We start from the raw sequence: 109,349 nt of genomic DNA, 5'->3' as shown, positions 1-109,349 counted from the left end.
AGTCCCATAAAGCAGGGAAGAAGCCCTTCATTAATGAGAAACAGGGAAGAACCAGGCTGAAGTTCACAAAAAAAATAAAAACCATAAATTGAGAAATGTGTGAAACAAAAAACTTTGCTGTGATCTCTTAATTTTTTCCAGAGATGTAAATACTGTGTGTGTGTTTGTGTGTGTGTGTGTGTGTGATAATGTTTATATTACGTTGCGGGGACCAAATGTTCCCTCCAATGTAATAAAAACCTGTTATTTTGATGTTGTGGGGACCATTTTTCACGTCCCCGCAAAGATCTGTGAATGCAATCAAAAAACTGAAAATGCCAAAAATCTCATATTTAGTTTGGTTACTTATGGTGAAGGTTAGGGTGGGGTAGGGGTTAATGTCGTCATGTTGGGATTAGAGTTTTCCCCATAGAAATGAATGGAGAGTCCCCACAAAGACATAATTATAAACCTGTTTGTGTGTGTCTCTGTGTGTGTATATTTTGGTCACAGAGAGACAAAACATCTGGGAAATTTAGGCTGGTTGATTACTTTTAATAGCTGTGCTAATGATATTGTCCCTCTCATCTATTGTCAACAATTACCTGGATGATTAATTCATTATTGATTGACAAATATATTTTTCTTAAATTATTGCACACCTAATCTTGCCACTTAAAGCTGTTATGATAATTAGGCAGTTAGTTACCTTTTAAATTATCTTTTAAATTCATATATTGATTGATATATTCATTTTGTGAATATTGGATGCTCAAAGTAATTTATATACAGTATTTAAAAAAAACAAAAGATTGCACCAAAAAGTGTTGTGTAAAATATTCAATAATAGCACCAACAACAATTTACTTTTTATCCACTGTAATCACCACCCCCCCCCATGTTTGGGAACAATATTAACAAAGTGGTGATGAACAATCATGGAAAAATTAGCTATAAATAATTAAATAGAAATTGATGACACTTTATTAAGTCTGAATTATAATTTTTAAGCAAAAAATTTAATCTGAGATTTTCAAAGTCCCCCCTGTCTAGATCTGTTCTGCAGTCCATTCTTAAAAATTCACAGTTAACACCACAGTTGATATTTTTAACTAATACAAGAAAGAAGTTAACCAGAGTGTCAATATTCTGTAGTCTAGCAGAAGCTTTGGTGACTGATGGCCATTCAAGTGAAACGATCAGTTAGTAAACATTAGTGCTAAACCAGTACTACGAAGCGGGGTTACTGGCTTATCGGGGTAACTTGTCGGATTTAAGGTACCACAGTTTAAACGGACTTCATATTTGTTCATTTACATTTTGCCCAGACTACCTTAAATCCGACAAGTTACCCCGATAAGCCAGTAACCCCGCTTCGTAGTACAGGCCACAGGAGTAAATGTTAGTTCAGGCCAAACTGAGCAAAGCCCCGATCCCAAGTGTTTCTGGACCTGCGTTTTAACATTTTCGATACGGATCTGTGAATATGAAATATCACAGTGAATTCCATCACTCACTGTTAATGCAGAAGTCGAGATGTGAGATGTGTGTGCACATTCTGTCTAGCCAATTGATTCAGAGCAGTCCAGCCCACCCTCACTTCCACACAGGTGAGATCACTGGAAAAAAAAAACAGGCATGTCAGAATGTTACAAGTTCAGCATTACAGTCCATTTCCTTCAGCTACTCAAAACCGTGCATGTTATCTTGGGAGATAAATTCAGTTTTGATGACATTACATGCATTTGTTGTTGTGCTTGAAGGCAGTGACTTGTATATTACATTAGACAAAAGAACCTTCTAAATAAATAAATGTCAATATGAGAATCAGACTGGAAAACTGAAAGGTCAGATCACAGGTGTTTTTTGTACCTGTCTGTGCGCCTGTACAAGTTCTTCCAACACTGTGGTGAAATTTGCACCTACTGGGACATTAAAAGCTGAAGAAATACAGCTGGAGACTTTCCCATGAGGCACAATGCCTCTTTTTGAAGTTAGTCAGCCTTTTTTTGGAAATAAATAAATAAATAAACACGCCAAACTTTCTTATAATCCGTTTTCATGAGTTTCATTTATTACCAACTTTCTTTGAGTTTTGTGGTGCTGGAATTAGAAATCATATATTGCATTCATGTGTGACTTGATGTACTCACAATGATAGGTAAAGGAGTGTGTGTGTGTGTGTGTGTGTGTGTGTGTGTGTGTGTGTGTGGATAATGTTTATATTACGTTGCGGGGACCAAATGTTCCAAATGTGTGTGTGCGGGCACTGTGCATGTGCTTCTATTATCTGGGGGGAGGTGGGGGGGGGGAGGGGGGGGGCAGGCTCACACCTGCACTGTACCGATAAAAGGCTGCTGCTGCTGGCAGTACAACCCCCCCCCCCATGTCTCTGGGCGGACAGTGAGAACAGCAGTAGGGGCAACTCTCTCCTGTGTGATGAACAGTGCCCCCAACTGGCAGAACAGCAGTCTTACATTTTAACAGCAAATTAATGGCACAAACTCAAACATATAAAACTGACAATGTTGTGTTCATGAGTGAGCACAAGTCTTCGCAAAAATGTATAATTTTTGTTTATTTGCCTTCCAATTGATTTAGACACAGCAGCAGAATGTTCTTATTGATGTCATATTTCAATGTAACGTTATATTTAGGTTATACTTAAATGGAAAGCACTGACAATTTCAAGTGATTAAATCAATGCTCCAAACTGCACTCAAAGCTGAATGAAGAGCGAGAGAATTCAAATTTACAAATTCACATGTGGCACAATGTGGTGGGTTGGCGCCCCATCCGGGGTTGTTCCCTGCCTTGCACCCGTAGCCTCTGGGATAGGCTCCGCCCCTACGACCATGAATAAGACAAGCGGTTACAGAAAATGGATGAATGGATATGAGGCACAAAAATAAACCATCCCTCTGCTGGAGAGGGAACCAATCAAATCGCCAGAAAAGCCTGTTTGCGGTCGCCATGCCAGTAGCCCCGCCCCCTATCTCGGCAAAATAGGCACTCTCAATGGAAAAAAGATGGCCGGGCAGATTAGACTGAAAGGTGAGCTGTGACAGGCCCCCAGCAGCACCACACAGGGTCGGATCATGCAGTAATTAAGTGCGCCTTTGTCCTGTTAGCTTCGGTACCATCCCCGGTTCCGTCGGACAATGCAGAATTATTCTTGGCATTAAATCAAAAATAAAAGCACAGATACGGCAGACACAGAAGTTAGGGAGGGCCAAGGCAGGAGGACAGTCGTGCTGTTTCACTATAATTACATCTGATGGACTGCCTGGCTCCTTGCCTGGGTCACAGTCAGTCACCCGTTCCTTAAATACCCATAATGCAGTTCTCTTCAGACACATTTCTGTAATTGTTTTTTTTTTCTTTCAGATCAGCCATGCGTTACGGTTTACTTAATTTAGTTTTTGTGTATATATTTATGAAGCATAAAGCTATTCGTGCTACATTATTAAGCAGATCTTATTTACATTTTACATTTTTATGCATTTACCTGCAGGTCGGCACAGCGCTCCCGCGACTCCGTGCGCGTGGACTTGGCATGGCCTCCCTGTGGCACATGGATTTTCTCTGGGTACTTCGGCTCCCTCACTCTTTCCAAAAACATGCAGTTAGGCTAATTGGTGTCACTAAATTGCTCCTGGTGTGTAATCGTATGTGTTGGTGCGATGGAATGGCATCCCGTCCAAGGTCTACCCCGACTTGTGTCCTGTGCTGTCTGGGACTGGCTCCAAGCTCCTCCAGTTCTGTGCTGGCTGAGTGGATAATGGAAAATGGATGGAACACGGTTATGGGAAATGGATGGATGCATTTACTTCTTAACCCAAGTAACTTACGTGACCATTGTGGGAAAGATGTGAAAGTGAAATTTCTGACGTTCTCCATTGGTGACAGCTTGTCCATCGAGGGAAGCGGTGTACACATTGAGCTTTCGCGTGCTGTGAACACCCCCGGGAGTGTATGCAGTGTACGGCTAGCTGGAAGGATCTCGTCGTGAGGGGAATTATGTCATTCGGCTCACACTTCTTTGGTGCCCTCATCGTAAACCTCCCCATTGTTCCTCATAAACAGGGCTGTCTCCCTCTCATAGCATATAAAAGCACTATATTTTATTGTCTTCGGTATAGCACAGTGCAAATTCATATTGGCCCTTTCCGAGAGGGCTGGCCTGTCAGGTTACCCTCTGGGGGGGGACACTCTTCAATGTTAAAAATGGTGTAACCCCTGGGAGAGGTGTTTAGGGTGAATTTCTCGCATAGGCTTTTTCGGCCAAACCAATGGCAAAGTTTGTCAATTTGACTCATTATTGAATTATGAAGGGGGCCACAGGATTATCTAAGGGGCCTGGGGGTGACGAGCGGGAGAAGTACTGGGGGTGGGGGGGGGCAGATCAACTTAATAAGTTGAACCATTTAACCATTCCATTTTTCCAGAGGTGGGCCAGGTGGGCTGAGCTTATGATTGGTTGGGACAGGCCCTCCTTGCCCCCCTGTGAAGTGCAGCCTGGCGTGTACTGTAAAGAGGTCCTGGTACGGACAAAACCATGCGTGAGGGAGGCAGGTCGCGTCTCCATGGCGTGATTCATTGGGACGGGGGGGGGGGGGTGTTCCACTGTGGTGTCTGGTTAGAGGGTTCCGACACTCTTCGTGGGACGTCTCCTCAGGTCCGAGGCAGGTGTCTACCCCAGTCTGGGTGGACGGGGTCCTTAATAGAGAAGGGTCACAGAGGAAGCAGGAAAACACACACGCACCTGCCCCCCCATAATTGATAGGTAGCCGTTAAGTGGAGATGGGGTCGCGTTAACGAGGGGTCCCGCACTGCCAGCTGCACTCAGCTATTTTCAGGTGAGCGTCCCAACCTAATCAGCCCTGCGTGGGGAAAAACCTGCTTTATATTATTAATGGCTTTAGATTACCATATTAATTGCATATGGCCAGCCAGGACAGGAGGATCAGGAGGTCACCTTGGGTGTCTCTGCTGTCAGGCCCCTGCGGTAAGCGGGCTATCCCAGTGCCTGCCCAGAAAGGCGCGCTCGCTGTTCACAGGCAGCTGACAGACTGTTGCTTTATAAACAAATAATTAGTGTTGATTATATAATGTTATTAAGTCCAAGTTTGACAGTGTGTCTGAGCTGCACCTGTGGGATTCACACATTTCCAAGCAACTGGGCAACTAATATTCAGCTTTTTTTTTTTAGAGGAAAGGACATTATTTTCACGGGTACTGTTTGGTACTCTTAGTGTTTCTTGGGACTGGAATACAATTCCAGAAAATGGATATAGCCAGATCCATAGAGGGAAGTGTGTGATGACAGAAGGGGCTTTGCAGGGTAACCCGGCCTCTTACATTAGCCCAGAGGTCAGAGGTACAGGGAAAATGGGGATATCCAGAAGTCAACAAGAAATATGTCACAAGCAAGATTAATATTGGGCTGCTTAATCTACCCGAACCAGTTCTGCTTTTTAAATGTCTCTTTCACTAGCATTTACCACTGAATTAGAAAAAGCAACCAGCTCATTCAGTAAAAAAATCTCTTCACCGCTCCAATAATTCAATAATGTGTGATTGGAGCAGACAGTGGACAATTAAAAATTAACTGCACGCCCTCTGACCACGTTTTGATTTGCGGCAGTCGCTTCTTGCTCGCATCCGAACGGGCTGCGTAATCATCGTTTGCTTGCTGAAAAGGCATTGATGACTTCTGTCGATGCTCCAGCTCTCTACTGAAAATAAAACAATTTATAAACAAACAAAATAAATCAATAAGTAAACGTGCGCAAGCTCTTGCTGGTAAGGGAAGGCATTGTGACTGACCTGCTGTGTTTAGGGCCTGTCTCTATCACATCAATCACCCCTGAAGACTGGCAGGTTTTGGTTTATTATACAAGTTCATGACACCCACAGCTGGGAACCAGTAACATAGGGGATTACTGAACTGGGACCACAAGTCCAGTGGTTCTGTAGGTGAATGGCAAGACGTTGTGTTTAACTAACCTTTTGCTAATAAATAAAGACAGATCTTGTAAAAGATATAGAGTATTTAAAAGATATATGGCTGCAGTACCTTCTAACTGTCTGCAGAAAAGTGTGAAAAAACGTGAGCAGGCCTGATGAGAGTGCAAAATAGAGGCCTGCTTATTAAAACACATGGATCGTGTGTCTCTGGGGGGAGGGCATCACGTGCTCTGCTGGCCACTGCATCACTGGGGGGGTTAGTGGTGAAGCTGCTTCCCTGGGCTCTGCCCCCAGATGAGCATTGGTGTCAGTGGAGGAGGGAAGTAGTGAAAAAAAACCACTCAGATGCCGCCTGCTTCTTTCATGTCGTCCATGGTGCACAGAGTTACGCCGCATTAAATTTTAAAATCCCCCAGTCAGAAATTATAAATAAATAAAGGGAGCACAGCCGAAATGTGTGAGTGAGTGTGAGTGTGTGGTGTGTCTGCATTTGTGTGTGTGTGTTTGTACGTGTATGAGCGTAAGTGCAGCACCTCCTCATGGCAGTGAGTTGCAGCCCCCTACCGCTCTGACTTGCACCTGCGCAGCCCCCAGTGGCTTCTTTCAGACCGATCCGAGCCCATTGCGTGTGCCGCTGGGCATCCGAGACGCGAGGAGAGGGGCGTTTGCCAAACATGGACCCCTCCGTCATGTTAAGTCGCATGGGCGTCGACAGGCTGGGCCCCATCAGCAGGGCCGTGTAATTTGGCCAGCGACGTCCCCCTTAATCGATCACAGTAATCCCCTCCCGCTCAGTCCGCAGGCTTCATCCTTATACCCGGTTTGTGAGGCCGTTCCCTACAATTAATCAGCAACATAATGAAGCTGGGATTTTACTACCGTGGCTGAAAGCACCAGACGCAGTAGTCCAGATACATTTGCCCCCCAGGATGAAACTGCTACTACAACAAACTATATATCAGTTGTGCCAATTATCCAAACACGTCCAAAAGTCCATGCCACTGAGAGCCAACTGTACCTCATAGCACTGAAGTACATTGTCAAAGGTCTGAATTGGTCCCGGTTAAATTTTATGTAGCAAGGTCAAAGAGGACTGCCTCTAGAGCTCAATTATAAAACAAATATGGGGAGGGATGTTTATTTTTACCAATGATATACTCTGATCCTTACGAACACAAATGCCCCAGTTCCATCACAGCAATGCATGCGTGAACCATCGTCCTGATTCTTGCCCCCATGCTGAAAGTCTCGCCACGTTCGCAGAAGCTGGGAATAGCTAGCGTCATATGGTGCACCAATCAGTCCAAACAGCCAACCCAATAAGCGAAAGGTGCCATTAATTCGGAAAGAGTGGAAACAGCCGGTTTTCCTTTCCTGTCACGTTGTTCTCTTCTGCCATTATACCTGCTGCTATTCTACTCCAGTTGCTGAAAATCCCCTAACATCTCAGAACCTTTTTTTGTGCTTTGTGGACATGGCTAGAGGGTGGGAGACCTTTGTGTGGAGCACCCGTCCAGGGGGCAACGTGGGATGTGAGCTGTGCAAGCATCCTCCCTCACCCAACACTCTCTACACCATCCTTCTCTCCGGTCCCTGCATTAATTCCGAATGTTTCCCATCAATCAGGACCTCATTTGAATGCCGGCAACGATGCCTCATATGGGACGGTGATGTGAATCCCAAATTTCGCTGGACCCCGAAAGACAGGAAATTAATGTATTGGCTCCAGCAATTATAGTAGATATGGGTCAACAAAAAAAAAAAAGAATGGCAGATGCTTTTAAACGAAAGGATCGTCAGTCAAGGTTGCAGTGACATTGACACTATAGCAACTTATCAGTAAATCTGCTAACAAAGCAAGGAATTTAGGTAAAGGAGAAAAGAGATGCTTTTATTATAACCAGCTGATGTGAAATCAGGATGCCGAACGTCTGTCTTGTTCCCTGAGTTTTTACAGATTTCCATCCTGGAAGAAAATGCCAGCATGTTTTCAATCAGGAGAGATAAACAATGATATTTTGAGAAGAGTCGAATGAACTAATAGCAAACAAAAGCATCCATAGATTTCATTTACAGTACAGGTTCTCGCTAATAGTATTTCTGCAGCATACACTTTGATTTGGCAAGGCTCAGGAGAGTGCTCTGGTCTCACGCCTCCATGGTCACGGCTTCAGCGCCCGCACGGCCTCTGTGTGAGTCCGCATGTTCTCCCCATGTAGGTGTGGGTGCCCTTCCTCCCACAGATAGGTGTCCACGGCAATCCCATGCGCACGGGCGCCCACACTCGGTGTTGATTTTCCAGCTTCACAGAATCCGCGGCGGGATCGGCCGGTTTGCAAGACTTCAAGTTAGGTGTCCACGCCTCACTGCCATTCTTCATCAAATGCACTGTATTGAGTACATATTAGGTAGGTAAGCGTAAAATGTATATTTGAAGTTGACTAAGATTAAAGTGAACTGCACAGACGAACATACATGTAGTCCAAAACAGACAAAAACAAAGTGCAAAACAAGTAAACATGGCGCAAACAAAATTAAATAGTACACAGTATATAAATAGAATACCTTGAATAACAGAATGATGTCTAAAATTATGGATTTTTAAGCATGCCTCATCTGCTTGATCTGCATGTTCTGCTAATGGTTTCTTAGCAGTTTACCGTGAAAGGAGCATCAGTAAATAAGAAACAAGCCAGTGATTGGCACAGGCCTCACCGAATGATGGGCTGAGCTCACAGACACGGCCTTATCGTGGATGTAAACGCGGCCTTTTTACAAATATGACCGCGGTAATTGAATACAGGCTTGTGCAAACAGCCCGACGGGAAGCAGCAGCAAGACTTGTCAATATTTGCCGACAAAAGGGGAGGGAGACGAAGTAATTGTTACTGTTAATCCCCTACCAAATAAGGGGAAACACACACATACACGAGCACAGACGATCGATGTTCGCAGATCTGCAGTTTAGGATAATTCCTCGACAAAGGCGGAACCTCTCCCTCACCCCCACCAGAACCATTAAAACTTTAAAGGGAGTCTATCAGCGAGCCTAACAGCAATTAAACTGCTTTTAGATAATGGTACCTCAGCTGTTTCCCTCTTGATATGCAAATTTCTCAACAGGCAGACTGAGTAAACAGTTTTCTAAATGTTTTTTTCTTGTTTTGAGGTCAGAGAGATACTGGTAGAGATGCAGCACACTTGGGGGAGTTTTGGTAGCTGAACATCAAACAGCGGTATACTGTTTAAACGAAAACAAGGGTGCCGACCTGGTCCTTTGGGAAGCTCAGCCCCACCGTCAAAGAGCGCCTGAAGCAGAAGCATCCACTGCGTGTTTGGTAGCTGCTAAGAATAGAAGGGATCTCTGGGGACTAGCATCTAGCCGTCTCACATCACCGCATTCTCCTTAACAAATCCGACTCCGACGGTCCTCAGTCGTGACCTTAGGCCAGTTTTCACCTCCGCAAACAAACGCGCCTGCCTCTTTGCGGGTATCACGCAAGCAGGGAGGTTGCATCAGGCCAAATTGTTCGATCTGTGATGCTCTTTCCTGGATTAAGGATTATTTGGCACTTTTTCTGCATACTAAACAGACATTCACACGGGTTGCCCACAATCTAAAGCGTTTCACTTTCGTTCTGGTCGAAGTGGTTGCAAACGAAAGGGAGAAACAGTGGACAAATATCATGAGGTTTATCACAGTGATGAGAAAACTTGCCTCGGACGATGGGACTCTCCTCGGAAAGCGAAGAGGTGTACTCACTTCAGAAAACTAGGCTCTCAGACAAACTGTGAAGTGGACTGATCTCAGAAATACACCTTTGAGTATAGTTGAGTATACTTGAGTACACATGAGAGTCTTCGTGCTATAAATTGAGGATTATCTCATCCAAGACACTATGAGCCCTATACTGACCACAGGCTAGCAAATTTCAGCTGATGATGGGAGACCAACAGTGGTGTAGTGGTGTCTTGGCAGGTAGGTATACCGTTATACCGTATAATAGTGTATACAAAACTTCTTATTTGACTAATACAGATGCCATGCGAGCAGGGGGTTGGCCCACTGACTGCAAGTGGATGATTATGGCAAGGTGCCATTACCATGGTGATTGTCCGTGGTTTAAAAAGGGGCAGCCGTGAAAGATGTGGCATGTGCTAATTAGCCCACGCCCGTCGAGGCTTGGAATCAGGACAGATCCGATTACCCAAAGATCCCCGGGCATCATCAGACATGCTCTTTGACGTAGATCTCATATTTCCCTGTAGCATGTTGTTGGGGGAGAAAAGAAAAACAAAAAAAGACAGAAACAGAAATGCAGAGGGGGGGGGGGGGTGCGGTAAGAAGCAAGGAGTTTATAGCCTCCTGTTCCTGGAGTGTGAGGCTTCTTCATTACACAGGAAAAAGCCCAAACATATTAGCTCCAAAATAAACACTTAACGGCGACCACATTACAGATGGAAAGGTCTAGCAAAGCAAAACGCAACACCAGCACTTGGGTGGGGGGTAACGGAAACTCATTCCTGTTATTTTTATTTATTAGTGAGGATGTGTTTGAACTCCGGCCCTGTTATTTTAGCTAATTTATGAGCATATATACTGTGTCAAGAAGGCCTCTCCGTCTGCTGTCACAGTCCAGCACACTTGGCAAGAAACATCTTTGGCCAAAAAAGGTTCGCTTTATTATTCTTGTGAAGTTCTGGAGACGCGTCAGCCTTCGCTCACGGGGAAAGTTTCGCTCGTGCCCGGTAAGCCGCGGTGGCATTCCCAGACGTATCGCGCAGGCTGGATCGCACAATTCCCCATGTGCGTGGGAGGATGGATGCTCGCAGCAGGATGGACGTGCAGTGAAGGAACAATAAGGGCGTGAAAGAGCGGTGACGGCAGAGCCGATCTCTCCCTCCGTATTGATCCGTCTCACCTTTATGGAATGCTCTGTGACAGGCAGGGTTAAGGGCACCTGAGCTCACGAGCATCGTGGCAACTGTCAGAAGCATAAGCTGGGTCAGAATTCATCCGTGTGTGCAAGGTCTACACAGAGATATAAGATCAAAAAAAAAAAATTACATAACTCCGTATTGTTGACGTTAATCCATTGAGGTACTCTCTTCACTCTCATGTCTTTGCCCAGCAGACAGTTACGCAAAATAAAAAACAAAAATTTGTCCCTTTTGTTTTTCCATACCATTCCCTCAGGTTTGGAGCAGGATAATCGGGACCAGGCTGTTGGACCTGCATATCATTCAAGTTGCAATGCAGTATCAGTTTGTAGTTCCTGTTGACTTCCGTCGGTTGATGTTTATGTCTCTTAAACGTCTCTCTGTCGCTCTAAAAAAATTGCCATGATGCTGAGTCAACCCACAGGTGCACCCCCCCTCCCCTCAAGCAATGCCCCCCACAAAGTAAACACAAAGGGCACCTGGAAATATTACGGTAATCGGTTCAGCCTTAATTTTCTTCTGAAACCGGAGCGAAGGTCTCAGAAGCAGTGCTTGCTGAAGGCAAACCTTAAACGCAAATGAATGATGCATTTTAACGGGGACTCCTCCAAGCAACATCCAGGCGAAGGGGTGGATGGTGCTCAGGCTCCCCAAGGCCTCCTCTGTTTATTTACAGCACTGAGTCAATTATGGGTGGGCTGCTGGAAAACAATATGGCGGGAAACATTATGGAGGGTGTGGGAGGGGGAGTTTGAGCGCACCCTGCTGGTGGTCTTCAGCACTGCAACGGAAGATTTTACAGTGTTGAGTTTCTCTCTCCTGTAAATAAGCGACTAAAGGATGCTAAATGAATCCAGGTTCTGTAAGCTGGGTGAAGGAACTACTACCCCAGTATTACTGGCTGGTGGTGACTGGAGGATGGGAGAGGGAGGGTGCTGAAGCCTGTTGCCCTGACAACTTGTGTCCCAGAACGACAGAATTCCTGACACTTCCTGACAGCACAGACTGCCGACATCACGATTTATCCGTGTCTTTCAGTCAAAGCCAAAAACAGCTCTATTGACAGCCTGCCACCAGATAAATGTTCTCTACCTTATAAATTTTCACTGCATTAAATTCATTGGCTAATTTACACCAGCAAATGGAAACAGCCCTTTCAAATTGTTGATCAATAACTGTTACAATAATTTTAACCTGTTCAACGCAATATAGAGACTATATACAGAGTATTGAAAATATTCTGTTGGCAGACCTGTAGCTAATAACACAAAAAAGTTGCATACATCCTATTAGCTTCCATTAAAATGAACATTAGCAGCTAACTGGGCCACCAGAAACAGCGACGTTTTGCAAAATACAACAGGAAATGCAAAGCAGTGTAATTCAATAACAGTTTCCCACACAGACGTCGACTCTCCCACACAGTTTGTTCTTGCAAGTGGATCCTGCTAAGACTGCAATGTGTATCTTTCATGTTAGTTTCCATGAACAAAACTGATGATATGCAACCTGCCCATGAGAGACTCACGGCAGAATGAAGAGTCTGACCCTAATATCCCTTTCAGAGCTCCTCATATCATCCCCATCAGGTACTCATACGTGAGGGAACGACATCCCGCCCACGCTGCCTCGTGATTGGCTGCAGCCGTGGCACAACCCCGCCTTCAAAAATGGAAATGGTAAACAGATAGATGGGATCCGATAGAAATGTCACATATCAATATCCTCTCTCAGCTCATGAATACTACTGTAATTTTAAAATGCCTAAGAAGAATTCTAAGTGGCGGAACAGACATTGTTTTTTAGTGTTTTCGGGCTGGTGCTGGATGTCATGCGATGGCATTCATCACGCTACACGAGGCTTGTGGTTTTACACGGTTAACCAATGGCCGGTTGGTGATGGGTGACAGGCCACAGCAGAAGGTGTGGACCCGTATTTACACCAAGCACATGTGGCGGCTACGGCGTTGCCAGAAAAGAGCGGTTTGTCCCCCCCCCCCTTTGATGTGCTCTTTCCGGATTATTCACGGTCACATGCGTGCAGGAGAACATCTGTCCATGTCATTGTCGACTCGGAGAATGGCCGGAATGGGGGTAAAAAAAAAAAATCCCGTCGTTCTGCCCGTGACAGTGATATTCCTTGACACGGAGTGGCTACAGTCCTGGGCAGGATGCCCGGGTGCTTTGGAATCGACCGGAATCTGCCAGGCTCCTGACTGTGTTCCCCCCCCCCCTCCGCCCCCAGATTCCCAGCCCTTTCAAACTCATGCGCAGGATCCAATAAACGGATTGGGCTTGTCAAGTTGCAGCAGCCCTGTAAGGATTCCGGACAGCTCCGGTCAACTTTCCAGTCCGAATTGACGATGTGATGGGTTCCGGAAACGCCTATCAGTTGACCTTTCTGGGCCTTCGTAAAACGGACCGTCGTAACGTCAAGATCAGGCTCCCGCAGTTTGCACGGACGTCTCGGGCTACCAGGACAGCGTTTGACGGCTAGACTAGCAGTCACCGAAGTTTAACCGCGCTCATGCTTGGCACAACACCGGCTTACAGCTTCAAACCCGTGATCCGTGGCCAACGTTCACTTAACGTTCTTTGTGTGTTTTTTTTTAACAATGCTCCACATGACTCTTTACGAAAAAACCAATTTGACAATTTAAGGACGGGGCTGCGAGCGATGATTTGTGTTTGGCACGTGTGCCAGTGCGTGCGTGCTCTTCACCCATTAAAAGCATCTGGTTCCTGTCTCTTCTTGCAAAACAACGTAGCTGGTCTTCAGGGCAGAGAGCTAATAAGCAGGCAGGGGGTGCTTTGTTCGCTCTTTTGCTTAAAATCATTGTTCCATTTGATATTCTTCCAATGGCCTAGTTTGCGTGACGCTAAAGACAGGCTGCTTTTCTATAGCCTTCCAACCCGTGGATCGCCGAGACCAAATGCGAGCAGTTAATGGGAGGTATGTAGAATTAAATATGTATGGGTTGTGTATAAATCTAATAACATCTCTAAGCAATGAACAAAGAATGAGAAGTCCTTATAAAAGCATCACGTACAGAGGAATTATTTTTCCAGAAGAACGGCTTTCGGGCTTTTGGGTTTGCTGGTCTTTTTTATTTTAGCTCTGTGGGATTGTCTCGTCTGCCAAGCCGCTCCAGAGTACATGAAAACAAATTTCCCAGAGTCAACAAGCTTAACCATCTAACCTCCATCCTGCGTAACCGTGAGGATGTTCATGGGATGTTATCTCCCTTTAATGGGATACAGCACAAAAAACACAACATGCCCTAAAATACTCATGGCTGTCCACCAATCCACCATCTCTCTGTCTCTCTAGTGAGACCGGTGGACGAGTACTGGTCTCCCAGCCACCTGCTAGAAGCTTCCGGATATTCGCTGGCCAGTTCTTAGAGGCAACGTAAGGAATATGCTATCATCACAACCAGGGGACAGGTTGTTGTGTCTGGGGCCCCATTGAAAAAGTCACTTCAGGGCCCTTTGTAAACGCATGGTGACCGCAGGATATTAGGTCAAACGGCCACTTAATAAGTGATTATTCATTATTAATGAGTAATTACTAATTAAAGTTTATATTTAAAAGTAAAAATATCAAAAATGTCAGATATCTGTCTGTATACATGGGTTTTTACATAGACTGCATAAATAACATTAAGCAGCTAGCAGTTGTTATAATATATTTATTTATTGCTGGGTGTGTCGATGCGTCTGTGTCCACCTTAAGTGACGTGTGCCCATATGAATAAAGGTCTTTCCTTAGGGGAACAGAAGTGCTGTTTGCCAGGGATATTACATAAATATTATAACCCTGGTGTTACAATGTTTGAAGTCATTTTAGTGTTTCTCTAGTTTAAACATAAACAGTTGCTCAAAAACACCCCGTTCAAGGTATATGACTGTGTGTCTCACCTTCAAGGTTCAAGGTCACTTTATTGTTATCAGCAGCTTCATACAAGTACAAAGAGAGATGAAACAACGTTTCTCCTTGGCCCCGGTGCAACATATAGTAACGTATAGTACACTAAACTTCACAGTAACAGGGCATGCAAGCTGCAAACAGGCAATAAATATATAGTGCAGAGATAATATAGAGTGCAGAGATGCTATATATGAGATTCTATATATGTGTATGTGTTTAGTGATGGTCTTTACAGTCTCTGCATTAGGGTTTACTGCAGATTATTGTAAAGACCGATAACTCATCTGTGTGCCTGGACTTGGTCGTCTCCGTAAAGGACTGCATAGGCACTTGGTCTGTTTACAGCATAGAAGCGCATTGTACTTTCAGTCAATTCAATTCCCTCAGGTACAGGAAGCTAGATATCTTACTCCAGAATCTGTTTAAAAATGCAGTTTAAAACTTTTTTACAAGAGTGTTTTATTTGTGTGAACAAAATTAATTCATATGCATTAACTTTGTTGATTGATTATGTTAATGTGTTTTAACATAAATTTCTTGTAGGATAGTGTGACAGTATTTGTTCACGAGATATACAACCCTTTTGTTTTAAAAATATCTAAAAATAACCACCCTGTGTTTAAGTTGGAATACTGTGTTTTGCTAAAATGAAACAACACTATTAGATCCGGTCCAGAATCCATGACATAAGCTACCAGGTGTGTAATTGTACATGGCTCCAGCTACCTCCAGAAGGCTTCAATCTATGATCACTCTGGTCAGCACGACTTTTCTTGGTCCACGGGTTATTTCAGATCTCTTGCTTCCGGCTTCCTGATCTCCTGACCTCATTTAGTCCCTCGAATCTTAGTCGTGCCCTTTGTTCCTCAGAATCTAAGTCCTCCACAGCCTCCCCAGCTGCATAGCTCACAGTCAGCGGGCCTGGTCCTGTCACGACTGAGTACTGGGAAGCCCATCAGCAGAAGGGGAAAGGGCTGACAGGCCAAAAACCCTGCCGAACGGGTGTGTACACTTTCCGATACGACCCCTTGTCACTGCTTCCTGTTAATAAATTTACAGGTTCTTTAACTTTCTGCCGGTGTCATGGCAACCAAGCAAGATCCAAGTACTTCCATAAGAGGATGATGTGCCATAAATTCCTTAAATTACAGCTAGATTATTTCGAACCGGTGTGTATAGAAAGCCCTTACAGATTGCATGTGTTGGTAGATACCAGAACCAGCAGTAATTATCTGCCACCGAGGAGATACTGCTCTTCACAGTGTCCCCAAAAGCTAGTGTCGATTTTCATACGCAGCAGGCTGTCGTCTGTTATTCAGGCCAAGAGATGTGGCCGCTGGTTTGTTCGAGATGAGCTGAAGGCTCGTTTCAGCACCGGCCAGGCTGCTCTCACCATCCTCACAACCTTGCCGGGAGATTTCTCCTGGTTACAGGAGGGGACGGCGGGGCCTCCTTACCCAGGGCGTCGCTGACACCTCGATGGGCTCCTCAGAGCCACGTTCTCGGTGACATCGCTGTGGAAATTGGGCCACGGAAGAAAGTGTAAAACGCGAAGCACAAAGTTGAAGAACATACCAGACAAGCTGGAAGTTTTCGATTTTTCGCTTAATGGAGATCACAGGCTTTTTTTTAGCTAAATAATTCCAGGCAAAAATCTAGACACACTTGCTGAAAATCATTTGTTTTTCGCCAAGATAACCCAAAACACACATCGACATTATGTAGCAAGTATTCTCTTGTGAACAAGGAACGAGATGGGGGGGCTGTGACAGGTGACCTGGCCCCCACAATCCCCCCGACCCAAACCCTATAGATCTGGTTTGAGATTAGCTAAAATGATCAAAGAGTAAGAGCAAGGTAGCCAACTTGTGCCCAGAACTTGTGGAAAGTCCTTCAGGGCTATTGGAGAAGCATTCCAGGTGGCTACATCTGGAAGCTGGCTGAAAGAATGCCAAGAGTCTGCAACGCTGTCATCAAAGCAAAAGAGGGCTATTTTGAGGAGTCTGTAATTTGTGAAAATCTTGAAATGTTGAGCACTTCTCTTGGTCGTCGCAATATTTAATATGCGACACTTCATTGCTCGAGGCCTTTTGCTATAAGGTGAACAACACAGAGATAAATGCATTAAATGCAGGGATATCCAGACTTTTGACTGGCGCTGTGTATGCACGACGGCGAATTAATTCTACATAACTCTACTGACAGGCCAACTAAAGAAAAATCAGTGATGTGTTTGGTTATGAATCTAGATTAGAAGCGGAGTTGGCTGACGTTTTGACCTTAAAGACGGTTACATGAGAGGAGATTAATCTCCATACTAATTCACGGAGTGTTGTGCCCTGTGTAAACAACAAGGCAAAGGGAGGAGCTGCTTAGAGTACACAGCGTGTCTTGGGTTTTAGGGGTGATGCAAAACGGATGCCACATATTAAAAAATATGTTATGAAACACACACCTGCTATTCCTTTGGTTAGCACGGAAAGCTAAAGAAGGCTTACACGTTAGATGATTTGTAACATAATGCGTGTATAATGAGCTAAAGATTTCTTCTGTACGAGTGCCATCCAGACACACTCCAGCTTGCGAAAAATGGATATTGGAATTTATTATCGCTGGCGGTTTAAGATTTTCCACTTAGAAACTTGTGCGGTTGCAGTCCCTTCATTAAAAAATACACATTTGCACATGTCGTGTCTAAGCCAAGGTTAACCAAAGTTAATCTTATTGAAGATTCAGCATGTGCAGAGACGCCAATAAAAAAAAAAAACTCCACTTGTGAAACAGGACCGGCGGCGCTGATGTAAGTGAATCTGCGAGTCACCTGCGATGTGCGGATTTAACGGGGAGAATTACACTTGCGGCGCTTTCCGCCGCGTTTGATTTACATTTATATTTAATTAGCGGACGCTTTCATACAAGGCGACTTACAATCAGAGAGCAGGGTCAGACACACCCTGAAGCAATTCGGGTTAATCGTGTATTTACGCTGTTGTTTGTCGTGTTTAATTTGAAAGACAGCTTTGTTAGCAATAGGAAGAGACTCCTAATTATCATTGTACCAAATTTGATTATAATGCGACACCTTTTTGTTTCGAAAATGTAGCCTTTAGGTGTTGTTGTCTACAGATCAGGGGCTGAGCCCTCAGCCGTGTTAACCTCAATGCATTTTGGTTCTCCGAGAAGAAATTAGTGATTTATGTGTTTAAAAAAAAAATTCCACTCTGCATTTGGTTAAAATGTGATCCGATTTAGCCACCACAATTTAGCGAGAGGTCAGACCAAAGGCACGGTAAAGTTTTCCCATTGAACGGCAACCCAGAAAGTAACATCAAAATGATCCAGACAATGGATCTGGCCTCTGTTGCTTTTTCCCAAGTCAGCATGCAGGAATTCCCTCATGTGCTGTGTCTGCGTTCTGCTTCTAAATCTGAACATGGGAATGGGGGTTTTTCCGCAGAGAATAGTCCGGTCACCACCGTGGTTTGGGAATCCGCAGGGGACAGAAACACTACATTGAGTCAGACATGACAAATAACAGTGAGTGAGACCAACTGGGTCCTTGTGGGGGTGAATAAACTAAAATATTTTAATTACTCCTGAAAATTACTATTTCAAATTTACATCTGTATTAGATTGAAGTAGGCTAACAGTTTATGGTAAGTACCTTTTTTAAATTATATGTACATATCACATTGGATAGCATTTCATTAATGGATAGGAATATGCACGATCTGAAATTGGGCTTTCTAACACAGAGTATTCCCAGTCTCTCTGTGATCCTGGTGCTGAGCCACCCACATAATCACAGTCCTTAACTTTGGTATTAAAATTCAAGCACTAAAACGAGCTTTTTGCATTTTACTTTAAAACCCATATATATATATTTTACAATAACTCAAAAAAGACTTCAATAGGGACACTGGCAATTTGTCTTTATTCATAATTACTGTTCGATGTGGTAATATTATAATATTAGCTGGGGAAAATGATTCCTGGAGCAGCGGATTGGTCTCAGGTCTCTCCTAATGCACACAGACGAGAATCTCCTGCGGCCCTGATCCTGTAGAGCTGTTTCCCACCTCGCAGTACATCTGCGCAGTCAGTCAGCTGGTGGCGACCGCCCCCCGTGGAGCTTCTGTTCTCTGCCCCCCCCTGCTGTACGGTTCTGACTCACCGAGCTGTGTTCCCCTTCCGCCCTGCAGACGACAGTCACATCCAGCGCCGTGCGGGCAGGAACACCCTGACAAGTGATTCACTAGCGGTTAGAGCAGCGGTGGGCAATCCTATCCACACAGGGCCGGTGTTTGTGCAGGTTTTTGGGGTGACCTTTAGATCAGCTACTCAAAACCAGGTGTGAGGACTCTTCAGCCGACCAGTCCTCTCATTAGTAATTGAATTAGGGATTTGCAATGGAAACCCACATAACCATTTATGGTTATGTGGTTTATACAACCACATAACCAATCTACCCATGGGTTAGAGTATGGACATGGTGTCGGTGTGTTTATCCTGAAACTGGCAATAATGTCACAAAGGCAACATCCATTTGCTGCATTCCAAGTCACGGTCAGGACACTGGTTGTGGTCTTAGGGTCAGTGACTGCTGATTAGCAGGCCTCTGGAAGTGCTGTAAACATTTGATCTGTTTTTCTAAGCTATTGTTATCCGTAACGGTGTGGTTAAGTTAACCCTTATGTTGTTCATTATGAATGAAATAGTACTCTTATATTCACCCACCTATTCACAGTGGAAGCAGTCCCATAATGCACAGGGTACAAGAGAAAGAACACACTAAGTTTCATAATCACCCTGAGAAAATATACACCCATGTCTCTGTGTACCAGTTGTCACTGGTGGCCTTGTACACCTTCTTCGTGGCGCAACTTATTCATTTCCCACAATCCACCTGCTCTGTTTCTTCATTTGACCTGATCATTGGTTCCTTGGGGGAGGGGCAGGGCCATACCACTCCCCCCCCAGGATTTTCAAGAAGGGCAGGCAGAAGCCATACAAGCACAGGACACAAGAGTCTCCTTATCAGACATTTCCCTGATCAGATGTAATTGAATTAAACATAACTCAAAGTAAAGCTAAAAATGAAAAATAATATAAAAAAAAAAACTTCCTCTGCAAAACTAATTGCATCACACAGTACATTAATTTAGACTGTGCAGTTAACATCTCATATGTATGTTAATGAGTTGTCAGGCGCGAATGAAGCAAATTTTCATTCCAATGAGCACTTTGTTGTTCAGAGAGAAGATGTTTGCAGTTGCCAAATGTATGCCTCACCTAATGGTTCATTTGTTAGACGGTATCTATGAGGCAGGCTCTCTGCTGATCTAAATTTAGATTATGTGGAAAAGTAATCGCCCTTCATGACGAGTCACCCTTTTTTGCTATTTAAGGCTAAAGAAGCAGGCGATCGCGGTAGATAACCGATCTCATTTGACGTTTTTAAAGCTGCAGTTTCTTTTGGCGTCGTGTGGCGATTTTACGGTGGATGAAAGAAGTGTTGAACTATAAATACAAAGTCAAACCTCTTAGGCTACAAAAGAAACAAGAACATCAAAGAAAGTTCCCCAGACCTCAGTCCTGCTGGAATTATGGTCTTTCTTCGAACCACACACAAATGTGATTAAACTAATTATCTCATCTTCCAGCCCATAATTAGCTGTGTTGGAGTTGAAATAGAACAATAAATGTAATGGATGGGGCTGGACAGGCTTCAAGCACCCCTGACATAGACCCAGGAGCATGCATACACAATATCAGCTAGGAAATCCATCAGTCCAGCTCCTTGCCTTGTATCCAGTACTGGGTCACAAGGAGGAACAAAAAAATCACATCATTATGAGCATCAGATACAGATAACATCCTTGTTATACCTCAGGTTTAATGCAAAAAATGACTTTTTTTTTGCATATTTTTGGCCACCTGTGTGTGTGTGTGTGTGTGTGTATGTGTGTGTGCGTGGGGGTTAAGGTTAGGATAATTGCAAAAAAAAAGGATTATAGCTGGATAAGGCTGGGATGGGGGCCCAACGTGATACACTTTAATGGGGCCAGAATCTGCAGCAGAACCCCTGATTCTGGCACGAAGAATTGACATTCAACCTAAGATTATGCTAAGAGATTCAACTCTATTCAATATATTTCTATATATTAGATTAGCGCACCCTGTACAATGTGGTAAATGTCTATTACTGATAATGGAGCAGCTGAATGTATATAGCAAACAAATATATGCATGCAAGCAAACATAAAAGATCCATGCAAACACTACAAACAGCTAGATGCAATCGCTGACATCAGCATTTGCTTATCAGATTTTTACAGTGGTGTGTTCGCTATTACAGATGCAGCATGACATGAATTGTTAGGGGAGATGTTAGATGCTTTGATATAAAGGTTAGACTGTAAAATCCTTATTGCACCTTCCCTGTAAACCAGTGCCGGGGAAGTGAAAGTTTTTTTTTTTTTTTTCCCAGTGAGAGGAAACTATGGGATGTTATCCTGTCTCCCAGAATCTTCTGGCACCTCCTGACTACCCCCCCCCCCCCCCCACCACGTGACGTCCCTGTCAAATCCGCACAGTGGAGCCAGTGAGTTCTGGAGAACTCAGATGGAACCTGGATGTTCCGCTTCAGAGGACACACAGGACAAAAAGTGAAACTCCGATTACCCGGAGAGGAAAGGGAAAGGCAGGATCCGAGGGAAGGTGGGAAAAAAAGTGAAAGTTTGAGAGCTCTTTGAATAAATCAAAAAATATGGCGGGATGATTTCGGTGGAGTGAGGTCTTAGAACTTCATGTCAGACTACAAAGCGCTTACCCAGGTGCCCTCAGGCAGAAATCACACTGTCTTTGATTAAACTTTAGTTGTTTAACAGCAAGTGTCTGTCAATATACAAGAAGTCTGTTATTCTGTTAAGCAAAGGGACAGATCAATGCTGTATTTCATTTCTGCAGCAAGAATTCCCTCAGTGTGTCTCACGCTTGTCCATGGTGGGTTTAAGTTTATGTGTCCCTGCAACGTGTGAGAGACTCATTACTCTTTTATAAAGCATGACAAGTGAGCTGGACTCTCGTAATTAATTAAATATATCCATCCGTTCATCCATCCATCTATCCATCCATCCATCTGTTTTCTATAACTGCTTGTCCAATACAGGGTGCAGTGGGTCTGGAGCTGATCCCAGAAAGCTCATGGCACGAGGCAGAAGGCATCTCGTTTGGGATGCCAGCTATTTTCTAAGAAAAAATTTAAAATATACAGAAAAATACACAGATAGGCATCTCAAAAGTTTTAGTGGCAGGGGAAAAATACACAGCTTTCTGCCAAGATGTATTTTTCATTTGCATTGTTAGTGTAATCAAAGGAACTGGGGCTTTTAGACGTGTTTTTATGCTGTGACATTTTGCCGTCTCCGAGCCGCCGGGAGCGATTGTAAAGACGGGCATTTATTTCCCAGCGCGCGCGAGTCGGCGGCGCGGCCGCTTCGTACGTGACAGGTGGAAGATAAAGGCGCGTGACCCCGGCGATCGCGCGTCTCCGACGCCTGCCGGTCCCTCCCGGAGGGGGGGATGGCGGCTCGCGGAACGGAGCCGAGTCTGAGCGAGAAACCCCACGAGGTCAATAAAACGGCGGAGACGGACAGACGAGAGACAGGGAAGGCGAGGGGGAGAGCGCCGCGCGGCGCCGGCCCCGCCCGCTTATCCCATCACCTTTCCTTTCGTTATTATACCACGGACAATGTTGTTTTGATATGAAAAGGGAAATATTCCCCCGCAGCTTGTTTTGAGGCTTTTAGCACATTTTAGTTACATCCTGCGTGTGACGAAAAACACACTTAAAGCGTAAGACCGCATAAATGGGGCATATCTAAATGTCAAGCAATATTTTTAAACTTTATATGATACCGTGCACATTACTTTCTTAAATTAAATACTATATATCACATTTTTTAAATAGATGTTTTTCATTTAAAGATCATCTGGCGATTTATTTTTATCCGTTATCGATATAAAACCTTTAAATAGATTGATGCTATCTTTTCGATAACATAGGCTACTATGCCAGATTTGATCTTGAATCCATGGGTAATTACTGGATTTTTTAAGGTGAGGGGCATAAGAGGGGCCAACCTTGTTATTAGCCAATGATCTGCTTTCAATTGGTGAGTGATGGGGGAGGGGCATTTGGGGGCCAATCAGGTTTTAGCTGGAGCCAGTGCCACTGTGGCCCCACCCCTATATACACGCCCATTCAGAGTGGAGGCAGAGGAGGATCCCGGTCACATGAAGGGGCAGAACCTGCTTGTACGCACTGTGTAGATGATCAGGAGGTCCAGGTCTGGTAATAGCACTGGGTAAATACAGTGGCCCCATGACCCCAGTGGCAGGGCAGCTCCACAGAGGAACGCCGTTTAAACGTCTCAGGCTTAAATTTATATGTCACAGAGGCTTTTGGCTTGACTCCTTTGACGAGAGTCGCTGTAGGGACTCCGATAGGCCAGAAAACCCATTTACACTTGACTTTGCCCTTAAGCTCTTGGGAAATCTGCCAAAACAATTATTTTAGACCGCATGAGCAGCCATGAAAATCTTTTTATAAGTTATACATGGACAACATTAAAATGAAACGAAACAATAGCATTTAAAATATTTGTGAAATGGCACATGCCTGAGTACCTCATAATGTTGTTTTTCTGTCTTGGTTTGGAGTTAAGGAATCTGCGATCATAACTTTCTTTAAGTGGTACTCAACCAGTTTTTATATTATTGTGATGGAAATTATATGTAATACAAAAAGCAATGGATGTTTAGCGGCATATGTAACATGTTTGCAACCTATCTGGCAATGTTAAAGCAGCTGCTTTTGTTGGGGGGAGAAAACAGTACGGGTTTTTTTAAAAAAAAACTTTCACAATATCTCAATTTCATATTAAAGCAAATCTGGAATCTGGAGTGTTCAAGGCGAGCTTAAATCCCATTAGCGGTGGTACAGCATAAGGACTTTGGAGTGTCCGCACTTTGTGGGCATTCGAATTATCATGCTTCCGTTATGTTGCCTTGCGGTGCTCGTGTGAGCGTCGTGCGGCTCGCCATGTCTGAAGGATGCTAAAAACAAGCCTTATCAAACAGAAGCATGGAAACAGTCTCATTCGCAGCACAGCTAATGGTGTAAATGGACACGAAGGAGCCCAAAAAATGTTACAGAATGGCCGTTACCTGATAAGGCTGCTCATTATCATGTCAATGAGCGGCAGGTCGCCCAACTGCCGATTATGAAGCCGTCCTTAATCTGCATCTTCCTCGCCACTTATCTCGGAATGCAATGTTTATTTGTAACCAGCTGTTCTGCGCATAATGGCCCTGGCTATGCGACATCACTTTCATGTGCCATTCATGTGTTGACAGCCAGCAGATCTGTCATGTCATGTTGGGTTGGCGTGTGTATCTCGGGTTTTCTCAACGACCGAGGATTGGATTGTTTCTCTCTGTTGCCCCCGCGGACCATGCTGGGAAGGACTAGGTCCATCTTCAGATAACCCCCCTCTGAGTTCTCCTTGGTGTAAGTTGGGCCAACGGAAACTCCAGATTACTGAGCAGACTGTGTCACACTGCCGTCCTCTGGGTCCAAATGCCTGAGCCGTTTGTCTGCACAGAGCGCTGTTCCCAGTTCCCCTGGGTCGTGATTACGACCCTATCGTGGCAGCCTATCCACCACAGCTAAGTAAACTAAGTCCCAAGGTGTGCAGTGAGTCCCTATTGTCTGCCTGTGTCTGGCACCCTGTACGCTTATGAACATTCTTAGGTTTGAACATTGTGTTCATTATACATAATAAATCGCTTGCACCGCAATAACAGTTGGGCACTCGAGTTTGTTTCTGGGAGGTCATTCTTCCCAATCACGCCTCTCCTGGAATCTCCATCGTTCTGCACAGTAAGACCATAGAGTTTCTTAGAGACTTTTATGGCAGTGATATGCCTCAAACTTTTTTGCACCGCGACCCATTTTTTACCACGCCAGCTCAGTCGCGGCCCAATACCAAGTATATGTTTAAATTAACGCTATGGTCAAGCACGCAGTGCAGTCTGCAGTTTGTGCCAATCGATGCCTATCGCACAAATCTGATTGGATGTGCCGGTGAATTTTAAATTAAGCACCTGTGGCTTTGGCTTCTTGGATTGGTTGGGTGTTCATTAGTTTTGCGCTAAGCACTTGCAGACCCAAGATATATAGGTTAATTCTATGATTGGGATTGAGAAATCTGATCACGGATCAGAATTAGAGCTTGCTGGTTTTAAAATGCTTACATTTACAACTCTGCCTCACGACCCTTTCAGAACTTGCCGAGACCCAAATTTAGGTCGCGACCCAAGGGTTGAGATTCGCTGCTTTATGGGATTAGCCTGGCTGGTTGATCATGGCACCCCCCTGGCCTGCCTTCAGTGGTGGTCCCAGTAACCCTATTGCAGCCAGGGTACACTGGTTTTATCTGGGGTGATAATCTGTTTGTCTGGCCTCTCCCCACAGACCTGTTCACCAAGTGAGGCCCAACCCGGAGCTCTAGAGGACTTCATAGATCTCCGTGGATCGTTGAGGCGCGCAAACCCCTCCACCACGCCAAGGTCACGATCCGCAGTGGCACCTCTTGGGAATATTAGTGTCTATTATCCAGCCTCTGTATCTGTCTTGTATATACTTTCATTTTCTTCATTTCGTCCAAGATCCCTGCCTTCGTTATGTCAAGGATGCAGAGAGCATGTTGATATGCTTGCAGCCTCATTCATTTTTTTTTTTTCTGCTTCCACCAGTGTAAGGTCACGCTGAAAGTGGGCAGGTTGTGGTGTTGAAAGTTGCCACCAGCCTTTATGGTATTGCTTCTCTGGCTTCATGGCCGGGTGGGGGTTGGGTGGGGGGGGGAGTTTGTTGACAGATCTGCAGACTCGTGACTGAAATGGCTGCACTCACATCACAGTTGGCCGTCCAGTACTAAGCAGATTTTCATTAGATTTTCCCTTTTTTTGGCAGAAGTGTATCTACTTTACCAAGTAAATCTTTCAAACCGATGCAGCCCCTCTGAGGTAGGGCGACGATCCAAATTTGTTAAATATACAGCAAACTCCTACCTTCTCAAACCGAAAATATGCTAATATACATTCATTTTCTGTAACACATGCTCTTTAGACACATTAACCCACTCAAACTCAACATCTTCAGATCTCAGAATCAAACTGGATCTCCTGAAATTATACTGAATAACCAACTTGCTTGGAATCCATAATTCTGCATGGTCATTGCAGTCACGCTCATGCTAGATGTCACATGATCCACAGGCGCGGCATTGACGTGGGAATTGTCCTGTCCTATGTGGGGTTGCGGAGGTTCAGAGTTTTTCCAGGAAGCAGTAGGTTCAAGATAATTAGATGGGGCTCCAACCCATCCCTCTCACATGGGCAATTTTGACAGCTCCAGTTCACTTTAATATGCTTTTGGACCGTGGCGGGAAACTGGAGCACCTGGAGGAAACCCCACGACGACACTGGGAGAACATGCAAACTCCACACGCATAGAACCGGGGCAGAGACTTGAACCCTGGTCCATAAGTACTACCCACTGCACCACTGTGTAGGAGGTCACTGGAGAGCTTTTGCTTTGCCTACATCAAACAAAGCAGACCTCATAACCAGACCCTACTGCTTCTGCTTTCTTCATCCTTGTACATTCCAAGTCCATCAGTTCCAGTTCTATAAGTGGTAATGCTGCCCATCCACTGGCCTCCCTTCTTTCCTCCAGCAATACAGCGCCCCCCCCCCCCCCCAAGGCCCTCGCCCCACCCCCAAAGACACAGCAGATCCATTTTATTCAGCTGCCTCATTAAACATTCCAGCCTTGCCCTGCATACGGACTGCTTCTCTGAGTCCGTTTTGCCTGGGAGACAGTTTGTGGGAACGGTGACCAGAAAATCCCTGCCAGCGCAGCCCAATACGTGGACATTTTAATGGCAGAAACGGGTAAATGTGATAGTAACCCCCGCCTTCCCCCCAGTCCCACTATGTATGATCAAAGTTGCTGCAGTGACAAGGGGTAAGGAGGATCACAGGGGCCAAGCGGAAGAAGAACAGTGGAGACAGGACGATGAAGCCAGTCCTGTTCAGCACGTCTCCTGGCTCACGTCCTAAGCTGCCTGGGATGGATTTCAGCCCCCCCCCCCTCCCCCCGCCATGACCCTGTACTAGATAATCAGTTTGAAGATGAATGGATGGAACGTGGTCTTTTTAAAATCCATGCGACACATTAGTGTTGAAGCAGAAACTTGAATCCAGGGGTGATTATTGGATATTTTTTTTAAGGTGGGGGGAGCATGAGATGAGCCGTAATTCATACAGTGGTGGCAACCTTATGATTAGCCAATGATATGTTTTGAATTGCTGAGTGACAGGGTAAGGGGGCACTTCAGGGGCCAATCAGCTTTCAGCTGAGGCCAGTGCTCTTGTGGCCCCGCCCCTGTACACACCCTTACTTGACTCTAAGCTCAAGTTCTAACACTGTGTGTGTCCTTTCAGCACAGAATTTAAACAAGAAGTGCAGTTGAGAGTAAAATCCCTTCATGGTGCAGTTTGTGTCTGAAATCTTCATTTAACAGACATTTTGCTTTCATAAAATTATCATAAAATCCAGGGTGTTCGACATGTCACTCTTATCCGCTAAATCTGCATTGGAGGAGCTAATTCCAAGCCCCCCCCCCCCATTCTGTCGTCCTGTGGAACGCATCGAGGGCCCAGCTCCGCTTTTCTTCAAATGTAATAAAGAGACTCCCAAAGATAAGGGTAACGGACATGAATAACCACAGACGGGGGTATCAGGAAATGAACTGCCTCCGCACATCTCATGCAGATCAAAGCCTTTTCATGTAGGACGCTTTGAACCCGGCGAAAAAGCAAGAGCGCTTGTTTATTTTCAAAAGGGCTGCAAAAACAATGCGTCGAATCTGAAGACTGATTTTGTCTGGTATCTAATCTGTAATATCTGTGCTCATGATTCATAAATGTATTGGGCTGCTAATTCCTCCTCGTTTATGTAAAGATTAGCTTCTCAGTTAAATGGGGAAAGACGTGATTAAAAATAATATTGCATACATCTTAAATAATGGCAGGCAGTCATTTTGTCATCCCATCCAGGGTGCCCCCCTAACCCTGTTCTCCCTGGCATAGGTTCCAGGCCCACCATGAACCGGCGAGTTCTCTGCAGGGCCACCCAGAAGGGGGGACAAAGGGAATGACTTTCAGGGGCCCAGACACAAATGGATGGATGGATGGATGGATGGATGGAAGTCTAGCTAACTCAGAGTGATCATCTCATTCCTCCAACCCTGGCCCAGTGCTGATGCAGACAATTGGTCTTGTGGTTCCAGTTAATGCGAAACAAATCTGAAATCAATCACGCATCGACAAATCCGAACCCACCCCCCTAAAGTGTCCTCGCAGGCCACATGACCGTGCGGATGGGTGTATATTTCACTTCGTTTCCTGCTGAAGTAAGTGATAGAGCGATAAGTATCATGCGGGACGGGGACGGCCTGGCGAGCTGGTGGGCCAGTAGCGTCATCCGTCACGTATGGAAAGCAGAGCCGCCTCTGAACCCTTAATGGGAGTCTGAGCCGGCTGGGAGATGCTGAGGAAAGCACACGGATTGGATAAGATCCATACTCCAGGATCCAGCCAATCGGCTTGCTCCTATTGATCTGATTAAAGGAACCGTCTTGTCCACATGGGCACAATCACAGGTCTCTTTTTTTTTTTTTTCCTTTAACGATGGCTTTTGAGGGTGCTGAGATGCACCCAGGCTTCTCCCTCTCCATTATCATGCTGCGATATCTTTGTGGCACCCCTGTGGGGGGGGGGGGGCGGCATGTCATCTCATCGTATACTGTGCCTGGAATTGCCCAAGGGTTTGGCGCAGGCAGAATTCATAATCACACTGCGCTGGGTCCCAGCGGTCTCTCGCAGTCAGAAACATCCGGAAACTGAGACAAATACCATAGGCGTCAGTACCATCTATAGTGTAGCTTCAAAGATATATAGCGTAAAAAGCCCTTTTTTTTTACGTAAATGGGACTTAAAATGCAACTAAGGGATACATCACCTAATGTCCCAAGTCCTTGGGGGCCAATTCAACCTGAGCATCCATATGTGGCTTGGGAATCTGCCGAACACAACTCACCGCTAACGGCGGCGTGGCGCCTCTGAGCATTCGCTCCTGCCGATGGTAGAAAGACGGGTGATATCAGGGACCGGAGTCTGGCTGACGGGGAGAGAAAGTTTAACGGCGGTGCCTTCCGTCAGCGTGACAGGAGAGGAGTTTTCTGCTTGGCCTTTTGAAGTGGGTTTTGGGGGGGGGGGGGGGGGGGGGGCGGGTGAGGGGGGAGCCATTGGTGCAGAAAGTAGGCTGTCCATGGGGGTGGGGGGTGAAGAAGAATGTGTTTAATAGTGAGAGCATCAGCATGAGGAGATGATGGTAATAGCAGGACTAACAATGGCTACAATCACGGAAGAGATGTAGGGGTGACAGAAGGGACACAGGAGCCACTGGGACTCAGAAAGCGCTGCATATCTTGAATGGGGGGTACGGTTAAGGCAGCAGACTACCCCCCCCCCCCCCCCCCCCCATCTCAGAATGCTTTTCCATCATGCCTATGTAGATAGAATAGTTAGAAGTAACAGCAATGCAGGCAGCTCCCATTTACGTCAAACCGGATTAAGTAAATCTGGATTTACGCAAGTGATCCAGGATTCACAAAATTTATGAAAGCGCAAACGCAAAAAAGCCTACAAGTAAACTTACACTTCATCTTTTCGTTTATTTAATGTGCATTCTTTAGTACGTATTACTGTTATATTTGTGGCTTATGCGTTTTTTGCTTTACGGTGTCGTAAATGTTCAAGGAAGGTCAATCCGACTTAGGTGAAGTTCGACTCGCGTAAGGGTTTGCGGAAAGGATTACGTACGTCTGCGTAAGCGTCCTTTCAACGGAGTCACGTCGGGCCGTTGCGGTTCCGTGTCTTTAAGATCCTCGCCAGACTCCATCTTCACCCGTCAGCTGCGGCATGTCGATCATCTCGTCCTTTCGCATTCCCAACCGAGCAGAGACGGGCCCTAACGCGGGGTGCAGCGGCTTCTGTAAGAGACTGGAGCGTCTTTGCCGATTATGCAGACGTCTTATTTCTGGCAGCCGCTCTCTGACTCAGTAATTCCCGTAACGTGTCTTTCATCAGGAAATGGACACATTAAGATTAACGTTTGGGCGATGCATTAATTCACACAGTCCTATCGGAGTGTGTCGATTTTACTTTTTTGTTTTTAATCCAGCGGGTGCCACGATATACATGATTCATGCTGAGTATCCAACAACTTTATTTAGCAGGATTCATTTTAAGAGAGAGGACGTGGAGTAAAGGGGGTCCAGCAGAGATGAGATTCTACTAGTGCTCCACAGTACTGCTAGGCTAAAGCTCTATAGTAACACAAAAGTAATGCTAAGCTAACAGTGTACACTAACACAACAGAAGTGCTAAGCTATTGGCCCACAGTAACAGGACAGTAGTGCTTGGCTAACGCTCACAACAATAGTGATAAGCAAGCAGTCCATAGATAACAATAGTGCTTATTGATCTAACATGGCTTCACTGGGAAAAAACAGGTTGTGTTAAGTGATAGGCTAGAGATTTAAGCACAAGTAGCTAACTAATATGGTTTTAATCAACTTGGGATGAGAGAATGACATTATAAATAATTGTAGCCATAATTTCTTTTAAATTATTAATATTTAAAACACCCTCAGACCTCGCTAATACACACTGTGAATATCTATCCAGCTGCGACCTAGAAAATGATAATATTTAATGTTGCCAACAATTACATGTGAGGTCAATCCAGTGAATTTCCAGCACAATTGTCCAAGGGCACATAACCTCAGCTAGTGCAGCGGAATCAAAAAGGAACGGGTTTATGTAAAGGCCTCGTGTCTCCATTAATTTACATTTCCTGCTCCTCTATTTCATTGACTGCGGAACCTAGGTTCTCTGCATAATAACAGAAAATTCATTGTTATAATTTTATTTTGCTTTTCTGACTGGACAAAGAAATCCTCTCAATGAATACAAACACCTTGAAGGACGCTACAAAACCTGGATCAGCTCTTCAGATAGAATGCATGTCAGTCAGGTATAACATCTGATTATTTTATTTACTAAATGATTGATTTATTAATTAGTAATGTAAACATTATAGTCTCACTCAGTTTGTGGTCCCGGTAAGGAACCTTAATCCATGCATGAATGCATTCATCCATCCATCCATCCATCCATCCATTCATCCATCCATCCATCTTCAAGCTCCTTATCCTGGTCAGGGTCGAGGAGGCCCTGGAGCCTATCCCAGGTAGCAAAGGGCACAAGGCAGGACTACACCCTACAGAGGATGCTGGTAGAGATCACCATGCTTGCTGATTCTCTGGAAAGCTATGAACTGCAATAGGAGACACACAACTCGCCAAAAACGCAGTCAGTAATTCCTTTTTTTCCCAGCCAGCATCAAATTATGCTCCCTCATCCACCGCATTCAGTGAAAAAAGAGTTAACATTTTTTTCCCCCGGAGCAAATCCTTAGAGCTGACAAATAAGCATATGAATCTGTGAAGCAGTTTGTTAGACTAGTTAGACAATCATCAAACCCTGATATGATTAAGAGACAGATGACTGCAGGGGACCAGAGAAGAGAAAACAGAGGCACTCTCGTTCATTACGGGGTGTGATTTCATCTCACGGTGATGAAAAATGAGCAGTGAAGCGGTGGAATAGCAAGGGTGCAGGATGAGTAATCATCTCTGTGACTGTGAAATCCGTGCCTTTGTACACATCTCTCCCCCACCCAACCCCAACCCGCACCCCCATCACACACCATTGCATCTTTGTGTGACTTTGAGGGGTTGATCTTTGTTGGGGATTAAAATTGAAGCTCCCCTCTCCCACAAATAATGTTAAGATTATTAGTTCAGCAGAACAGAAGGTGCCAGAAAGGGTTTGAGAGCCGAAGGAGTAGACCACCCCAACCTCAATCCTCATTAGCCTAAAGAAAATAAAACAAACGAACAGTGGAAGAAAAACAAGACCCATAACAGAAAAGCGGTGGGCCAGCTGGCTTGAAAGATGCACAGACCCCTCCCAACATAGGCTCCCTCATAGTTTCATGTCTGATTAAATCAGCTCCAGTGTCACAAAAGATTTCCCTGAATTGGAGGACACACAAGACAATATAAAAGACAATGGAGATCTTGTTTTTTGATAGATGTCCCTGCAGGTTAGGAGTCATTGTGGTTGAGGATGAAGAGGAAACAATGGGAAAAAAATGTTTAACAGAGTGACATGTAAATGTTGAACAGGAAAAAAAAAAAACTCCCCAGACTCCAGGAACACTTGTTAAGCATACAATTCAGGCACTTAGAATACAGACAAACGACAAACAATGAACAACCGGCAATTTCCATTAATAAGGAGCCATTGCCAAAGCGTGTCTATGATGCATTTTGAGTGCAGAATAACACAGTTGTTAAAACTGGCATTAAAGCATAATAAAAATTATTCATGAGAACAAGTCACAGGCTATCATAATGAACGGACCAATAGAGACCAACAATAATTACCTAATAAACAAAAACACCAGTGGAAAAACTGAAATAATATCGTAATTCTCACACAGACGGCAGCATGCGGTGTAACGTGTCAGAGAAGGCGGCGGTACAATGGGCAGGCAGGAAGGTCATGTGACCCAGTGGACCATACATAGCAGAAGAATGGCTAATTAAGGTGTGTAGCATTAAGAGCATAGTAAAAGATAAAACAAAAGACACACATAGATCTGCAAGCTTATTAATTTTCTTCCATGATGGCTGGAAAATTACGATCCTTCTAATTCCCATTACTAGCGTTCGCTAATGCCCCCACAACAAATGTCCTCATATCAACCCCCAAATTGTAGCATATTTTAATTAGCCAAACAAACAGCTTTGTTGGTAAAATGCTAATGCTCCTAACTTCAAATCTTCTATCACAGTTGAATGACTTCTACAAAAAAAAAAAAAAAAATCTGAATTAATTTGTTTAAGAGCAGCAGCAGCCCGGTGTGTGTCTGTGTGTATCTGTGTGTGTGTGTGTGTGGTCCAGGTACACATTACATTGTGGGGACTAGATGTCCCCACAATGTAATGTGGAAATTAAATTTAATAAAAAATCTGGGACTGCAATCAAAAAAATAAAAGTGCAAAAAGACTTACTTATGGTTAAAGTTAGGGCTGGGCAGGGGTTAAGGTCATCATTGTTGGGATTAGGGTTTTGCCCTAATTAATGTATGGTCCCCACGAAGATATGAATAAAGACATGTGTGTGCGTGAGGCAGGAAAAGACATGGCAGCTACTTCCTGTTACATACGGACTGCTAAATGTACTGCTATTAAGTAGCCATGATGAAAATGTGCGCACATCTCATACACATTCATACACATTTTGTTCAGACAGTTTTACACACAGCACTGGTCCTGTGTTGGCTATCAGTTCTTTAGTAGCATAATTGAACAGTATGGTTTAGGCAACTAAACGAGTACTAAATCACACAAGCGTTACACCAAAACGGCCTGGAGTCGTGCAGGTTTTAGAGGACATTTTAATTAGTGCCTGATTTACAAGTGAAACACCAGGTGAGCTGACTTAGTGTCCATTAAAACAATTAGGCGCCGAATGGAAATCAACACAGCTCTCTGAGCTCGAGGGCTAAGAAAGGCCTACAGCTAGATAGATACCAAATATTTTAATTTTAATACACTTAGATACTCATTTTAGCTTGCAGGGATATGTCAAACCATTTGGTATATACGTGTGTGTGTATGGGGGGGGCTTCCCGTGACTGACAAAACTGCCCCAGGAATGTCAAACGGACAAAGGTCAGCTGAAATTCATCACGGCTCATTCAGCACACAAGTGGAGGGATCAGCTTTTAGACATTCTGTCTGATCAGTATTATCGCCTGCTGCTCCTCTTTCACTTATTTAAATATATAGAGGTTGCTCTTTCTTTTTTTGTTTGGGAGCGAAGGCAGAGAAGGAGAGAGATGGAGAAGGTGTTTGACTCCTGCCTTGTGTTAATACCAAAAGTGCATGGATAAACACGTCAACCCTCCTAGCGCTGTTTGTGTTCCACTCCGAGAGACACAGTCCCACTTAAGACTGTTCAAAGCCAAGCCTGACAGAAGTATATGCCTGTTTTTGTCATTACAAGCCCTCACGGGGGAATACAAAGAGAGTATTTAATTTTACCAGTTGAGCATAAATGAAATGTCATCGCAGATTACATATTGACATCTGTCTTGGCTTGCCTGACATTGTTTGTAAGCGTTATTCAACAGTGTGGTTGATGTACGAATTCTCCCAGGTCATCTGCGCTTTTATGCGTGATGCCCATGACAGGACAAAGGCCGTCGGGGGAGAAAGCAAAATAAAATTTACAGTCTTCCTCCCCTAACTTCTGTGGCCTCACTTTCCCTCCAAATCCCACTGAAGTTCCATTTTTTAGTATAGGTGGTATTAGCGCCTAATTAAATCACAGACACCAGAGCACGTAGGCGTAGCCTGATCTGATTTTACACTTCCATATCTGCACTGTCGGTTTTGCCGTGTAACACGTTTCATTAACTGACATCCAGTGTCCTAAACTTGTTTAATACGCCTATTTATAGCATTATTGAGTTTGCGAAGCTCATTAAACAGCGCTGGCTGCAGTGGTCATTTCCCAATTACATGCGCCGAGAAGATCCAGATGCCCCGGATCAGTGTCCATGTGGACAGTGCTTTTTCACTGGGCCGCTGAAGGATACCAGTTACCTAATTGTAACTGCATCAAATATATTGGCCGCACTGGATTTTGAGTGTCTGCCTTGTCCTTGGTGACTCTGACAAACTCCACATGTCTGGGACTAAATGGTGTTAAAGGTATTTAATTATGTTGGGAGTCCTCCTGTCCTGTAGAAGGCAGCACCTCTATGTGTGAGTCCCGCCAGTTTCAGTGGTTGCAATTTAAGCAGCCAAACATCGCACCGCTGGCTTCCGTCTTGAGGTGACCGGCCTAGACTGCAGATCTCGGCGAGTTGTGTAATTTGGCGAATCCCCCTTGTCATTTCCCGGCTGGGTCTCTGGTACCTCCAGCAGACGCGGCTGCCTGCCTTCGGCTGCTTTCCCCGCTTTTGACCAGGTGCCTCTCGCTCGCTAAGCCTGGGTGAGACGAGAGACCCTGACTACAGCCAAAGCGTTGGGTATCCGGGGGGCTACTGATGCAGCCGACCCTCCCCGGGTCTCGTCTGACGCAGCTCGCATTGAATAACAGACCTCCGACAAGCAATTCATATTTTCACATTAAATAACAGATATACTGTATATACACATACTTCATTTGTCACAGGCAGGAAAATGGACATTGATATATGCACAAACAAATGAATGAATAAAGAAAGATATGATTGAGTATGAAATGAAACAATGCTTCTTGTGCTATTTGCACGAGTATGAGTACAGGTGTACTGGAAGGTGTCTTTCCACATACTCCATCTTGCCTGTCTTTGTGACACACACACATACACACACACACACACACACACACATATATTATTATTTTCAGGGGTTAAGGGTCTAACTCAAGGGCCCAACAGACAGCAGACTATTCTGCTAAGGATGGGAGTCAAACCAGCAATCTTCTGGCAATTGTTGGCAAATTGTTGCAATACATATGTCAACACTGGTATTAGGCTGAGAAAGTCATAGTTTTTGTGAGTTTTTACTTAAACTTAATGCCAGGTTCCGCGTGTATGTCATATATATACAGTGTGTGTGTTTCTGTGTCAATACCTCTACACACATGAAATAACGGCACTCATTAGTAACTGACAGGCTGACAGATGTAAGTTCAGCCTGCGCCGCCTGACGAGGGAGCCTCTCACAGACAGCCGTTATCTTAGAAGATCCCCCTGCATGTCCGTCTCCTGGCATCCAGCCTGGCTCACCGCGATCTGCAGGGATGATGAATCTTTTTTCCTCCCTTCAAGGTATAACAGACAAATCTACATGTCAGAAACAGCCTGGCTGACTCTGATTAGAGAATCGGACCCTGCCAACAGCAGCAGGCCTGTCGTTAGCCCTTCGATGCCGTGGTCATGCTTTTTGGCAGTGTATCCACTAGAATAAGGCCGAATAATCTAAGTATCAAAAAATAAAAATGTCTGGCTGATTTTAGCCAGTCGGAGGCTCATTCAGGGCATCGTAACTCTGCCACTGGTACATTAATATTTTATTATGAAAGAGCATAGGTTAAAAATATGCCATTGAGTTGGGTTGTCTGTGAATAATTCTTTTTTTTTTTTTTGCAGGTGTAAAGAGATCTACATTCCCACAACTAATCAAAAGTTCTGCAGCATAACTGGGGAAAATGACAGGTTTTATTCTCTCTCTCTCTCTCTCTCTCTCACTCACTCTCTTTCATGAACACAGCACACAAACACACACACATACACACTCTGTATCCACTGAAGATCAGATGCATAGTAACAAGCTTAAATATTCCTCCTTCACACGCCAAACTAAATGTACAACCAATGCGATCATTAATTATGTCACCCCAATGTAAACAATTAAATGCTCAGTGCCCGCTGCCCAATGCCCAATGCGAACAATGAAATACAGTATTTATAATAGTATCCAAACTGGCAGTATGCACAGCACTGTTACAGGAGGTTAGAACCCCACCCCTGCTTTGTACGTGTGGAATTTTCCAGAATTTCCCGCTCGGGATGAACGAAGTCCATCTATTCATGAAGTTCTGGGAGTTCAATATTCACCTACTACAGACGTCCAGTAACCATGGAAATCGTTCACACCTCTGATTAATACAACCACTCCATCCAACTAATATGAAATAAAGTGTGGATGTTTTATTAAATGGCAAATTTCGCCAATTCGATGAGGGAGATGAAGGGTCTTGTCATCCATCTGTGACCTTGGATCTGTCTGCATCTTCCTAATGCCTATAAAATTAACCACCCTGCATGTTAAATGTAGTTCCTAATGAAACCCCTGAAAGCTCTGGCATACTGACACGTGTGGGTTGCTATCAATACTTTCATGTTTTCTGTCAGCTCACGCTGTTGTGAAATCTAGCCCAGTGATAGCAGACTGCCTTGGTTCTGGGCTGTGCTTTGCTGCTTTGAGTGGATTGTACTGAACCTGGCAGAGGTGGGCAGTTCAGGTCCAGAAAGTAAAAATCCAGACCAAGATTTTGTTTCGACCATCCAGTTGTGCACTCTGTTGCTGTGATTCTTTATACTGAACTACCTGGTTGAAACAAAATCCTGGTCTGGATGTTTACTCTCTGGACCTGAATCATTCACCTCTGGAATCTGGGATTGCCTTCTTTTGCTGCGATATTCTGCAAGGGCCGCGGCTGGGCACTTGCACGGTAGCCTGCTGACAAGGTGTAACTTTCTCGAAATTGTTCACTGACCCCACAGCTCTTGAATGCCTCATCTCCAGCCACACATTACACCCTGTTAGCACTATAATGGTGCTAATTTGTTGTATTGCTGCTGTAGAAATATGCTCTGTACTTATGTGTGTTTATCACAGTGAACAACTGTGCCAGGACATACAGCTGATTGCCAGTATCATACTGATTTGTTTAGTATCGTTCAGCGCAGTACTCGTGAAGCAGACCTCCCAAACCAGGGGGCGACAAAGGGAGCCAAGGCAAAGTATGATACATCCAGTCTCCTTATTGAGCCAAACGAGAGAATTGTTAAAGACACGGAGCACCTTGAAATCCAAAGGGAAGCACTAAATGTTAGTGTTTGTTCTGATTAATATCAAGTCATTTAAATGCAGCCAGGAAGTGCATTTAACTCAATTACAACCCTATTAATAAATTATTAATTTAAAAAAAACTATTATTGTGCACTTAACCTGAAATGTGGTTTTGACTTGCATCTCTATTATAAAAATGTGACCCTTATTCAGTACAGGGGAAGACATTTCAGATTTTAATTGTGCTTTATTGTTTCCAGACCATGCTTGATTTCCTTCCAGAGTCATGGGCCATTTACATTTCAAAGCCAAATCGCATGTCGCATTTCCCAGGCGAGCCCGAAAAGCCACGCTTGGGTGAAAGAAAAACACACCGCGCTCGATGCTAATCTCGGTGCGACCCGTCTCCTTCTTTATGGTCTGGCGGTTCATTGGAGGCTTCTAGACAGCCTCCGGGCCCTGGGGCAATCTGCACGGGCAAGAGGGTATGATGGGCGAGGAGGCGAGCATACAGGAGGTCAGACCTGGTGGCTGGCTCCTTTTTCCTTTGTTTTTATAAAGACAATGAACGGAACGCACCGTCGTGATATCTACAAGGCGCTGATCCATCACGGCTGGCCTTTGTGTCCACTGGTCCTGCTCGCCAGAGAGACATTGGTTTTGTGGAGGGGGCGGGAGGGGGGGGGTTCTATGTTTCAGGGCCAGGCACCCACGAAAATGATGCCCTTGGCTCACACAGCTCCCAGAGTGCGAATTGGGCTCCAGGCTGAGGCAGAACACAAAAGAAAAGCTAAATTACACTTAGACAAGTAAATGCGTGTTGTATAAATGCACCATTTTAAATGTGGTGGACAATTTACTGCCTGATGATATCTGGAATTGTTTTCATTCCAACATTATTATTATGATTATCATAATTATTATTATGACTGTTACTATTATTACTACTATTGACCTGCAATGGTCTGGGCTCCTATCCAGGATGGACCCCATCCTCATGTCTTCAGCTGCCTGGGACAGGCTCCAGACCCCCTGTGTCCCTGAGCAGGGTAAGTGGTTAGCAGATGGCTGGATTATTATTATTATTATTTATCATTATTATTATTAACTATGGGTAATCTCACCTGGGCTCACGCACTCAGCTGTAGTCGGTTTCCACATTACAAAGCAGTGGTAATAGGAAGCAGGACTTTGAGTTACTTGGTCTGCGTTATTTTGGGAAGCACTCGTAGGAGAGGAACATCTTTTCTCGTTTTTCGTTTCCCGGGGGAACCGGACACTAAAGGGCCGCCTATGTGTCACCGGGGTAACGGCCTTTACCGCCACGCGACCGCACTCTTAAACGGCGTGCGTGACCATGCGGTTTACTCCGCAGAGCCCGGTGCTAGCTAATCACGTTTACCCCCAATCCGTGAATCCGAGAACTGCCTGTAAAACCCCTTGATGTTTGGAGACATGATAGACACAAATCGTCAAGCAAAGGAGAACAGCCGATCAGCATACGTACGTATAACGTCTAGATATAAGCAGGGATGCACATAACTGGCACGCAAATACGCAATGACCTTTGAAAGCGATACGTACGGGAATCGATTGTTGTAACAGAGCAAATGCGTATTTATTTGCATTTCCGCTGCAATGACAAGAAATTGCCGTGCATTTTAACCTTTATACCGCAAATGAAGTACGAATTATAAAGGCTAAAATGCACGATTATGTCGTGTTATATCAGCGCAAAGGCACATAAAATGAGTGTGCATGTGCTCTGTTAGAACAGTAGATTGCCGCACGTACTGTAGTATCGCTTTTCTGTGCATCCCAGGATATACAGCCCTTACTGTGTTCTGATTTGAATGTCTGGTAATGTGGACAAAATCATCTGTTAAGTAAATTAATGTAAAACTTGTACAGAAGCACAGCACTTATACTCCAGACATAGTTTCATATTTTTACCCTAAACCCTATACTCCGACCCAGTAAGCTCAGCGCAGCGCTGTATCTGATGTCTCTTGGGTAGGCCTAATCCATGGGGCAAAATTGAAGCACGGCATAGGGGGGCACATTGCATTTTATGCAGGATATCAAAAGAGCCAATAGGAATCTCTCGTCTCTAGGACACTGAGCCGATGGGGCAGCCCCCATTAGAGGAGTCCTGCTAAAACCGGGGGGAGGCGTGGGCCACATTTGACTGGATGAGCGGAGATTAAACACAAACCGCATCTTGGAAGCAGTGTGATTCATAGCAGGCAGCGCAGTCGAGGGCTGCTCCCGTCTAGCTCGCAGGTTTCTCCGGTTGGTGGCTGGCCGACTGGGAGAGAGACAGCCGCGATGCTGATGCGGCACATTTCTGCCGCCCACCCCCCTGGAAGCCGGTGTCTCGGGGCTTCCCAAGGGCCACGCACAGCGTGACCGCTCCGGGTTCCGCTGGGGGAAGCGACGCATGGAATGAGCCGCCCGCTTTGACACGCACCTCTCGATCCCTCTTCGAGGGAGCGCAATGCGATACACTTTCCATTTCCCGATAGGAAGTGACCTTTCCGCAATCCATTTCTGCTGAGATCACCCTTTACGAAGTTACTTGTTTTGACAATTTTATTTTTTTCCTCTGTGATAACGGATTTTGTTTTCCATGGGATGTTTTTTATTTCACGCGACAGTCTGGGTAATGGAAGCACGCGTCTTTTCCGCCACGTCAAAGAGCCATTCCAGTAAGACCAGCTGAACAAACTTCCCAGTTCAGGCTTTGCTGACGGGAAACCCGACGTGAATCACAAGCCGACAATCCAGAATCAAAACCTCAAAGTAAATTTAACTAAAGGGTGTACAATGATTATGATGCCACAGAAATAAGGTCAGCGATTACCCAAGTACTTGTTTCCATTTTCCCTTCACTGAATAATAGACACAAACAAAAATGTGACATCAATTTGATGGTATACTGCACAAGCCGTAAATATTAGCATGTCTGGTAAACGTGCTTTTCATTGTACGTGGAGCCCGCACTGGTAAACAACGACAGGACAAACACATTTGTCTTGATTTCCAGAGGATTAACATAATATTGATATTATTCAATTCACTTGTCTGTGAATTAGCAGAACAATGTGAAATGATCCATATGAAACAAAATGAATTTGACGGCATCGCAAGCTGAATTTTGCAATTACGGGGAAAATTAGTTCCAGTTTGAAAGGAAGACATTCGCTCTTTATCGAAGCTGTCTTTGCGCCAAAAATACAGCAAGGACTAAACAAATCTCTACTGCAAAACATCCCCCAAGTAACGTTGTGAGCAAAACAATGAAAAAACACGGAGATCCAGATAATGTGGCATATTTGCTGAACGTGTCTGCTGCCACATTTTATTAGCATTATTCAATTAAGCTCATTACTGTGATTGTTGCTGTTTTCTCTTTTCCCGTCGGTGACGACATAGCATGACACATCCGGCAGTGAAATTTATCGCGCAGCCAATTTCCCCAACGCCTACCTTTTAGACTTTCGGTTCCGTATTTCATTAATATTGGACTACTTGTACCTGATAGCATCAAAAGTAACACACGCAAACGTAAAACTAAATTGTGTTGACATAAAATAATCAGAGTAGATTCTGGGGGAACAGTGGAAGCATGACAGTCTAAACAAGAAATCAGCGTTAGTAAGAACTGTATAATGTGACTGCAAAGCGCTGCACAAGTAACATCAGTTTTCAAAATTGTCTTTTGCTTCTTAATGCTGGCAATCTAGTGTAAGTAATTCTTGGAGGACATTAAGGTCAAATGCATCTAGCCTCCCCAACAGAAAAACTGGCCTTATTCCCCCCAGTTTAAATGTTCTAGCATCTCCACTGCAAATAATATTGTGGATAATTTTGTAGGAAATTTCCTATCAGGCCTACATCAATTTAAGAAGCCTTCACAGGGAAGTAACAAAAGCAGAATGTATATATTTACTGGTGTATGTATATATATATATATATATATATATATACACTCACCTAAAGGATTATTAGGAACACCATACTAATACGGTGTTTGACCCCCTTTCGCCTTCAGAACTGCCTTAATTCTACGTGGCATTGATTCAACAAGGTGCTGAAAGCATTCTTTAGAAATGTTAGCCCATATTGATAGGATAGCATCTTGCAGTTGATGGAGATTTGTGGGATGCACATCCAGGGCACGAAGCTCCCGTTCCACCACATCCCAAAGATGCTCTATTGGGTTGAGATCTGGTGACTGTGGGGGCCATTTTAGTACAGTGAACTCATTGTCATGTACAAGAAACCAATTTGAAATGATTCGAGCTTTGTGACCTGGTGCATTATCCTGCTGGAAGTAGCCATCAGAGGATGGGTACATGGTGGTCATAAAGGGATGGACATGGTCAGAAACAATGCTCAGGTAGGCCGTGGCATTTAAACGATGCCCAATTGGCACTAAGGGGCCTAAAGTGTGCCAAGAAAACATCCCCCACATCATTACACCACCACCACCACCAGCCTGCACAGTGGTAACAAGGCATGATGGATCCATGTTCTCATTCTGTTTACGCCAAATTCTGACTCTACCATTTGAATGTCTCAACAGAAATCGAGACTCATCAGACCAGGCAACATTTTTCCAGTCTTCAACTGTCCAATTTTGGTGAGCTCGTGCAAATTGTAGCCTCTTTTTCCTATTTGTAGTGGAGATGAGTGGTACCCGGTGGGGTCTTCTTCTGTTGTAGCCCATCCGCCTCAAGGTTGTGCGTGTTGTGGCTTCACAAATGCTTTCCTGCATACCTTGGTTGTAACGAGTGGTTATTTCAGTCAAAGTTGCTGTTCTATCAGCTTGAATCAGTCGGCCCATTCTCCTCTGACCTCTAGCATCAACAAGGCATTTTCGCCCACAGGACTGCTGCATACTGGATGTTTTTCCCTTTGCACACCATTCTTTGTAAGCAGGTATATATACGTGTGTGTGTGTGTGTATACGGCGCCCTCCACAATTATTGGCACCCTTTGTAAAGATTTGTAAAAAGGGTTAGAAAAAATCCACCTTTTTTTGAAGCAGCTTCATGTCACACTGAAAAACTGAGAAAACTCCAACCTTTCATTAACATAAATTTATTCCAAGAAATAAATAACTTTCATCAAGAAATAATTGTCTTCACCAAACACATGTGCCAAGATTATTGATACCCATGGAAATTATAGTGAAGACAGTGTAACTGAAGCATGTTTCCCCTGTAAATTGTACATATTTGAGTTGATTGGAGTGAAGAGGAACCTTCAAGCTGTAATCCATGACTTCCTGGTTAACAGGGATACGAACATGAGGCGACACAGAGCCCAAATTCCCTTAGTCATCCATCAACATGGGAAAGATAAAAGAACATACAAACCAAATGAGGGAGAAGTGTGTTGACCTTGAAGTCAGGGAGTGGGTATTAAAAAGTAGCTACTCACCTTAAGATGCCCATTTCTACTGTTAGGGCAATAATAAAAAAGTGGACAACAACTGGAACTGTTACAAATCTGCCTGGAAGAGGACCCAAGTTTATTTTTCCCCCACATACAGTGAGGAGGATCATAAGAGAGGCAAAAACATCCCCAAGGATGATTGCTGGTGAATTACAAGGTCAAGTAAAATCTTGAGGTTACCACGTCTCTGAACAAACTATCAGACGCCCCCTTCTTGCTAACAGATTATTTGGAAGGTATGCCAGAAAAAAGACTTTTTTTGTGAGTTAACTACAAATGTAAACACCTGGAGTTTGTGAAACGCTACTACAACGTTGACCAAATTTAATGGTGTGATGAAACAAAAATTGAGCTTTTTGGCAATAAACATAAGGTGGGTTTGGCGTAAAAAGAAGGATGGATATATGAAATGAACCTCATCCCAAATGCAAAATATGGTGGAGGTTCTGCGATGCTGTGGGGCTGTTTTTGCTCCAAAGGCCCTGGAAACCTCGTTAGGGTGACTTGGCATTATGGGACTCCATGAAGTACCAAAATCAAAATTTGGCTGCCTCTGCCAGGAAACCACAACTGGGCCATCATTGGATCTTCCAGCAGGACAGTGATCCTAAGCACATGTCCAAATCAACACAAAAATATTTTCGCTGACCACAAAATCAAGCTTCTGCCATGGCCATCTCAGTCCCCTGACCTGAACCCCACTGAAAACCTGTGGGCTGAGCTGAAGAGCAGAGTGCACAAGAGAGGGCTTAGGACCCTTGATGATCTGGAGAGATTCTGTAAAGAGGAATGGTCTCAGATGCCCTGCTCTGTATTCTCCAACCTTATAAAATGTTATAGGAGAAGAGTCAGTGCTGTTATACTGGCAAAGGGAGGTTGTACAAACTATTAAAAGCAGGGGTGCCAATAATCGTGGCACGTGTGTTTTTGTTATAAATTATTTCTCGATGAAGGATTTCTTTTTCTTTCTAAGCAATTATCTTAATGCAGAAATAGAGATATGGTGCATGTCTGTATGTATTTGATTCCGGGGTTGCCAACTTTGGTCAGCTGGCTGGAGTGAAATTTTCAATTCAAGACACGTCTGTACTCACATTTACATGTATGTAACAGTTTTATTACCTTGAAATTAGTCTGTAGGTTTTGAAAACTACCCCAAGGTTTTTGATGTAGCTAATTTTAAGCTTATAATGGAATAATATAGATTTGCTGTTAGATTTCTTGTGTGAGCGTGAGTCTGAAAGTGTGAGTGTGTGATTCTAGTGGTTTTATCACCAAAGACTGATAATTACACATTTGCTGAAAGGATCAGGGTCAGAAAGGCTTTATGTTTGACCTTTGCCTTGTTCTGGCACTTTCCAGGACGTGACACTTTGTCAATTAAACTTAGCACTGTAATTGTCTCCACAATGGTAATGTATTTCCCTGGCCTTTGGCTTGTACACACTGTTCTTGAAACTGTATTGTTTGCTGCTATTTCCCAGCAGTGATTATCACTTGAATGGTTTAATTATTTTTAAAATAAGCACAAGCATGAATAAATATCACCGTCCCCCAGCCAAATGAAGATATTTGTTTAGCGTCAGTAAGGTTCTATTATGCTGGTGGCAGACAGAGGTGGTCAGGTGGGTGTGACCCAAATGCTCAGCCCCGGTAACCGTGTGGATGGGGGGGTCAGCTGGTTGCCATGGTTACAAGAGGCCTGTTTCCATGGAGTGTGAGACTCGATGGGCACCTGGACGCCAGAAGGCGTGTGACCGGAACCCTGTAAGGGGAATCAATCCAGCAGCCAGAGTCTGGCCAGCAAAACCTGTAACCCCCCCCCCCCCCCTTGAGTGGTGGTCAAGTGCTAGACCTTCAAAGGTCAAAAAGTACTGACAGCTGCTTTCAAATGGAGCTCCATCCATGATTAAAAATTAACCTCCAAGGTTTCTTTCGGTTCCTGTTCCTGGAGGTCATGAAAACATTGGTCTTAACTGGGGCTTTGTGTGTAATTTTCCTTTTATGTTAGCTAATAATGTTTGTTCTGAGCTACAGTGCGTTTTATGTGGTCTCTCATGGATATGAGAGAGGCGGTCCATCTTAGTGTGTTAGGATTCTCCTACTAGATGCCTGGTGCAAACTGTCCATAAAATCATGAGTGTCTTAAAGTCTGTGACCAACTACACGTGTGAAAGTGTAAGTATTTTTTTTTTTTTACTAATTATAAAACATGGGTGTTTGACAAGGAAGTGGGGAGGAAAATCGGTCACTCAGTCTGGGGACCGATTTTCAGTGCTCTGAGTCGCTAACTTTCATTTAGAAATCCAATTTCAGAGAGTAGAACATTACTTCACAAATGTTCTCTGATGCTAATTAAATTAGCGGAGAGCTATATTTTCATTCGCCGTAAATGACTGGGACAAATCCCCACACGGCACACAGAGTAACTGGCAGATTTCGCAGCGAAAAAAAAAAAGGTGGGAGTGATTAAAAAAAAAAAAAAAACCTGAAACATACAATTAATAGAAGGTTTTTATGAGAAGGCCAGTGATGACAATGTGGGTCCTGACAGAATATTAATTAGACTGGCTTCACAAAGGACACAATAAAATCTCCCTCAGTGAAAATATACTGGTTGAATTCCACTCATTGAAGACAAATGTTATTACAGATCAGATGATATGGCCATTGAACTTTCTGTCCCTTTATATGTGACATACGTCTGCTCTGTGCGTCAACGTTAGCTTTTCAAATGCTAGGGGGGTTGTTGCTCTTTGCTGAGGTTTATGCCAGTCCTGCTCTGTTTCACTTAGCAACATGGCAGAAGGACGAACAACTCTAAGGGGGTTTTTAGTGTTTACCCCAGGGATTTTTTTGGAGGAAATTCACATGGATTGGACCACCCTGTTGGGTAACAGAAAGGGGATGTGGTCAGAAGGGAATGATAGACGTTCCGGTTCATTTAACTGTGGACCCTGAGAGCAGTTAGGTGACCAAAACAAATGTTATGTGAAAATACACTCACTGGGTTTTGACTGGATTGCATTCCCACCAGTCGGCTCACTCTCCATTCCGGGACACAACGCTGCTGGAAATCAACACACCTACAACAATTCAGAACGAGTAAAGGGATGTCACAGTCACACGGGGGCTGCTCAAATCTCTCCACCCCCGGTTTTAATCGAAAAGAAAGTAGAAAAAAAGAAAAATAAAGTTCCATCCAAGAAATGCTTCAGGCACTGTGAGAAAATATATTTTTTTTGTTCCTTTGAGTTGATTCAGACGCATAAATATACCGCTGGTAGCTGCAAAACGACCGTTTTATTCAGATGGTCGGGGTCAGAGACGTATAATCTTTTTCATACTGTCCAAAAGACCACTGACAAAAGCATCTCAGCCTTAAAGCTCTTTCAGACATTAGCGCCAACAGTTCCACGACGCATATCTCAGTACAAATCCAAACGGCTGTGTTTGTGTGTTGTTTAATTTTGCCTTTTTATTTATTTTATTTTTATTTTTTGTAATTTTTTTACAAAAAAAATCTCATACATTGTACTCGATACATGTACCCAGTCGTCTAATGTCCTTTTTGTGTTTTTTTTTTTGTAAATAAATTTTGGAAATACGTTTTTATAGTGAAAAGATAGAAACATGCAAAAACTTTCTTCTGTAGTCCAAATTATACATATACAAGTTTTGAACTTTATGCACTCCTTTGAAGTCAATGACAAAAAAAGAAAAAAAGTATGTACACACATTTTTACAGAAGGTGAAATAAAAAAAAATAAACATAGGATGACTGAAGTATATCGGAACAAAATAAACACTTCTGTAAAATACTACACCACTCCAGAAAAGAAACAGTTATTCCTCTACAAAATTAGCATTCATGACTCCCTTAATTTGCAAACATCTGCTTATTTTTTTTCGCTGGAAAAAAAAGAAAATATTAATGAAGTGAACTGTACATTGTCTAGATTTTTTTTGTTGCCGAACCTCTCTTTTGTTGGTCTCTGACTGCGCATAATGATCTGAAATAACTGTCGCCAACGAACATTTCAACTTCGCGACTTTAACCAAAAACAGCATGTGGAGCGAACAATTGAACACGTTTTGGAAATCACCGAAAAAAAAAAAAGTCAGTACCCTTAAAGCCTCAAACATAAAACTAATCATTCGGATCCAAAAATGTACAAAAAGGCACGTTAAATCCCAGTGCTTCTGTACTGTGTAATTCAAGTGTAACTGGGCGATCTTAACACCGAACCGACAGTCCTCTGGTGCAGCCTTTGACCCTGGAGCCAGACAGTGGCCTGGGCAAAAGCCTTCAACAAGCGAACGCGTGAGAAGACGACAATATTTAGCTAGCTTCACTCTCGTATCCTTTTACCCACTGCTGCTCGAGCACTCGTTCGGGAATATTCGGTTTTAAGAGTCCACGTCCCACAAAAAAGAAAATATGTCACGTTTTTTCTTCTTTTTATTTTTTGATTCATTATTATTTTCACCATTGATTTTTTTCCCCTTTGCCTGCCGTGTTCCTTGCTAGTCGTCATTCCCGCCATACATGTCGGCCAGCTTTCTGAAGCGCGGCCCCCAGTCGTTGAGGTAATCGTAGTCCTGGTCGCCCCCACTGCTCGAAGAATTGAGGGAGCTCAGGGATCCTGCCGTGGACCCACTGCCCTCGTAGTCGAACACCAACAGGGAATCGTAGGGCGGGGCTGTGGGGTCATTGTCAGCAGCCTTAAGTCCCTGTAAGGAATTTTAAAAGTAATTATTAACTACATGTAATGATATACTCTGTCAACACTAACTTCTACAGGTCTGTTACATGACTGGCTTAGCAGGTTAGTGCCCTTTGATGAAAAGGTTTTGGTTCGAATCCCTGGGCTGGCAGGCTGATGTGGCCATTGGGTCCTCAAGCAAGACCCTTAACCCCCATCTCAATGGTCGCTGCATGCTGGCTAACCCTGCGCTGCGACCCTCAAACCTGCTCTCACCTGCATATGCGTCTGTGTGTCTCATGGGGAGCAAGATGGGGTAGAAGAAAAGAGAATTTCCCCATGGGGACCAATAAAGTATCACTGTGCTATTTATTTTACACTTGGAATCCCACAAATAAGGCACCAAAGCGTTATTCTTCAGAACAAATTTTTAAATGAAAAGTTTTGGAAATTGGGCCGAATCTAAACCAGGGCTCGATTGAAGGATGAGGCCGCCAGGCATGATTCCTGAGACGTTTTTGTGAGCCGTTATCCCTCTCCAATCCTTTGTTGGACCAGCGTGTGGCACCGCACCCACCCACCCAACACGCTTGGGTAACTGCCCCAAAAACACGGCTTATGTAAAAGTCCTGTGTCCCCGGGAATGGCGGGGAAGTGGGTCACTCTATCACTCCACCATGATGATTTTCACGTCGTGTTCCCGTTACATGTCCCGGGCGAAATGCGAAGCCTTGAAAACCACGTTTGGTTGGAATCGGGAAAGACGTACGTAGCGTTTACGCGGCGCAGGAATATTTTACTGCCCGATTCACACCCAGTATTTCTGTAATTGCCTGAAAACGCCACCATGGTTCGGAAATTATTTTCTGCTCGCTAACTCTTGTTAAACGGTTGCTCAGGGCTACAAGACTAATAATTTAATGCTAAATATGACAGATGGGTCACTCGTTACAGTGAAAGCTGTCGTTTCTCCGCCATCTGACATGGCCTGACGAGTGGGATCCCCCGCTTGGGCCGGAACGCCCCTCCCACTGATTCCCAGGCCTGACTTTCAGCTCCCTATTGTCTAACAAACCACCACACAAACATAGCATGGATAACAGAGCTCTCTGGGGGGGGGGCTGGCGAGTTAAGTCTGGGAACTACATACATATAACAAAAATACTATATATCCCACAGTTCGTCAAACAAGTTTTCAAATGCCATGCTTGACTTTTAGTTGGTGAGAAAGATCTTTTTTTGACATCCGTTCCCCCCCTTCCCCCCCCTCCACTGATATGTAAGAACGTCCGGCCACATGACCCCCCCCCCCCCCCCCCCCACATCAGAGAGAACGCAAGCCGAGCTTGTCAGTTTTGGCTGCCGGATGTTTTGTGTCTGGCGTTTGGGGGAGCGCAGATGAAGCGGGGGCGGGGGCAGGACCTCCACACACGCACTTCAGACTGCAGAGGGGCCTGCAGGCCGTCCCTTTGGCTGCCCATTGCATCAGCTTCATCCCTTTGGCTTCATTGCATCACAGGATCAATCCTGACAGCCAATGATTTCCCCCTTAAATCTTTTGAATGGCACATTACTTTTATATTAGAAAAAAAAAGTCTTAAGTTCAGTGTTTTGTTGACCTCCTCTCACTTCTGTCGAAAGTTGCTCCCGAGCTCAGCGACTCCCAAACCTCATCGTTCGGGTTTTTCGGCAAGCCGATATGTAAGTGATGAGCAGTGAGTAATTACCTACGCAGGCACAGTGCCCCTTGGGACTTGAACCAAGTACTCCCCAGGGACTGTCTAGTCGAAGAACTGTAACCCCTACATGTCGGATGCTGACTGGGTCAGACCCCATGCCTGACAGGTCCCTGGCAGACGGCGGTCCTGGATCCAGCGGTATACAGGCGTATCTACGGGAGGTTGCAGAGGACTTTGACTTTGAGGCATGCGCGACGTTGCTGATGCAACCGCTTCTGGGTCACCCTAAAACGACCTTAAGTGCCAGACACTCAAACTTTTCCCTTTATTCAGAACTACGTAACTTCAAACCAGGTAGAAACAAAAGGTGAACACCTCTGATTGCATATTCAGACATTTTAGTCCAGTGACATATGCGTGAGGAAAGATTGGGGCCAGAGAGCAGGGCTGACCGGTGCCCCTGGGGCAGTTGGGGTTAAGGGCCTGACTGTCATACAATTATTCTCCCAGCCATGGGATCTGAACCAATGACCTTCCAGGCAGACTCAAATGCCTAACCCAGTGAGCTACATCCGGCTCTCGTCCTACGACCGAGAATAAGAGTGGGAGTGCCATAATTCGTAGGCCTTCTGAGAAGCTTTCTGATCTACCTAAGCTAGTGAGGCACATATGATGCTTTAAATATTGATCAGTACGGCTGGAGTAGATGGTAGCCTGGGGCAACGGATGTTGAATAGAGCTCCTAATGAACTTTTACTTTTCATTAGATATACTCTAAGAAAAGCTTTACTGAAACAATACAGTGAGACGGGTGTGTAGACACAGCATATAGAGATGACCCCCGCCTTTGTGCGTGTGGAGTTTGCGTGTTATGTTCTTCTTGTGTTTTCGTGTGAGATTCGTGCAATACAATTGTCCTTTGTACATTTGCACTTCCTGGCATGGACTCCAGGCTCTCAGCTAAACTGAATACACTGTAGACGGATGGATGGATGAATGGATGGATGGACGGATAGAAATACTTGACATATTTATCTGAAGAGAGCCGAACAGCGAAAATCCAGCAAGCTGTCAGTAATGTGAGCCACCCTGGTGAAATTTTTGCTCCCAGGATTGTGAATTTGCATACAGACCCGATTAAACCACAGAACTTGCTGTTTAGATCGAGGATAATTACTTTGGGTTTTTCCTGCCGCGGCGAGTGTTTAATTCTTTACCGATTTAATTTAAACGTGCCTCTCACCAATCTCATTAGCGCTCGGTTCGGTGTGGCCCTGTTTAAAATATTAAATTCCTTTCTCCGGTGCAGACCGAGTTCACAGTGTGAGGCTATCAAGATGACAAGGAGTCCCACATTAATATCTTAAGGTTGATTTTCCGTTGTTGGGTTCCTGTAAATGCGCTTATCAGATGCTGCCCCAGGCATCATTCGCATATTCAAATGAACGCCGTAAACAAATTAGCATTATAAACAACAAGGACTGCCCATCGAGTTAGTAAATCTGGCTGGTTTTTGTCCCTCCTCCCTAGGGTACCTCGTTAATGAAGTCGCCGATGTCTCCAGGGTGGGGTGCCACGGACCGAACAGGGTACTGTGGCTCGGGGTGCAGCGGCCTCTCGTCAAGACGCCGGATGCCGACGGGTTTGATGGTGTCGGGTTCCATCGTGTCCGGCTGCTGGAGTTGACTCAGGTCGTAATCCTGTTAATCACATGGGAGTTGTAAGGCCGAGTTGGGGCGAGAGCGGTTCCAGACCCATTCAAACCATAATCACTGAGTTATGATGAATGCTTGCGAGATGATGAGACAAGGAGGAATTGATTAATTTTAATCCCGGGCTGCGTGTTCATTTTACCTTCAATTTTTGCACAATCCTAACATGTGACATTAATGGAAGCATATTCTTTAAGACCCTTCAATTCCTAATGTCCATTTACGTTCGAGTTCAATAGTCCGCGTCGTCTGAATTACGCCGGCGGTGAGATATACCCCGGGATGAGCTGTAAACACGGCGGGCACTTGAAAAAGCTTGACTGCAGATTCAAATCAGTCGCAATTTTGGAAGAAAAATGCGCACACTGCAGCCTCAGTTCCCCGAGGGTAACGGCTGCTCCCAGTGATGTATTGCTATTTTTTATGAGACCCCTAGTAATCTATCACCCCCCTACCCCCCCAACACTATGCACACAAAGCAGGACTGAGTCGACTTTCCTCTTAGCTGTGCTGTGTCCCATTTGCCCCCAGGGCAAGTTAATGGATGCCAGAAAGCATGTGTCCTTCTTAACTGGGAGCTGAAAAAGTCTTTTTTTTTTTTCCATGCGGCTTTAGTGTGGGGGTCAGGGTTTTCCGGAACGGGATGGTTTTCCTTTGCAACCCCCCACCCCCACCCCAGTTCCGCATTTGGAACCATTGAGTGGAAACTGAACTGATCCGGTCGAAGCTTCCGGACTCCTAACCCTGCCGGCTCCAAACAGCCACAATGAAACACCACCTCTTCTGTCTTGCCTTTTCTGTATTGAACGTTTCCGCTAAGAAACCACCCCCCCCCTTTATACCGCCGAGGCACAGAACCCTCAGTCCACTAATCAGAAGGACACATAGGGACAGTCATAACTTAACAGATGATCCATAAGAAGCTTGTTTGGTTTTCATCTGCCGTTCGGTTTTCTCGCGGTTCCCTTACCACTAGATGAACATGGCACGGCGTCGGCCCAGCCCTACTCGTTGTGCCGAGTTTTCCCAGCACAGAGATCGGTGAGGACTGTCAGCGGCATTTACGTTTATTTCTGTGCCGCCTATCACATGGGCCTGGTGGGAATTGTCCCTCACCAAGGTGATGTGGCATCTCTCACAGTGACGGAGATACGCACTTTGGTGCATTGTTCCTATGTTTGCCTTCTAGTCACTCCCAGATCACGGGTTTTATATTTCAGCATGGGCAGAAACGTCCAGTTATTTACGCTAAACGAACACAGCGCTTTAGGGAGTCTGACCAGGCGATGCGTCTCCGGACGAGGCCGCCAGCTGAGGGGAAATGAACGAGTGCGTTGGATCAGTATGACATTTTAATTTCCCTCACAGTAGGGGGGGTGGAAGGGCAGGTTCCTCGCCTGCCACGCGGCTCCCCAGCTGCGATTATTTGCACAGACGCCGACATCGGAACCTGGATTGCCGACACACTGCGGACACCCGTCATCCTCCCCCAGCGTCTTTTACAGCTTCACTGCGACTCCATTTCAGGTCACCGTGGCAGCGCAGGAGCCTTCCGCCTCGGGGAAGAGAGCACGGGGGCCCGTCTCATTACATCCCAGTGGACTTCTGTCTGAACCAGGCCGTGTCAGTGACGGTTCTGCGCTCTGTTTCCTGCTCCGGGGGCCGGCCTACCTGGTCCTCTTCGCCACCTCCCTCCTCGTCGTACTTCAAGATGTTGTCCCGGACGTCGTCCTCAGGGTCGATGAGCAGCTGCTTGGCTTGCCGTTCCTTATCCCGCCGCTTCATCCACACCACGAACAAGAGAACCAGGACTGCAGTACAAATGGTGAGGGTCAGAATGAGGACCAGAACAAGCATACAAGAGGTCAGCAAATGAATGGTAGATCTTATTTCAGACCTTATTGGCATTAAGATCCAACAGGTCTGGTTCAATCCGTACACTCCCTCATGAGTGGGCACAATTACAGTGGGGAAGGGCCAATGTGGGTGGGGCTTACTGAGCAGGATGATGATGCAGAGCAGGATGGCGATGATGGCACCGGTGCCCAGGCCTGCAGCCACAATGCGCTCCATGTCCACGCAGTCACCGTTGTGGTCACACTGGCACACCTTGACCCGCAGGTACGACGTGTTGACCATAGGCAGGTTCCCCGAGTCTGTGATAATGATGGGCACCTCGTAGATGCCACTCTCCAGGTAGCTGATTCTTAGGCTCAGCTGGGCGTAATTCCCTGAAACGGTGGGGAGGGGGGGGGGGGTGACCTTTTATCAATTCTGCACGCTCAAGTGATAACCCTGAAGAGACGGTCACCCTTCATCGCTAAACACTCGTACCCTTCAGACACACTGATTGGCACTAATTAAGCAGCATTGTCCTTTTCAAATAATGGGTCACCCTTTCTCTAGTACTGAACAAAAAAGCCCAAAATATCGACAGCAAAATACAAACTTGTGAAAGCGATTCTGTCACAAGGTAACACACCACTGAGGCGAGTGATGGTCCAATTCCTCCTCACGGTCGATGGCCGACTGCTCAACTCGAAGGCAAAGGGTCCTGCGTTGGGGTGGATGTCCCCGTCGATGGCAGTGATGTTAATCCCATTGGGCTCAGGCCTCTCACACATCTCCGCCTCACGGGGGAACACATGCGGCGCGTTATCATTGATGTCCAGCAGGAAGATCTGCAGTGTGCCTGTTCCGCTTGCCGGTGGGATGCCTGTGTCGAGGGAAGGGCCAGGAACCACATACTTAAGACGTGCTTCTGAGTATTAGACACGTCATACCATGTTACCTTTATCTGAATATTCTCACAACATCAGTAAAAATGCTAAATATATTATCTGGGAGAACATTTGTCATAAACAAGAAGCACAGCACAGAAGGGGTCAATGGTCTCGCGCTTGAGGATTCAGACCATGGCTCCTGGGGATATTTCTCTCGAACGTCTGATCTCCAGAGAAAAACATCAGAACTGCTAAAAAACAATATTCCGACAGACTACAGGACAGTCTTCCTCCAGTGACTGCTCAACAGCGTAGAGGAGAGTTCAATACATCACTGAACACAAAATGAAATCACCTGGCTGCAGAGCAGACCCTGAACTGCCCAATCAATCAAACCATTTTTATGGTCCTTTAGAAGAACACAGCTCATTAAACAACAAGGTGCAGACCTCCTCCCCTGCACCCCGCACCTCTTGAGCTATTTGTGCTTCCAGCTGGTGAAAACCATTCCACCCAGCTACTCCCTCAACCCTGATAATCATCAAGTCACCCACCTCTTCAAAAAAACCAAACATCTGAAAATGGTCCTGATCAAATCACTCCTACCACTTTCAAGTACTGTGCAGATCAACTGTCTCTGGCTATATTTTCAATCAATTTCTGATCTTATGTACTCTCACGGCTTGTGTAAGGCACCCGCCATCATCCCTGTACTCAGATCACCAAAGATCACCGGCCTCAGTGACTACAGACCTCTCACGTTGACATCTCTAGATATGAAGACATTCAGACATCTAACTTACCACACTAAAGTAAAAAATGTAAGTCTCCTTGATGCCCTGCAGTTTTCATATAGAGCTAATAAGCCCCCTGCTCCAAGAAACACCAGGACTGTAGCTCCACAATCAACACCATCATTTCAAAGAAGCTAATAGCACAGCTGACCCAGCTAAACCTGCAGGGTTCCATCTGTTAGTGGATTACAGACTTTCTGACAGACAGGAAACAATGTATGCAGCTGGGCAAACACATGTCAAACCCCCCTGGTCCTCAGCACTGATGCTCTTCGGGGGGGGGGGGGTCGGGGCACATGTTTTCCCTCTTCTTTTCTCTCTGGGCCCAAGTGATTGTATATCTGGTGACCAGTCTGTTGAACTCCCAATAATTGCTGACAATGTAAGTTGAATATGTGTTATCTCTGGGGGAGGGGGGGGGGGTAGAACGGACATCATCCTGGTGCCATCAAAATGATCAAATCTCTAGAAGGCAACAGGCACCGTAGTTGACTTTCAGAGGCAGCCACTCTCTCCACTTCCTACTTGTCATTTTCCTACTAAAATGACTTAACAGTTGACATGATTGAGTCATTCCTGGGCACTGTCCTCTCCAAGAACCTCAAGCAGGGTGAGAACATCGCCAATATCATGAATCAGGGACAGCAGAAGATGTACTTCTTATGGCAGCTGAAGAAATGTATCCCTCCCCAAGCAGTACTAATCCAATAATACAGTGGGATCATTGAGTCCGTCCGCTCATCCTCAATCATTCCAGAGGGAAACTACAGCGTATTGTCTGGTCTGCAGAAAAGATTACTGGCTATGGCTTTCCTTCAATCCAGGAACTTTATGAATCCAGAGTAAGAGAGTGTGCTGGGAAAATCATAGCTGGTTTTTCTCACCCCGGACACCACCTACTCCAACAACTGCACTCTGGTAACTGCCCACAGACCACAAGAATGCAATCAACACAAACACCCTCATGGTGTACATATAATTAACCATAACTATCCTACACATAAATCATTGCTACTACTGTACATACAGACTTCTAGACACCCTCCTTCTCGTATCGCATTGTGCAATGTAGAAGAGTATGCTTTGACATACATTGGATTGAGCACTGCATTAGTGCATTGTACCGTATTGTAACTATTTTGTTCTGTACATTTTATGTAACAATTCACCACGACAAATTCCTTGGACTTGTATTCCAGTTCTGATTCTTTGGTACTGGCTACATATAAAGAGCCACATGTAAAAGGAAGTTATTAAGAGCAATTATCATGGAAAGGTGCAATGCACTCAGGTCTAATCACAAACTGAGAGCCACGTCTCAGGGGAAGATCATCTATCTGGAGGTGTGTGATCCATCCGGATTGGACTATGCAGCAGGAATAACAAAAGTGATCCGAGAGTGGCAGGGGAACAGTTAGCCCTCTATGTATTCACGGGATGATTCAGTCAGCTTCTCAAATTAGTGGGCAGTCTTCCTATTCGAGCAGATTAATGAAAGTATCCAGCTCCCTGGAATCCTCACCTACTGCTTGAGTCTCAATGCCCCTTGAGAAGATGCACTTGTTCAGAGACAACTTCTCCAGCGCCAGGACCAATTAGCGGGTCATTAAGCCATCAAGGCGCCTAACGATCGGCACAACCTCGAGAGAGAAGTGCCGACTTACCGTTGTCTGAGGCAAGGAACGTGGCGTTGTATAAATTGTTCTGGACGTAGGGTGACTCTCTGTCTAGCAAAGCCATTGTGGAAATCTGGCCGTTCGCTGGGTCGATCCTCAGCCAGTTGGCCGGATCGTAAAGCTTAGAGTATCTGAGAACATAAACACCAAGAAGACAAAACTGAACAAACTTTATTCTGCCTTATTTGTGGAGTGATACTGGCACACTGTCTTGGCATTGGTGAGGATACAGGAACAGTCAAGTCATGAGTCAAGTAAAAATAAATGTAAGACTTCATTTCCTGCAAGATGTGAAATAGGTTTCAAGAAGCCGGGAGCATTAAAATGGCATAAAAATGGAACCTTATTGTCTGCTCCATGAAGCGATCGGGATCTTGGGCTGTGAAGACAGTTAGCATCGACTCGGCTGGCATGCCCTCCTCCAGCCTCATGAGCTTGGGGTTTGGCTCGAAGTAAGGGCTCTCGTTCACGTCAATGACCCTGATTGAGACAGTCGCCGTTGACTGCCGGGGGAGGTGAATGCCCTTGGCCAAGAACTCTTCGTTCTCTGCTATCACCGTTAGCACAAACGTCCGGCTGACCTCGTAGTCGATAGGCTGGGAAAGAAATGGATAATTGTCCATTGTTAAACCTTGAAAGGAGCAAGTGGGACCAAAGAGAACCTAAGAAATAATAGAATAGTGCCACTAGATTTGCCGAAGCTTGTTTTCTTTAAAAAAATAATGATCTTTCAATTGCATTTGCAGTGCCTGTAATCAAAAAACAGATTTGCTTCAGACAAATACTAAAAGAGGCCTTCTGTACATTTAAGAATTCAAACAGCAAGTCTTACCCACCAAGCCTTACCTTGACAACGGTAACCAGGCCCTTGTTAGACGCGGGATCTGTGCGGACTGTGAATCTGCCTGTAGGATCCCCGCCGATTATTTTATACACCGCATTCCAGGCTGGTGTGTTGGGCTGGTCTTTGTCAGTCACGCTTAAGTTGGCGACAACGATGTTTACCCTGTTCTCTGGAACCTCCCCGTAGAACTGCAAGGAGGATACGTGGTCCAAAAAATATGTCACAATCACACACACACACGAATCTAGAAGCTGCATTGCAGGTACATTCCTGGCACACTGGAGCTATATGTGAATATTATTGCACGCATGTTCCTTTAATAGATTGCTGGTATTAGGACAGTGTTTGCAGTTTTGTAGAACTACAAAATTCTCCTGGCGGCGTGACAAGTTGCTTTATTAAAATGTACAATGACACATTAATACAATACAGGAGCATTTCAATGCCTATATTAAGACAGAATTCATAGGCGATTATTACATATCCATAATGCATAATACCCCTTGCGTGGGTCGCCCCGCTTCCAGCCTGTCTGTCAAAGACTAGATCGCATAAAGGTGTGATTTTCTTAAAGGCCCCATGACCCATGTTCCCCAGAATGTCACATCAGTCCTCCAGTAGCCTTCTGCTCTCATTATCATATGCAAATAAGCAATGGGAAGCGTGAATATTCATGAGGCCCTCTCTCTGTTTCACTCACCGTGTAGGTGGTGAACTCTGGAGGGTTGTCATTGATGTCAGTCACGCGGATCAAGGCGGTTGCAGTGTTCGAGAGGCCGTACATTGCGTTTCCTTCCATGTCGGTGGCCTGGATGATTAGGGTGTACTGCGGCACTTTCTGCAAGAGTCCAGTGGAGGTGGGTAAGGATGGTGTTAGGCTGTAATGCCAGGCAGCCTAAGCTGAAATTAATATGCGTGAGAAGTCACCATTTTGCCACCGTTTAAGGGCCTAATCCTCACGTCTCCTCACTATTACTGTGCGCCCACCCAGTAGTAATACAGGAAAATAACTATAGCCACTATAGCTATCATTAATCTGCTTTATAAAACCAAGAAACAGGCGGGAGACGCAACTTTTCCCTTGGTTTAAGACCCTGAAAAGTACTGTGAGGTGCTGGATATTACAGATCCTTTCCCTTTTCAAAATCAGTGCTGGTTTTCGGGCTATTGAGAACGCAGGGCAAATTACAATCACACCATTAGCATTTCTCAATACCACCGAATGTACGTAGCCGAAAGCCCGGCGGTGTCGCCTCAATGGACACTAATCAAACTGCCAAATAGACAGAGTTCGGCCTTTTTTCCAAATTCCAGTCAGCGAGGTAGAACAATTAAAGAACTGCACCATTTGTATTACAATTGTTAAGTCGGAGTTTAATCAAGCACACACATCAGGTATAAAACTAAATAAATACCCATTGGTCAATAGCTTCCCCTAATTATCACTATTAATCAAAATGAGGAACATATAATTTAGTTCTAGAGCTGAATGGATAAGAGGAAAATGGAGACCATTTTATTTAATTTCAAATTATTTTGACATTTGCAAAGCATTTGATTCAATCGTAGACCAAAGATGTAGACTCCTTCATCTCAGACACTCACCTCACGGTCCAGACCGGCGGCCATGGTGATGATGCCCCCAGTTTGGTTGTTTATGGTGAACATATTGTTGGAGGGGGTGTCTGGACTCTGGGCCAGGATCTTGTACCGTAGCATCCCGTTGACTGTCTTGGGGTCATCCTTGTCAATGGAGGTAACTGTCATCACATAGGTGCCTAAGAGCCCAAGCAAAGATCACGACGGTAAGAGTCTATCACGCAACTGAGCGATTTCAGAAAAACAAGATCATGTTTTTGTTGGTTCAAAAAAATAGACTCTACGATAGCTAGACAGCATTTCCTGGAAATCCTAAGACAGTTAATCAAGAAAATGGATGCCTTGCATCGTAAAATCACAGAGATTAACTAACTATGAACGATTGCCCTGATGATGTCATGAGCCTGCCCTTTTTACGACACGATTAGTCCATTACCAGGCTTGGAACCTTCTGGCACAGTCCCGTTCCAGATCTGGTGCACAAACTCGGGCCGGTTGTCGTTAATGTCGATCACATTGATGGAGATGTCAATGGGGTTCTCCACTTGGTTCCCGTTGAGGTCCACAGCATGGGCTCTCAGCTGCAGGGAATATCGGACGTCAGCTGACAGGATCCACGCTCACTCTGCAGCAGAGCTGAGCAGATAACTCTGGCGTTTTCTCCTACCATGGCTCACAAAGCTTTTTAACGCCAAAGAAACTCGCTTTAGTCCGGCTTCATCTCCCGCCTTGATACGAGACGCTTTTTCTAAGCACTTCATACTGCTCGTTAACGCAACAGATTTTCAGTTAACCGATGTTCCCCAGAGCCTGTGCTTAGCAACAATTCAACGTTCTTCAATCAATCTTTCGCATTGTGCAGCGCACTCTGGAATGTGTGGCATGATTACTGCTTTAAACAAAGCATTAATGAATAAATATCTGTAGACTGAATAAAGATGTAGCTCAACATCCCTCTCCCCAACAAAGAAGCTATATTTTAAGTCTGCCCATACTGTGAACACAGACAAGTCAGGGTAATGTGGTATCTTCCCACTTATTTCCAATATCATGGTTTGGATTTGGACTGAACTATTCCCTGTACTAATTGTACAGGGGATAAGTACTCGTCTTACGTGGAAGCTGGCTATCTGCTCCCGGTCCAGAGGCTTCGTCACAGAAAGCTCCCCTGAAATGGGGTTGATTATGAAGATTCCAGTTGGGGGTTGATCCGCACCGGGGCCGGTGACACTGTATCGGAGCGACCGATTCTTGTCGTGATCAGACCGGATCTGGGGATGTGAAAAGTGGGATGTGAGAGTGGGATGTGTAATAGATGGTGAACAGGAGGGTCCATCAATTACCTTGTTACACTCATAGGAATATAATGTTGTAAGAGTGATTAAAACTTAATTAAAACTGATTAGCAGAGACCAATCAAATCAGCAGTCCCATGGGTTCCAATCTGTTCCAAAAACCCATCTTCTATATAGAAAAAGGGTTAGTCTGAGCCATCAGTCTATCCTCTTTTTCTCCTTCTTAATGCGGAAAACACCCCCCTGCCAGCATGTCAGCAGATCCATAAACCAAAACACTGTCAGCCCCTAATTCTGAGGATTAGGTATCATGCAGACAGCCTGGATGCACTCGGGTTAGGACACATGGTGTAATGGGACTGATTTTATTCAAGATGTGACTTTATGGTCCTAGACGACACTGATTTGTTTGACTTTTTTTGGTCACCTGCTTTACACGGATGGGTGTACAGGAAATCGAGGGGACGAGACGAGCGAACTGTCACTCATATGTGTGGGAGTGAGAAACTTGGGATTTCATGAAGACGATATATTCCAGGGTTCTGAGGAGGCATAAGGACTCCGGGTGAGGGAGGGCGGGAGGGCAGTCTTACCCTAACAAGCTCGGACGGGAAAGGTCCCCTGGAGCTCTCCGGCACGTTGATGGAAGGGATGACCCAGTCCCTCTTCCTGCGCTTCAGGCCCCCGCTGCCGTCCACGTGCCCCAGCGGGAACACGATCTCCCGGATCGGCGGAGGTGCACCTGTGTCCTGCGTCTCCTTCACCTGCTGGGGTGAGCCCGTCATTTTCACACGTCCGGGACAGTGCGGCGTTCCAGCATCCGTAGCCGCACGATGGAAGAGGATCTTTATTTACATCTAATTATGTATCGCTCATTTATCAAAAAAGCGCGACAGCAGACGCGCCGAAGCCAGGAAGCTGGGATGTCACTTCAAGGATCTCTCACTCCTCGCCCGCTCCTGAAGGCTGTCTGCTCCCGTATCAGCGGCCATATGGACTACGCTGTCATAGGTGCGTTTTTCTCTCTTTTTAATTTTTTTTTCCACCCCGTCGGTTGATCTGTTTGGCATGCCGTTGCCACGACAACCGGGCCGCTCAGAAACACCCCCGCAGCCTGAAGAAGTGCTCGTGGTTAGTCCTTCATCTAACTTCCTCCCGTCACGCCGGGCGCACTCGACATCTCGATAGAACCCTCTGCCCTCCATTAACTCTGGATCAAACCTTAAACAATCAGAAGTTGCACCCACAAGCCAAACATATCCAATCCATCCAGTTCAATGTTTTAATTTTTTATTTACTGTTGAGCAATAAAAAAAAACATGGCATAAGAGCATTAATAATTAGCAAATTATTGAGAATTATGAGGGTCTTTTTTAAGCCTTGATGTATCCCATCACTCTGGGTGCACCGACACTGTTACGCTCTGCGGTCAGCACCTCTATGTGAGAGCATTAAGATCCACTTAATGTGGAATTGCAGTTAGCGATCTGTGGGCTGTCAGCGTGGCTCTGTGTGGGCCGTCTCAGTACTCAGCCAATGAGAGGTCACGCGAAGGCACGGATTCATCGGCACACCCTCTGCTGTGGCCATCATATGCAAATGAGCGAGCCAGCTCATGGATATTCATAAGCCGTTCTCTCTTACCATGGTGGATGACGGGAGGTCGGCGTCTGTCACCTGGATCATTGCTGTGGCCGTGTTCGAGAGACCGTATAACACATGGCCATCCATATCGGTGGCCTGGATGATCAAGGTGTACTCCGGAACTTTCTGGAAAAGAGGAGGTGAAGCAAATACGTTTCAATGCAAAGGATTGTGGGTACAGGACAGACACCACTTTATCTTCAGTTTTCCTGTATACTATAGAGGCACCATTTACACATATACTACAGGGTGGTACAAGGTTAGCACTAATCTCTCTTTTATTCAGTATCCTAAGAAACGACGAGGAACCTTGACATTACAATCCGCTCCTGTATTCTGAAACCCAGTCAGGAAGTGCATGCTAACTGCTATAAAATGTAGTAAGTTGATAAACAAGGGAATTGTTTTCGTGGTCACAGGGCTCTCCGGTACTACCAAATATAAGTAACTGACGTCCAGGCGTTTATCTCCACTGAAAAGGAACAAATTAAATTGCCCTCGCCAAAAACACAGAGCTTTCCCCTTTTCTTTTAAATTCCGGTGAGCGACTCAGAACAATTAAAGGCACACTGTACCATTTTTAGCTCAGATGCATCATGGGAGTTTAATCAAGCATACGCTTCCAAGTCCTAAACTAAATAAATATGTGTAGGTCAATTGCTTTGCTTGATTATAGGTATTAATCAGGAATGAGAACGGCTCATTTACTCCTAGAAGCATATGAATACCGAGAGAATAAAGAACACTGTTCATTATTTCAGATAACATTTCTCCATCCTCCTGAGTAAATGGCAGACTATAGGTGTTCCGATCCCTAACGGTATTCCCACCTGACAAACACGAGCAAAGTCAAACGGGAGGGAAGCGGGAGACATTTTCCCCCTTGTTCGCTTCCGTCTGCCGCTCCGACAGCTCACTGAACCCCTCCAGGGATTTACAGAAGGGCTGGAGTCAGAGTTCATTACGTCTCAGCTCAGGTTGTCTTACCTCTCGGTCCAGGCTGCCGACCATGGTGGCGATGCTCCCGCTCTCGCTGTTTATGGAGAAGATGCCGTCGGTGGGAATCTTCGGACTCTGAGCCACGATCCTGTACTGTACTGCCCCGTTGGAGGTTCTGCTGTCATCCTTGTCGGTGGCGGTGATGGTCATTACATGGGTGCCTAAGAGTGAAACCAACATGCGTTGTATCACTAAAACAAGGTAGACCCCATTTCCTTAAAAGGTAACAAAAACAAAGCTGAAATAGTTGCTGAAGAATTAGCTATGCGCAATCAATTAATCCGATGACATTCTGAGCACCTCACTGGCACCTTACCAGGCTTGGAACCATCTTGGACTCTCCCGTTCCAGATCTGGTGCACGAACTGGGGCCGGTTGTCATTTTGGTCGATCACATTGATGTAGATGTCAATGGAGTTCTCCAACTGGTTCCCAAACTGGTCGAGTGCGTGAGCTCTCAGCTGCAGGAAATACAGAGCGTCAACACTAGGGACTTCAGCGCTAAATTTGATTGCAATCGGCAAATAGTCCCCAGACCCATGAATAGTGGACAGGTGCATATCCTCAACAATAACGTGTTGTAAATTCAGGATTTGGCTTCAAAAGCATACGTAAAAAATCCAGACATCTGTTGCATCCTTCAGAGGGCTTTACTAAACAAACATCGACCAACCCAAGTTTATGTCAGAAAGGATTAAATTCTTTTGGGTTTAAATCAGGGTGAGTTGACCACATCCCTGTAACTTTAAGTTACCATATCAAGCCATAAAACACAAAAGAATACGTCTAAAGCCAAAAAACCTGGAGTAATTTGCCCCATCTCACTTAACATAAACATTATGGGATGGATTTAAGTCAAGTGTATCCAGAGTCCCTGATTTGAAGGAATGTTCACTTTGTAAGACAGATTCTGAAAATGATTCTGGTATAAGGACCATCAGCTGAGCTGGACAAAGATGGCTGACTGTCTCACCTGAAAGCTAGGTCTCTGCTCCCTGTCCAGAGACTTCATCACGGACAGCTCCCCTGAGACTGGATCCATGATGAATATCCCAGCTGGGGGCTCATCTGCACCAGGGCCTGTTATTCTGTATCGGACAACGTGCTTCATCTGAAGGTCGGACGTGACCTGATAGAGAAAGAGGTGGGCAACAAAGACGAATGGGCGGGGATGTGAGGAAATGGGGCGTGGTCATAAATAGAGGGGCGGGGCATGTTGGGGATGGTGAATGGGAGAATCAAATACCTCATTACAGTCACAGATATATAAAATTATAAGAGATTAAGGCAACAAATTAAAGTAAATTAGCAGTGATCAATCAACTTAACGATCCTAAAGAGTCCTATATATTACACAAGTTTAATTGGTTTAGAAAAGTTTCTTTTTCTCCATACTGGAAATATCATCTTTGAGTGTACAGAGTATGTACAGTCAGAGCACTGTCAGTTCCTAATTCTGTGAATTAAACAGTTTATACATAACCTGGATGCACATGTGGATTCGGGACATTCTTACCCTAACAAGCTTGGATGGGAAAGGCCCCCTGGAGTTCTCTACCACGTTGATGGGGGGGATGACCCAGTCCCTCTTGCTGCGTTCCAGGCCCGCGCTGCCGTCCCCGTGCCCCAGCGGGAACGTGATCTCCTGGATCGGCGCAGGTGCACCTGTGTCCTGCGTCTCCTTCACCTGCTGGAATTACAAACCCTCCATTGTGCATTAACTGATGCAATAAATCCCAGAATTCCTCACACCTCCAGCATCTTTTCAGACCGTGACGGCAATTACACAGACACCGTGGGATTATTAACTGGAATAATGTGCAGGACTTAATTTATTAACATATTCTGTTGTGACAACGATGAAGATACACTGGTTATATTTGAGGAAATTTGCCTGGAATCTTCAAAATTCTCATGTGTCCTGGGCCTACTGCCTGTGCCGATTACAGCCTCAAATATGTTGAATGATGCCAAACGTGCGAAACAACAGGAAAGAACAGCATAGCCAAGAAGCTCAGCCCAAGCCTCGAGAAAGTGCACCAGTAGGAGATGTGATGAAAAACAACTGTATCCCAACCTCGGGAACGGCCAAACCCAGCGGCTCGTTAATGGGAAATGCGTTTGATGTGGTTTAGCACAGTTCAGCATAGCGAGGCAGCCTCAAAGTGACTGTGTGCTTGGCTCGAGCCTGGTGATAGAGATGATTAATGACGTGCTTGGCCAGTGGGATGGTGTGGACATCCATCTCAGGGGGGGGGGGGGGTTTGGGTGACCGCTGACGTTCAACTCCATCTTTTCTCCTTGGGATTTGTGTACGACATACTTGTTCAGGACCACCCGCTCGCTTATCCCATTTCCCCGAGAGACGGCTCCCAAAAGGCTGTCTTTGATGACAGCACGGTGTTCATCCATTAGCGCCGATTCTCTTCTTCTTTTCTTCAGAATTAAACATCTTTTGATAGTCTGGCGCCGGCTATAGGTCACAAGCTCATCAGACCACAGATGAGTGAAGTAGTTCTTAATGCAGTAGCCCCTCCCGTCTACATTCTGGACTGGAGCCTTAGGTCTAGTCCCAGATGAACTTCAGAGCTTCTTTCATGCTGGTGACTGGGGTGTGACACTCGCGTCCGGCATGGCGATTGGCATCTGCCTGGGTCTCCTGAGCACAAAGCATGGAGGACACGAGTAGGGTTCCTTTAAGGGGCCTGTGATCTTCTCCCATGACGTCTTCGTTCCACCAAGCTCCACCAAGACCGTCATCACTCTAAGTCAGATGAAACTAAAGCTTTATTTGTCCTAGCGAAAAATATGCGCTATTTGCTCTCTATTAAATATTCATTAGGTCAATCTGTAAGGTTTTAATTTATTAGTGAATGCAGAAAAATGGTTCTCCCTGCTCACTGTTCTGCTCTTAGGAAGGATGTTTCATGGATGGATGGATGGATGGTGCCAGTCTAATAAATGTCAGTAAAGAGGACATTTCCTCATTAATCAGCATCATGTAATAGGGTGAGGTAGCGCTAATGTGGTGTTTGGTAACATGGCACTGAGATGCCGATTTAACTAACTACCCACGCAGTTGCCCGCCTATCCACGCTGGGTAAACAGTGCATTAAACTCCAGTGAACTCCGCCCACATGCATCAGTAGCAGTCCGCTGTTCACGACACCACATCAGCCCAGCCTCTATGGAGCTCATATGCTATAGGCCGACAGACACGTGTGACGTGTAATTTTAGACACTTACGACACCACTGAAAACACACAGTGATCCTGGGGGACATTCCTTGATTACGCTTGACTGACGGACGACACGTACACTGTACCTCAGTGGCTCATTGTCAGCTGGGTGACCAAACTGAACAGAATCACAGCGGCACCATGTGTCTATGGCCAGAGGCAGTTATCTGACAAACCCTATTTACACTCCTGTTTTTTTCTTACCGTTGGGAGAGGTGGGAATTCCTACCAAATAACAACAATATACAGAAACCTAATAATGTATTTACTAAAAACATTTGCAGCTTATAAATATAAAAACTATACAGATCCTGGAAGATAATTCTCATTGAGTCCATTAAAATTCAAGGTGAACAAAGTTCTCGCAATGGATACTTGGATAGTTCTCCCCTAACCTCCGACCTTTGCTTTCTGGAGTCTTCAGGCATGCGTAATTGTGTGAAATCCTCCCAGCTGTTGTGTCCCCAGAAGGGCATTTAATCGGAACCAATCTAATTAAACGCCCAACTGAACTTACAGGTCAAATCTTAAGTCACCTGAACAAACAAATATGACGTAAAGAACGAAGAAACCTGAGAGCGCATGTTCAGTCAACTCTCCAGTATCCTCATGGACTGGTAACTAGCAAGTATAAGCCCAACATGCTAATGTTTCAAACAAGCCACAGGTCAGACCTCTCACGCTTCCTCCGCTGGTTTCGCTAAATTTACTGTCATATTGCATACCGTTGAATTCACCAGTCTATGTCTTCTCATAGAGTCGCTATAATTCCGATGACAAATTGTTTCTAAATTCCCCTCGACTAATAACCGCTGCAGCTGTAAGCGATTAAACTCTTTGGAAACTTCTGTTTCCTCGCCGCGAAAATTAAAGGACACAGCACATACAGTCAAATGAGATGAGTAAGCGACTCAAAGCCATAACCAGAAGCTCACCTGTCCTCTTTGGGTCACCTTCACTTTCGTCCTCCATTTGTCTTGAGTGTCCACATCCTGGGCATAAATAAGTATGGCCCGTGCACTGGGGATTTGGAAACTCCTGGTGGCGTAGACCACTCCGTCACCATCTATCCGGAAGTCCTCCGGGTCGCCAGTCTTGAACCTCAGGCGTCTGCTTCTGCCACAGTCAACAAATTTCACTGGGGAATAGAGAACAAAAACACTGAGTGGAATTGATTCCACACAAATGCTTGGGGCTTGGGGGGGGGGGAGCATTTCAGGCCAAGGGGATCGTGGCTGGTGTGAATGTGCCATGTATCATTCCTACCCTGCTGAAGATATTATTTAAAACCGGCGAAGCATAAAAACCAGAAAGGACACTGTGAAGGCCTTACACAGAGACCAGTGCATGCTAAACTCGGCATTCTGCTAATTACGAGTCCGGCTGCGGTTTCCGAAGCGATTCCGGGACGGGCCGGCTGGTGTGGACCCCTTCGAGACATAGCAGCGTCGTCAGGCCACCATCCCTGTCTCCCCCCTCACGGCCCTTTCATTCCCACGCCCCCCCCTCTGCATGCCCACGTTCATCTGCAAGACTGGCGTCTACCAGGAGGACAAGTGGGTTTTTTTTTTTTTTTACGACGGAGCGTGTTTATTTAATTAACGATCAAACGACAAGGCCACAATGTAGTTTTGGGGCCCATGGAGCCACCCCAGAGTGGGACCGCGCCAAGATAATTACCGAACAGAACAAGAAATTACAGAGTGGGTGTCAGCCATCTGTCCGCTAGGCGGTCAGTGCCGGGAAGTCGTTAGAGCTCCCGGTTGCGTATTCATATTTTGGTCATATTCCTACTGCTGTCTGGCAGTGAGATTATAAAATCCTCATAAAACAGAAAAGCGTGCAGGAGAATCACAGGAGCCAATGGGCACATTGTGACTCGGGAGTCGGTAATTGTGCACTTTCTCGAAACGACCTTGTCAGACGTCAGTTCTGCCAGCTTCCCCGGGTCCCGGATGAATATGCATGCAACTTCTTTCAAAGACGAATGTGCCCCTGTCCATGTGCCTGGAAGCCGACTCTCAAAGTTCAACCTGAGCACCGGTAGGATCAGGGGGTCCTAAAAGGGTCCGGCGGCCGCTCGGCGCCGATTTCCATTCCGTAGGCGATCAATAAAGCTGGAGGGACGTGCCAGACGTATCCTATTCATAAAACATTTTAAAAAGAGGTCTGAAGGCACAGACACACAGAGCACAGTGCCCAGACCTGTCTCGGGGCACGGTAAGAACCAGCAAGAAAGCTGGAGAGGTGAAGATCAGTTTGCTCCAGCTTCTAAGCCTGACAGACATCCACCCGACTGCACAGAGAGGTCCTCCAAGAGCGTCCACCAAAAAAAAACCCCTTCATTTCAGTTTCTCCAGCAAACAGAGGCAAAGAAAGAGTTCGCAACTAATGAATATAGAGCCACTTTCTCCCAGCGTTCAATGCCAACCCAAAACAACACTTAAAAGGTATTGAAATGGAAAGTATTCTCTTGCTTCTCCAAGTGATGAATGGAAATGTAATTTCAGTTTACCTTATCACGGCGGAACAGAAAACCCTCCAAAGGCCCCGAATGCATCTTATTAAAGCTCAACTGAGGGACAGGGAAAAAAACCAGAGGACCTGAAACATACGGCTGATCCACCTGTTCTACTTAAAATTAAAAACGGAAACATAAATCACATTTCGACGAAAAAACAAATTTAAGGTCCAAGCACGATAGCGGGATGATAACTACATTATTTAAGAAAAAGGCAAACATTATTATTTAATCACGTATCCCAGGAAGACTGTAGCTGAAGGTGGTATTTTTCAGTGGGTTTTGATGAGTTTATGTGACATTATCCGCACGTCGCTTTGAAGAAGAGCGTCTACAACATTAAACGTCAATGTAATGCTACTTGTGTGCCAGTGATTTTAGGCACGCATGCGAACCCCTCCCCACGCTAAGGATGGTGACCTCATTCAATTCACCTGTCAGACCTTGGTATCCTCTTTCAGAGCACGTTCCTTTATCAGAGAGAATAAGCAGTGCCCAGCACTGTAATCCAACACAGCACCCATCGCTCGGAGGAAGGTGGGAGTGACTCAGCAGCATGGGAACAATGACTCATCGGCGGAGGAAAGATCTTGCTCAACTGTGTCTGACTGCAGTGCCCCAGTCGAGCTTTCACACATTAGCCCATGAGTTATGGCCTCCTTTATCCCACCAGCCCTGCTGGGTTGAGCAGCACAAGAGGGCGCTCTGGAGAGATCAGGCCACAGCTGTAGAGAAGCATTGTGTTTTGTTGTTGCCTAGGAGACGTATTCGTACCAGGCAGCTTGCTCAGTTCACACTTTCTTAAGGGTCCAAGCACATAAGATCTGCAGACGAACCAAAGACGTCGGTACTCTTTACTGTAATTCTGTCAGTACTGTTTCAGGAACATGATCCTACAAAAACTGTATTCCCAGCAGTACGAGTCAGACATCCTCTTGGGGTGCTTTTTATATAACAATTGGCATAATTTAACCATCTGTCCCAGGATTCATTGGGTATGAGGTAGGAGATACCCTGTATACGATGCCAATCTACTCCAGGGCATGTATGTGCACACACACACACACACACTGACATTGGCCAAATACCTACAGAGGCAGGATGGCTTGAGTGGACTCCTCCCATTTATTACCCAATAAAAAATATCTCCCTCCAAGTTTTTACCGAAGTCTGTCACCCAATGGTACAACGTCACCAACATCAGGGAGAAAGACCAGGCCACGGTTCTGCCATGAGTCTAATGGCTTAATCATGCAGGGAAACTGCTCTGGTTGCTGCATGATTTCCCACAGAAGCAGAAAATGAAAACAACACACTGGATTTACCACTGACAGAACGAGGCACAATATTTATTATCAGCAGATATAGAACGACAGAGGTTAGGTGGAGTCCGAAGGCATTTTTCAGTACATGATCATGTATCAGATCAATGCTAGAGCCCATTGTGTGTGTCCACAGCCCCGCCCTGGATGTCTGGTTCTTGGAAAACTGCCTTGGTGGGGGGTGGATACTGCAAGTACCAAGGTGATACAACCATATTGCGCCCAGTCTCACCTTTAACCTGGTACAGGGCGCTGATTCCAAACCCGAAATGTTCTAACCACGCTAAAAAGAGAACAAATCGCACCATCAGAAAACCAGAGAGCCAGAGCGCAGAGAGGGAAAGCGATGTTTTGCTGACAGCACAGCTTATAGAGAGTAAATATAATTCAGAGCGACACAGTCATACGTTGTTAAGAAATAAACATCCATCCATTCATCTTACCGGGTCATAGTGAGAAATACACACTCAGGTAAATATAAAATATGCTGTAAAATGCCAGATGCATTTCCATGCATGTGGTATAGCGTTACTTCTTTCCTACACTTCATTTATCGCTCTGTTTTGGCCCGTTAATCATGTAAGATGAGCTCAGCTCTGCACTTGTGATCCTAACTGGTTTGGCCATTTCCACGCCAGTTGACCCTCTCACAGGATGATCCCTTCACAGGCTGATCTCCTTGCGGGGCTGATCACTTCAAAGGCTGTTCCCATCACAGGCTGAAACCCTCACAGACTGATCCCCTTACAGGCTGTTCCCATCACAGGTCGACCCAATCACAGGGCTGATACACTCACAGGCTGATCCCTTCGTAGGCTGTTCCGCCCAAAGGCTGATCATCTCGAAGGCTGATCGCCTCGCAGGCTCATCCTCTCGCAGGTCATTAGTCCGAGCTCTTTGCTGACTCGCAGTCCTGCATGTACAGACCCTCTGTGACTGACAATGGGTGCCCGGTTGGTTTTAGGGGAAATTTAATTACGCCGCCGCAGCACCTCTCCTCACCCGTGATTGCCCCGGTCTGGTTGCCTCGGTAACGGCCCCTCTGCCTTCCGGGGCAGAGCTGGTGCAACGGAACGCGTCGCCGCTCCGCCTCTGTGAACGCCGGCTGAGAGGGTTGGAGAGGATACAGCTGCCCCCGGCACCCCTCTCTCCCAGCTTTTGGAAATGCCTGAAGTGGCCCAGCTAGGCCCATTTTCACACCTCCAGTGGGCTCTTCAGTAGGTAATGGGGCAGCTTTGAATTAGTAAAACCCCCAAATGACAGGCAGGCACCCTGCATTCGGGGGCCCCGTAGAACCAAGGGCCACAATCTAACCCCCAATCTCAAAGAACAACATCTTCTGTTCTGTTACACCAACAGTCACCAGGGTTAAACAGATGCATTCCCATATTCATTTGTTCTCCTTAATTGCCTTACATGGCTTGTTTTCCAGAAGCTATCCACATTACGGCCAGGCCAATGCCGCAGACATATCCCGCGGATTTAAATTAGCCCCGGTTCAGCGGTCGCATTCGAGGCCAAAACCCCCCGCGCTGAATGGCAACCTTTGAAGCCGGCTTTGCTCCGGCCGTCATGTGGCCTTGCAGAGTCAGCTTCCAACACAGAGGCGTGGAAAATGGGGATGAGACTAAAACCATTTCATACATGTGCCCCTGATGGCAGCATATGATTAAAAGAATGTTTCTCTATCAACTTCATTTGAGCAACACTGCTTGGCCTGTTACCACAAATGTACAGATGAGCTCATTTTATCGAACTCTACTTTTACAAAACAGCTATTTTCTCAGGTACAAGCTAGGAGTTTTTAATGATGTCATTCAGGAGGACGCCACACCTTTGAACACTTAGAGCCTCGCAGAGCCTCAGAATATATCCAGCTGGACCAGTCTGTTGGGACGCTGGAAAAATGCAGCCATGGAAAAAACATCAGTGAAATGAAAAGGAGGGTGTGCTTCCATCGTGATGAGGAATAGGAGAACGGCATGACAAGCCATCTGCTGATCACGCCTACAAACGCTCACGTTCTGTCACAAGTGTGTTCGGCGCCGGAATGGCGCCAGCCATGTTCTGCCTGTAGGGGGCGCACTTCAATCCACAGTTCCAACTGTTATCCTACATGTAAGAGAAATGCTCTCTGCTCCAGCATGATGTCACCTTTACCCAGCTGTGACTGGGAGAAGTTTGGGAGAAGATCAGGCGGGAGGGGAGGTGCAGCCGGCTCCAAGAAGGGTGTGAGAAGCGGGTCAATCCCGATTCGGTACCGTCGATTTAACCTTAAAAGCGCCTGAGCAATTCTGATTGGATTCCAGGTGTCGGGTAGTTAAGAGATTGAGAGATTTCAGCAGGATGTTTTTCGTGAAATAGGAAAACTACAACTGAAAACTGCTCCTGGATCATGGACATGAACAAAAGGAGAACATGCATCACATCCTTACATGTGCAGAAATCCAGGGATTTCTAAGCATGTTCTGCAAGTTTCTGGAAATGACTCGGCTACCACCGCAGGCCAGCGGCCAGGTCACATGGCGTAGTGCCGGTTTTTCATGTTGGAACCGTCAGAGAAAGCCAGGGGAACGAGACTGAGCCAGCTGAGCTCCTAATGGTTCAGAACAGCAGCTACTGCACGCTTCCCTAATCCAGCACACCCTGGGCGGCAGCCTGCTGTCCCGGCTGGACAGAGACGAGACGGTAACCTGGGCCTGCAGTGGCTTACGGGGGCATGACACCTGCCGGCCTCTCGAGCTGGCCCGGTCAGAGCTCTGCCCTTGAGGAGGGAGGGGGAGAGAGAGAGAGAGAGAGAGAGAGAGAGAGAGACAGGAAGAGAGGGAAGAGAAAGGGAGAGCGGGAGAGAGAAGAGATAAGGAGAGAGGAGTGAGAGGCAGAGAGAAAGAAGGGAGGGAGAGAGAGGGAGAAGGAGGAGAGCGGGAGACAGACAAAGGACATAGGGGAGAGAGGAAGAGAAAAAGAAGAGAGGAGAAAGGGAGAGAGAAAAAGGACAGGGGAGAGAGGGAGGGAGAGAGAGGGAGACAGACAGGAAGAGAGAGAACGAGGAGAGAGTGGAGAGAGAGAGGGAGAGCAGAGAGAGGAGAGAGGGTGTGGTGAACCTCCCTCACATCTATCATCACAGTCACCCTTCCCCGCTTACTGTAATTCGATTTTTTCCCCTTTTTATAGGTAATCGTGATTTATTACAGAAGGCATAAGAAAAGCTGTAAGTTTTAAAAACCCACGTCTTTATCCAATTAGACGGAGGCGACGACGTACAAGAGACTGGAGGTGGCTGGTTTTCATCTGAAGGTCTAACAGCTTCACCCTTAAACCAGAGGCTGCAGGAATTATAGGAGACAAGCGTCCAACCAGCGTGGAAATGAGCTGCGCCCGTGCCCCCCCCCCCAACCCCCCCATATAAATAACTGTAGTAAATGCTGCCTGCACACGTGCCCCCATTTGTGGAAATGCGGACCCTAGGAAAAAAGGTCATCTCATTTTAATCGCACTTCCCCGGTTTGGGCCCTTAACATTTCTCATCCCATCTGATCGCCATTCCATCCCTCCTGGGGTGCATGAAAATCCAATCACCACTCCTTTAAGAGCCTCTGGGGTCAGGGCCCAAAATATCCTTTTTTTTACAAATTAAATCTTGAATAATATGCCACTTTCGGTGGCGAAATTCTCTTCTCAGCGGTGGTCCAGACCACAGGACCACAGACTGCAAAATAATGAAAGATCAACCAGTCCCTCTGAACTTTGAACACTTCCTGAAGTACTAAATACACAATGTGATGGTTCTGGTTTCCAGAAACGAGGCAATCCAGGCTCCTAAAATGATCTGCCACTACTGCCTGAGATCACCCTCAAACTGCCTCAAATACAAAGGAAATGTGAGCAAATACAACCTTCCTGCATCAGCGTTTGGTATTAAAACTGTTTACAGGCATGGATGTTTCTGTTTAAGCCTATTGCAGGAATGGTGTCCCTGCTAAGATTTAAAAGCCACACCTTTAACCACCATGCCACCTGCTGGCCAGTATGGGTGGGTCAACAGACATGCACACCATAAACTTTTCATTTCACTGACTGTGGCACTGAAGAAAATAAACTGACTGCTGCTAGCAGTATAGGGGCAAAGTGTCATACTAAACATAATTAGATCGATTACTTTAATATTATAAGAGGAAAACTCTGCAATAAAACCAGTAATGCATTATTGACTGTATTCTGGAATACAAATAAAATCGAACTAATTAAACTGCTCTTAACATCGATTCTGGGCATGTAGCGAGTGCCTCTATATCTGCTTTGCATAGAGGTGGATGTTTGTGGAGTTATTCGTGTCAACAACCTTCTCAAAGGTGCCACGGTGTGAGATCTAAGCAGCACAGCTGGTACCTGAATGAGCGAGTAAACTCGAAGGCTGAGCCCGCCGGGCGCACGCTCTCGGCTAAATCACCACAAATAAACCGCAACTCCGTAAGAGGCTTTCATAGGCCGTCACCGCCAGCGTGTCCTCAATTTTGCCGACCCGCCTCAGAATTCCCGAAAATTCCCGCCATCTTTCACTCAGAAGCCGGGCGGTTAACTCGCCTTATAGCTAAAGATCACTTTAAACCCGAGTTTAAACCCCCTGGCTTATTCCTGAGGCAGCGCCGCGCCAAGCAGCCGCTGAATCTGCCCGGGATGTGATTTAAAATTATTATTAATAAGAGCTTTGATCTAAGAATGACAACGTAAAGCCATTAACTTCAAGCGGCTGATAATTTCTGTCAAGTCGACCTTAGAGATGCCACAGAATGATGAGGACCTTGGGTTTAGTGCGGTCGGCACTGGATCTGGTGCAGATCCCAGCGGGCGGGGGTTGGGGGGGGGGGAGGCAGGGGAGATACAGCTCCTGTGCCACATCAGTGAAATGGAAAAGAGGACCTCGGTGCTCCTGTTCCCCGGGGGGGGGGGGGTGGGGGGGGTGTATGAGTTTACAAAGTCCCCGTGACAAGAAGCTTGATAACAGCTGAGCGAGGGCAACGAGGCCACGGGGGGGGGGGGGGGGGTCGCACTCCCGTGGACTTCCACGAGAACGTTGTCAGTCAGACGCTCTGCAACAGGACGCCCCCCTCGCCGGGCCCCGACGCCCATTTCACCACACAATTAGGGCTTAACGAGACCACGTGCACTATTACAAATGTGCGGCAGCCGCTAATTATCACTTCGGCGTGTGTGTGCTGAGTGGGTCGCTATGAGGAAACGCACATAAAACACGAAACGCAAACACGCCAGACGGACCATTAGCAGAATACGGCCCAGGGAATCACGGCAGCCTGCAGCCCTGTGATAAATTACCTTTAACTATAAAACTTTATCAGACATTTAAAAAAAAAAAACTCAACGGCACCACAGTATTTTTTAAAAGCATCCATTTATGCTCCAGCCACCAATAACATGTTATTTCCGTTCTTATCTTCTTCGTAGCGCGACGCGCGCTAATGTACAGCTGGAATGGGGAGGTGAGCATACTGAGGACCCTTGAAATTAAGCTTTATTTCTGGAGTCGCGGCGCTTGGAGAGACCCATTTGGCTCAGACGGTAGCCGTACTCGCGGCCAAGACGTGTCCCGGGGAGATGTTTGCTTCCGAAATCCCGAGTAGCTCACCTTCCTGCACTGTGCTCACATTATCCGAAGTAGCGCGTGAAGCTTACATGCGATTAACAGTGGCTGTGTGCGGTTTGAATAAAGCTCTGAGACCAATATACGTTTCCCGAGCGCAAAATAACAAGCAATGGTGTCGGGGGGGGGGGGGGGGCACCCAAAACACCCTGAGAGAAGCTGAGCTCCTCACATCTATGTTCATGTGCGTCCTTATTACATGTCCACCTCCCCCCCACCCCTCACCCACCCCCCCCGCCATCCGCAATGCAGAAACTGGCAGAAGGAGAACAAGAATCTTAAATCTAGGAGAGTAATAGTTCCCTAATAAGGTAAAATGATTTATTTCCCTTTTTCAAAATGTCTGGTTCCAGGATCACAATGAATCCATCACAATGAATAAATAAATAAAACCAAGGCACTATTATTATTATTATTATTATTATTATTATTATTATTATTATTATTATTACCGTCAGTGAATTTCCACGCCCGAAGACCATATGGTCTGCATTCTTCCAGAATATCCTGTCTATATTCAGAGTCTTCAGCTTTTCCAATGACATGCTCATTGTACATTGCATTAGGGATTTTAAATTTGGAAACGAAACTTCATGCTCAGGGTTTATTCCGGTGTTCCGGGGGTAAAGGCACGAACCCCCCCCCCCGCTTTCCGGCTTTCAGCAGGTCCTCAGTGCAGCGTTCATAATAAGAATGCCGGTCGCATGGCGCTTTACTGAACGGGTGACTCACGCTGCATTCATGCATCTGCTGCGTGTCCGTTGCGACCCACATTGTTTGTAGGCTTTGGAGCCGCCATTACGCTAATGCGAGGCTGTACAAGGGCAAACCGGGCCAAACCGGCCAGCATTTATCTCCTTCCCCATTACAGCGAGGAACGGTGAACGATCACCATCGCAGCTGCTTATTTTAACTCGCTGCACTCCTACGGTATCTGAAGGTGTCGCACTGAAATCCTGCCAAGTTATGCAGTTAGCTATAGATGGGTGTAATGCTAGGTGGAATGCGCAGCAAGCACAGGGCATTTTTCATCCCGGAATGACGCTCCAGGTCTTGAAGGACAAATCTTCGACGGAGATAAATAACCCGTTTAATTGTTTTCGCTTTTACAGTGATACTGAAGAGAATAGCTCACTGCGAAGACCGCAGCCTTCCAATGGACCCATCAGCCGTGCAGTGGCACGGCATTTCTCCACTGCAAAGTCGCAGCATCGCAGTAGCATGCTAGCCCCGACGGACCAACATGTGAAGAAGGGCCAAAAGCATTTTGATCTGTCACCGGAAATGAGACGACGCTAAAGCGACTCTTCTAGCCGACGTTCCAGTAAGCACGCCGGGGACGCTGACTTATCTACTCTTCTGCTAGCCTCTGACATGCTTGCTGAGGTAACTCAATGGGCCTTGCCTTCTTCACGAGCTTGACTGGCAAGCGCAGTAGCCTTATTTTTCAAATTTAACCACCCATCTGTTCACGCGGCGTTTCCCCGAGAATGAAAGGCGAATATATTCATTATTCATCATCACTTAGGGTTCTCCTAAGATCCCTCCCAACATGACTTACCGAACGCTTACCTACTAGGAGCTAATGACGGGATCTACACAGTAGGGTCATAATCCACGTCAGGCAGATCTGACAAAATCCTCACGTCGTTATCGACGCTTCACGGCGCCCTGCGAGGAAATATTTTCGCAAAAAAAAATAAATATATCCCACTTAGACGAGAAATTAAGTGGGTGAAAATTAAAAGTGATTTTGTTAGCATCTGGAGAGTACTACACTAGCGCTACCGTAGCTATTTTCAGAAGGTGCGGTGCTTAATTATGTTAATAATGTGACAGATATCATGAATAAACTAATCCGCAATGCACTGTCACTTATTATCACTTGACTTAATATAAAAAGAGCTGCAGAACCGTGTTTAATTTGATTTAGTGGAAGTCGCCTGGATTTGCTCGATCTTGCAGGCCTTGCTTATCTGTTTTGTTGCTGCTCTTACCGCCGTCTATAAACATTGCTGTTCCGCTAAATTCCAGAAGCGGAACCACAGGCCACAATAACGTGACAGTGTTTAGTATTAATTTATTAATTTAAAAAAATTCTGCTTCTGGAGATCTGTGGGGATGGCTTCTGGCCCAGGAAGTGTCAGCGGTGGGGGGGCGAGTTCTTCGGCAGGCAGGACTCTGCCCAAAGCAATTAAAGCAACGCTTTGTGAAGGAAGCAAAGGGTGGAGACGAGAAGGATTCACGCATATCCCAAAGCCACGTTCACATTCTTCCATCCCTCTCGCTCCATTTGTTTCAACAGGAATAAATACGTCAATCTCCTCCTTGGACCACGAGCAAACTCCAGGGGCAGATTCAGGGGTCCAGCACTTTACAAGGCCCCCAAAATCTACCAGCAAATTCTATCTGCCGTGGGACTCATATTTCTTCAGATTGAAGTGTCAACCGAACCGAGTTTTTAGCTCCACCCCTGCCAACCGCTAACACGCTCCGAACTCTCGAAAATCCCCCCTGCCCCCACCCACCTCGTCGAGATAGCTTTGGAATGCGATCGCCAGGACGCTGTGAAATCGTCGAGGGAGGGGTGGAGGCGTTTTCCATCTGCTTTGGCAATTAAAGCGGAGCGTGCCTCAAATCGATGTATGTAACTGGGTCACGTAGCCAACCCCCCCCCCCCCCCCCTCCACATCAACGAATTAAGAGAGGTGACGACAGAATGACAACGTGAAACGTGGAGCTTGACTGAGTGTGAGATCGCCATTGCCCCACCCCCCCCCCCCAAACCCAACCGGGGAGTCTGCAAATTGGCAAGTCAGATAAATAAAAAAATAATAAGGAGTGGATGCATCAGCGGTCTGGGTGCGTTTTTTAAGGTGCCGGACTGCTGCGGGGGGGTTCTGCAGCGAGGCGCCTCGTCATGCATGACAGAGTCCGCCAAAGAACTAAGAGTGATTTGACACATTTCAGCAAGGTGGGGGGGGGGGGGGAGCAGAGATCCAGGCCTGTCTCAAAACCCAGCATACGACACCGGGACTGGCTGCCGGTTTTACTCCGCTCCTGCTTTGTGGGCCATCTGGCTGTTTTATAAGCTATAAACTCTCCCGCAGACAGTTTTTGACTCCTGAAATTACGAGAAGCGATGCTGTCGACGCTCGCGGTTTTTTCGTCGAGGCGCGACGTGAGACCCCTGCTTCTTGAGAGGCCCTCCGTCAGCCTCCTCTCCTCTGGCGGAAGAGCCACACGTCCTTATTTTTCTCGTCTCTCATTCGTTTCGACGTGACGACTCCCGTTTATGAACTAAATGTGTACCAGTCGTTAGCCTAATAAACACCCTCTGAGCATTAATGTAGGTGGTGGAGGAGGAGGGGGTTCTCAGCAAAGCCCGCCACGACAGTGCGGCTAATGACACATTTTATGGGGGGGGGGGATTTCTCACACTGGTCCCTGCGACTGTAGAGGAAAGGCTAAAAAAGCCTTAAAAAAAACCCCTGCCTTTAATCAGGCCCTTAGAGAGTGGTGCAGATGTACTTTATCAAGTACAATAAAAAGCAGATTTAAAGACCCAGAACACAGCAAATTCAACACATCTGCTACTGGCTTGTAACAGGCAAAACATAAACTGCGATTAATGCAATTAATTTGTACACTGTTAATTCATTCCTTCGCGTTCGATTCGGCCCCAAGCCAACAGTCCTACGGAGGGACAGAAGTCAGAAGAATGGATGTAGAGTACAAGGGGGTCACCGTGGTAACTCATGGAAGGCTCAGTTTTGGAAGAAACTCAACTATAATCTCAAAGGATTAAGGCTAAGCTATGGCAGAACCACGATCTTGGGTGACGGATCCTCGCAGATTCGCTTCATGGATGTTGACCGATTTTCCGTTTCACGGCGCTGTGACATCGCGTGGAACACGTGGGCCCTCACCAGTCATGCAAAACAGCACTTCCCGGAGAATCACTGTGACAGAATTCCAGGGGGGGGGGCTGATGGGTAGGGTGACGAACCAGGTGGGTACAAATCCACCAACCGTCTTGGCGATGGGCGGAACCACGCGCACGCCACCGGAGCCTGCATGGGGCCACACGTCCCACATCGCATTCCATCTCCTGCAACAGCTCAGGGCGCAAGAATAGCAAACTGCTTCCCAAATGTTAATTATTTTCCCGCGCAGGCATATCGAGCCAGCCTGTTCCTTCAGAAGCGTTGCTTTGAATCCGCGAGCTCAATTATAGATGGATGATTAGTGCCTGCGTGCAGTAGCGGGGTATCTATAGGGTGGGGGGGGGGGGCCAAGGAGCAACTCCCAGGTCCTTACGCTCTGGGATTATTAAACCTTTCGTTCTAATAATTGGTTTAGAATTCCTAAGATGATTTTTTTCTTCCCTCTCGCAACTGGCTGCATGTAGCACCAATCCTATCTGAGCTTTAACCCAATCAGAACCACACGGACGGTGGGCCGAGACCCTCACTCTGATGGTTTTTCAAGTCACCTTTTTAAAAACGCTACAGATGTTGCTGTCTTGGGCATCCCCTCACACAGGCTGGACAACATGGGATTATATCGGGATTCGCCATTTGCGTGTCTGCCTAGACCAATCAAAGGTCGCTGCCCTAACAGTCCCCGAAATGCCAGAATGATGCTCCACGATGTGACGAAGCAACCGTGCAACAAAAGCGTTTCAATTCACAAGTAAATGGATACTAAACTATCTGCTTCCTTCCTCCAAACGGAACCACAGTAATGTTTTGGGAGCCTGAGGAAAATGACCTTGACTACAAAGATTAACTGTAAGTGAGTTGATAGGTGTAAACAATGCAGCCACCTAGCATTTCCTGCCTCTTTTTCTACTGAAGATCTCTGGACATGAAAAGACCAGGTTTGAATTCCAAACCTAACTTTCTGTCTTAATTCATACTTTTTTTTAATCCAGTGCATCTCCCGTGAAATACGTCAATGACATTTCAGATCTTAACATAAAACTGTTTTGAAGTGAAAAAACCCCGACTTATTTGGTCCCAGCGATGATACAGAACAGATTATGTTAATCATCTTTTGTTTACCAGGCATACAGTTAGACATAAGTTTTCCTTATTGACAGGTTACCAAGGTCGCGATAGTGGGGGGGGCTGGTGAGGTACACCCTCCACTGTGTTGAGGTACACCCTTCACTGTGTTGAGGTTCACTCTTCACTGTGTTGAGGTTCACCCTCCACTGTGTTGAGGTTCACCCTTCACTGTGTTGAGGTTCACCCTCCACTGTGTTGAGGTTCACCTCCTGTCCGCTGTGCTATGTGGACAAAGCCAGCTTTCGGGGCAGGGTGGAGGTGGGGGAGGGGGGAGTCTCTGGTTACTCCCTTGAGAAATTTCAAATAACGCGCAGCCTGTAAGTTACCTGAGTGCCAGGGAGGTCAGGTTCTGCCTGGAGGACGTGGCTGCTGTCTGTCCTATAACTTGCACACTCACATGCGCACACACACACACACACACACACACATGTAGGGTAAACATATCCTTATGGGGACCGCTCATTCATTTTAATGGGAAAAATGCTAACCCTAACTATGACAACCTTAACCCCTACCCTGCCCTAACCATAACCATAAGTAACCAAACAAAATACAAGAGTTTTTGCATTTTTAGTTTTTTCATAGCAGTCACCGATTTTTATAAAATAGAGTATTCCCTTATGGGGACCAGGAAACCGGTCCCCATAAGGGAAAAAAAACGGATATTTATCACGTTATGGGGACATTGTGTCCCCATAAGGATAGGTAAACCCGCTTGTGCACACACACACACTCACACAGATACACACACACACACACACACGCACACACACACACACACACACTCGCACATCCACAGACACATGCACACACACTCACACAGATACACACGCACACACACAAGCACAAATGCGTATGCGCACACACACAAACACACACACATACTTGCGCATCCACAGACGCATGCACACACACCGACACACATATGCGTGTGCACACAGGCACACAAGCACACACACACTTGTGCACCCTCAGACACACAAGTGCACACACACTCATGTGCCCTCAGACACACACATATGCATTTACACAGGCACACAAGCACACACACACAAGCACACACACACTTGTGCACCCTCAGACACACGTGCACTCACACAGACCCACATACAGATGCAGTCGCTTGAAATTTCCCCTGTTTCCTTGATGGGGCCATGGCTGGTCCCTGACAGGTCCCTGCTGGGATCTGGGTGGGACCTTGACTGTAATGAGATCCCCCTTGGTGATGTCATGAACAAGGGGGCCGGCATAATCCGCCCCTAAACCTTTTCTGTGTATAACACTTGCAGTGATTTACCTATCCACCAGGAGGAGCAGTGATAAATTAAGCTGCAGTGAGTTTCCCTGTTATCAGGTAACTGTAACTCATTAGTGTATTTTAGTCTTTTTTTTGGTGAGACTGACCCAGGATGTGTGCAACACACTAATTACAGGCCTAAATAATGTAATAAGATGGACAGGATGTTGAACAAAGAGGGACAGAATGTATATTTGAATAGAATATAATCTATTTTGTACTGGTTTTGTATTTTCATATTGCACTGTTTAATATAAATATAACAGTAGATGTTGTCTCTGTTAAAAATATTTCACCCTTGACCTAAAACACATTTATCCCAAAGTGAATCAAATGCTTTTATTCAGCACAAACTTAGCATCAATTATCTGAGACCATTTGGAGTGTGATTATTCTATTTTTGTTCAAATCAAACATACACTTTTCAAAAATCTATTTGGTGCTGAGAAAATGTAAAAATCACATCATGAATTTTTTTGCCAAGACTTTTGAGCTTTTCTATATTACAGGAATAGTACAAAACAATACATAAATAAATAAATATTGGAATAATAAATGTTCACTCCTGATAAGTATGCCAAGCTTCAGAACTGTTCCTGCTTTATGGAACAGTTCACCTATATGTTCTCAAACATATTGAAAATTTGTAGGTTATTCTTTAAAGCCATACTAGGAAACCAACTACCAATTCTGCCAAGAACAGTGGTCAAATATCCAGTCAGAATTAAGCCAGAAGCTTGCTGATGGCTACCAAAAGCTTCAGGTTGATACCTGTTGGACATCTGACCACAGCTGAAATTTGTTTTTGTTAAGGAAGCGCCATCTAATGGTAACACCCTGCAAGTGGATAAATGGGCGGGTTTAGAGGATTACTGAGGCACACCTCCAGAAGAAGGGGGGTCAACTCCTTCGGCTGGTTTTTGGCTGGGAACTGGCTGGCTTTCGGCTGTCAGCCGAATGGCCTCCGGCAGGGCTGGGAAAATTGAAGCGACTTCATCTGTACACACACACGCTCTCTGTCTCTCTCTCTCTCTCTCTCATGCAGAGGGCAATAGGTTACACACATCAAGGTCTCCTTCTGAAACACCTCCGCCCCCCACCCCCCGCCCCCCAACACAAAAGGCAGGGGCAGTTTGACTGGAAGGGGTGCGGACAGCTGCCCCCCCCCTCCTCCCAGACACACAGCTACACATCACAGCACTGCGCCGACCTTTCAGAGCTATCAGCTGCCTGCCGCTGTAATCTAACACGGGCCTTTGGCAGTGGGCTTGCTGGGGGGCTTTACAATGGCAGAGATGCTAAAACAGGCAAATGGGGGACACAAAACAGCCATTCGGGCTAAACACCGAAGGTGGAGGAGTCAAACCTCTCTTCAGCCGGCTGCCCACTGCGAGGTCACCAGGCCGCCTCACTCATTCAGCGTTTATTAATGAACCTGGGAAATCCGTAGCCATCTGCAAACGATCCTGCCAGGCTCACAAAATCATCTCTGCTGTCAGATTCCGCATCCCGACTGAAAAGAGGCGCAGGTGGGCCTGTTTAGAGGGAGGCTCCTTTTTTTATTGAGGTGAAAACCTTTTACGGAAATCTGAGCTGAAGGGACGGCGGAGGGTGTCCGGCATTTTCATCTGCGACGTGTCACGGCGGACGGCGGGTGGCCGGCAGCGGCGGCAGAAGTGGGGGAGGGCCCTGTGAGGGTCATCCGGACCTGCAGTCCTTGTTCCTTATTTCCCTCCGGCATGTTCGCGGACGCCTCCCTCTCACAAGAGGACCTTTGTGCTTCATGTCCATTGATTAAAAGCTTGGGCTACGCAGGGGTGGGGGGGTGGCTCCTTGCCGCGTCGCAGGGAGGGAGGGAGCGACAGCTGCTTCGGGCAGCAGGACCACTGCCGGGGGGCGGGTTCGGGGTCCCAGACTGCCCCAGCAGCACCAGGATATAGCGAACCGGAACACGACTAGCACACTTCATTATTATCATGATTATTATTACACTCTTCCTAACATTTTATCCAATACAAGGCTGCTGTCAGCCTGGAGACTGTCCCAGAAAGGATGGGGCACATCATAATAATAATAATAATAATAATAATAATAATTAATAATAATAATGTTTTCCTTAAATAAATCTGGTTGAGACATTTGATGACTCTCCATAAGGTCGAATCCTGATAAATCTCGTTTGCAGAAATATGTTCGATGAGAGACATCCACCCCCCCCCCCATCCCCCCCGGCATCATCTGAGGGAGCTGCTCACTGCGATGTGTGTCACGTCAATGTCAGATCTCGGGGAGGCCAAAAATGGGAAAGCGAGGCGCTAGATTTAAATGACTTTAGGCAGATGGTGCTCAGAGCCGGTGATGACCCAGTCCCGGAGACTTCGGTTAATTACCCCACAACTTTACGGCTCTCGGGGTAGCTGCCGGACGCCCCCGTTAAAAACATTAAAGGCTTTTATGCCCCATAGGGCGGGCCGCGGACCTTAATGAGGTACACTGTCCAGCCTGGGATTTATTAGCTCTACGTCGTAGCCCACAGCAGAGACGCCCCCCCTGGGACATCTGGTCCTCCTCTCTCTAATGTGGACCTAATGGCTGTTTGCCATTTTAAGGGTCAAGAATCCCGCTTGCATTTTATAATGCAATATATTTATAATTCAGACCAGAATCCCCCCCCAAGAAAAATTACACATACGCCCCCCCCAGGATGTCCGAGGAGGGTCCAACATTCCACCCCCATCCAAACTTCTGTGATCACTGTATCACTGGCACTATTCTGCCATTCATGCTGCTGAGTCCTGTTATTTACATACAACTTTTAATGCGCTATGTATATAGACCCTTGTGTCTAGCCTCCCCTGTTTGCACTGTCCTTTGTTTTGCGCTTTAAGAATCGTGAAAACCCTCCCCCTATCACTTGCTGTCCGTATCGCACCGTTGTCCTGGGGGAACGTTATTTTGTGCCACTCTATACCAGTATATGGATGTTATGACAATAATGCCAACTTGGTTATTATTATTAATAATTGTTATTATTATTATCAGTGTTGCTTGTGGTTTGAATGTCACTCCAAAGTCCTGGGGGAATGTTATTTCATGCCACTGTACACCTGCATATGTATGGTATGACAATAGAGCCCACTTGACTTCACTTGGTTCACTGCCCAGCCCCAACAGTGCCAGCGCCTGACCGGATGTGGGGGAGGACACTCACGCGTGCCGCGCTGTGACGCACCCACGGTTCCTCTCGCCACGCTGCATTATAGAGACCGTTTGACTGTGGTTGCCCTTGATGACTACCGGTTTGTTGAGGCCGTCCCCTCCCCCTTTCAAGATCAAAATACCGAGTCAGCTATGTTAAGCTGGCTATGTTAAGCCGGCTATGTTAAATACATCAGAGACGGCCCAAGTGAAATCAGCTCCATAATCCACTAAGACCCAGCTACAGACAGAAAACTCACCACCTGGTGGAGAAACTCAACATTTTCCACTTTTCTGGTTTAAATTTTCCACATTAAACTGGTACAGAGTTTAAGGTAAGTGACACACGTGCGCTTCATATGTTTACAGAGCGGCTGAGCGGAACGGATTGGGAAATGGCCATACGCCGGGGGCTCATTAGCGATTCGGAGGGACGCGTGTCTCGAAAAAAGGGTAAACAGAACGCAGACAGGACAAAGTCTGAGGCCGCTGGATGGGGATTTCGCGTGAGCATTAATTTGCACACTGTGTCGAGGCTCAAATGGCAGATGTCTTAATGAACAGAAGCTGGAGGAGAACAAACGAGGACAGGCACAATTTTAATCTTTAAGGGGGAAAATTGGAAAATATTCAATCTGCAGTACTGCGAAGAAGCCATTTCTCTAATGGGACTAGGAGTGCTGCTACAAGAGGCTTAGAGGGAGTAATCCCCTGAGCATTTCTGCCAGCTGATAGCTTAACATGGGGGGCCCTTAACAATTAGCACCTCCAGCTCTGCTCACACGTGCCAAAGTGGTGCTTCCTCCGTAGCCGGGGACAAAAGACGACTCTCCAGGATGGTAAAATCGTGCTTCCTGTCCTTATCTGTGGAAAGTGAGAGGGGAGGAGATGAAGCCCAGATAGGGAGCAGTGAGCAGGGCTCACATGTGAAGGGTTTGGGCTTACCCTCCCCAACAATCATTTCCTAGGTCAAAGGTCACCATTATACCACTAAGCAGGAAATGCCATCTGCGACACTTTCGATTTTCAATTTCTTTCCCGTTCAGCTTCTGGGTCCCAAGTTTATTGTGAAATGAGTAAGCTCTTAGTTGAAGCTACGTGCCGCACGCCGGCTGTAAACATATCGCTTAAAGCGCCACTCGTATCTCACGAATTGATTTTGGTTAAAAGTGTGAGGTGTTCTGGAGCGTTTTCTCGCTGGGACAATTTGTCAAACACCACGCCTCCGTGATTTCAAAGACTGTGTCGAAATAAATAGGTACGTTCTCATGAACCCCGAACTTCCCTGGGAGAGGAAATGAATAAAAATGAGATAGAGTCAGAAAAAAAATAAATCACGATAAACAGTGAAAGTTTCCTTGAATTTGAATTCCATTTTCATCCCATGGCTCCACAACATGTGTGCGTGACTTGTCTTAGTTGATAGTTTTTGTCCATCAGTCAGGAAAATCAGGTATTATTAATGATTTAATAGCGTCAAAGTGAATAGTGAAAGTGATTAACTGTCACTGCTGACACACCACAGTGAAATGTGTCCTCTGAATTTAACCCATATGTGACATTGTGACATGGCAGTGGGCAGCTAATTCAGTGCCCGGGGAGCAGTGCTTGGGGGCGGTACCTTGCTCAGAGTATCTCAGTGGTACTTTGCTGCTCGAGGATTCAAATCAGCAACCTTCCAATCACAAGAACGCTCCACTAACCATTAGACCACGTGTGTAAATGGCCAGTATGTGTCTGAACAAGCAACACAAGTAACAACCAAATGAAACAGGCTAAATATCAAACAAAAGTCTCCTTTCGTCAGCTATGATTTCAGCTCTATCAATCAGAAACAGACTTTCAACCACCTGCCAAGACGTCCAACCTACAGCGATTTCCACTTAAGAGCACTTACTGTTTTCGTTTCAATGCCGCCGTGAGGTTTGAAGCCAGCGACGCTCGATAGAAGCTGGTAATAGCAGCAGTTGATGAGGTCTACATCGTGCCTGTTGAGGCTCACTGTGTTATTCATGAGGAAAGGCTGAACGCAATTCAGAACGCATCGATTTCTTACGGTATCATGGCACGGAGTAATACTTCGCTAATTACTTCATCTTCTGGTTATACTAATTAGAAGGCCGGTGTACTACTTTATAAACATATGTCATATTTGCACCCAGTGCCCAGGGGGCTCTCTCTTGGCTTGGGGCGATACCGGGGCCTTTCATGTCTGGGAGAGTGGAAATGGAGCAGGTCGAGTGCCACTTCCAAGTCAAGGCGGAAAACAGGGCCGCAGTCACGGTCAGTGCCAGCCAAGTAGCACAGCTACCCCCGCGGCACAGGTATGCCGCGGTGCGGTCGGATGTTTGGATCGTGTCCGCATTTTGTTTTCATTTTTGTTTTTGCGGTTCCAAATCTGCCAGATGCACCAAATCGTCAACCTCCGCTTGCTGGAACTCACCCCCGCATCCGGAACTTTCCGTGAGCACTTCCCCTCTTTTATGCCCCTGGTACTCACCTGATAATGGATGGCTGAAAAATTTTAACAAGTCGCTCTGAACGAGAGAAGAGGCAGATAATTGCGGGGAACCCAAAAAACACGGCCTCGGTGCCCAGAGCACATGGTAAATTCATCCGGGACTGATTGGCGAATCTCCCCGATGCACAAACTACCCCTCTTCTGATTGGTCGCAATAGGAGTCATGTCCGTTAAATCAGCCGTCTTATTTCATAGGCAGATCGATGGATAAGGATCCCAGCTAGCTGAGCGGACCTCGTTTCCTAAGTGGAGTCACTTAGAAAACAGTGTAATGCATTCATCGCTGTTTCTACATCTGGCTGTGAGTGCGAGCATTAAAAGCAGCACTGCAGGCTGTAAATTCATAACCTACAGCAATACTGCAGCTTCTCGAAGACACTCATATAAGCATTTCTGCTTTACCAGGAATTCTGGTCTGAGGAAAGTCAAACAAACAAAATGGTAACCTCTGCTCCTCGCTGATGTTCCCTTGAGAATGTCTCTGTCAGGACAAGTCTTCACCAGAATCCGAGATAGAATTACACATCTATTACAGGGGGCTTGACTGGTCAACTGTCCTGAAAGGTCATCTTTATATATTTATTTACGATATTGGGCATCTTTCTTAAAGACCCCGTATATCACCCGAGACAACTGAGGGAGGTCAATAACCTCAGAAGATGGTGTTTATACGGCTTTGGTTTGTCTAAACTTAATGGGGATAATGTCTCTTCGAGCAATTTATGTGGGCTGAGGTATCTCATTTCCCACAAAAAGGTCACAGAACTTTAAAGGAGACACAGTCAAAGCTGAGGAACGAAAGGGGATAGTGGTAAAGTCATCCAAGGGCCTTGAAGACGGCAGGATGCATCCCGAAAGCAGGCAACCAGAGACTGCATACTCGATGCGCACCAGGTCCCTCGTTGAGGGTAGTCATGGCCTCACCTTCTCGTTCAGCAGGTCTGGACCTCCATGATGGATCCAAGCTAGCTACTAAGCCCCGGAAATTCATCCGGGGGAAAAAAGCAGATTCAAATTCGAGCATCGACCTGCTTTCCTGCAGGCGGGGCGCGTCTCGCTGACAGGATTTCTCTAGATTTACACCCCCAGTGCTGAGACTCAAGGTGGGCGGCTCCTCAAAGAGCACCGGTGACACGTCTTTGTGTTTGTGCTGAGGCTGCAGCACCTCGGCACACCTACGAGCTGCCGGTGCGTCTTCCTTCCGAACGCAGCGGTAAATAACAACGCGAGGAAAATGAGGCTGAAGGACACTGGGAACATGTGGTGGAGTCAGATGTGCAGACCTTCGTCACATACCACAATCACTCTCCCCTGTTGTCCTTTCTTTAGGCTGTTTAGCCAAACTACCAGACTGCAAAAGCCTTTTCGGCGAACGTGGATATTCCGGCTTTGACAATGCAAAAGTAAAGTCGAGGAAAAACCGGTGTGGATAAAATCAGCCTCGGCATACTGTGGAATAACATCGGCAGCAGCCACTTGGCACACAGAGTTTCTGCTTCATTACCAAGCCGCAATATACTCTAGGAAGTATTTGATGAACACATAGTTTGATTAATTTAATGACCGGCATCTCCTGGCACAGACCCACTCGGCTTAATCTGTTCTGACAAACGGCAGGGGTTTGTCGACGGCGGGAGTCTTGTCAGTCCGCGGCCGGAACGGAATGGGGCGCTAACATGCCGACGGGTTCTCCTGGGGGGGGGGGTCGAATGCTATCAAGCATCTCGCAAATGGGAGTGAAATCAAATGAAGACCTTACTAGAGCAGCGCGTCACTCCCCCAAGGGTGTCGGGGGACCCGTAAATCTGAGTGTACTGATCCAGGGTCAGACAGTCACACTCGGCTGGATCAGGCAGTGCAGATGGGAAAGAGGCTCCCACGCCGTGATGGGATCGGGATCTGCCCGACCGCGGCAAACAAGGGCCGGGTCGTCAAGACGGCTACGACTACTCTCACACTCTTCTGTGTGTGTGTAAGTGGGGGTGGGGGGTTTATAATCATATGGTGGGAGGGAGCACACAAATCCATAATCAATCCTGTGGCCTGCTTGCAGTATCGATTATGCAAAGCTCTGCTGCTCTGTTTTAGTAAATAGATGTTTTCCCAAATTCCAAGGAATGCGAGCATACATGGGCATATTTATGTACATATATATTCTGGCTCATGAAGGACACAGACATTCTGAAAATTCATCTGGATAATTAACAAGATCCAGGCGAGCGCTGAATACACACACTGGGACAGCCACTCAGATAGACACACGATGTTTTGCTGTTTTATTTTGCGACTGGTCTGCAGATCCGGCCGCTGGTTCCGGGATAGCGTTCAATCGATGTTGGGGGCGGAGGAGGAAACTGGAGAAATTACAAAAGCACTCGGCGAAAACAGCCGACCCCCCCCCCACTGACGAAGACTCGCAGACACGGCAGCGTGATCGAGAGCTGAGGCCCCGATGATGGAAATGCACAGCTCGCACGGCAAGGACAAACAAGCCACCAGGAGCCCGGCACACGTGCTCCACAATAAAAGCCTCCGGCGGCAAGGAAACAGCGGAGACGGCAGCCTTAAATCTCAGCTAAACAGAAGTACGTTCTTCACTGTGAGGCCCAAAACAGCCAAGCAATCCAGGATTATGGTCCACACTGTGGTCTGTCTTTTTTTTTCCCCCTGCGTCTGAGGTTTCAAAAGGGAGGAAATAGATGCAAGTCTGCTGAAAGCAAGGTCAATATGGCTATTTATATACGCCGTCATTACACACTGAGTTCATGTAACATGCTTCCGGAAGCTTCCGGACAGCATTCATCAAGACTCGCGGGCCCAACTGCCGGATCAAGCCTTGGAAAAACTGCTCAGAAAACACAAAGACACGACTGAAAATAGGTTTTAATCGCCACTGACAAAGAAAGAGAATCTTTCTGAGATGTTTCCACTGCCAGCCTGAAAGCCAGGGATGAAGAATGCACGTTGTTTCATACGAAGGAATTCCAAGCTGGGCAAGGCGCGCCAGCTATGTCTGTAGCTAGACATATGAAGTTATATATGCGCTTAGACTCCCTTTGCAGGATATCCGGACGGAAGAGCGTTTTTTTAGTAACTGAAATATTCAAAATGGACACAGCTGGTCCAAACAACACCTCACGGATTCAAAAGTAAGACTATAATGAAGTACTCACTTGAACGCCAACACTGGTTTCAGAATCTAATGGGCAGTATGTTGGATTGCCTAATTGGTAGAATTCCTGGTGAAGATGAGGGTCAGGAAACGCAATAATCCCCCCACCTGCACTCGACAAAATTTACTGCCATCAACCCACCTTGCCCCTCCCCCCCGAAACACACACAGCTACCGCTGGTTACTGCTGGCACCCACTCAGGCCCATGGTATGGATATGTGTGTGTGTGTGTGTGTGTGTGTGTGTGTGTCTGTGGGGGGGGGGGGGAGGAGCTCATCGATGCCTCCTTGCTCCAGAGCATCGTGGAGACAAGTAGCCTGATGACGAACTGATGGCAGAAGGTCAAACATGAATAAAATATGTCTTCCTGTCACATGCCCGGGAAGCACAGGGACACACGAATTAGATGCAGACTGATGCAGATTAATAAGCACCCCCCCCCCCACTATCGTACAGGACCACGCGGCAATTTAGACCTCGATGGGCAACGGCGACCCCTGAAATTTATGGACAAACCTCCTACCGACCTTATCGAAGCGTGACTGCGCATGGGCGCGAGCTGAAGATCATCCGAAGGATGGAAGGAGCCAGAACTCTGACACACGATTCAATTTATTGTGCTTCATAACGATATAAAACAGTCAAATACTTCAATCCCCCACAGAACTGCTTAGCTGGGAATTGGAGCGCAGACTTCATTACATGGTATTGATCAGGCCAAACAAAGACCCTGAATTTATTGATCGGCTCATAATAAATAAATAACTGTCTGCGATATACAATCAAAGGCCGATAACCTGGCTGGAGAAGCCAACGGGATAAAAACAGATGCCTTTGAGGGGGAAGGGACACTATGGATGGGACTCGAGTCACAAAACGCCTCATCAAAAGTCCTCCAGCCTTATTTGCATATTTAATCTTCCATCACATTGAAAAGGATGGAGGTCCAAGTGCTTGTTTCCATATCTGTAGCAGGAAGGAGCGAATAAAGACTCTTATTTTGAAATATTGCTTCCAGGTTTACTGCCGTATAAACCGATGTATCCGTGCCATCGCTTGATTCCCGTTCACATAAAAAAGGTTGAAGCAACGGCTGTCAAATGGGTGAACTAAACGCCCACCAGCCAATTTTACAACATTAGATTAACTGGGTTCACACTTGGCGTGGAAAAAAAAAATAAAAAACTTTTACAAAACCAGCAGCAGAAGATGTATCAGGACCCAGGGGGACATTATGAGGAAGCAGGAATTAGTAACGGCGTGCAAATGGAATCGCTGCTCACAGGAGTTCAGCTCCCTTAATGGATGCTTTCCCTGCTTAATAAAAAAAAATGTAAGTAACCATTCAATCCATGATCAGGCAACTGAGGTGCCGCTTAGCAGGATCCACTTCCCTGTGATCTGCAGCTGCGGTGGTATCAGGCCCGTGGTTCTCTCTCCGAGTAGCGGGCGATCACTAAATCCGCATGTTTGCTTCTCTCTCCTCCACCCGTGCGGATTTGTTGACCTCGCATGTTTAAACCGCGTCGTAAACCCCCCCCCCCCAACTGTGTCCCTCCCCCCGGCCGGCTCCCAGCGGTGATGTTCACACAATGCAATCCCAGCGCTAAAGGGCACCCTAACCGTAGGCGAGACAGTCCACAGACACTGGATTTCTCTGCTAGCGCTGTAGCGCTAGTTAATTAGCGCTAAATCCTAAATGAAAAATTTAGCCTATGAAGGGAAAGTAGGATACAAGTGGGCGGGAGCACTGTGGATGGGGGAGTGACACGAAGGTGTATTCAGTCAGGCTTTTGGGGCTTTCATTAGCCTACTTTCCGAGAACAAAGCTAATACAGCAGAATATCACGCTCAGGCTATATTAGCCTCGGAAGGCTAATTGCGCTACCACTGGAAGCTCTCTCTACATGTAGCCTGCAAATATATACAAAGTATACGCATCGCCAACACCTGACCAGACTTCAACACAAAGCCTGTTTGCTGTTGTCACCGACATCGTTACCGGCGTGAAATGAAATCAAATGCGCGGACGTGTTCCGGGGAACGCCGCTACTCTGTGAAAGGTGGTGTTCCACGCTGTCAGCAGAAGCTTGCAGCAAAAACCCCCCCCCCGATATTACGAACTATTTATCAACCATGTTGCCACGGAGCCCATTAAGCGATCCAACGTCGATCAAGCTTGGTGTCGGGTCCGGAAAGCGTGGTGACGGAAATCAAGACGAGCAAATTAACTGTCTGCGGGCAGCTGTCGGTAAAAACTCTTTATGAGTCGTTTCTCCGCTGAGGTTCGTCGGGAAACCGCTATATCATTACTAGACCATGGGAATGTCAAAGGAGAGTTTGGGAGCAGCCTGCAGCGGTGAAGGGATATCGCCTCTCTCACTTCAGCAGTCGGTAGCCTCGAGCTAAATAATAATTCACTTGACTCCCACTCATCTTTCCTATTAAACTTTATCAAATTTGGCTGATTGAGGCCATTAAAGGCTAAAGCGGCAGCCATTGGCTGAGGCAGATTCCAACAAACGTCTGTTAAACCAATCACTGTCTCACGAGGTCACATGCAGGGCCCACCCCAGCCCGCAATTATTGTGCAGCATACCAGCGATTGGAAAGAACTTTTATTTGTTCGTCCATTTGGGGAGGGTCCGAGGGGGTTGCTGTGCACCCGTTCTGTGGTATTCACTCTTGTGAAATTCCCCACTCTGAATACTAAAAAGGTCCACCCCCCCATCGCTTCCCCACACCCCCTCCTGGCCTGCCCCGAATCACACTAGACCAAAAGCTAAACACCCCTATGTCCCCCGTTGACCCTTCCTGAGCCTCCCCGCTTGCCCTCTCTACCTCCCGGCTGCCGTCAGCTCTGAGAAATCTCTTTGTCACACAAATGAAAGGTTTGGGGTCCCTGTCACCGATTAGTGAACCAAGAGACTCTCATCCTTTATCATTCAAATAACCACAGTGGCTCCTCATGCACACTCCGGGTCAAATCCCGCTACTGTACACACAAAGACCCCCATAAAAAGTGTACAGAGCTCCACTGACCCCCCAGCCCCCCCCCCCCCCCCCCCCCCACCAAACGTTCATCTTCACAAACCCTCCGGTGCTTGGAACAAGTAGCAGAGACGTAACACGCAACCAGAAATAAAGTAAAATAAAGAAAAAAAAACCTGACGCAAACTGATCACAGAGCCCCACTAACAAAGCCATTAGGAGTCAACATCGCAGCCATTCATTAACGGATGAGAATTCATTACCATTATTCCACAGCGCATGACAAACCCCCCCCCCCCCCCGCCAACCCCCCACTGGTCTATTGAAATGACTGAGGACTGATTCCCACTGATCGGGGTCTCAATAGGAAGGCGAAACAAAGGGTCGTTTGATTACAGCAGGCTGGGGTTCATCCACTGCGGACCCAGCGAAGGAGAACCCATCACCCAAAACATCAAACGGCGACTGAATACGCCAGCTAAATCGGATGCCCCCCCACCCTGATACCCAACCTAAAATCCTCTCAGACTGGGTAGTTTCGCTACCCGCTGAGCAATCCAGAGCGAGAGGACATCTTTAGTACAGAAGGCCGGCCTCCAGCCCCCTTCACAGCATGCTGGTGGTGGTAGGGCAGTTCTGAGCTAGGCGGCCATATTGATTACACAACCCGAGCTAAGGATGCGTGTGATGCTCCCTTAGACTGTTGTGTACCACGCGGTGCCACTGTTGCGCTCTTCCGCATGGATGTGAATAAATAGGGAAGACGTGTGGCCGTTAAAACAGAGGTGCTAAAAATCGATTACATTTTAAATTAGTTTAAACGCCATCGCTAAGAGGTTGAACCCTCGACCTGGCTGGAAAATGCAGACAGTCCCTTATCTGGAATTCCTCTGATAGATGTTCGGCTGCCCCTGTTTGTTCATGTGGGCATGGGGGTGTGGCAGGATGGGGCAGGGTGTGAGACAGGATAGGCCGTGATCAGGGTAGGCCGTCCTAACACACACGCTGTTACACGGATAGGCCGTGATCAGGGTAGGCCGTGCTAACACACACGCTGCTACTCGGATAGGCCGTGATGAGGGTAGGCCGTGCTAATACACCTGCTGCTACGCAGATAGGCCATGATGAGGGTAGGCCGTGCTAACACACACACTGCTACGCAGATAGGCCATGATGAGGGTAGGCCGTGCTAACACACACGCTGCTACTCGGATAGGCCGTGATGAGGGTAGGCCGTGCTAATACACCTGCTGCTACGCAGATAGGCCATGATGAGGGTAGGCCATGCTAACACACACGCTGCTACGTGGATAGGCCGTGATCAGGGTAGGTGGTGCTAACACACACACTGCTACGCAGATAGGCCGTGATGAGGGTAGGCCGTGCTAACACACACGCTGTTACACGGATAGGCCATGATGAGGGTAGGCCGTCCTAACACACACGCTGTTACACGGATAGGCCATGATGAGGGTAGGCCGTCCTAATACACATCCTGCTACGCAGATATGCCATGATGAGGGTAGGCCATGCTAATACACATCCTGCTACGCGGATAGGCCGTGATGAGGGTAGGCCATGCTAACACACATGCTGCTACACGGATAGGCCATGATCAGGGTAGGCCGTCCTAACACACACGCTGTTACACGGATAGGCCGTGATGAGGGTAGGCCGTGCTAACACACATGCTGCTGCGTGGATAGTCTGTGATCAGGGTAGGCCGTGCTAAAACACACGCTGCTACTCAGATAGGCCGTGATGAGGGTAGGCCATGCTAACACACACACTGCTACACGGATAGGCCATGATCAGGGTAGGCCGTCCTAACACACACGCTGTTACACGGATAGGCCGTGATGAGGGTAGGCCGTGCTAACACACACTGCTACACGGATAGGCCATGATCAGGGTAGGCCGTCCTAACACACACGCTGTTACACGGATAGGCCGTGATGAGGGTAGGCCATGCTAAAACACACGCTGCTACGCAGATAGGCCATGATGAGGGTAGGCCATGCTAAAACACACGCTGCTACGCAGATAGGCCATGATGAGGGTAGGCCGTGCTAACACACACACTGCTACGCAGATAAGCCGTAATGAGGGTAGGCCGTCCTAATACACACGCTGTTACACGGATAGGCCATGATGAGGGTAGGCCGTCCTAATACACATCCTGCTACGCGGATAGGCCATGATGAGGGTAGGCCATGCTAATACACATCCTGCTACGCGGATAGGCCGTGATGAGGGTAGGCCATGCTAAAACACACGCTGCTACTCAGATAGGCCGTGATGAGGGTAGGCCGTGCTAACACACACACTGCTAGGCGGATAGGCCGTGATGAGGGTAGTTTACATTCCCTCACTCGCCTAAGCTGTCCCTTGGAGCCATCACAATGCAGCAGACACAGTGTGGACCGTTACGGCAGCTTATCTAGGGGTCGGATAGGGCCTGTAACCCCAGAGGTGCAATGCACCCACTAAACCTCCTGCCTTAATTTCCTGCAAGAGGTACCTCTCTTATCTGACATTTGGGCTTGGGTGAGTACTCCCATTCGAACTGTATCACACATTACTGCTAAAAGTTCCTCAGCACAGAAATATTAAGCAAATAAATAAAGCTAAAGGTGGACTCTTTCTCTAAAATACCTTCATATTTGTACTACTGGGTGGCTTGTGTAGTCTTTACCACTATACTGCTATATACACACATACATTCACACACACACACATATATATAGATATACTTTAACCACAAAATGCAAAGCTAAACTGTCATCTACGAACACTGTCCGCCCCCCCTCCCCCCTTGGCACATGGATGGGCTCAGAGTCCCTGAGTCACACAGGAGGGAGTTACTAAAATGGACTTGTCGGAGGGGGGCACAGCTGCGGCAGGATTTGCGGCTCCGCGAGAGACGTGACGTCAGCCCGCCAGCTGCGGGCCCCTGGCCGCTCCGTGACTCAGATTTGGACACGGCGACATGGCCGGAGTTTGAATGAGGAAGAAAGGAAATACCCGTTTAAAAGCAGAAGCACAGAGCCTGGGACGCTTCACCGCCCCCCCCCCCCCCCCTCCTCATGACATTGACCAGCTAATCTTATTCTTATTCCGATTTTCTGCACACCTTCCTCCTGGCCGACTGAAGGCAGGATTGGCTGACTGAGACATCGTCTGCAGGGACCGGGCTCCCTTAGTGTGTAATGTCGGTGCGTGGGGGGGGGGGCGTTCTCTACCACGGCACTGACCACCCACAGTGGGGGCGGAGTGACAGACCCACTGGCGGCGGCAAACTCAGAAATAAATTACCTCTGAGAAGAGGCTGTCCTTCAGTGGGATTCCCGGAGACGACCACGTCGTATAAGTCTTCCGAAAATCCAGGTTGGCACAATGGGGTCCCTCTGCCCTCTGCAGAGACCTGGGGAGGCAACAGTGCATAAATCATTCCCCGAACGCACCTCGACGCGCCCTGGAAGACCCAGTGGGGGGGTTCATCTGTTGTTTTAAAGGGGTCCCCAATTAGCATAATGGGGCCAAAGGGGTTAAACATTTCTCAGTGAGGGCAGAGGCTAGAGGGATGGGCCTCAGCTCACACCTGGCCGGCCTCACGGCAGATTAATATTCCGCATAAAGAGCGAGCAGGAGAGGAGATCTGCGGGGTGTACAGGAGCAGTGCAGCCGTCCCGAGTGTCGAGGTGCGAAACGGAAGCTGCTCTGCAGCCATGTGTCCAGTTCACTCTCACTCACTCCTTTTTTGTTTTTTTAAAGGGAGGCTTCAGGCAAAGCGGGGCTGGGGATTTTCTGGAAGAAACCTCAGATCGACCCGTAAGCCCTGAGCACCGAACGTAAAGCGAGCGTAATCCGGCCATTTACAAAGACATCCCTCTGACGCAAGCCGAAGAGACTGATGGATGGCGATTCATTACATATGATACACATTTAATTAGCACACATTAGCGTTTTACTGCTTTTGTCCTATCTGTACAAAGTACCTTAAAAATTTCACAAGCATACATCCATTTGCTCCCAGTTCCTAATCAAACAATATAACTCATTTTAATAAATAGAAATAATTGCTGTAAAATGACCTGCATTGCTCATAATATGCATCTTAATGAGAGATATTAAACCTTAATATAGATTCAATTTCGGGGCTGACATAAATTGATTAAAATTGATGGCACCAGATCTGCTAATTAATAAAGTATATCACGTTTTAAACAAGCGGCTGGCCTGTACACGGCAGTGCGAACTCAAGCCCCTTCATCGCTGCCCCTATACCACTAGTCTCCCCCCTCCCCCAATGATGGGACCCTTGAAGAATGTGGTCTGAACCAAGTGCATTGTGGGAGTCCGTGCCACTTGCTATTTCAATCACTTGAATGGGTATTTGACCACTTCAGCCTAATCCACATTACAGGCGTGGATGTGTGGGCCTGTCGGGGGCAAGGGCAATCGGGTAAAAGGCATCAGGCCTTTCCCGTAAAATTACCCCCAAATGTTAAACGTAAACACAATATTAAGTAACACCTCCAATGTGCGTTTTCATTATTTATTTATTCAACGTGTCTCTTCCTAACACTCCCGAATTAGACGAAATGCTCGCTAATAAATTATTTGTGAGATGGGAGGCGTCACCTTAACAGATCGGTCTTAAAACTTAAGATAACTTTGTGCCCCATTTTAAACAAACGGAGGGGAGGGGTTGGTGGGGGACTCAAGGTCCGCTATAAACTACTGATATGATTTCTTATATTGACGAAGTGTTTTAAAAGGTCATTTCATCTAAACACCACAGACATCATCACCTATAAATAACAACTAATCGTCCTCTTCTTCGTAACCCAGAACGTGTATTGGGTTCACGGAACTAAGGGAAGGTCAATTATGTAGACGATGGGACATTAAAAGGCATTAAAGGGGTAGAAACGGAAAATCACAATTGCCCTGGAGCTCCCTTGTTGTTTTTATATATAAAGGAAACGGCGCGTTAGGGGCTGCAATTTAATCATCAGTGTCATTATTTATATTTGTGAACATGGACTGTGCTACAAAACCAACTTTGTTAGTTCTCGCCGACAAAAACAGCGCGAATGTTGCAATTTACCCATATATTTCTGGGCCCCTTCCCAAAACACGAAATGCCCCATTTATAAAGTACGCCACCCGGGGTTAATTCTCTGCCCTATCGGCTATCCATTATACATAGGATGCTCCAAACTGGTTGCATCAATATATTTATATTTGCACGTTATCATTTACTATTTATCATTCCTGTTAGGTGATATTCATCATATACGATTTGCTCTGCGGTGCTCAATATTAAATTTAAAGTCCGGGTGAGCGTTTTTAAGGCGTATTTTGTATGTAAAGGAGCGATTTAAACGTGCAAGGATTCTATTGCAACCCCAGTGATTAGAGAGACGAAACCCGCAGGAGAGAGGACAACCTGCCGCTGTTAACGCTACTCATGTTAGCGATACGAACCCGGTCTAGGGTTACTCAGTCGCCGTGAAATAACTCAGTCGCCGTGCAATAAGTAACCAGGCACATAAAAGAAAATGTTTCAGACCCCGATGATGTCCAAGGTTAAAAAAACATCGCCGCGGACCCTCCAAGCCCGTAACACTGACACTTCCCCGCAGCATCGCGAAGGGAAGCAAGCGCGCTCCCGCGGTCCCAACTCAACTCCAGTATTTCGCACAAAAGATAAAATAAAACAAATTTAAAATCGTGTTGGAAATATTACCTGCAAAGCAGCCAGGAGCGCAAGCAAAAGCGCTCCCGAGCCCTCGTTCAGGAACATGGATGTATATTTTTATTTCCCCGCTTTTTAGGCGTATCCGTGATAGATGTATCCTTCTTGCTCGGGACTGACGGGTTTAAAATGTTTCCTACAACAAAGACGGCAGCATGAGGTACCCTCGGCTCCGCACTCCGCTCCGTACTGAGATCGCGATGTGATACTGAGGCAGTAACTCTGGTACGGAAAAGCTCACACAGGCGCCTCAGTGTCGCCCCTTACTGGCCGCAACCACGTTTTTTTTCACAACTTGTGCCAGTTCTTCTTTCTTTCTTGAAACTGCGAAGGCTGCACAACGCCATACCGGTAATCTCTCCCGACAACGGCACGAAAATCGTGCGTCTGTGTTTCCTTGGTCCCCATGGACTCCTAACGCAGATTTATTATCATCATCATCATCATCATCATCATTATTATTATTATTGTTATTATTATTATTATTATTATTATTATTGTTGTTGTTGTTGTTGTTGTTATTATAGATTCAAATAGCTTTTAGAGACGCTGTATTGTCTAATTTATCTGGCGTACTGTGGTTTTCCGGCATGACTACAGGAGGAGCCTCTGTCCTTATTTCGATAAGGGGAAACGGTGAATCATGGATGGATGGATGTATGGCATTTGCAAATTAAAACTGAGTATATTGTATATATTCAGCAAAATAAAAGATGTAAGTAATACATATATAAATAATTCATTTCTTTTGTTTTCCATCCATTCATCAAACTTCTTACTCATTGTAGGTCTGATGCATCTCACTGTCCTTACCGTTCATAATTAACCATATGCTTAATGCATCTCTTATGTGCCCATATTCAGTAAAGCAGATATTCAACATTGAAATATGGGCTAAACTTCAAATTGTTCTCGCTGATTAAGCGAAGACCGACAACAAACGCCTCGCAGCTCTGGGTTTTTGAACGGGGCAGCATTTTCCCAACGGAGAAAGCAGAGCTCTGATAAAATGAGACCGGATTAACGGAGAGAATTACTGCAAGCAGCAAGGTGAGCCTGCAACCTTTGCGGATTTGAGCCGGGGAATTAGTGTTGGTCCGCCACCCTAGTAAAAGAGGCATTTAGGGCAAAGCCCCTACTGAGGCTGTCTTTAAACTTTCAAGTTCAGCCCTCTTGTAACACCTATAGCATACTAGCTCGATACTCAATGCATTCAGACATGATCAAGTATCAGCTACAGTAGTGCTAAAGATTGACGAAGTAGTTTAATTTTGCCCCAAACACCCAAGGACCCAAGAGTCACCCCAGTACGGCGCTTTAGAGAACAATTTATCAGTGATTATTGATCACATTTCACCGGGAGATATTTCAAAGTTCCTTCTTGTATCGATTGGCCCGGCTCGACAATTAATGATGTTCAAGATGTTCCAATAAGTATTTAAATGTGGTGTCATTATCTGTGTCGGTCTGATTTATGCTCTTTTAATTTGCGGCCCTATAAATGACATTCTTGGTTGCTATGAATTCAAAACTAAATGCCGTTTTACACAACAATTAGTCACTGATAACAATTTATATTGGCATTGCATTAACCTATCTAATCTGAGATGTCGCTGTTGATGTGTAATTAATCTACAGCCAAAGCCATCAAATCACATTGTACATTAATTGGCTAAAATAATACCATATCTTAGTACCCATCAACCAGGAGCTGCTTGGCATCAGTGCCAGTTAAGCTCAGTCTACTACCCACAAACAATGCACAGCCCTTCGGCCATGCGGAAAGCACTATATGAGAGCCATCCATCATTATCGTCATCATCTTCATCACCATCCATCACTATTAGCACCCCAGTTTTTAAAAGGTAAACATTTCAGCAGGAGTCCATAGATGCGGCTGCAAAAACAGTATTACAAAAGAACTCGATTCTTCAGCCGACATGGGAAAATGACGTTATAGACCAGATAAATCAATTTTGTTTCTACTGTCGTTACACTTTGAATAGATATTCTGGTCAAGACTATTTGCGATTTCTACACTGAAGCATTCCACTGTAAACTAAGCTCTGTATACCTCAGCACAGTTGTGATTCTAGGGCATTTCAACTGGGGGGGGGCAGACTGGGGCCAATTGTTCTGTTTGGGGGGGGGGGGGGGGGGGCAGATGCATTTGACCTTAATGTCCTCTCAGTATTACTTACACTAGATTTTACAAATATGTAACTCACTCTGATTTCTTAAGACTGTCTTTCTTCCACAAGCTTGATTATTTCTTTCTGTTGTGAACTTCGCTTTTCACCAAAGTGAAGCGACTCGACCACGCAGCGCATCCGCGTTGAGAATCCGCCTGTTCCCAGTGCACAACATTTTAGCCCACATATATAAATGTAAATAATGATAATAATAATAATACATTTATTTCAGACCAAAGTAGCATACATACAGTATTTAGTGGGGGCACTGGGGGGGTCTTGCCCCAGCACAGTCCTCTAATGTGTTTGGGTCGCAGTATCCAAAGCCATACTGCACTCCCCATCTTAACTCCCCAGCCAAGACACCCCCCATCTCGCCCCTTGTTAATCTGGGCTCCTCATCGTGTCACATTCGCACAACACATGCAGCATGCATGGTGACATGATGACACAGGGGCCTGCTGCTGTACCCTAAAGTCACATACTGAACCTGCATTTTTAAGGCTCAGGGTTCTGGGTGACGTCATAAATTAAGGAAAATTGTTATATAGAAATAGTAAAATTAAACAACAGACCATATAAAAGTGTGACTGATTATTTTAATAAATGTGTTACTATTACCATCCTATCTGTGCTGTAGCCAGTCTGGCTAAGCCTGGGAAAAGGCTCCTGGCCAATTGTACCCTTAGCTGTAGGTAATTGTACCTCTTCAGGTACTGAAATGGACTCTGAGGAACGTTCTTGTATCATTGGAGTGTAAACGTTGTTTGTACCTTGGAGACGTTCCTCAGAGTCCATTTCTGTACCTTAAATTATACTAAAAGGTACTGTACATGTACCTGCAGCTATTGGGTACAATTGGCAGACCCTCGAGGGTACAGTTCCATTGACAAACAAAGGTACCGTCTGATACTCTTTTTGTCTGACAGTGTACAGGTTGTATGACTAAAAATGTCTTAATAAAAATAATCGAATTACCAAGTGTGCAGAACATGGGTTACTTATACGAAGGACTCTGCGGTAATGAATTTTAGTTTTAAAAAAATAAATAACGCAAGCGCTCGTGGGTTAAGAGTGACCCGAGGGAGAGCAGCGGCGTGGAGCCTCTCCGTTTCGCTCCAATCGGACGAGTTTGCAGACGCCGCCGGTAATGCTGGTCAATCTGAGGAATCCGAGGACTTGCCAGCTTCACCAGTGCATCTCGCCTACCGCCCCCCCCCCCCCCCCCTACACTCCCCGCCACCTACGGATGCGCCCCACTGCTCTGGTATCCGTAATCTGCAGCTGCCTAATTGCATGTCAATTAACACAGCGCCTGGATGCAAGCGACACGAACGTCGCCTTTGGGTTAAAAGCCCCGGGATGGCAGTTGGGGTCATCCCGCTGCACTCTTACTGGTGATATAATTATCCACACACAGCACTACTGACTTCCACTTTTCAAAATTGAATCGCTTTCTCCCCCATTGTTCGGCTATTACTGCGCTCCAGATATATAAAGACATAACGCGGCAGTGTCCGAGTGCATTCCGCCATTTATAATACTTGAAAATCACATTGTAACAATGTGCGCACTTTGACGAATCCATCACTGCTGACCTACACTAACGTCTAAGGCGCAGTTTTGGTCTTCACCCTCCAAGAGCTGTCACCTTGGGACAGCAGTTTTAACATTTCACTGTTCTCGTTTTTGCATCGCTTTCTGGCTCATTTTTAATTTTATAAATGACTAACCACTCTGCCTTCACAATAGCCTGGGGCCCCCCGGACTTAGCGGGAACGCAATCACAGGCTCTTCATCGCTAGACACGTTAAAAATAATTACCATGCAGGCTGTTAGGGTTCTAATGGAGCTCAGCTTCATGCAAGGCTAATGGTTACTTCATTTTCTCAATTTCACTATATTTATCTTATTCAAGACAGAAAAAGGGGACGAGGAATAAAATTGTTTGAATACTTAAAATACATTTTTTAATTAGGCTCATATAGTATTGTTACATACATCTTTTATCTGCTTATCTGTAGGATGTAAGGTCATCGCAGGCAAGGCTCGGGCAGTAGTCTGGGGCACACCGTGGACGTGATGTCATTTTATTGCGGGATGCACACAAACAAAACTGCACTGGCTGTGAATTATCCCACCTGCCTGTCTTTGGACTGCAAGGGGAATTGAGAGCATGAGCAGGAAAGCCACTCAGCATGGAAAAAACACCATACACCGAAAATGGCTTGTGAATGTATAATTTAGGGGCTGCATGTGTTGTGTCCATGATCAGAAGGTTGCTGGTTCAAATCCCACGGCCAGCATAATGGTTGCGCCATTGGACAAAGCCCTTAACCCCACATTCCTCCATAGAGTGAGTGGTGAGTAGTTCAGTGAGCTAAGCCTTTGTGCCTCTGATTGGAAGGTTGCTGGTTCAAGCCCTGGCCTGAACAGTCACATGTCTGTGGGCGCTTGAGCAAGACCCTTAACCCCCAGCTCCAAAGGTGCTGCATATTGGCTGGCCCTGCACTGGGACCTCCAATCTATGGAGAGCAAGATAAGTTGTAAGAAGCTTTACAGTATATTTGTGGAAAAGGTAAATAAAAATGTTTGTTGACTGCCTGAATCTTCTTTCTCAAAGATGTAAGTCAGTTTGGATAAAAGCAAATGTATTCTAACCAATCTGCGGTTCTCTTAAACTACTGTGCACCTTCTCATCCTGAGTTTTCCAGCGTTGGGGAACTTATTCACCCATTACAGACAGAGGTGGAATCCAGACCAAGGTTTTGTTTCAACCAACCAGCTCAGTACTCTGTGAACCAGGGCTGGGGATCCTGGTCCATGGAGGGCCGGTGCGGGTTTTTGGGATGACCTCTCAATCAGCCAATAATAAAGCAGTGGTTCTTAACTCCAGTCCTGGGGACCCACTCTTATTGGCTGATTGAGAGGTCATCACAAAAACCTGCACCCACACCGGGTCTCCATGGATCGGATTCCCCACCCCTGCTGTGAACGGTGACTCTTTATGCTCAACTGGTTGGTTGAAACGAAACCTCAGGATTTGTATTTTCTGGACCTGAACTTTCTCCTTCTGTCTGGATTACGTTTGTGATGAACTTCCCCAACACTGTTTACTTCTAAGTCATTTTGAAGCAGGAGGTTCCAAAATCTTGTCGCACTGAGGATGCACATAATGGCGTTCTTTGTTCTACTCCTTACCGCAGCTACAGCAGAGTGTTTACAGCAGCCCAGCATGTGATAGCCCAGGCAGCAATGTGTGGATTGTGGCACGGAGGACATTGCTGAACTTGGCGACAGTGAAGCCCCGTCTCCGAAAGCCAGACATTGGCAGGAAGCGGCGTGTTAACACATTTTGGACAACCACTGAGCATCAGCTGGGCGGTGTGGCGGTCGCCAGTCTCGCTCGGCTTCCGTGCTGATCTACCGTCCCTGGGGGAGCCCCGATGACATCATTTCCTCCCCGGGAGCGGACTCAGGGGCTGGATTGTTGTTTTTGGGAGCCCACTAAAAATTCATTTCCAACCCGCTTTCCATGTACCAAACAAATACCTAGTGAGTACAGTCAGATAATCCTAACTAGCTGGTTAGGAAGCTGTGCTGCTTCAGCATCTCCTACATAAGGAGCGCGTTTATTGAATATTTGCCGACTATCTGTGTCCCTCAGGGGGCGCCACGCAAATGCTTGGCTTGAGTGTTGGTAAACATTGGCGCTGAGTAGATTGACTGCTCGTGCCGTGACTCCAGCTCTAATGAGGTCCAAGCTGATCCCAGGTCCCTGTTGAAATTATTGGTTTTGTCTTGAAGAAGAGAGGGAAAGCCAATCTTTTACAAAGCCTTTCCCAGCTTGCCGAGGGCCGCACACCAGCTCCGTCAGATGATAGACACTCACCCACTTCCTTTCTCTCTCAGCCCTCTGTGTCACTCGTTCTGCTATTAAATACATTTTCTTCCCACTCATTGGACCTATTTTATTTCCATTTTAAATGAACTGAATTGCAGGTAAGAAGCGGTCAGATGTTTAACGCACCTGTTATGTGTCGTCCGCATTAGAAGCGAATGAGACATAACAGGTGTGCAAACCCGCAATCGTTATCTAAGCTCCTCATTTGTCAGAAGATTTATAAAAATTGTAAAGTGCTTAGATTGTTTGGCTGTGGGCAGTCGAGATGAACAGAACCATTATGTGTACACCATGAGTGCATGCGAGGAAATCTAATCAAAATTCCCAGGAAGGACCTGGACGTTTCAACTTTATCAAATCAGAAGCATCATCGTTTTCTCATCTCCCATCATCCCTTCATATCTCTCCATCTATTCTTGGCTGCATGACTAATCAGAGTTTGGTGTGTTGTTTGGTGGGTGACCAGGTCAGTTTGAATAGGCTCAAGGAAAGTTGTCTGTATTGCTTTTTTGAGGCCTGGAACCCTGCAGCCAATAGGGAAGGGTCTTACTAGATGGTCCTGCATCTATTGGACAGTTCTTTCTTCCTCACAATTGGCTGTCCTTCTCCACATTTTTGTTCCCCACAACAGCACTGTTAATTCTCATTGGTGCAGACGTCCGGAGGGTGAAGCTCCTGACCGTATCCGCTGTCCTAAGGCACCGGCGGTGGTCCCCAGGCGAGGGGGGGCTTTTTACGGGGAACGCGGTGGCCTATTTAACTCCCCCCGCTGTCTCTCGCGCCCATGCAGCTCCGGTGCTGCCCTGAAGCACCTCCGGTTAATTTTTACAGCAGTTTATAGTGCCTCCTTCAGGGTCATTAAAGCGACTTTAACGACACGCCAGTAGATATGCATGTCTGAGTGTGTCTACAGAAATTGCAAAAATAGCACCCAATATGGATACTTGTGCAGAATGCAACTGCAAATCTGACTACGCGGCAAACATCGGACTTTAATACCGTGTGACTGTCTGCAGACATTATGCCACACAGTACTTACGTCAACCTCTACTCATAACTCAACACAAGACTAATGAGGGATAATATTGTATTTTCCGAACACGGCTACTACACTTTAACTGGCAGGTTTGGTTTTGCGAATTCCAGACACAGAGCGTCTTCATGTATTAAAAGTCCTGGCTGATGTTACTACATTTAAATTTGTTCTTCATGGCTAAAATTCAGAAAGTAAAAGCAAAATCAGTTTCTTCGTTTTAAATGAAAGCTTCTAGCAAATTTTAAAACTTCAAAAAGTTTAAATAATTTATTTGAAGATTTAGAAAAAAAAACTCTATTAATATTCATCTGTTTGACAGCTGGTCGATGCTCTTAACTGTTTGCTGCAGTTTGGGCAAAAACACGGGAAAACGGCAGAATGTGATCTGTAGCCACGGTTACCAGACCGAGTGGATTGCTATTTCAGACAGTGGGGGCCTGAACTTCTTGCCATTGCCTTATTTAATTAATACCTCCAGTTCCTGCCTTGACTTGCAGCCTTGGACGTTTCCAGGAGACCATTCTGATAGTCATTAGCCATTGCCGTTAGCCATAATAGTAATTGATTCCGTGATTAACCCTTAAATCATGTTAGAAATATTTACATCTCTTATGTTGTGATTTATATTGCCCATACAAGTTAAATCTACTGCAAGCCAAAACAACGCAGGTCTTTCATTTATGTATATTTATTATTTTTACTTAACATTCAGCAAGATAAACAGGATCTGTTTGTATGCATACATGTTTTTTTTTGGTGCATCTTGCAGGAGGAGATGCCGCTTAACTGATGTGGCAGGAGAGACAGACCTCGTGTGTCCTTTGTAGGTATCTGAACTCACTGCAGTTTATCAGCAAGAAGGTCTGAGTTCAGCCTGATCTCTCTGGGCAATGGAGATGGACCCAGGGGATGGAGAAAACCAGCCTCTCCTCTGGATCGGGGAATCGAGGGCTTTAACAACTTCCTCAAGGCTATTTCCGTCACCGCTCTGCTTGGCTCGTCTCAGTCCAGAGGACGTCAGCACTGCAGACACATGGAGAATGCGGAGAGTCACAGGAGGGTAACTGGCGATCTTCTACTGGCAGCACACTGCTATCATCTTCAGCTCCAGCTTGCGGACCCTTCGTGGGTGGAACAGGGGTTCCGGATGATCCACACGCTTTTGTCTGTTGCTCAAAGAAATGACGTTCTAGTTCAACACGACGGCAGCACTTTTTTGAGCGATTTTTGAACAATTTGCCCTAAAGGTCTTTCAGAAGCTCTTCGGCGAGTCCCGCCCGGATGCTCGTCCTTCCCACCTCAGCTAGCCTTCTCGGCTTCGAGATGGTGGAACGCCAAGCAGCTGTCACATGCTAACTTATGACGTTACGGTCCTCTAGCAAGCACCGCCCTCATCCTGTGATTTTTCTGCTCCCCCGGGATGGGTCTCTGCTATCCGTGGATGGCGGGATCCTTGCATTGCACGCTGGCCAACTTTCCCTGCCAGATTTTGATGTAGAGCCTGGGGGGACAGCATCCTTTGGATGGAGTGAGGCATGTGTGCCAGCAGGTCCATCCCTGTATCCCATACCTCTTTGATTGTGGCCAACTTGTCATCTTCTGGTTCCAGTGACACGGCTGCTGTTCCTCCGTCGCTTTCTGCATCCCACAGATTAACAGTTACAGCTGCTTTTGATTAGTAAAGTCTAGTGAAAACCAGTTCAATCACCAATTCCATATATGAATGTAATCGGGAGACTTCCAGTTCTAGAAACGCGACGTTCAATACAGATTCCTTCATTGCTTAGAAACGCTGACCATATGTTCAAATGCTGATTGCATGTCGAGGAATTAAGCGTTTAAGCTGCGAATCGTTGGGACCATTTTGATTAGATCCGACGCTATACCGTTCGGCACTACCGGTGACACAGACCGGTCCCGTTTTCCATCTTTGGATTCTGAGGCCAAATCTTTTGGATGATTGTTTAATCCCGCTGTTTTCTTTTAATGGCGGTACAGCCTTGTTAAATTCCTCCTCTGAATCATCGCAGGAGCCAGGCACACAGTTAGGTTTATCGGAATCATCAGCGATGTCCTTCTCTGAAATCTACGTCCTGCCAACATCGCTATCACTCTCGGGGACCAGGAATAATGCTTCATTAACTCAGTCACCTGAAGCACATATTCTTACTGTATGTGTCAGCCATGTGCCAGTACAGTAATGAGCACGAAAAATCTCAGGAATGTTCTAGCACATTTTAGATATTTATAGCAATGCAACTATAACTACTCGACATACAGTTCAATAGCAGCAACAATACACTGAGAATTTCTTCTAGATCTTAGGATCTGAATATATCCACGTGCCCACAAAGGCTGTGGATTGAAATGACCCACAATTTCTTTTGTACAGAAATTCCAAACATCTGAGAGTCGAAATAGTGTTGACCACCAGGGAGGATAATTCATTACCTTTTATAGAGAAACAAAGAGATGAATCAGTAATACTGTCAACTCAGAAACTGAAATGGGTCAAGCCGGCGCCAGGGGGCTGAGATCTGGCAAACCTAAAGTTCAGAAGTCCAATTGTACTGAATAAAATGTACCACAGGACAGGGTAAATACAAT

General features: G+C 46.1%; 1 protein-coding gene and 1 long non-coding RNA gene across 5 annotated transcripts; both read right to left on the bottom strand.

Annotated features, from left to right (window-relative positions):
• Window positions 1-38,044: 38,044 nt before the first annotated feature.
• LOC111845827 (uncharacterized) lies at window positions 38,045-40,101 on the bottom strand. The gene is made up of 3 exons (XR_002838737.2): window positions 38,844-40,101; window positions 38,675-38,759; window positions 38,045-38,485 (listed from the first exon to the last, which is right to left on the bottom strand). It is a non-coding gene; the product is annotated as an uncharacterized lncRNA (long non-coding RNA).
• Window positions 40,102-46,277: 6,176 nt separating this feature from the next.
• Window positions 46,278-99,861, bottom strand: LOC111845935 (cadherin-2-like). 4 transcript variants are annotated; one of them, XM_023815679.2, is made up of 21 exons: window positions 99,602-99,861; window positions 97,162-97,270; window positions 67,028-67,230; window positions 64,370-64,543; window positions 63,827-63,982; window positions 63,170-63,314; window positions 62,842-63,014; window positions 61,855-61,980; window positions 60,804-60,974; window positions 60,031-60,186; window positions 59,352-59,496; window positions 58,922-59,094; window positions 58,017-58,154; window positions 57,319-57,504; window positions 56,815-57,068; window positions 56,461-56,603; window positions 53,762-53,995; window positions 53,277-53,510; window positions 52,951-53,090; window positions 51,103-51,267; window positions 46,278-47,916 (listed from the first exon to the last, which is right to left on the bottom strand). In XM_023815679.2, the coding sequence occupies exons 1-21, from the start codon at window positions 99,656-99,658 to the stop codon at window positions 47,710-47,712; spliced, it is 3,489 nt and encodes a 1,162-aa protein (XP_023671447.2). In that variant the 5' UTR covers window positions 99,659-99,861; the 3' UTR covers window positions 46,278-47,709. The 4 variants fall into 4 exon arrangements, with proteins under 4 accessions (XP_023671447.2, XP_023671448.2, XP_023671449.2 ...); XM_023815680.2 differs by having other exon boundaries at window positions 60,804-60,977; window positions 61,888-61,980; window positions 99,602-99,860; XM_023815681.2 differs by having other exon boundaries at window positions 61,888-61,980; window positions 99,602-99,860.
• Between the last annotated feature and the right edge of the window lie 9,488 nt (window positions 99,862-109,349).

Source organism: Paramormyrops kingsleyae, chromosome 4, assembly GCF_048594095.1.
Source record: "Paramormyrops kingsleyae isolate MSU_618 chromosome 4, PKINGS_0.4, whole genome shotgun sequence".
Classification (NCBI taxonomy): Eukaryota; Metazoa; Chordata; class Actinopteri; order Osteoglossiformes; family Mormyridae; genus Paramormyrops; species Paramormyrops kingsleyae.
Note: the sequence above shows the minus strand (reverse complement) of the source record. Positions and strands in the feature narration are given on the sequence as shown.

Excerpts from the sequence above, each read along its gene's own strand:
- LOC111845935 (XM_023815678.2), bottom strand. The coding sequence starts at position 99,658 with ATGTTCCTGAACGAGGGCTCGGGAGCGCTTTTGCTTGCGCTCCTGGCT. Across the intron at positions 67,231-97,161 it reads AGGACAGCCTCTTCTCAGAG|TGAAATTTGTTGACTGTGGC; the intron begins GTAATTTATTTC and ends TCTATTCCCCAG. Across the intron at positions 61,981-62,841 it reads TCGGCAGCCTGGACCGAGAG|AAAGTTCCGGAGTACACCTT; the intron begins GTAAGACAACCT and ends CCTCTTTTCCAG.